This window comes from Medicago sativa, chromosome 4 (assembly GCF_051527215.1).
Source record: "Medicago sativa cultivar Bolivia chromosome 4, Bolivia_mono, whole genome shotgun sequence".
NCBI classification, from domain to species: Eukaryota; Viridiplantae; Streptophyta; class Magnoliopsida; order Fabales; family Fabaceae; genus Medicago; species Medicago sativa.
In genome coordinates, this window is record NC_140752.1 from 90,961,271 (window position 1) to 91,067,752 (window position 106,482).

At 34.5% G+C, this 106,482-nt stretch overlaps 13 protein-coding genes, 1 non-coding gene and 1 pseudogene across 22 annotated transcripts; 6 read left to right on the forward strand and 9 right to left on the reverse strand.

Moving 5' to 3' along the window:
* Window positions 1-306: 306 nt before the first annotated feature.
* On the reverse strand, window positions 307-3,397 carry LOC146933659 (Ribosomal L29 family protein). Its single transcript, XM_085705448.1, has 2 exons — window positions 2,993-3,397; window positions 307-704 (listed from the first exon to the last, which is right to left on the reverse strand). The coding sequence occupies exons 1-2, from the start codon at window positions 3,314-3,316 to the stop codon at window positions 522-524; spliced, it is 507 nt and encodes a 168-aa protein (XP_085561574.1). The 5' UTR covers window positions 3,317-3,397; the 3' UTR covers window positions 307-521.
* A 5,471-nt stretch (window positions 3,398-8,868) lies between these two features.
* On the forward strand, window positions 8,869-14,454 carry LOC146933660 (ubiquitin carboxyl-terminal hydrolase 4). Its single transcript, XM_085705461.1, has 6 exons — window positions 8,869-9,184; window positions 9,918-10,034; window positions 10,724-10,822; window positions 12,625-12,813; window positions 12,979-13,160; window positions 13,681-14,454. Exons 1-6 carry the CDS (start codon window positions 9,068-9,070, stop codon window positions 14,084-14,086), a joined length of 1,110 nt encoding a protein of 369 aa, XP_085561587.1. The 5' UTR covers window positions 8,869-9,067; the 3' UTR covers window positions 14,087-14,454.
* A 2,319-nt stretch (window positions 14,455-16,773) lies between these two features.
* Window positions 16,774-18,316, forward strand: LOC146933661 (F-box protein CPR1-like; annotated as a pseudogene).
* A 3,042-nt stretch (window positions 18,317-21,358) lies between these two features.
* LOC146933662 (calmodulin-binding transcription activator 3-like) lies at window positions 21,359-24,559 on the reverse strand. Of its 2 annotated transcripts, XM_085708404.1 has the most exons (6): window positions 24,330-24,559; window positions 24,117-24,205; window positions 23,964-24,006; window positions 23,625-23,814; window positions 23,353-23,466; window positions 22,732-23,066 (listed from the first exon to the last, which is right to left on the reverse strand). In XM_085708404.1, exons 1-6 carry the CDS (start codon window positions 24,459-24,461, stop codon window positions 22,732-22,734), a joined length of 903 nt encoding a protein of 300 aa, XP_085564530.1. In that variant the 5' UTR covers window positions 24,462-24,559. The 2 variants fall into 2 exon arrangements, with proteins under 2 accessions (XP_085564529.1, XP_085564530.1); XM_085708403.1 differs by lacking the exons at window positions 23,625-23,814; window positions 23,964-24,006; window positions 24,117-24,205; window positions 24,330-24,559 and adding exons at window positions 21,359-21,790; window positions 22,126-22,416 and having other exon boundaries at window positions 22,744-23,066; window positions 23,353-23,571.
* Window positions 24,560-29,223: 4,664 nt separating this feature from the next.
* LOC146933663 (calmodulin-binding transcription activator 3-like) lies at window positions 29,224-36,269 on the reverse strand. 4 transcript variants are annotated; one of them, XM_085705450.1, is made up of 13 exons: window positions 36,201-36,269; window positions 35,921-36,040; window positions 35,696-35,811; window positions 35,380-35,468; window positions 34,679-34,721; window positions 34,324-34,480; window positions 34,055-34,168; window positions 33,395-33,720; window positions 32,377-32,943; window positions 31,430-32,130; window positions 30,330-30,885; window positions 29,889-30,215; window positions 29,224-29,585 (listed from the first exon to the last, which is right to left on the reverse strand). In XM_085705450.1, the coding sequence occupies exons 1-13, from the start codon at window positions 36,229-36,231 to the stop codon at window positions 29,475-29,477; spliced, it is 3,258 nt and encodes a 1,085-aa protein (XP_085561576.1). In that variant the 5' UTR covers window positions 36,232-36,269; the 3' UTR covers window positions 29,224-29,474. The 4 variants fall into 4 exon arrangements, with proteins under 4 accessions (XP_085561576.1, XP_085561578.1, XP_085561575.1 ...); XM_085705452.1 differs by lacking the exon at window positions 34,679-34,721; XM_085705449.1 differs by having other exon boundaries at window positions 35,921-36,269.
* Window positions 36,270-37,702: 1,433 nt separating this feature from the next.
* LOC146933664 (Mitochondrial substrate carrier family protein) lies at window positions 37,703-41,683 on the reverse strand. 3 transcript variants are annotated; one of them, XM_085705455.1, is made up of 5 exons: window positions 41,097-41,683; window positions 40,980-41,066; window positions 39,986-40,289; window positions 38,892-39,359; window positions 38,614-38,793 (listed from the first exon to the last, which is right to left on the reverse strand). In XM_085705455.1, the coding sequence occupies exons 1-5, from the start codon at window positions 41,390-41,392 to the stop codon at window positions 38,713-38,715; spliced, it is 1,236 nt and encodes a 411-aa protein (XP_085561581.1). In that variant the 5' UTR covers window positions 41,393-41,683; the 3' UTR covers window positions 38,614-38,712. The 3 variants fall into 3 exon arrangements, with proteins under 3 accessions (XP_085561580.1, XP_085561581.1, XP_085561579.1); XM_085705454.1 differs by lacking the exon at window positions 38,614-38,793 and adding an exon at window positions 37,703-38,226 and having other exon boundaries at window positions 40,980-41,683; XM_085705453.1 differs by having other exon boundaries at window positions 40,980-41,683.
* Window positions 41,684-43,141: 1,458 nt separating this feature from the next.
* Window positions 43,142-45,781, reverse strand: LOC146933665 (ras-related protein RABH1e). Its single transcript, XM_085705457.1, has 6 exons — window positions 45,511-45,781; window positions 44,769-44,839; window positions 44,521-44,609; window positions 44,222-44,333; window positions 43,808-43,898; window positions 43,142-43,545 (listed from the first exon to the last, which is right to left on the reverse strand). Exons 1-6 carry the CDS (start codon window positions 45,625-45,627, stop codon window positions 43,402-43,404), a joined length of 624 nt encoding a protein of 207 aa, XP_085561583.1. The 5' UTR covers window positions 45,628-45,781; the 3' UTR covers window positions 43,142-43,401.
* A 6,421-nt stretch (window positions 45,782-52,202) lies between these two features.
* Window positions 52,203-61,997, forward strand: LOC146933666 (PKS-NRPS hybrid synthetase cheA-like). The gene is made up of 2 exons (XM_085707848.1): window positions 52,203-53,531; window positions 61,053-61,997. The coding sequence occupies exons 1-2, from the start codon at window positions 52,203-52,205 to the stop codon at window positions 61,995-61,997; spliced, it is 2,274 nt and encodes a 757-aa protein (XP_085563974.1).
* A 1,669-nt stretch (window positions 61,998-63,666) lies between these two features.
* On the forward strand, window positions 63,667-67,558 carry DOT3 (Phototropic-responsive NPH3 family protein). 3 transcript variants are annotated; one of them, XM_085705458.1, is made up of 6 exons: window positions 63,667-63,842; window positions 63,951-64,020; window positions 64,620-65,518; window positions 65,689-65,962; window positions 66,067-66,195; window positions 67,065-67,558. In XM_085705458.1, exons 1-6 carry the CDS (start codon window positions 63,706-63,708, stop codon window positions 67,446-67,448), a joined length of 1,893 nt encoding a protein of 630 aa, XP_085561584.1. In that variant the 5' UTR covers window positions 63,667-63,705; the 3' UTR covers window positions 67,449-67,558. The 3 variants fall into 3 exon arrangements, with proteins under 3 accessions (XP_085561584.1, XP_085561586.1, XP_085561585.1); XM_085705460.1 differs by having other exon boundaries at window positions 67,027-67,239; XM_085705459.1 differs by lacking the exon at window positions 66,067-66,195.
* A 3,572-nt stretch (window positions 67,559-71,130) lies between these two features.
* On the reverse strand, window positions 71,131-76,389 carry LOC146933668 (Nucleotide-sugar transporter family protein). The gene is made up of 7 exons (XM_085705462.1): window positions 76,146-76,389; window positions 75,126-75,174; window positions 74,790-75,016; window positions 72,834-73,032; window positions 72,596-72,739; window positions 71,985-72,059; window positions 71,131-71,486 (listed from the first exon to the last, which is right to left on the reverse strand). Exons 1-7 carry the CDS (start codon window positions 76,268-76,270, stop codon window positions 71,325-71,327), a joined length of 981 nt encoding a protein of 326 aa, XP_085561588.1. The 5' UTR covers window positions 76,271-76,389; the 3' UTR covers window positions 71,131-71,324.
* Window positions 76,390-77,854: 1,465 nt separating this feature from the next.
* On the reverse strand, window positions 77,855-81,889 carry LOC146933669 (uncharacterized). The gene is made up of 8 exons (XM_085705470.1): window positions 81,516-81,889; window positions 80,921-81,411; window positions 80,739-80,811; window positions 79,840-79,920; window positions 79,675-79,738; window positions 78,619-78,706; window positions 78,416-78,500; window positions 77,855-78,256 (listed from the first exon to the last, which is right to left on the reverse strand). Exons 1-8 carry the CDS (start codon window positions 81,627-81,629, stop codon window positions 78,173-78,175), a joined length of 1,080 nt encoding a protein of 359 aa, XP_085561596.1. The 5' UTR covers window positions 81,630-81,889; the 3' UTR covers window positions 77,855-78,172.
* Window positions 81,890-82,263: 374 nt separating this feature from the next.
* Window positions 82,264-82,336, forward strand: TRNAR-ACG (transfer RNA arginine (anticodon ACG)). Its single transcript has one exon. It is a non-coding gene; the product is annotated as a tRNA-Arg (tRNA).
* A 2,127-nt stretch (window positions 82,337-84,463) lies between these two features.
* ANNAT2 (annexin 2) lies at window positions 84,464-87,060 on the forward strand. The gene is made up of 5 exons (XM_085705464.1): window positions 84,464-84,596; window positions 85,102-85,247; window positions 85,454-85,672; window positions 86,023-86,235; window positions 86,521-87,060. The coding sequence occupies exons 1-5, from the start codon at window positions 84,521-84,523 to the stop codon at window positions 86,812-86,814; spliced, it is 948 nt and encodes a 315-aa protein (XP_085561590.1). The 5' UTR covers window positions 84,464-84,520; the 3' UTR covers window positions 86,815-87,060.
* A 494-nt stretch (window positions 87,061-87,554) lies between these two features.
* On the reverse strand, window positions 87,555-90,284 carry LOC146933672 (uncharacterized). Its single transcript, XM_085705463.1, has 5 exons — window positions 90,150-90,284; window positions 89,980-90,053; window positions 89,005-89,182; window positions 88,621-88,875; window positions 87,555-88,295 (listed from the first exon to the last, which is right to left on the reverse strand). The coding sequence occupies exons 1-5, from the start codon at window positions 90,252-90,254 to the stop codon at window positions 87,870-87,872; spliced, it is 1,038 nt and encodes a 345-aa protein (XP_085561589.1). The 5' UTR covers window positions 90,255-90,284; the 3' UTR covers window positions 87,555-87,869.
* Window positions 90,285-101,519: 11,235 nt separating this feature from the next.
* LOC146933673 (ARM-repeat/Tetratricopeptide repeat (TPR)-like protein) lies at window positions 101,520-106,040 on the reverse strand. Its single transcript, XM_085705465.1, has 4 exons — window positions 105,802-106,040; window positions 104,074-105,124; window positions 102,482-103,340; window positions 101,520-101,940 (listed from the first exon to the last, which is right to left on the reverse strand). Exons 2-3 carry the CDS (start codon window positions 105,040-105,042, stop codon window positions 102,501-102,503), a joined length of 1,809 nt encoding a protein of 602 aa, XP_085561591.1. The 5' UTR covers window positions 105,043-105,124; window positions 105,802-106,040; the 3' UTR covers window positions 101,520-101,940; window positions 102,482-102,500.
* Between the last annotated feature and the right edge of the window lie 442 nt (window positions 106,041-106,482).

Sequence of the window (106,482 nt, forward strand, 5' to 3'; positions counted from 1 at the left end):
ACTACGGGAACAGTAACTGTTAGAAAAGGCATCAAATTTACTCTGTTTCTATTATCCGGTGGTGGAGTCATACTCCAGGAGTCAGGACTTGCATGTAAGCAAGCTGTTTCGACTTTAAATTAGTTCTGAAATGTCATGTGAATGTGATTCCTTTAGCCTTTCAAACACAGACATACACATATACTAGTAAATAACCTGAATCACAAACATCTGTGTTTTGTACACCAAAAAATATTAATACGTAATCTTTTAAAACGAATTTTTAATGAATTTAAACTCTTGATAAAATAAAAAATGATTACCTAATTTGAAGGCAGTGAATTGCGATTTTGATAACCATGTCTCTATTCTTACGGTTACAGAATACAAGACATAAAAAACCTTATGACAGGAAGAACATAGGTTACTACAAATAATATATTAATACAACGAGATGACGACATCCACCAAAACATTAAAAACAATGACTAACAACAATTTTAACAATGTAACTCTATAACTTGCATATTTAATACGCCAGCTCATGCAGCCTTTTCAGCTTCAGCGGCTTCTGCAGCTGCTTCCTCCTCCCGAAGCTTCACTAAAGATGGAGGTGGTTTTACAACAATGCTTTTCTTCCATTTTTTATCAAGCTTTCTGGACAACCTCTTACCAATACCCTCCTCGATCTCTCTTTCCCGCTTTACAGTAAGCAAGCGAGCAATCTGCATCAATAATAACAGTAATCATTCACCCAAAAGAAGGATACCGCTTGTTGGTAAAGCTTTCTAGGATCATCTGAAGTTATTATTATTAGGGTAATATTAAAACTAAAAATAAATGGGGGTGGACAAGCTTGGTGATATTGTGATTCTCTCCCCTTTTTCTATTGTGTGCATTTCTTTCCTTTACCATGGAATCTAAACATTCTAAATCCTAGCTAATGCACTGCTTCTTTGCCTACTGAATCCCTAGTGCCCATTCTCCTCAATTCAATTTTTATTGGTGGGACATGAACTCTGATAAAATGATGATGGGCCCGTCATGAGCCTCCCATGCGGGTGTGTTGCATAAAGTGGAAAAGGAGCGCGGATAGTAAAGCAAACTGAAGTAGGACTGTTAGTCTGTCAGTACTGAAGGACTGAAGGAGATTAATCTATTATGCTGGATCCTACCAAACAGAACACGTGGCAATAGGGGAGGGCAATGGGAGATGCAGGAACCAATGGAGACGAACATTAATGTGGGAAGGATAGATGTGTGGTGGAATAGGAAATCACTTGAGCATTTGTGGGGTGACTAATAACACAGGGCAGAGATGATTTCCTAATTTTTTTTTTTTCGGTTTCGGTGTATCCCTACACTTGTCTACTGTTATCTGGGCTAGAGTTTTCTTTTGGATTTTTTGATGATCTCGAAAGTCAAATCTAGTTCTACCAATTTAAATTTCAGTTCTGATAACAGAATATCAGTTGCATGAGTGGAAAAGGTTAATAACATACATGAAAATAGAAAAGGCCACAACAATTGAATTTTATTGTGGAGTGAAACTAGACATGATAAAATAATGTTTTTTGAGTAAATCGTGATTTTGATGGTTAAAAAAGCAATATAATGAAAAGGACTGAAACAAAGAATAAAGGTGGAGATATTAATCTGCTGCAGCTTAATTGAATCAAAATTATAATACAAATGAGTGTAAGAATAGGCTGCAACTTGCAAAGACATTCCTGATGTGAGCATAGTCACATTACATCATGTCCAAACAACTAAAGTAAAAGATATTGCAGCTAGTTTATGAAGAAAGGTTAAGTATGCTAAACTGCAGTGCATTATGTCCAAAACTTGACCTTTTCAGTTTTCTTTCTTCTTTGGCAGTTTTATTGTCCTCTGTTTTGGGGTTCTTCGGTTCCTGGTTTTCAGTTCAGTTATTTCCGTTTACATTGGATTAGATTATACTAGATATGAATACCCCAAGCTATGTTAGCTATTAGCACTTGTTAACAAATGGTACTACGTGAGCTCTCTCTCCTCAAAGACCTAAACTCTAAAGAATGAGGACATTATGCCATAAAAGATTCAAACTTAAGACCCGGCAATGGATTTAATCTATGTGAATCTAAGAAACAAGAGTCTACAAGCCATCGTATTGGTTGATTGAAATTGAACTGAAACCAGGAGAATGACTTCTCCTCCAAGCCATCTTACAACGGCCACCACCCCACTCTCCACTTTTCAGGTATGGTATTTCGGGACTCTCCCCATTTCAGGTATGGTGTTTTCTGGACCAATTGCTATGCGCCGCAATACATGAGTAACAACTATGATAAGTACACGAGCTACATTGCTCAAAGTACAGCGAAGTTAACGAATTTGAATCCCTTGGCCTTTCATTTCAATGTTCATTTCATTGTTGCTCCAGATAAAAATCCTGATGCCTTCAAATTTTACCCAAAGTTTGGTATAATAGACACCAAAAATAATGCAAATGGGATGTAGACATAGGCTTCTTTCCTTTCCTTTCTCTCCATTTCCATTCTAACATAGCAATATTTCATTGTCCCCTTGACAATTTTGAATATTGTGTGTAATATGTAAGTCATAGGCTTGATAATTTCGCTATTCCCCACCCTAGTGAGTCTTTGGTTTTGTGTATTTGGTTATCGACGCCCTAAACACAAGTCTCTTGCACTGATCCAGGCAATAAGAAGCCAGTTGTTTCTCTAACATAACCATAGAACAATGACAATTACAACACATTGATAATATTCAATTGAAGTTAAAATGACAAAATTTCAATAGATTTTTCCTACTAGCACCCTATTCATTCCTAATTTCACAGACTCTCATTCCCCTAACTCTACTAATGTATTAAGATTGGCTTAATTTGTGTTCAAACTAGCTTATAATCAAAAGCAACTCTATCCTAAAAATTTAATTAAGCAAATGTGAACAAAGTATACTCAAATTTCTACAAAAGTGAATGAATAATCTAAAGATTGAGAAAATATACCGTCTTACGCATGCGACGGAAATCACTGGACTTAAACTCATTACGAGCGGATTTCTGAAGGCGAAGCATGAGCAACTCTCCCTTAAGGTCAACAACCTCTTCGTTGATTTGTTCGGTGGTTTTAGTTCTAATTTGCTTCAATTCCTCTTCTCTTTTTGCCATCATCACAACTGAGACCGAAGCGGTGTGTTTCGTCGCTGGAATTGTGCACGTGTTTGGTTGACGTAGACGAATGCCATTGAAGGAGGTTTTGGATTGTAATGGTTTTGGAAGAAAGGAAAGTTTTGAAGAAGAAGAAGGTGAAGTAACGGAGAGGTTCAACATTGTGTTTCCGCGCTCTCTTATGTTTTATCTGATGAACAGCAACTGTGTGCAATATGTGTTGTAGTTGCAGATAAGATCCACACCCTATCTTACTTCACTTCATCCTTTATGAGCGCAACTCCTCTTTTATTTTATTTTTTATTCATTTTTTCCTTATAAATTAAATTCAAAGAATTGGTTTGTATAAAAAAAAATAAAAAATATTCGAAGAATTGGTAAAAGGTTTTTTGTTTTTTTTTTCTTTTCAATAAAGGGTTTTTATTTAAAGAATGTATACCTTTTCAAAAAAAAAATTAGAATATATAAATTTACCAAAAAAATTTAAAGTTTTTTACAGTACCAAAAAAATATTAATTTTGAAAGTGGAAATGGAACATGTACCATTCATGTAAACTTTTGTAGTTGATTTTTTTTTAAAGTGTCGTATTTTTAAGTAGTTGATTTCATTTTATAGAATGAGTCATATAAATAGTTGGAATCTGCATGTATTTCACTCAAAAAATAGTGCGTGTTAGAAATTAAGTTAGGTTGATGGTGTTGAATGACCTTTGAGTATGATACTTCCTCAGTTGCTGCCTTTTTCTCCGTCCCTCTTGGCCTTCTTTTTTCGGGGAATGAAAGCGGTGTATATTCATGTGCTCTGAGGCTCAAGTCACCGAGCGTGGGATGAAAGTTGCATTTTGTGAATAGTGACTATACGCGACCACAAGTTTTGGTTTGTATACTCTTGTGCCATGGGCCATACTGGTTGTTTACCTTGGTGCGCGTTCTTACATGCCACTGATCATTCTGGTTGTTCGCCTTGCTTTGTGTTCTTCTTTGTTATGGGCTTCTTTGGCTATCATGTTTGTGAGTTTATTCGCTCTCATGCACGACCACGCAATCTCCTTTTGGAAGGATCACTTTGGGACTTAACAGTGAATGAGCTTCAGTCAATGCCGAAACATTTGCTCCCCGAATTATTATTTGAGGAACTCAAGTCATGGCTTGTGCATGGAGTTGAATGGAAAATTCCTTTGTAGTTGGAATCTGTGCACGTGTTTTTCTTTTTTTCTTTTTGGTTTCTCAGGAGATCTAGTTCGTTATTGCGAGTTGGTTCGTTAAATGTTTTTAAGATAATATCCATTTTATCGTTATTTCAAAGATAATGTTTGTTTTGTTTCATTTAATTTTATTTTCAGGGTCTTGCTAACCACCGTCTCATCGACATTAGTAAAGAAATGCATAAATAGAAATTTTGTTATAGAAATATAAGTTGTCATTTTTGTTCAAGTAATAGTTACGTCACTTTTTAGAAAAATCTATCTTTGTTTTGATTACTTAATCAATGTCCTTGAGACGCTCTTTAACACTCTTGGCATTCTCTTTATTTTTAAATCTTTTTTAATTTAATTTTAAACTAAAGTATCTTCGTTAGTTGGTTGTTCATATTTGGTTTGTATACTCTTGTGTTGTGGACCGTATTGGTTGTTTATCTCGGTACCCGTTCTTATGTGCCACTGACCCTTCTGGTTGTTCGCCTGCTTCGTGTTCTTCCTTGTTATGGGCCGCTTTGGCTATCATTCTTGTGGGTTCATTTGCTCTTATGCCACGACCATGCAGTCTCCTTTTGGGATGTTCACTTTGGGACTTAACAATGAATCAGCTTCAGCCAATGCCGAAACAGTTGCTCCCCAAACTATTATTTGAGGAACTCAAGTTATGGCTTGTGCATGAAGTTGAATGGAAAATCCCTTTGTAGTTGGAATCTGTTCGTGTGTTTTTTTTATTGTTTCTTGGGACATCTAGTTCGTTAAATGTTCTTAAGACGATACCCATTTTATTGTTATTTCTAAGACAATACGTTTTTTTTTTGTTTCATTTAATTTTATTTTCAGGGTCTTGCTAACCACTGTCTCATGAATATTTATAAAGAAATTCATAAATAAAATTTTTGTCTTAGAAATATAAGTTGTCATTTTGTTCAAATAATAGTTACGTCATTTTTTTATTTATAAAAATCTATCTTTGTTTAAATTGCTTAACTAATGTTCTTGAGACGTTTAACACTCTCAACATTCTCATTATTTTTAAAGCCCTTTTAATTTAATTTTAAAGTATCTTCGTTAGTTTGTGACCCAACATATGTTGAATCGTACACAAACATCTTAGAGGTGTTTAAGTGTTGCAATAAATTATGTTAATGAAAGTTGGCAGTTAGTTGAAATTTTTACGTTAATGTATTGGTCTATGTGGACTTTTGTGCTAGTCGATGTTAGGCAAGTTAGGAATAAACAAGAAGCTTAATTGAAAATCGAAGATGTGAGTTATTTTTAAACAAATTTTCTTTGAGAAAAAATCAATTATTTTGAGACAGTGTCAATACTCCAATTTAGTGCATGTTTCCAACCGTTTTGAATGAAAATATCCATTGTGGAGTATTTGGCTGAAAGGAGGCGCTTGAAGGCAGCGCGGTGGAGAAGCAATTCAATTATGATTCTGATGTGAAAACACTATGGTTACGTACAACGATGATGATGGCGAAGCAACAAGGGAACAAGGGAGAAACAATGTCATCTTTTTCACAATGTTCTTTGATTTAGAGTTTAGACCAATTTTTATGCACCTCTCTCAATTTCTATCTAAAGCTTCCACTAATTTTTTGGCCACATCAATTGTTGGTTTAATCGGAGAACTCAACTTGAGCCACTCCTTTTCACATCCACTCAAAATACGTTTCAAAAGTCTCATGTTGCACTTGCTACCACTAAATAAATGGGCCAGAACATCGAACTATTATTTCGTCCCATTAATTTATTTTTAACAAATTATCCCATTAAAAACTTTAAAACGTACGATTCGGACATCAAAATTATTTTAAAACCAGTCTCATTTTTTACAAAAAAAATGTAATTAAAACCATAGTATGAATAGTGAAATTACTAAGACCAAGTGCAATGGGATAGTTGAAAGCCAAGTTCAACATGTTGAACCATTGGAAGAGGGTGTTGAAAATGAGAGAAAAATGATGTGGAGGAGAGAAGAGTTAATGAGTTCAACATTGTTGAACTTGGAGAGAGAGAAATGCTTTGTGGATAAAGTGGGTGACACATGTAATCTTTTGATTAGCTGCCTGAATTTTTATAATCTTAATAATTTGAACTCAATTATTTCATTGCAATTTTTTTTTTTTAAATTTTTTTACCAAAATTTTTGATTTTTTTGTCTATAAATAGAGACTTGGTTCATTTGATTTGGACACAGAAAAAAAACCAAGTTTTTCACTATCTTAATCTTGTTATTATCTTTCTATTAGCTTTTCTTTTGAAATTTTAATCTTTTTTTAGTGAAAATAAATTATTTAAATAAATTTTGTTTTTCCAAAAAAACAAAAAAAAAATTGTTAAGTGTTTATTATTTTAATTTAATTATAATTGATAACTGTAATTTTATGTAATAAAAAAACAAAAATATAAAATTAAATAAGAATATGAAATAAAAAGTGGTGGGGTAGAGTGTTGAATAAAAACCATTGGAGAGACTAAAAGTTGAATGAGTGCTGAATAAGAGAGATAAAATGATGTGGAGTGTTAGGAATTGAAAAAGTGGGTGTTGACTGTTGTTGAATGTTTTTCACCATTGTAAACGGTCTAAGGTGGAGAGAGTCGAAGGAAGAGATTCATCATCACTCAAGTCAAGGCTCTATGATGCAGTGATACGATGTTTTCGCTTCCAATAAGCTGTTAGAGGACTCATTTGCAATTATCTCTAATTTCTATTGAAGTAACATGTAACATATACATCGACCACTTCTTTAAAAAAAAAAAACATATATATCGACCAGTCAATATTTTTATACCACTAGTAACTTGTAGTATAGTTTATAGTCAAAGTCAACAAACAATTTTTCATAAAAAAAAGTCTATAAACAAAATGGTATTGTTATCGCCAGGGAATGGAATAAGACTTTGATAATTTAGATTTTGATTGGAATATGAATAAAGTCCATATAATGTTTCAAAATGATATGATATATTCATTAACTTATACTATTTTTTTAAGGAATTAACTTATACTACTATTAAAGGTTTTTTTTTAAAGGGATCATACCATTCAGTGACGGATCTTTAGTTATTTTGTTGGGGGTGTCAAATATTGGAAGAATATATGTTAATCAGTTTCAAACCACTACCAGAAACATAAGGTGTTGGGGTGGTTTGCTTGCTTGAGATTTACATGGATGATATCGGTTCAACCAACTCCCATCAGGATATCTTTTTTTAAATATAAAACATTAAAAATACAATTGAAATATGAAAAAAAAGGGTCCTGGAAGAGTCGAACACACGCCCACAAGACAATTGGGGGGCGTCTGACCGTTACAACAATCTGAAAGCATGTAACATGATATGATTAATATGCAATTTATAGAGAAGTTGGGGGGTGCAGTGGCACCTGAGGGTCTCCAAGGAGATCTGCCCCTGATACCGTTAGAGGTTATGACATATCATATTAACTTGACATATCACATTATACTTGGATTTCACATCAATGCCAACTCACTAGAAAATAACTTATCCATGAAATTAGTGGCGGAGCCAACACATTTATAGGGGCTTACATAAGAAAATGCAAGCAAATAATCAAAAAATCTAAAAAAATTGTCCAATTTATAGGGATTTATACAATTAATTTAGAGGCATTTACATAAGAAATTGCACAAAATTTAGCCCAGAGCCCAGACGACTGCCCAGGCTTGCCGGACCTTGAAACCGCCCATGCATGAAATTAAAGTCATCTCACAAACTAAATTTGTGCGTGAATTAAGTCTAAATTTTAAATTGACGTTAGTCTATAGTATGACAGTTTTGATGTGAGAATAACGTGTAGAGGCTCATATTTGGTTAACACATGAGGTAGCATTTTCTAATGGTAAAAAGTAACGGAAAAAGTACGTTGATTCTAGACTTATTTTCAGACATGTGGGGGTGAAAATCGTTTTAGTACATTTATTTTTTGGTTTTGTTTTTGAACAACCAACATTAGTAATTTAATTATTAAATTATTTTTTATTTACTCTTTCACTTGGATTTAAATTTGGATGTCCAACTCCTTTAATTCTTAGTTTTAAAGTTAATCAACTACAACTTTGCACTCCCAACCCTTTTATTGCATTTGTTAAGTTTTTTTTAAAAAAAGAAATCATTAAATTATTTAAAAAAAACATTAATAAAAAACTGTTCTTTAAAGGGTAACCTAAGTTTTATTGTTTTTTTATTGTAACAGCGTTTTACAGGGTAACCTACATTAAGGGTAACCTAAGTTTTATTGTTTTTTTATTGTAACAGCGTTTTACAGGGTAACCTACATTAAGGGTAACCCATTAATGTAGGTTAATCAACTACAACTTTGCACTCCCAACCCTTTTATTGCATTTGTTTGCAAATTGTTTTATTTTTTGAAGGGTAACCTAAGTTTTATTGTCCAATTTTGATTGCTTCAGAAAAATCGATATTTTTTTGTGAGAAAAAAAAAAATTATATAGACTCCAATTTCCTCCAACATTTCCTTCTGCATTTACAACTTGCGCTCATCTCTCTCTCTCTCTCTCTCTAGCAAAACCCTCATTTCATTCTTCCGCGATAATATCACAGAAAACCCAGAAACTTTCTACGACTCATTCTGTAACAAATTTCATGGTTAGAATCGCTGAGTTGAATCGGTTAGGAATCTGAGTTCATCGTTGATCGATTGACATTGACGCACGTGCTGATGGGTGCTGCTGGTTCCAAGCTTGAGAAGGCACTCGGTGACCAATTCCCTGAAGGAGAACGTTACTTTGGTCTTGAGAATTTCGGCAATACTTGTTATTGTAACAGCGTTTTACAGGTTTTAATCGATTCTTTTTAATCTTCTATTTTCCAATCCGATTCATTCTAAATCGTAGTGAATTTGCTTTCTTTGATTGTTTATTCATGATTCATACACATCGTTAATTGTAACCATTTTTTTCTTTTCTGAATTTATGTTGACTTGTCCAAACAAATTTTTGAAGAGTTTAATTGTTGAATAATCTATAAGGATTTTTGTTATTTACCTGTTTGGATTTGATTATTTGAGTTTATCTAATGACACAAGTCCTTGTGAGACTGTTTGGGAAAACTTATTAAAGCAATTTATGATATGTTTATAAGTTGTTTTCACTTATTTTCATAAGCTCTTCAAGATAACTTCTATAAACAGCTTATATGTTATATGTAAACAGTTTTAATTTAATCTATTTTTTGTTATATAATTATTTTTAGATAATAGGGTTGCCATATAGTGGCCATAGCGGCACTGTAACACTATAGAGTAGCCGAATTTAGACTAATCGCTATAGTGGCTATTGCAGTTGTGTTGTAGCATAGTAGAATTTGAACAAACCGTTGTTTTTTGTGATTTGCAATCGACAACACTGCACAGAATCGCTTATATGACAATCACTTAATTAAGTTGTTCTTCCAAACAGGCCTAATTATGATTCTAAGTATTAAGTTTGAAGATGGGTTTGTTTGTTATATTTTTGTGGAGATTTCTGGGCTGTTCAGCATCATGTTACTCATTTTTCTACCTTCTGCAGGCACTATACTTTTGTGTTCCATTTCGGGAACAACTGCTGGAGTATTATGGAAATAACAAAACCTTAGGGGATGCGGAAGAAAATCTTTTGACTTGCTTAGCTGACTTGTTTTCACAGGTAATCAATTTGTAGTTTGGAAATTTTGTGCATTACATGGATGACGCCTCTATGCTTTTTCATATTTGATTGACTGAAGCATGATTCACAGTTTGATAGTTTGCATTGTCTTCACTAATTTCGGCGGCTATGATTCATGCTTTGGACTCTTGTCAAAGATGCTGCCGACTTCCCAGCCTTGCATTCTTCTTCCTCTTCTTTCATTTGGTCTTCAAACAAGTGTTTTTTTTATCTGAATGCCTCACAGTGGTTTTTGCTATCCTTAGTTTTGGTTTTAAAACCATATTTTCTTTAATAACATATCCTACCAGATTTTCTTATTTTTTATTTCCTTTTTCTGTTATTGTTTGTGTGTTGAAGGAGAATTTGTCAGGCATGAGACAAACAAGTTGAGAATAAAAGATAGGGTTACTGAATAAAAATGTAAATAAGTCTTTTGTAACTGATCATAGAAGCTGCACCATGATTATCTAGCATCTGGAAAGTATGAAAATTAGTCGTTGCAAATTTTAAAATCAGCGTGATACATAAGACATCCAACAATAGAGTTTACTTTGTGAGGTTTGTGAACCTGAAACAAATCATTTGTATAAATCCTATCAAGTATCAACTATATCTTGATGTCATTTACATGCTTAGTTATGTCTTTCTTGATCCTGAATTCAACATATTTATTTCTGTTGGTATAGATAAGTTCGCAGAAGAAGAAAACCGGTGTCATTGCTCCCAAACGATTTGTACAGAGGTTGAAAAAACAGAATGAACTCTTTCGTAGCTATATGCATCAGGTATGTACTCTACCATAAGTGTTAAGAATAAGTTCCTGTACATCGAATTGTTATTCATGAGTTCTGTAAAAACTGTTGACAGTGACATTTAGATTATAAAGTATAAATATAAATAAGACATTAGTTTGGATATGGGTTTGTATGCAGCGTTCGGCTATGTTACTTGTCACTCCATGATTATGCAAAGATGCAAGTAGGTGTTGCTCCATGTTTATTTACATTTCCTTGCTTCGAACTTTCAGCTTTTCTGCACATGAATCCTAGTTAGAGATGCTATTATCTATATTGGATGTTTCCAGATGGTAATGTTGTGAGCCTGACAACAAGTATTTCGGTTGGTAGATCATTAGGCAGACCAGTGTTACTTTTTTATTCTGTCAGGTTGGACCAAATTCAAGGCATGCGGTTTTCACCCTCGGAATTGTTACAAGCTTTTTTTAATTCACAAAAACATTTAAGGTTGTTAGCATGTTAACATTTACTTTATGTTGACAGTCTCACATTTGATGTGATATGGCCCCTGAAAAATTATTTATAAGCGGGAGGCATCTCTCACCTTACAAGCTAGTTTTGTAGGGTGAATTAACACCAATCCAAAATTTGAGATGGTGTCAGAGCCTGTCTAAGATCCGTCGAGCCACCTGTTTTGAATCCACTCAGGTCAATTGGATCAGCCCAACACATGTTGAAGCTGAAAGCAAATTCTAAGATGAGGCCTTTAAATGCTTAAGTTAAAAATATAATAATTTGCAACAAAAAAAATATAAAATATACATCACTATGTATAAAATAAAAAAGTCAATCAGATATTTATTTGTGATGCAGTGGTTTAGCTTGCTTGTTTTTCTCAATTGCAAAGGGTTCCAATCCTGCGGGTAGTAATTTTTGGGCATTATTTTTTGTAAAGAAATACGATAATGCAGAAAAGGCTTATCCAAGAATTGAATGTAAGTTCTACCTGCAAAACAAAGGCAAACCACTGTGTCATTATAAACATTTGCAATATCATTGGACAGCACAATATATGGAAATCCACCACTTGGACTAAGTATGCCTCGGTGGCTTGGGCTGATCCTGCAAGTTACGGTCTAGATGTTCATTCATGGGCGTGAGGAGTGTGTGTTGGCTCTGGTGAGAGTCCCACAAGAGTCAACACAAATTTATAACCTGAAGGGTATTTATAAGTGGGTCCCACCAGAGTCAACACAAATTTATAACATGAAAAAGTAGTTATAAGTGGGAGACATTCTTCACCTTACAAGTTGGTTTTGTATGGTTGAGTTAGGTCCGACCAAATTAAGACTTTAGATATGATCTTTATTAACTATTATTATATATCCGGTGGAATCATAATCTTTTCCATGTCACAACTCACAACCATCCCTTATCACTTTACATTATTAAGCCTGCTAATAGATTTGGCTGCATATCACTGTTATACTGATGGTGATACCAATTAGTTTTTTTTTCTTTTCTTTTCCTTTTCATTCTATGATGAAATAATTCTGTAACTGATGTTGGGTGTCTGTTTAGCAGAAATTACAACAATTTGTTACTTGCAGATGAGATTGTAGTTTACCATGAATTTTCACTGTAGCATACAAGTTTATTCATTATTATTATTATTATTATTATTATTATTATTATTATTATTATTATTATTATTATTATTATTATTATTATTATCATTGATTGTTTATAGTCTGTTAATTTTAATGTATCATTGGTTGCACAGTACCTCATATTTTGTCTAGTTTTTAACTAATACAACAATGTTACTGTCGGTCTTCTCTTTTCGGTAGGATGCCCACGAATTCTTGAACTTTTTACTGAATGAACTTGTCGACATTCTGGAGAAAGAGGCTCAGGCTGCAAAGACTGATCCAGAGACACCAACACCTTCAGAAAAGGTTGCAAATGGGTTCAAGAATGGTCATGCTAATGGACCTAAGAAAGAGCCTTTAATTACTTGGGTACACAAAAACTTTCAGGTGACCTGCTTTGCCAATTTTTTTTTGTCATTTTTTTTTTGTTGTTGCAACAAATTTGGAGGAAGTATAAATTGTGAACTTTGTAATGGATACAGTTTGTTGATCACAAAATTTAGATTTATATCTATATTGTGGAATTTCATTGTTGCAAGTTGTTGTGACCAGGGAATACTCACCAATGAGACAAGGTGCTTGCAATGTGAAACTGTGACAGCTAGGGACGAAACATTTTTTGACTTGAGCCTTGATATTGAGCAAAACAGTTCAATTACAAGCTGTTTGAAAAATTTCAGTTCCACTGAGACGTTGAATGCGGAGGACAAATTTTTCTGTGACAAGTGCTGCAGGTATATGCTTTTATATTGTGGCATCAGCTGTTACTTGGTTTCTCGATTGGTTGGGAAAATGTAAACTGTCTGTTGTCAACCATTTTGAGTCATGTGCTTGGCTAAACGATGCTACTGCTTGTTTAACATGGATTTCAATTGATGCATTAGACTTTATCAAAAACCAAATTTTCAGATATCTGTTCAGATCTAGATCATTTTAGTAGTTTCCTGTAAAGGTTTTTTACGCCATTGTTTTCTACTTTTAACTGGAGAGGGAAATAAAATAAATGTGGTGACTCATATGTCAAATTGTTTGAATATCATGTATATTTTTGGACATTTTATCTCCTTTTCATTTTCAACAAGCAAACCGTAACATGTTTGTTTTTCCATTGATTGGCACTTCATTTGTTTTCTGAACGGGATTTCTTGGTCATGTTAGTTCAGTGTGTACAAATATATATGCACTCTTTTCCTCTGTTTTTCATGCCCATTTACCAATCTAGTGACCAAGGTGCAAACTTTCTTTTGGTATTAGTTTGCAAGAAGCTCAGAAGAGAATGAAGATAAAGAAACCTCCTCACATTCTGGTCATTCATCTCAAGCGGTTTAAATACATGGAACAGCTGGGCCGCTACAAGAAGTTGTCTTACCGAGTTGTTTTTCCCCTTGAGCTGAAGCTGAGTAATACTGTTGAAGATGCAGATATTGAGTATTCTCTATTTGCGGTAGTTGTTCATGTTGGCAGTGGTCCCAACCATGGGCATTATGTCAGCCTTGTGAAAAGCCATAACCACTGGTTATTTTTTGATGACGAAAATGTTGAGATGATTGATGAGTCCGCCGTGCAAACGTTCTTTGGATCACCACAGGAATATTCAACTAACACCGACCATGGGTACATTTTGTTCTATGAGAGCATTGGGCCCGGTAACAGTAACTAGATGGAGGTGTGCTGCACGACTTTTAGGTACTCAAATCATTTGGACCCGTTTTTTCCATCTAGTTTCTCTATTTATTTTCATGTTATACCATTATTCAACCTGTTGGGAGGGATTGTGAGGGAGCTGTTGCTTCCTTTATAGCAATACAGGTTGTGTTGTGAAATGTATACTTAGGTGGTTGGCATGTACAGTGGATGGTGGTAGCACTGTCCTTTTTCTTCTCTCCTTTCTCACAATAAGAGCAGTATATATATGGTGGAAATTTTGCCGACAATATGTATTCATGGTTGCAATTGTTTTCAACCAACATTAGAAACACAATGAAATGTAAAATGCTCGTTAATTATGCTAACATTAATTTAGTTTCATCAGAGCTCTATAGTTATGTTTGTGTTTGGGGATCAACTGACTTGTATTAAGGACAAACAAACTTTGATTTTGTAATACATATCAAAACGCTACCAGAGTCATCTATATATGTTCTATAATTATTAAGTTAATCAATGTGGCAAACTGCATAATCTGTAAAAAGAGAGCGGTGCAGAAGTTTATCTCAACCCAACCTCAGATCATCACGGCAATGACCCATGCATTGAAAAATAAGGTTAAATATGTTTTTGCTCGCTATAAATATACCAACTTTTCATTTTAGTCTTTCTAATTTTTTTTTTCTTTCATTCCGGTCCATATAAAATTTTTCTTCGACTTTAGTCCTGATAAAATTTTCAATCACTGCTTTTGGTCTTTATTTTAAAATCAATTTATGTGTAACATTTGTATTTTTTAATGAAATTGTGTAGAATTTTGTAAACATAAAAGTGAATTAAATACAAATTTTTAACCGTAAAAAATATAAAAATTCAAATTTATTTCATGTATTGTTACAAAAATGTTGGGAGAGATTCTTGTAACTTTTATGCAAAATTTTATTCAAAAATATAATTTCTACTTGAGTTTTCTTAAAAAGAAGGACCAAAAGTGAAGATGAAAAACTTTTGGGGACTAAAAATCAAAGAAAATTTCTAGAGAGACTAAAACGAGACCAAAAACATATTTAACAAGAAAATTTCTAGAGAGACTAAAACGAGACAAAAAACATATTTAACGCTTAGAAAAAATTTGGCATCATAATTTGCTCATAAGCATTTTGTTTACACATTTTTGTGTGAAATGTTAGCAATGACCTCACTATTTCCCTTCCCTTAAACTACAGGTGAACGTAAATCAAGGTTGCTGCAAGGATTAAAATAAAGACAATCGCTTGATTCAGTTATAAAATGCTAACCCATACACACAATTAACGACCAGACAGATAGATGGAAGCTAAGGATGGGGATCCCACTTTGGTGCCATTGAGGCGCCAAAGTAACACGACATTGGCAAATCAGAGTGTCCCATGTGGCACACCTTTGTGTTTGAAAACAATGCTGAATAAATGAAAAAAAATCTCTTCAACAAGACAACCACCACTCACGTGGTACACCTTTGCCAATGTTATGTGACTTTCGCGCCTCAATGGCACCAAAGAGATTCAAGGACGGGAGGAGATGACTTACTTTCTTTTTTGAGTTACGGACAATATAAAGTATTTATTTTTTAAAGAAGTTGTGATTGAAGTATATATTTATCATGTTATTTTATTTTTTTTGAAAAATATTTTAAAGTGTCTAAAATTTTAGTAAATTCTCCCTTATCTTCTTCTAAATTCTCCATCCAAATACACTTCAAATATCCAACAATGCTTCAAGATCAACGAGATTATAAAATTGTCTCGTTTCTTCTTAATAAGGGCCATTTTTGGTTACAAAAATCAAAAGACAGAAGCGAAAAACATTTAGTTTGCGAAAATTTTTAGGATTTAGAAAATGTGTTACTATATTGGTAAACTTATCCTCAGCTATATGTTAAAATACGTGAGCCGCTTTTTGGCTCTTGCCTTATGCTGTGCGCCTGTGTTACTACATTTGAGTAACTTTCTCCACTCAAATTTTATTTTGAAACATACTTTTCGTGAAGGGAATGCTTATGCGGATATCCTTGCAAAGATGAAGACTCTTTGATTATGGTTAAAGAATTTTTTCATAGTCTGTCTTCTGCGCTTCTAGCAGATGCTCAAAGAATGCCTTTGATCACGATTTAGTTTTTGTTTTTGCTCTTTTTTACTTTTTCTCTCATGTAACAAAAATAGCCGATTACAACGACTATCACTAAAAAAATTAGCGCACTGACACCAGCATAATTTTGGATCATTTTAGATGCTTTCTCCGGTGGATATCTGATGTGGACCTGCAGAATTTTGCATCTAGTAATTTTAAATTTCAGTGGTTTTCCCATTTGTCATCCTCCCTGATAAGCAAATAACTGCTTTTGCTTCTCATTTGAGATTTCCTATTGACTTGTATTCTCTCCTGCAGTGTTGATTTCTTGAGAAGTATTGACTCGGAAATTGAATTCGCGCACTTCGCTACATGCTAATCTATTAGAACATTTTACATAGAAACAAACCTTGCCAGCCTTGTGTGGAGGAGTAGGACAACAGAGAACACCATCCCCTATTATCTCTGCTGGCACTTCTACTTCACCGAACGTGCATGACCATTTACAAACTTTAGCTTCTTGTTGACTCGTTAAGAATCGTCCTGTAAAAGTTAGAAGAAAAAGCAATAGTTCATATGAAATCTGAACTAATGTCATTCAGGATAACTTTCACATCCCATCCTTCTAGAGCACTGGTAAAAGTTTCTTTTCTTTCTAGCTTCTACCCTCTATACCGATTACAGAAAGTAGCAATATTTACGTCATGTAATTAACGTGGAAGGTCACTGTTATCGTGTTTTTTTCTATATATTTTCAGGTTTTTCTCTCACCACTTCAATTGCTTTTCTATATAATAGGGAATTCAGAAAGAGAGGATTCAAATCCAAACAGATCTCATGGTGCAAACATAGTAATCTGTCCTTTTGCTTTGCACTGTGTTCACTTCGGCTTTGCTGTCCGGTTTCTCCTTCAAGGATTGCTGCTGCAACAACAAATAAACAGGTTAGTAGTGCTCACATACACGATGACATTGCATTCTCTATTCTCTCCAAATCGTCTCTTAAATCCCTCACACGTTTTACTTGCGTTCAAAAACCATGGTCTCTTTTATTCCAAAACCCTTTTTCATGAACATGTTCCACAATAATTTCTTATCCAAACATGATGAGGTCGACGACAATGACAAGCGTCTCCTCCTAAAGCAAACGACACAGGGGTTTCCCTTTCATTACTTGTTGATCATTCTTTCCGGTGAGGAGTTCGAGGATAGGGTTAGATTGGACTCCTCCTTTTGAAGAGGATGTCTATCATATTGAAATTTTGGGCTCGACTAGTTTTAATGACACTCTTTGTCTCTACCAAGGCATTAACGATGACATAACAACTGTACTGTGGAACCCTTCTACAGGAGAATTTAAGGTCATTCCTCCTAGCATTCAACCCTGCGACAACATTGAGTTTAATTTTCATCGTCAAGGATTGGGTTACGACCGTGTTAGAGATGACTATAAAGTGATTCGGAAGTCTCGATATCCTTTAGACTTTGAAGGTAATTGGGTTTGTGTGCCTGAAAAGGATAGCCCTATATGGGAGATGGATTATCTCTTTCTGGGAGAGAAATGCAGTAGAGATGAATGACCCTTTTTGGGAGATATACATCCTTAGAATTAACTCTTGATGGAAACTTGATGGTGTTGATATGCCTGTTCCTTAGAAAGATAGTTCCCGAGTGAACTGGAATGAATGGTGCCATTGGTTGGACCAAAAATATGATATGGTGTCATTTGACTTTAACAATGAGATGTTCTTTGTAACAAACTTACCCTCTTACTCATCAAACATAATAGAAGAATTGTTGAACAGACTTAGGGGTGTAAAATCAATGTGTTTCTTTAGTCTGTACTGTCACTAAGACCACTTCTTTTCACGTATGGATTTTGAATGAACTCGATGTCAAGGAATCATGGACAAAACTCTTTGTTGTTAGACCTTCAACTCGCATTATGAGTGCTATTGGGATTGGAACAAAGAGTGCTATATTCTACATAAAAGAAAATATGGAGCTAGTGCTAATTGATTTAAGTACCCAAAAGCAGTGAAGACATTGGAGTTGAGGCAGAGTCGGTTTGCAAGAAGATTGTAATTTATAAGGAAAACCGTCTTCATTTTCCTTTTGGAGGAATGAATAATTAATATTTTTTTGCAGTCTTATCTCAAAGCACCCAGCCATGAGGTTTATGAACGATGCTAACAAGTTATTTATATCCAAGTTATTTATATCTTGTCAGTTGCCCATAATTTATGATATCTTGCATGAAAATTTTACGGTCACACATACAATACAACTCATTGATACAGGAAGTGACCTATTATTTGAAATCTACATCATCATAGCAGGCATGTAAAATTCAGCCTTATGGGTTATGTCACCACTTAACAATAATTAGAGAATTGTCAAGTCATAATACGGAATAATAATCTGTATAGCTAGCCTGAGTCCTATTAAAATATTTTCAGTAGGCCATATGCCTTTTCTACTTCTAGATCAATAAATTACATGTCTAACGTAAGATGCATGTATGAACATAATTTAACCATTATAATGCACAAATAGAGTAGAGTAAACAAGGAAATCTAGATCAAAAAATTATGACTCACATGCTATGCTACCAATTGTGTTGTTAAGATCATTTTTATAGACATAGCATTGGGTAGCATGATTAAAGGGGTTTGAAGTGTGATGATTCACTTGTTTCTCTATGTCTTTAAGGCAAACCTAAGTTAGGAAATTATTCACATGGCCATATTACAAACAATGGAAACAGAACTAAAACACTCAACAATACACACACAAAGCAGAACAATATTCTAATTAGAGGAGATTGAAGCATCAAAATAAATACTAAAAAGTTTCTTTCTACTATAGTTGATAATCAATAAATCATGGGCTACTGACAAGATATGAATAACTTGATAGCATCAAACCTCATGGCTGAATGCTTTACGATAAGACTGCAAAAACAAATTAATTATTCATTCCTCCAAAAGGAAAAGGAAGAAGGTTTTCTTATAAATCACAATCTTCTTGCAAACCGACTCTGCCTCAACTTCAATGTCTTCACTAGTTTGGGTACTTAAATCAACCAGGGCTGCTCCATATTTTCTTTTATGTAGAATATAGCACTCTTTATTCCAATCCCAATAGCACACATAATGCGAGTTGAAGGCCTAACAACAAAGAGTTTAGTTCATGATTCCTTGACACCATCTTTATAGCACCCCAGACACCCAATTGATCGTTCCCCGATTTACACACCCGAAAGCCCTGAGTTCTACCCGTTCATCCCCAGATATAGATGCGTCACACAAGTAACTCTTCTCTGATCCGCGACCGTGACCTAATTTCTTAGGCGGCTGTGTCAAGCCAGTTCTCTGATCCGGAGTTCATTCAAAATCCATACGTGAAAAGAAGTGGCCTTAGTGATAGTACATACTAAAGCAAAACACTGATACACCCCCAAGTGTCTGCTCAACAATTCTTCCATTATGTTTGATGAGTATAAGGGTAAATTTGTTTCAAAGAACATCTCATTGCTAAATTCAAATGACACCATATCATATTTTTAGTCCAACCAATGACACCATTCATTCAAGTTCACTCGAGAACTATCTTTCTAAGAAACGGGCATATCAACACCATCAACTTTCCTCCTCTAGTTAGTTCTAAGGCTGTATATCTCCCAAAAAGGATCATACATCTCTACTACATCTCCCTCCCGAAAAGAGGCCATCTCCCATAACGGGCTATCCTTTTCAGGCACACATACCCAATTACCTTCAAAGTCTAAAGGATATCGAGACTTCCGACTAACACGGTCGTAACCAAATCCTTGAGGATGAAAATTAAACTCAATATTGTCGTAGGGTTGTATGCTAGGAGGAATGTCCTTAAATTCTCTGGTAGAAGGGTTCCACAGTACAATTGTTATGTCATCGCTAATGTCTTGGTAGATACAAAGAGTGCCATTAACACTAGTCGAGCCCATAATTTCAATATGATAGACATCCTCTCGAAAAGGAGGAGGTCAATCTAATCTAATCCTATCCTCGTACCCCTCACCGTAAAGAATGCACAGCGAGTAATGGAAGGAACCCCCGTGTCGTTTACTTTAGGAGGAGATGCGTGTCATTGTCGTTGTCCTCATCATGTTTGGATAAGAAACTATTGTGAACATGTTCATGAAAAAAGAGCTTTGGAATAAAAAAGACCGTGGTTTTTGAACGCAAGTAAAACGTGTGCGGGATTTAAGAGGCAATTTGGAGAGAATAGATAATGCAATGTCATTGTGTATGTGAGCACTACTAACCTGTTTATTTGTTGTTGCAGCAGCCATTCTTGAAGGAGAAACTGGACAGCAAAGCTGAAGTGAGCATAGTGCAAAGCAAAAGGACAGATTGCCATGTTTGCACCATGAGATCTGTTTGGATCTGAATCCTCTCTTTCCGAACTCCCTATTATATAGAAAAGCAATTAAAGTGGTAAGAGAAAAACCTGAAAATATATTGAAAAACAAGATAACATTGACCTTCCACATTAATTACATGACGTAAATATTGCTATTTCTGATAAGACATTATGCTCAATAAACCATTTCTTGTCCTAATGAATGAAGGAAAATGAAAGTATTTATTCGAAACTAGAATAATCAGAACCTACCATGCTTCCAGGCATACGTGGAGGTTCTGAAGCAATATAACAGGTTTTACTGAGAATTCAACGAATTTCAGCTTTATGCAACCATCGATACCGTGCTTGTAATACAATTTTCTCAATATCTGCTTTTCTCCATCATATTATAACAATTAGACATTTAAACAAAGAGGTTTACTATGTGTTTGCAATAAGATACAAAATAGGGGGAAAAGGACAAAGAGACTAAAATTTCAATATTATGCAAAAGTACAAAGTTGCTAGGTTTTCAATACTACTAGAATAATGACTTATGAAAATAAAGGTCTGCTCGGTTCAACGTAGATGAGGGAAGAGATTTTAATGGAGGAGAGGACAAGGAAGGGAAGGAAGAATTCGCCTCAACATTTTACATGCTAACAACAATCTTAAAGCATACTTATAAATATAAACAAGCAAAAATCTTATGCTAGGACTAGGATGAATTATAAAGTATAAGGACTAGCTCACTATCTTAATCAATATACTAAGCACAAACAAAAATCTAACAACAGAATAAATCTCTAGAATAAATATCAGTAGTTTGTCCCATTTGTCATCCTCCCTCATAAGCAAAGAACTGCTTTTACTTCTAATCTGAGATTTCTCATTCACACTAATTGAATCTAAACTATGTGGGAAACAATTCTTTAAGTTATTTATTAAAAGTATTGAAAGTGACTTCTATTCTCTCCTGCAGTGTTGATTTCTTGAGTAGTATTGACTAGGAAATTGAATTCGCGCACTTCACTACATGCTAACCTATTAGAACATGTTACATAGAAAGGAACCCTGCCAGCCTTGTGTGGAGGTGTACGACAACAGAGAACACCATCCCCGATTTTCTCTGCTGGCACTTCTACTTCACCGAACATGCATGACCATTTACAAACTTCCGCTTCTTGTTGACTCTTTAAGAATTGTCCAAAAATAAAAACCTGTAAAAGTGTTATTAGAAATGTGATTAGTAGTTAAACCAAAAAAAGCAATGTGATTAGTAGTTATAAATTAGTAGTTAGCTACTATTAGAACATGTCAACTTTTTCATTTGAATCATTTTACCATCATCAGTACAATACAATTTTAGACTTTTCTCTCTTTTTCCATGGATACCGTGTTTTCTAAAAAATGTTTTTTATATGTGAACAAAGAAGTAGATAATCAGAATATAGCTAACAGACAAACAAACCAATGTAACATGTATTACAACAGTTGGCTTCAGGGAGCATATGATCAAAACTTTTGGCAAGCGAAGAATATCAAAATAGAATACCTTAATTTCTGAGTCTTCAAATGTCCAGCTAGGAGAAATATTAATGATGCTGAAAAGCTGATCACAGAAAATAGATGGGTACAGCACATAGTTGTCAAAGTGATCTTGGGAGGGAATAATTGTATCGTCAAATCCATTTTCGCTTTCAATTGTATCCCAATAAGCATTAGAATTAGATGGCTTGCTCGGTTCTTCCTGTTCGTTGTTATTATAACTAATCTCGCATGTTGAGACTGAATAATCACCATCTTGAAGCCAACCGTATGTGCGTAAGGAATTAAAACCAGATGCCTGTTCATATGGAAAGTTAAGCTTTTAGCAATTAAACGAGTTTGATGGAGAGAACTAAAAAGATAAATGTTAAAGAATTACTCATACATAAAGCAAAAGCTTATATGGAACAGACAATAGATCCTGATTTAGAACTAAACAATATATATATTACTTTTTTTGAGGAAACAATATATATTACTATATAACATGAAATAATGCAAACAATGAGTATTACATGCAGATGAAGTATCAATTTTACTTGCAGAAATAATCGTTGCCTAAAGTACTTATACAGACCAGTATCAGAATGACACAGATTTCTTTGCCGTATAACTAATCCAATACCTGCCAATTTCCTTCATTTTGTATAAGACTTCCATTCTGATTCTGTTTAGTAATGCTGCTGCTAAAATGTTGCCCCATTACCTCATATTGTTGAGAAGTACTATTTATTTCCATGTTATTGGATTGTATCTCAGGAAAAAAAGGCTGAAAAAGCACATCATAACTTGCATCTGTATTGTCCAAGATATGTTGCCATGATGAATAGCCAAGGAGTTTTGACGGTTCACATGCCGATCCAACATTATTAATGTAACTGGTTTCATTAGCTTGACTGAGTGGGATATAATCTACCTGACGAAAGACAGGCAACCTTTCTTGATCATCTATCACAATTTCAATTTTACAATTAGTATGACATGTTAGGTAAGATCTTGCCTGATCGAAATATAAAATGACGTTTTAACTTTGCTGCACTACTAGCGCATAATTTCGTTACAGTATCATCCAATCATGCTTTGCTACGTCACTAAGTTTGGTTCTTACAACAATCACCTCAAAAGTCATCCTCTTTTAGTGACATGGAAATGCATGATTGAGTGATCGAAGGAAAACCTGTAACCAATTTATTTTACACCAACAGTACATCAAAATAAAATAGAAGAAATTTACCTTTGAGTGGTAGAGGATAGTTAGAACCATTGAGTTGAGTTTTAATGTTCTGAGAAACAGGGTATTGCAGCTCAGGAAAAGAGTAGAGATCAGAATTTGCTTGGCTATTGAATGCTATGAACATTACAATGAGTCACAATGTTAAAATAGATACACAGAAAAAAGTGAACGAAGAATAAAAGCATAAAAAGGCTATTCAAAATTTTCTCTTTGCGCAGAAGTAAAACATTTCAAATTGCCAATAGAATGAGGGAAGCCCAAGAAAAATATACCTAACTCAGCTTCTTCACATTCTGATGCTTGAGCACTGTTAGTTTGCGAATGAACATGGTAACTATATGGATGAAGATTAGACGATAAAGAAGTTTCCATCTCTGTGTTGGCCATAACTTCATATGTTTGTTGAGCATAAGGATTAGATTCTTCATATTCTTTGGAACATATTAAAGTTGCCTTCGCTCCCTGGTTATTTGGAGCAAAAGATAGAAGAAAAAGCAATGAAGTTTAATTTCGGGGAATACAATATTTGTTCTTTCTTATTTCACATTCGATTGTTACAACAAAAGTATGTCATTAGTTCATTCCTCCTTAAATTATGCTAAGCATGTTACCTCTTCCTCCAGATAATGGACTAGAACAATGTGTGACAGTTCCCTGTAAAAATGTCGAATACAAAGAGTTCATGAAGCAACTATAACTAATAAGTTATTCTATTAGTCTAGAATATTAAATACTGCATAGAAAATGATAAAATGAAAACTTACTTCTCAACCAACCAGTAAATTCGTCTACAAAAATTATTATTTTGTGCTCCACGTGCATAGTAGCACTGTAATACTTCCACACCTCCATCCTGAAAACATTACACCTCATTCGACGCAAAAGTATATAAAGTAAAAATAACAAAGATGCTCCCATTAAAGTTTAATTTCCAAAACAGAAGTTGCCAATAAGATTCAGTTTGTAACAATACATACCATGAGTTTTCCATGGCTTTCCTTGAGAGTTCCATCTTTTGTCTTCCTCCAGTTATGACCATCATTTCTAAAGTGTTTCACCACCTTTCGATTATATAGGAAAAGTGAACCACCTAATGTAAACCAAAACATGATAAGACATTATGCTCAATAAACCATTTTTTTGTCCTAATGAATGATGGAAAATGAAAGTATTTATTCAAAACTAGAATAATCAGAATCTACCATACTTGTAGGCATACATGGAGGTTCTGAAGCAATACTATGGTTGTTATAATTACTGAGAATTCGACGAATTTCAGCTTTATGCAACCATCGATGCCGTGCTTGTAGTACAATTTTCTCAATATCTGCTTTTCTCCATCATAGTATATTAGTATAACAATTAGACATTTAAACAGAGGTTTACTATGTGTTAGCAATAGGACTAAAATTTCAATATTATGGAAAAGTACAAAGGTGCTAGGTTTTCAATACTAGAATAACTTGATAGATATTTTAAATAAATATATGTTTGGTTCAAGAGATAGAGTAAAAGAGAAATTTTAAGTAAATATATGTTTGGTTCACGTGGGGAGGGGAGACTTTTTAAATTAATGCAATTTACTTTTTTTATTCCTCTAATCGTACAACAATCTTATGATTCTGAAATTATTTACTTCATAAAAAATTAAACATGAAAATCCAATAACCGAAAACTCCATAAACAATGACACAAAAATTCAGAAATAACTATCACGTATTCATAATTAATAGAGCGCTTACAAAATAGTCTAGTACAATATAACAATATTAATAAAACAATTTATTGGTAGAAATTTTTTGATCTTGATAATCTAACTTTTTATTTTGAGAGATGATCTTGAAAATCTATCTGACACACTAAATATTTACCAAAATAAATTCTATATAAATATGTAAAAGAATTTATTAACATATACACATTACAAAGAAAAACTATAAGCACGATTATATTAAAACACATAAAAAAATGGATACCAGTTTAGTAAAAGAATAATTCTTTTATTTTAATACAGAAATATAAAAGAAAGAAGAAAAGAATACGTACAAAGCAAAATGGACAAAAAAAAAATTAGCATGTTGGAAGTTGGAACATAAAAAGTGCAGGCAAGGAAAAAAGCTTAAAACATGATTCTTTTTTTTTGGTTACAACTTAAAACATGATTCATGAACACATATAAGTCTTAAATTTTTCTCTCAAAAAAAAAAGTCTTCAATTTTCAATAAGAATAGTTATGTTCGGTTATAAGGATTGAACATCAACGATTTTTATGGTGGTCGGTTTGTTGTAGTATATCACACTAAACCACAATCATAGATTTTTTTTTTTGGTTACTCCCACAATCATAGATATAAGATATATGACATGTTGCTCTTAAAAAAAAACATGTTAACGTCATAAAAAAAAGACATATTATCAATGTTTAATCGTACCTGTCATAACCGTATGCTCCATTAGGGTTTGGAGAAGAAAAACCGTTAGAGACTTGAAAGTGTAAGAGTCGGTGTTTTTTTTTCGGTGATATTTTACTTATGACCTAGTGAGATAGTTAGAATGTATAACTATTTTTTAACGGGCTAATCTTATGAATTACCCAACCCATCACGGGCCACTCTCAAATATAAATCGCCTAAAATGTTTAGAATATTTGCTCTTTTCATTTTAAAAATTGCTCCATATATAAAACCCAAAAATATCAAAATAAGTGTATTAAAATATTAAATAATTGATTTTATATTTTAATTAATTAATTTGAGAAAATCCACAAATTTAGCTATTCTTTCACTTTTACGACCTTAATTAATTATTCAAATATAAGAATTATAACAACTAGAAATACCAATAATTTATAAAATCACTTAAAACAAAATAGTGTAAGAAATACAAGTTTTAACAATGCAAAAAATTGAATCTGATAGGGAAAACAAAATCATATACTTGTTAAATACCAACATTTCACATAGAATAATGAATATCGACTAACATAATATAATTAAGAAATACATCATCTAAAAATGGTTCAAGCATGTGAAAATGCTATAAAAGATATGATTATAAGGTGATGTAGTCTTTCTATAAAAAAAAAAAAAAGTGATGTAATCTCATATTTATATGATAAGTGTCAATTTTACTTAAATTCACATGTATATTTATAACACTTATTAACTTGTTTGGTAAGAAATCTCATGAAACTTCCAAATTCACTGTAAATATTACAGTTAGATTTCAAATATCACCACAATTATACTATGACCTGTTTCACTTGTACTTATAGGTTTTAAATATCAAAGGATACTTGAATTGAAAAAGATCAACGATTCTGAGTATAAGACAATTTGCTGAGCGAGCCAGGAGTGAACCAGAAGCAAACCATTACAAAGAGTTAAGATGGAACATGGTAGGAAGATTCTCTGAGCGAGTTGGAGGCGAATCAAGAGTTGGAGGTATTTTGCATAGAGCAATTCACTAAGCGAGCAACATTTCGCTTAGCGAATTTATGGCGATCTTGCGACATTAGGGATGACTTGGAAATTACTTCACTTTGAAGAAATATCAATTCACTATGCGAGCCTCTTGTCTGCTTAGCGAATCTTCACTTTTCTGTCACCTACATAAAACAACTCATATCACAATTTGAAGTATCTTTTGCCATTTTATGGGTTCTAAACTAGAGAGAGCCACCATGGGAGATAAATAGCAAGTTTGAAGAAATATGAGGAATCACCGTCAATTATACTTTCATCTCTTGATATGTACTGTAAGGCTATTACGGTCAACTAATTCTCTCTATTGTTGGAATTAGGTGTAGTTAGATATGATGCTTTTGTAAATGCTTGATTTGGTTGATTATATAAAATCTTTCCGCACTTATGTGAAACTCTGAAAATGAGCTTTCCATTTAAAAAGTGCTAGACATAAACTTTTTTACTTAAGGGGTCTAAAATTAGTTCATTTGTAGATGCTAGTTTCTAGACATATGACTAGACTTACAATAACAACCTACTGTCAGAACTTAACGATATTGTATCGATTAATTGAGCGAGACATCAGAAGTTAACATGTAAAATAGATTTCACATCGTCTTTCAGACAAGAAAACATATGATGAGCGACAAAGGAATGTATAATCGAAACATTGAAAATATATAATCGGTCAAGAGGATAAATTGAAAGAACAGTCAATGAAATATAGTCCCAGTAATACTATCTCTATATTCTTGTTTATGATTCAAATATGCTTAGAATGTACAATCAAATCCAACTCCTTACTTAAAACAACATTAATTTTTTTTTTTATAATAAAAACGATATTAATTGTTGAAAGACAATGATATCACACTTGTCCGAGTAATATTTATCTTTTGACCTGATTAAAACGAAGTTATTGTCAGAGACTCGTGTTTAAGATTTTGCAGCATCACAACAATTTTTTTTAACAAAAATAAACGACATTCATTCATTCATTCAAATTAATAGAGTACATTGATACAATACAAATTCAAAGTCACTAAAAACAAAAAGATGAATCTGCGAACAAACTCACAACATCCATGTTAATAGCATAAAACGACTGAGCACATTTGCCTACAAACACGACTGCATTCAAGTCTCCAGCAAGGTCATGCAAAGACAACGAAATCACAAAAACCAATTGAAGAAGACCGAAAATATATGGAAACCACTTGGTCGGGAGACAAGAAAAACTGAGGTGACAGCTAGTGTTTGGGAAGGAGAGAAGATAGAGTTGTGACTTTGCAACAATTTTTATTGTTTTAAGTAATCGTACATTATTGTATACTTCGTTGTATTTTCACCTCTCTGCTGGTCAAAGTTGTTCTTGTTAGTTCCTTTTCAGAATCTCCAAATCAGACATAGACTACGACTGACCGTGGTTGTTACAACTTTTATTATTTCCAAGAATGGAGACAAGAACAATGCAAATAATATGCAGCCCCTCCTTGTCAACAATGCCAATCGATTGTGTTGCGTCAATTTTCTTTTGACAAAATATGTTGCAACAATTTATGATAAATGGATTATATGCTTTTCTTTAGTTATGTACACACGTTTTCATACTTTTGATTTTTGTTTTTTGAGAGGTATACTTTTGAACATTAGAAGCCTTTTAATTGATTTTAATATTAATGGAGTATATTCTATTAATTGCCAATATTATATAGTACAGTGCAGATCGGTTCTTAGAAGGAAGAGTTCATGGTGTGCGATTGGTAGTACGAAGAGTCCGTGGTGATCGTGATTTACAAAGTTGGAGGATAATATTTTCCAACACAGTTCAGCCGAGACGTCGAATGCCGAGGATAAGTTTTTCTGTGATAAATATTACAGGTATATGTCTTTCATATATTGTGGCATAAGCTGTTACTTGGTTTCTTGAGTGGTTGGGAATATGTAAACTGCCTGTTTTCTCCATTTTGAATCTTGTGCTGAGCTTAATTATGCTGCTCCTTGTTTATCTATGAACAACTAACAATCATGTCGTATCTCATTAGGTGAAGTTGGTTATATGAATTTTAATCAATGCATTAGACTTACCAGTTGATGACAAATATGTGATTTTTTTTCTTTGACATCAGTTTGCAAGAAGCTCAAAAGAGAATGAAGATAAAGAAACCACCTCACACTCCGGTCATTCATCTCAAGCAGTTTAAATACCTGGAACAGCTTGCCCGCTTCAAGAAGTTATCTTACCAGGTTGTTTTTGAACTCATTGCACATTTTTAGGTTAACCAATGACATGTACTGCATAATCTGACAAAGGTGCCAACGCTAATCTAATTGTAAACCCAACCTCAGCTCCCTCCTGGCAATGAACCATGCATTGAAAAATTGGCTTCACAATTTGCTTAAAGCATTTTATTCTAGCTAAGATAAATCTGCACTCGACAGGGAGAAGTGCATATTATTTGGAATTATATGATTTGAGTTTTTGCATTTTTGTGTGAGGTGTTAGCAAATGACCCTACAATTTCTTTTTAACTACACAAGTGAACATGATTCAAGATTTTTCTACAAGGATCAAAATAAGACAATCGCCTGATTATGTTACAATCTAACCCATACATACAATGAACAACCAAACATATTATGGATGGACGCTAATTTCTAAGTGGCTGTAGGCATGAAAGTATCTTCGTCCAACAATGCTTCAAGATCAACGAGGTTATTGAATTGTCTTGTTTCTTCTGAATTGATAAAATTTCGATCTTGCTTTACCTACAAAAGGCATTTACAAAAGACTGGCTAAGCTTTGCTGGCAATCAGAATAACAAATTAAATGATATTAACTGCTGGCATTTTGAAAGTCCTGATGATTTTGCATTATGGTTCAGCAGATGATTCAGGTGGGAATAACAGAAACCTCTAAGTTTTGCATTCTTGATTCCCGTATTTCTGATAAACTAGTAAAAATCTCATGCAAGATTGATTGCACAGTTGTGAAAAAAATGGCTGAAAACATATAGTGTGAAATTTGGCGACATATCATTAGAAAAATACTTTTCTTAAACAGATACATACCTGATTTTCTTGTATCTCAGTTACAACATTCAACAACCTGTGGTATTGGTCTCTTGCATCTGGATATTGAGCCATTGACTTCACTCTAGCAAGGGCTTTCTCCAACCTTTTCTCAGTTTGCTTCCTGCCTTCTTTCAAAAAATCGTAGTCATCCTCAGTGGAAGATGATACACCTTGTACCATAGTTCCCTCAGAAATAGCCTCTGATTTGAATCCACGCAAACCACTACCTTTTCGACGCCAACGTAATATAACCTTTTCCACAATCCCAACCGACCAAATTATCTTCCCATAGTTTTTCCTAACCTGGTGACCTCTCACGTGAGCCTATAATAAGTTAGAGGATTAAAGGAAAGCATGCATTAGCAAACATTAAACACAAACAAAAAGAGCAACATCATTTGTACATAATTCATGCAAAGGTTGGAAATATATATGTACCTGAATTTTTACAATTCGCTGTCGGATAATCAAAAAATCTTTTCTGCCCTTCCAACTGCGAAACTTGTTCTGAATACGTGTTGCAGCAACATGAACAGGCTCATTGCGTAGTCCAGACTTGTGTGACTTCGCATTCACTGATATTAGTGAAAGAGCACGTTCATCAGATATTCCAAATTTGTCACCATCGTATTCCTTTTGTTGTTTTCTCTGGAATGATTGCACTCTAAAAACTTGATGAATACGAGCAGCAGCTTGAGTTGCATTGCACACTGCAGCCAGTGAATCTTTCATTGAAGGTTCATGTGAGAAGCACTCATTGTTTTGTTCTCGGACTCTTTGTTTTGTTCCAACGGTTTCTCTCATGTTTCTTTTCAAATCAAGAGACTTGAGTTGTGAGCTTAAGAAAGATTCTGCAAGATAACCAGCAATTCCTTTGTGTCCATTTGCAGAAGCTAGGTCGGCTGGTGTTCTACCAGAAGGATGTTGTGGGCATGGATCAGTAAGTGCTCCTGGTGCTGCCCCAAGAGATATGAGGGAAGCAACTGTCCTCTCCCTGATAATGAAAGTAAAATGCAATTCCTCAATGAAAATTGAAAAATCACGAGTCTCACGTTGGACTCTTTTCATGGGAAATGGCTCTCGCCTTTCCCGAGGTATGCTTAAATAGCCCACACACCCCTTCGATTATTTAAATGAGCACTCTCACCACCTTTATTTGTTAGGGATGTCGTGTCTTTTAAATACACAGGAGTATATGTATTATTTTAGCATACCTCACGGAAGATGAGTGCAATTTTGCAATTTGCATTGTTTCTAGTATGATTCTTTTTTCCATAACAAAAACGCAGGTACTTCCAACCTTTTCATTTTTCAACCCTATGATGAAATGAAGCATATTGAGCAAAAAAAAAAATGTAAGCATTTTAACTTCTGCTAGGCCTGTTTCACATATTTTATACAGTACTATCACTCTTGCAAAGATGCAATTCAGATCAGTAGTTTATCCTATTAGTTTTATGTATTGTCAAAGTGTATCGTGTTGGAGTAATACGATGAACTATAAATTGAGTTTAGATGAAAAGCATTGAGATGCTGACCTGCCACAAAACGCCGCCCAATGAAGAGCAGTCCATCCATTTACATCGCGAAAGTTCACATTCACACCAGCAACAATTGTTGGTTCTAAGGCCCAATCGTAGCCAAGAAAGGCTGCAAAATGAAGCACACCTTGGCCACCTTCATCTAATACATTTGGGCCTTTCCCATCTTCAGTTGTTTTCTGAAGGAGCCATGCATGTAGTTTATCTTTTACAAGATTTTGAAGCAGTTGATCATGTACAAGTTCTGGAGAAAAATCTTTGTCTAGAGTAAATTTAAGTAGTTCGTCCCATTCATCGTCCTTCCTACCAAGCAAAGAACTGATTTTACTTCTCAGTTGAGATTTCTCATTCACACTAATCGAATCTAAATCCCGAGGGAAGTCATGCTCTTGGGACAACAATTCTCCAAATCGTTTATTAAAAGTATCATAAGTATTGCTGCTTCTGATCTCACCGGCAGTGTTGACTTCTTGAGTATAATTGACTCGGAAATCGAATTCGCGCACTTCACTACATGCTAACCTATTAGAACATGTTACGTAGAAAGGAACCCGTCCAGCCTTGTGTTGAGGTGTATAACAACAGAGAACACTATTCCTGGTTATCTCTGCCGGCACTTCTATCTCGCCGAACATGCATGACCATTTACAATCTTCTGCTTCATGTTGACTCTTTAAGAATCGTCCTGAAATGAGAACCTGTAAAATTGATATTAGTAGTTAGAAATTAGTATCATTTTACCGTCATCAATATAGTGCACTTTTAGACTTTTCTCTCTTTTTCTTCCATGGATACCATGTTTTTTTAATAACTTTTTTTATATGTAAATAAGTAGATAATCAGAATATAGCTAACAGATGAACAAAAACAAAATAACAGATATTACAACAGTTCAGTGAACATATGGTCAAAACTGGCAAGTGCAGAATATCAAAATAGGATACCTTAATTTCCGAGTCTTCAAATGCCCAACTTGGGGAATAATCAATGATGCTAAAAAGCTGATCATAGCAAATAGATGGATCCAGTACATAGTTCTCCAAGTGCACCTGGGAAGGAATAGTTGTACTGTCAACACCATTTTCGCTTTCAACTGTATCCCAATAAGCACTAGAAGGGGAATGCTTGCTTGATTCTTCGACATCGCCTAGTTCTTTACTCATCCATCGGTTGAAACTGTCGAGCTTCTTCAGGCCCTCTTCTGCCACAGATACACTTAATAGAGTCTTCTTTGAAGTGAAATGAGTGTCTTCTATTCCAACTAGGCTTTTATCGATCCCTAGATCTGATTTTAACTTGTCTTCTGCTTTTAAAAGTATTTCATGAGGGCTATTTTGCATAAGAACCTTGTTTTGTTGGTGTGTATGAAGAAGGAACTGTTCCAAGGATTGTTGAAAATCAACTTCATTAACTTCCTGCTCATTGTCACTATAACTAACCTCACACGATGAGCCTGAATAGGCACTATCTTTGGGCCATGTGGATGCGCTTAAAGAATTAAAACCAGAGGCCTGTTCACAAGGAAAATTAAGATTTAATTTTGAGCAGTTAAATGAGTTTGATGGAGAGTTAAAAAGTTACATGTTTAAGAATTACTCATGCATAAAGCAAAACTTCATTCCTTGACTAGTCTTTAAATTTTTGAAGAAACACGAAACAAGTAATTAAGCAGTCAGAAACATACAAGTGTTTACAAATCACAACATCAAACCAACATCACTTTGTAGTGAGTCATTAGTTTATTTTGACTTTTGATATGAAGACAAATACCATATTGAAGCTTATACAGAACAGACTATATATCCTGATTTAAAACTAAATAATTTTACTATGTAACATGAAATAATGCAATAAATGAAGTATCCATTTTACTTGCAGACATGGTTGATGCATAAAGTAGTTAAACAGACCAATATCAGAATGACACATTTCTTTACGATATAAGTATAACTAGTCCCATACCTGCCAATTTCCTTCAGCTTCAGCTGGTATAAAACTTCTATTATCATACTGTTTAGTAATGCTGATGGTTAAATGTTGCCCCATTGTCTCATATCCTTGAGAAGTACTATTGATTCCCGTGTTATTGGGTTCTGTTTCAGGAAAAGACTGAAAAGGCACATTATGACTTCCAGCCTTATTTTCTAAGATATCTTGCCATGATGAAAAGCCAAGAACTTTTGAGAGTTCACATGTCAATCCAACATTGTTAATGTATTTGGTTTCATTAGCTTGACTGAGTAAGATATCATCCACCTGAGGAATGACAGGCAACCTTTCCTGATCATCTATCACAATTTCAATTTTACAATTAGTATGGCATGTAAGGTAAGATCTTGCCTGATCCAAAGGCCAACATTATCGGAATATATAAAATATAGTGATTTAATTTTGAAGTTTGATGCTCTTCTAGAATAGAATTTTACTGCGGTGAAATTCATTACAGTTCATTCAACCATCCATTGCTACGTCACTAAGTTTGATTACCTCAAAAGTCACACTCTTTTAATGACACAGCAATACATGATTGATCGATAAAAGGGAAACATGAATACAATTTATTTTACACTTACCGTACATCAAAATAAATTGTTGAAAATAATTTAAATTGAAGAAATTTACCTTTGAGAGATAGGGGACAGTTAGAATAAGGGAGTTGAACTTTAATCTTTTGAACAGCAGGCTGTTGCAGCTCAAGAAAAGAGTAGAAATCCGAATTTGCATGGCTATTGAATGCTACAAACATTACATCGAGTTACAATATTAAAATAGATACAAGAAGGTGAATTGAAGAATAAAAAAATAAAGAAGGCTATTCAAAAAGTTCTCTAGGTGCGACAGTAAAACATTTCAAATCGTTAATAGAATAATGCTATGCTAAAAAGACATACCTGATTCAGCTTCTTCATATTCTGATGCTTGACCACTGTTAATGCTAGACGGTAAAGAAGTCTCTGCCTCTGTGTTAGGCATAACTTTGTATGTTTGTTGATCACAAGGATTAGATTCTTCATTTTCTTTGGCATGCATTAAAGTTGCTTTGGTTCCCTGGAGGAAAAAACTTGATCAGAATACCTATATTACTTTTAAGGACCAAATTTACCAAGCACTGAAAAATTATATGTCATTAGTTCATTGTTCCTTAAATTGTTACTAAGAATGTAAAAAGAAGAAATTCTTATTGAGATTCCATCAAATAACAAGGAGAAAGATGATAAAAACTACTGTATGATTGTATCATTATACCTTCACTTCCCGATAATGGACTAGAACGATGTGTGAGAGTTCCCTGTAACAATGTCGAATACAAAGAGTGAAAAGAGAAATCCTAAAAGAAGTACTTCCAGAGATAGGAACCACCAAAAAAAAAATTAGCAATTTCTTGAAGCAAGTAGAATTACATGCTTTAACTAGGTACTAATGAGATAGATCTAGTATTGCTGATCACATGTATTGGTTTAAAGCATATCATCCTCAAGCAAGAACAAATGCATCAAAACATGAAGATGAAAAAAAAGTATAAGTTTTCTTCATTTGCTCTGCATGGACAATACCAATATGTGTGAGATGGAGACAAAGCGAGGCAAGGCAGAAACTTTGAAGGAGGGAAGAAGACAAATAGAGTGTTTAGATAAACAACGTAATTAAGCGCTTATTCAGACAAGGCTTTAACATAAAGGAGCTGATGTATAAGTTGTTATTACAATTGGAGAGGAAATGAAGACAGACTTGTTTTACATGAAAAATGATGATAAACTTTGCATAACTATGTCTAACTTAATTTTATCAGAGAACGATTTGACCTTAACGGAATTTTATTAATCACTCGATTCCAACCACTTAGTTATAAACCAAGGATTATAAATTATTTATTCAGCTGTAAAATATTAAATAGAAATGAAGATTTTTTAGTGTGAGATTTGAAAATGGTAAACATGAAAACTTACTCCTCAAGCATCCAGTAAGTTCGTCTTTGAAAATTGTCATTTTGTTCTCCATGGGCGTAGTAGCAGTGCAATACTTCCACACTTCCAGCCTGAAAACATCATATGTTATTCAATGTAATGGTTTATACCGTAAAATTAGAAAGATATGTTCTGAATTCAGTTTATTTCCTATTCCAGGATTGATTTTAATGACATTAAAATAATTTCAGCATCGTCTTTTTATGTTATTGTTTTATTTCCAATTTAGATTAAAGTTGTAACTGCAACAATACCTAAGGTTTTTATCTTAGGTTGAATAAAATATATGTGTACATACCTTGAGTCTCTCATGAGCTTCCCTAACAGTTTTTCCATCTTTTTTCTTCCTCCAGTTATGTCCATCTTTTCTAAAGTATCTCGTCACCTTTCGATCAAACAAGAAAAGTGAACCACCTATTGTCAACCAATCCAAAACATCACAATTCATAAAAGCATTCTGCTTATAATAAAGATCTCGAAACAAAAAGAGCTATTAAGAAATTAGAATCAGAATTAATCATACTTGGAGGCATATACGAAGGTTGCGAAGAAATCTGAAAGCTGTTATAGTTAGTGAGAATTTGGCAAATTTCAGCCGGACGTAGCCATCGATATTGTGCTTGTAATAAAATTTCTTCAATATCTGTTGTGGCAATCATAGTATATGAATTAGACATTTAAACGTAAGATATAACATACAATAAAATTGTGTGTGCAGTAGCAGATAAGCAGTACTAGTAATAATTAGAAAGAAATGGTAAAAAAAAACAATAGTAAATAGAAATGAAGAAAAGAAGGGTGACCAAATTGATTAGGGTGAAGATGATGAGCCATATATGAAAGTGAGAAACTGATCAAGTGAATGAGTGAATGAAAAGGAGAAAGAAAAGAAGAGAAAGAAATAGATAAGTAGAGAATATATAATAGTCTATGACTATGACGACTATGGTGTAATGCAGTGTAAAGAAAGAAAGTTGAAAAATGTTAACGCGGAGAGAGAGTGTTTATGTTGCATAGTGAGAGTGTTCTATGCTATGCTGTGTGATTTGCTATCATCCATCGAAAAAGATAAAAACTTTTTTGACGCGGGAACTAACTTTTTTGTCAAAGTCAAATCCATACTTTGACTCGTTGTTTTTCCTCGTAGCTTCTCAAAGTAGTACTGGTACCGTCTTTTAGTTAAGTCATACTCTGTTACTAGAATATATGATGTCATGTCTTTCAACTTCTTGTTAAATTCTAGTACTAGAAGTATAGAAGTAATCTTCCAACCGTCCACTCATAGGTTGGGAAAATGAAATGGATTTAGGGCAACTATGATCGTTGGATTGAGATCCAAATTTTACTGCATATTTTGATTTTTTAAAATAAAAAAAAATACCAGGTTTGAATATATGGAAACAAGTTACGAGTAACAATTGAGACATAAACACATGAGTTGGAGAGTTAAGAAAGTCATGTATTCAACTCCTCCACAAACAAAAATAATAACAAGGAAAAAAAGTTATAGGACCACCAATACTTTCTTTCCATTCTATTATTTTGAGAAAAGAAAGATATGAAACAAATTTAAGTTACGCAAATGTATAACTCTAAAATGGATTTGGTGCATAAGAGCACACAATCAAGTAGTGAGGACGACGTCGACTCAAAAAATTGATAAATTTATTTTTGAATTTTATAATTTAAAATATAAACTTAAATTTGAACCATCCAATGAAGATTGGGCGGTCCGTGACTTTGTGACTATGGATTTCTGTTGATTGCAGGTAATCTGGTTTAACTCATTGTGACTTGTTCATCACTAAAGTTCACTGCATATGTTAATGGATACTTAACTAAAATCTATCATTGAATATTATTATTTTTTCCCAACAAAGTTGTGGCTGTATCTGGTTTTAGTTTGAAGCAATGTTCTTATTATGCTGTCATTTGATCATGTAAAGTATTAAGATATTATAACTGATAAAATCATTTTGAACCGTGTCTTTTGATAATTAGACATTTTTGGGTATAAAGTTCAACTCAGTTGGACTCAAAACCGTTATCTGTCAGTGTCAAGGCGAAAAAAGGGTTTGACCTTTAAACTTTGGTGCCATTTTTCCACATTTACGGGACGATAAAATTCTACAAATCAAACCATAAAATTCATGGTGTTGGACTTCGAATTTTAGTTTCCACGCTTAGAACTGCATCTTAACTCATGAAAAAAATTACAAATAATATACTTGGTAAAATAATGGTATAATTTCATCTGTGTGTTTTTAATCATAATTTAGGTGAAAATGGAAAGAAAAGAAAATCATTGGGGTCAAACCATATGGTTGTATACTATCATCAGCCAAATATCCAAAGCTACAGACATGAAAAGGAACAAATTTAACAAAGCTTCAAGATGTCACCGAAGATGTCGTCCAATGATATGGTTAGGACACTAGTAGTATGCAGGATGTCCAAGGGTTAGATTCCTACTGCTAACAAATTATCTCTTCTCTAATTAATTAACCGCTAATAGTTGTCTATAAAAAGAAAAGAAAAAAACTTCAAGATCTTTTCATTGAGCCTCCTATTCATCAAAGCATTGCCAGCAGTAGAATCCAATGAGACCTAGACAGTGTATGTTGTCAAACAGTTATAAAATGTGTGAGTAATCGGCCACCTCTTAGGTCCATGGTGTGGACACAAGTGGAGAATATTCTCATCTTCAATGGCCAAACTATATCTGTTGTTTCAATTGCTTGTATAATAATCTATCTATGTTGATTCTACTTTGAGAACTATCTTCATGAACTCGTATACAAAGTAACTAATAGCAGCAGATGGTAACACCTGAAAAATAGAAGCAGTTACGATGACAAGCAAACGTTTTTAATGATCAGACAATTATAATTGACGGTGTAAAACTTTTTAACGGTGAATATATAAATTAAATCCTTAAATGATATGAATTCTATAAGGATTGCTACCAGGGCCCCAGTACTTGTCCTATATGGTCGAAGATGAAGAAAACTAAGTGAAACAAGAATAGAAAAAATTGTATAAAATCCATCCTATGGACTTTGGGATTCTTTGGAGCAAATAATCCAAACCACACCTGGTCGACAACTCGACATATAACATAAATTCCTCCCTCCTCTGTTTTCTTGCAAGAAAAGGACATCTTTTGATTGCATAGATAGTCAACACTTGGAATTTCATGGGTAGTGCTATCCTCCATACACAAGAACACAATTTTACACTGCTTTTATTTGCATGGATCCCAATTCACCACGGTAAGGGAATCACACATTTGATGAAGTTACACGAAATTCACCTTCATATCAAACTTGCACGATCCATGTTCCAACTTTGATAAATTAGGTCCAAAATACAACGTTGGAACAGAAATCGTCTAATCTGGATCATGGCTCAGGTAGGCGACAATATGAACATTTATGAAATTTATTGTACAATTTGCACAGATTAAAGTATATGTTGAAAATAAGAGGTTATACCTGCAATAAGCTGGGAGTTAATCCTGCATAGAGAGCAGGAACACCTCCTTGCTCAACAATCTTGACACAAGTCGCTAGCGCGTTCAATCTTGTTGCCCTAACCTGCAATTGAAGCTGTCTCCTTACAACTTCAAAGGGATATGTAGCAGCTTCAGAACAACAACCCGCAATAGCACCATATAATAAAGTTCTAATGGTACCCAATTCCAGTTGTTCCAAAGCATTCAGCTCTTGACCCTCTTCTTTCATATATTGAAGTCTTTTCATTCCCTCGGGTGAATGCAGATATGCTGACTTTAAAATATCATAAACGCCGTAGTAGACAGCACCTGAAGGTGCCATGCTGATAATGGAGGGTACTAAACCTTTGTAAAGAGAAAAGAAGCCCTCAGTTTTGATCATATGGCGGAAGACACCGATTACACCTCCCAATGCTTCACCGCCAGGTGCTACCATTACTGTCCTGATCTGAAAGAAATTGCTCTTAGAATGCAATGCAACAACAACTTCAAAATTTGAAACACTAGTATATTTCAGTAGGAAACATAAAACTAACATATCCACTAAATGGTAGGAGGTGCGTTATTCAAACCATTGGTTAAACTAAGGAACCACTAAATTATTAAAGGAGTTTTAAATAGAATGTCAACGATTCAAACCCTGGAAACTAACATAACCACTAAATAATTAACATCATGTGAAAAAGAAATAGTTGGTTAAAAGATAAAGACTGAAGAGTACCCAGTAAACTTATCATATAGTTTTCTGAGATTAGGAAATAAGAAAAGAGGCAAGTAATGATCTTTCGTTTCATCGACCAGAGTTAACATAAAGTACCGAAATTAGAAAAAGAAAAAAAAAATGGGAGTGAAACTAAAATGTGACACCAACATTTTGAAAATTGAAAGTCATTGGGCAGGACCTATGTGACGTTTGCCCAAATCAGTCTACAAACAACACCACAATGCATAAGGCAACCTTGACTCATACCAATCATATCATACTTGTCAAAGCATCACAATCAAACAACATTTAAACACATATCAAGAGAAAAAATAATATCAGAGCTAAGAGGATCCTGAGTTTGCACTCACAGTGTCCATAGGCAAGCAGAGCAAGGTTGCTGTAACCCCTGCAGCAGCACCAGCAACAAATCTCTCAAAATTTGTGGATTCTTCATTCCCTGATATTCTGACTAGTTTATTTTTATATGTATCATAGGCATAAAAATTTATAGCCTTAAAGGGTGCCGTCCGAAGAATATTCACAAAATTTCCTTTCCAAAATCCTTTCAAACCTTGAGAAGTTGCAATTGTCTGAATGAGCTCAAAAAGATTCTTCTGTTCACCACGAACTATGTATTCCAGCTTAAGTCTCTCAAGTGGTGCAACAAAAGTCCTGAAAAACCAACATAATTAATACAATACACCGTCACCATCTTTATCATAATAGTGCATATGAATGGAAAAACATGTTGCATTTCATTTATTTCACCCGGCTTCTGATTGGAAACGTTTTTTAAAAAGAAAAGACAGGACACCAAAACTGTACATTAAAGCTTCAAAGTGAAAACAAAAACAGCCTAATATGAATCAAAGTAAACTGGAATGACTAATATGAGACATAAATGTTGTGAATCAAAGTAAATGAAAATAATACTCAAGTGCTACCCAACTTTTGTAATTCTCAGTGACCAAATTGTTGGAGTCAAATCGTTATATCAGAATCTTAATAATTCATTTAAGATCAAATCAACATAGAATCACATGTATCCAGTTCGGTCCCTAGTTGAAAAAATCTTTGGTAAACTTTACTTACGTCTTAGTCTCAATTACAGATTATCATGGTCCCTTTCTCCTAAAAAATTGTAGTGCTAAGAAAAGAACTTGTCCCTTTGGTCTATGATATGGGCCACTCAGTCCTATAAATAAGATTAATGAATGCAGTATGATATTTATATGAGAATCAATGGTGTGACAAAATATAGCAGGGTAGAACAAATTTTGGAAAAGAGAAAAAGTAATAGAATGTGTGTTGTTATTATTGTATAGATAGATAGATAGAGATTAAGTAAGAAGTGAAGAAGACCTAGAGACCATGGCGGCAAAAGCACCAGACCAGAGGTGTTTGGTCATGTTGACAGCACCCGATCCATGAACCTGAATATTCTCCTTCTCTTCTTCTTCTTCTTCTTCCACTTTCTGATCTGAAACTTGATTGGATTTGTATCTATGATCTACATCATCGCTTCTTCCGTTTATAGACAAACTCAAGGACGAGAAAACACCACCAGCAGCACCTTGAACCTTAAGAATCTCAAAACCGACACTTTTCCTGATATTCCAAGAAAAACAGGAAACAGTGGTAGAATTGGATGAAGAAGATGGGATGCTGCAGGTAATGAAGGAGGTAGGAACAGTGTTGGCATGAAGGAAAAGACCACCTGGGAAGAAGAACAAATCAGAGTTGGGTTCTTGGTTTTGTTTGAACAAGAGGGACATTGTTTTTGTTTTTGTTTTTTGTTGTAGTTGGGTTTGTCTGTGTTTGGTACGAAAAGTTGATCTGGTGTTTCAGTTTTTTTTTTCACACGTTGTTGGAAGAGCCGTTGATCTGGCTAATTAAGAAGAAGAAGAAGAAGAAGAAGGACGAGCCGATCGAAAGGAATGAAATGCGTTTTGTGTGAAAAAGAGAATGAGAGAGAGAAATGTCTCGGTGTTTATTTAATTGGTGATTCGTTGCTTCCACCGTCGCCTCTTCATTGTGCTGTCAGGTCCGCTGACGGAGCTTTGCTTGGTTGGTGGTATCGTCCTTCTTCTTCTTTATTCATTTTTTTATATTTATATTTTATTTAAAACACTATTAATCAAAATTATCATTTCATTTCAGATTAATAATAAATAATAATCCAATCCAATCCAATTCATTTTTAAACCCACTCCTTCCTTTCCAAATTCCATTTGTTTTGCTTTTACTTGTTTCTTTCTTACTTTCGACTTTCCCAATTTTTAATTCACTTTTTCCGGTTTTTTTTTGTTTTTTTTAAAGAATTTCCACTTTATATGTACCACTGTTGTGCAATTCTGATGCTGCGTGGGCCATCTCATTCTCACATGTCAAGCCAGCGTCTCGCCAAAATACTTTCTCTTTTGTTGTACTTACGGAAATGCTACCAAAAGTTCGGTTGACGAGTAAAACGACGAGTAATGAAGACAACACTACAAGACAAATCTTTATACTTCCTCTCAACAAAGACAAATATTTATTAACACTAAAAATAAAATGAAATATGAAATAATTTCTTGACCCCGGTCTATGCTTAACTCAGCCGAACTTTGGATTACCAAAGTCCCTTCTCCTAAGAATCAAAGACTTAATAATAATTAGGTTAATATTTTCTTTTAAAAATTACAGAGTTAAAGTTATTTTATAGTAGAATAATTCCTCTAATATGTACTTACATATTATAAAAAATGATTTTGTCAAAAAAATATATATAAAAAATGACACTGATAGGATAAATTTGGATTTTTATTTATTTTTTTGGTAGAATGGTAAATTTGGATTTAAAAGGGCTAAAAAATAAAATCATATCCAAAAAAATTTAGTGTGGATGTTTGGACGGGAGGCTGCAAATCATGTTTTGCTTAAAATCACAGTAAATAACCACTTTAATGCAAAAGCTCCAATTCCTAGCGCTTCTTAAAATCACAGCAGATTTACATTGTGCAGATGTGTTTTTGTTTCATTAATTGAATGAACCTAAAAAGTCAATTTTGGTTATAATTAGAAACGGAAGGAGTACCGTCAAAAAATAAAAAATAATATGCAAATTACACAAGTGCCCTTCTAAATTCAAAATTCTCAAAATCTCATATAAACCCTTTCATTTACCGCGGCTGCATCTCATTTCTCTGTCACGCGCCAACCACCACTCCACACCTTTTCTGCTACCTTGTTCTCTCTCACGCTCTGTCTAATCGTTAGGTTAGGGTTTCTATTTCTGTTAATTAGCTTTGCATGTGGATTCAATAAGCTAAATAAAAAAAAAAAAAAAACCGCTCATATTTTATAGATTTGTCATCAACAAATCCACGATCATCCCTAAAAAGTAGGCAACTCTGTTTTTCACAGGACCATGAATTTCCTAAGCAAAAGGGTTACATTGGAGGGTTGTATGTTTCTGGCATTGCATATATATTCATTTAATCAGTAATAAAATATTTGACAAACAAAAAAGAATAACATACATCTAAGACAGACAATTTTTAGGGCTTTGTTTATTATTGTATTCTTACATCCAGGGACTAATTGTATAACAAATGAAAAAATAACGGTCAATCTTTTTGTCATACATCAAAACCATTACCGCAATTTGTCCCACACACCAATTAACTGAAGATCATTGATGTGAAAGCACATTTCCTCCAGCTTTGCTTTACATTTAAGAAGTCATTCCCAGTATTATACTCAAGTGAAAATGTATATAGTGTGATTTCTTGTAGAATCTCCTCTAACATGAGCAACCTCCTCCCTGCTGCTCTGTATTGGATGAATGCACTGTGGGTTTTAAATTTACGTCAACCATGTCTTCCTTATTTGTAGAAGAAAGGGTTTCCATCCCTGGCAAGGCGGAAGCAATCTTACGAAACAAAGGCTGCGATTTTGCATTGACAGATAACAATGAGGACACAAGAACCAACATGGGAAAGAAGATAAACTTGAAAAACTAAGCTCACATGTATATTGATATTCGATGTAAAACAAAATAAGTGTATTATGTTAGATGTGAAAGTTAGTAAAGGTAATCATATCAGAATTTTGCATATTGATATTATAGATCACATGCATCATAGTTGAGGAGCATGCTCTAGTGAAAATAAATACCCAAGCAACTATGAAAATTCATTAATCCTGACCTTGATATTGAAGCCTGCTTTTGCACTGGTTTCGATAAACATGATTCCAAACTCTTTTGACTTGGCATCTCCTTCTTCTATAGAAACTTGCCTGTAAACAAAGCGGCCATATAAAAAATAATTAGACCATAACATCGCGATATTTGAAACTTGAAAGACCTTTGTTAATGAAATTAATTGAATTGGCTATAAGGTATGCCACTGCAAGACACTTGACCTATCATAGCAAAATTACAAAGAACATGGTAAATTATTAACTATTTTTATGCAAAAAATTTGAGCAACTAAACAAGATGCATATTGAAACATAATATGAAAACTTCAATATGATATTAAACAAAAACTAAACCATACCCAGTCAGAAAACCGGTTGTGAATGAATATATAGATCAAACTCAGTAACTCAGTACTCACCTTTTCTCGACAAGATCAGTTTTGTTTCCAACCAAGACAATTATAACATCACTACCACGTTCTTGACGCACCTCCTCAACCCACTTGTTAGTGTTCAGAAATGATTGCCTGTCTACATTAGAACAGCTTACTTAGGTTAATAACTATAAATTGAGGTTAAATATATCGTTATTTAACTAAAAAAGGAACATTAAACTGACTAAAGAACTTCCAGATTCAAATGCAAACACATATCAGATGAAAATTAACATAAAATTAATTAGATAATGAAATTGATATTAAAAAAACATAAAACTTACTAGCTACATCATATACAATAACTGCAACAGAAGAATCTCTTATGTAGCTTGGAATGAGACTTCTAAATCTTTCTTGGCCTGCAGTATCCCTGAAAGTTAAAATACACTAAGATCAGAAATAGTAAAAAGAAAAGGTGAAACAAAAAACACCTACACGGCTACAACGGCCATAAATCATAATGCATCATCTTAAACAACTTCTGATAAAGAAACAAAAAAAATATAAATTGACGAGGAATTTATCATACCAAAGCTGCAAACGAACAGTTCTATCTTCAAGGTACATTGTTTTTGACAAAAAATCAATACCGATAGTAGCCTGAAATTATATGATCAAATTTTCTGTTAGCAATCTAGTAACATAGAGGGGGGAAATGTGAATGTTGAAATGAAAATTAACAAAAAAAAAAAGCCTCCATTTATTATATGATGTTGGAAATTTAATACTATAAACAACAACAATTAACCAAGCTTTATCCACTAAGCAGAAATTGCACCATAATATTCTAACATAAAAGCCTCTTAAAAAATCATCAGAATTATAATAATTAAGACCTTGAAAGTGACTTATGAATGAATAGTGCAACAAAACGAACTCTTCTTCCCATTCAAGGGTTTCAACGACTCAAATTATGGATCCTAATTCTTGAATGATCAATCTAACAATGAATTTTAAAAAAACTGGTTTAATTCGCAGCTTATGTTATATATATATCCCTTAAAAATGTGATTTATTAAGGGATCAGTTTAATCAGAAATATCACCTAATCGTCCAAAGTCCTAATTCATCAACTTGTGATCATTGATCAAAATATCCAAAGAAATTCCAATCACATAAAAATTAAAATCATAGGGATGATATATATGTATCATAATTATGAATTCACGTGAAGATGAAATACACATATATATTAACGCGTATCGTAAATGTTTTGATCTGAATAATCCATGCAAAATTGAAATTGAGAATGAATGAATGAAGAATTGAACCTGATAGGTGGTGTCAAATTTGTCGTACATGAAGCGGGTGATGATACTGGTTTTGCCAACGGATTGATCGCCTAAGAAAACGAGCTTGTATTTGGCGAGAGGTGAAACCGTCGCCATTTATGAGAGAAATGGATCGGTTTCTTTTCTTTCTCTCTATCTCTGTTTCAATGAAATTTTTCAGATCTGAATGAATGAATGAATATCTGAAAAATTTGTTATGAAAAAGAAGAAAACAGAGAGAAAGAGACGAAAGAAATGAACGACCAAATACACGCCATTTTCGACTTCGTCGTTTTTATATATGCGACTAAAAACCGCCAAGTGCCAACCACGTTGAGTACCGCATCATCATGTCAACTTTCATATTTCTTTTTTGTCCCTCATCTTTCTTTAATTCTTCTTTCACTCCCCTCAAAATTAATTTTCTCTAAATTTATTATATTGTCACGTAAAATTATAATTTTTTTTTATATAGATAGACAAAATGACAAATAACCACTGAAACTCAAGCACATAAATGAAGAGGTCGAGGTTCGAACCTCACACACATTTGTTTTAAGTTTTTTTGTCTCATAGTGATGTCCTGTCATTCACAGTGAAGTCTGCAAAAACACTGTACTACTGTAGATGGTAGGACATCACTGCATGACAAAAAAAATCAACTATCAGGGCCGGCCTAAGGGCCAAGCCACCCAAGCAAGGGCTTTAGTCCTCAAGATTTTGTGTTAAAAAAAGGCCTCAAAATAAGTCAATTTAGTTATAAATATATAAATGGCATACTAATATTAAATATTTATCTAACTTAGTCAATTTTAAGGCATCAATTCATTTTGGTCCTAAGTTCAAATCTTCGATTCAACAAAACTTAATTTATTTATGCTTTTAAAAAAGCATTGTGTTATTTTTTTTTTAATTTCAAAAGGCTTAATTATAAAATTTGCTTTAGGCCTCTTGACATGTTGGGTCGGCCTCATCAACTATATTCTTGATAGAGTATTACTTTTCCCACCTTATGGCCTTCTCGCGCGCCCTGTGATTTTGACCAAAATACCCTTTATCCAGACAATATAATCCGGACAATATTCGGATCATATAATCCGAAACAATTAGGAAATCACCCTGCTTCATGGGACTTGCGAAACTTGGGTTTGGTCAGGGTGAGACACAATCTGGAAAACGTAATCCGGACGCAATGGTTATATTCCGGAGTATAAAATCCTCACACCCTGCATTTAAACCGAGCAGGAAAAATAGACGTTTTTTTTCCGGAATACGTAATCCGGACAGCTAGGTTATATATAGTTCTCCATAACCTAGCTGAAGCAGACCACCTTTATCACAAACACTCCCTACACCCTTAAAAAACACTCCATTTAGGGCGAAATTATGGTTTGAGGCAGCAATCTGGCTATCAAGGGGGGTTAACATCATCATTTTCGTCTGAATGCAAAGGTAATGTATATATAAACATTTCCCTAGTCGATTTTTAGGCGATTAACCTTTGATCACGTTGTATGATCTTCACTGTACTTTTCCGAAATTGAAATTTCGGACTGCATTCATGCATTTCGGATTTCGTTTTTCGGACTGTACCAGTACATAAACTGTGTTCATTTTCTGACTCTGCTTCGCACTGTTTTCAGTCATGGTTGTTCCTGTTGATCCGCCAAATGATGATCTACCTCAGAATGAACCTCCTATTGTGTTGCCGCTTCTTTTACTTGAAGATTGATGTAGAATTTCTACATGTCATATAACTATGTACACGTGAGTATATATAGGATCGTTTTCCGCAGGGAGTTGCGTTAAATCATAAGCGTTTTCACAATCATTCACATTAAGGTATCATTTATAAAATGTTTGTTTGTAACACTATATCCAAAGATGACATAAAAGTAAAAACGAGAGGAGATCGAACTATTTCGCTTGCGGTATAAGATAACGAGCAAGCATAACAGCAGCAATCTCTCGATCGATTAACAGACTCTAGCTTTATAACCAATATTATCACAATCATTTCTACAACATCCTTCGTGTCCAAAGCGACATCGTTATTTCTAAGTTAGCGTTTAAACATTCGTGTCCAAATCCCTTAAACGATAACAAAGTCGATCGGATAACTTAATCGACCGTGTCCAGCCTGATTAAGTATCCGAAAGCATTAAGTTCTTGATTAAAAGTAATTATCAAAGGTTTACAAACTTGTCAAGAGTGATATAACATAAGATAGATTGTTATTCTAGTTCTAGATTCAAGAGTTCGTGTCCAAAGCATCTTGAATCTCATTGAAAGCATTAAACATAAGAATAACAACAATATTGAATCATTAAGCTAGAACCTTATATATTAAAAGATCAAAAGATTACATAATAGCTTGTTTGTTACCTCAATACTACAAAGAAGATGATAGCTACACATAGACATGTATACTATGCAAAGGATGAAGGAAAGATGAAGATTCTATGTCAAGATCCTTCGTGTCCAAAGCGATCTTGAGTTGAATCTACTCCTAAACCACTTGCTTTGTGTTTCTCTCTTGGAAATAGCTCTGACCTCTCTCTTAGAATGTATGAAAATATCAATGGAATATTGAATGACCTAAAAGAGAGGTAAAAATGCTATTTAAAGGGCCTGTGTTTTTACACCTGCGCTAATAGCGAAATATATGCTAATAGCGCAGTGTGGCGGTTTAAGCTTGTGGCCAATGGGATTGTGCCACGTTGGTCTTGCCCTGCTCCTACGCTCCAGCTACGCTAATGGCGTGTCCCTCTGGAGCTTTTACGCTAATAGCGTAACCCACACTAATAGCGTGTTTCTTCATGACCAGCTACGCTCCAGGTGCGCTAATGGCGTAGCTCTCTGGAGCCTGTACGCTAATAGCTCAGTATACGCTAATAGGGTATTCTTCAAGAGTGCTCCAGATCCATGCCCCAGGTGCGCCATTGGCGTATCTCTCTGGCCTTGGGCATTTCTTCATCACGCTAATAGCGTAGGACACGCTAATGGCGTATGACTTTGAACTTTGACGTTTCTTGCTCCTTGCTTATATTTTCCTGTACAAAAAGGGTAGAATAAGGCTCAAAAGCATAAATGACATATTTACACAATATTTGGAGTTTTCCATAGAGAATCTTGCAAAACAAGTCACTAAAATGCCTAAACTCCCATATGAAATATATCACTTTTAAACACTTATCAAAGATGTGCATGATTCCAGAAATGCCAAATCCAAGAATCCCCCACCACCACTCCCGAAAGTAGAGGATGCTCCTCCTCCTATTCCTCCTGTAACACCCTACTCCTAATAAGCGGTAAAACGCGCGAACATACGAATATATTCTAAGAATATATGATACGTCTTCCAAATTAAAACATACATGCATAAAGATCATGTTACATCACATAGCAGCAGAACACGTATATAATCCATAACAACTGCAAATCTCAGAATAAAGATACAAAAATAACATCCTCCAATCTCAGATACAATAATATCCAAAATCTCAACATAATAATGTCTCAACACCAAAACTACATAATCAAATAGAAATCCAACGTGCAAGAACTACCCTAGATCAGAGCCCTAATCTAGACACTTGCACATAAAAAGAGGAACTCCACTCCTCGGCAACATCAACACAAGTCTAAGCATCATGCACTCCATCTACCCATCCATACGGAAAGGTAGGTGGTAAACCACTGAGGGTTAGCATTACATCATCATAATCCAAATGAAAACATAGCATTCAAGATTCATACATATCGCATATACATAACCATCCCTCCTAGAATACTAGCATCACATGATTATTCCCCCATCACTTACATTTCAAGCTATCACATTATTAACATGGCATAGCAAGTATATCCAATCTCTAAACAAATCATCGACATAAGTTCATCAATTATCAATCAATGAAGGATTACTCACCTTATTCTTCACTTAGCATAGTTAACTCAACAAGTACAATTCATCATTTCAAAGTTATAAGCAAGCAATCATCATTATCAAAGAAATCACCACATCTTATGTATATACATATACAATTCTCACCTCATCATTATTATCAAATTAATTATCATCAAATAGATTCACAAAGCGTATAAGCACAAACAAGTAAGACATACAATTAGAGCATGATTCAATTACTCACAACCATCAATAAAATCCACCAATATACATGTACACCACTCCACATAATCACAACATTCACCAAATTTCACCATTACACAAATGCACCAAGTCACATATTTAATTATGACACAACTCATCAATTATTCAAATGCATGCAATGTTCTAGACTCTTCTAGATGCATGCGGTACCAAATCACCTCAAGGTCGTCACCTTCGATGCAACAAAAACATCTTAATCACCTCAATTAGATATAAAATCCGCCACCATCAGTCATGAATGCATGAACATATGACTCGACTCAATGCATATGTTCACACAAACAATAATCACCTCACCATCACCATCATTTTACATACATGCATTCACCAACAAGATCACCATCAATATTAGCATGTATGAATTCACCACCAACAATCAACATTTAACATGTTCAACAAACAACATAACATAAACATGTTCATCACCATTCAATTAGTATATATGCATCGATAACAATTCACCACCACTTGACATATATACAATCACCAACAACATCCACAATTCAATCAACATATAGTTGTCACATATATACATAATTCCTTACAATCCAAATAAAGGAACAAATACAAAATATGATCACAAACATCATATTCATCACTCAACAATCATTCATACATCATCTCATAATCATATTAATCTATTCATAAAGGGTTCATAAGCAATTGGCTCTCAAAAATCATTTTCTACCAAGTTCGTCTCCAAAAATCACAACATTGAAAATGATTGAGCACCTAAGCCAAAACCAAGTAAACGAGCTCAATTGCCTATGCCATGTATCCTCACAAGTCACATATACGTGCAGTAGAGGTTACATAAGCATTTCATAGGCCAAATACGATGAATTCATAAAAATCACAAAGTTCGTATCGCCGAACACTTTTCAAGAAATTTTCTATTTTCTAAGCAAAACAATTTAAATCTCTCACATCATTGTTTAAATACTACTAAACACCTTAATTGAACTCATAAAACATAAGTTTGAAGTTTGGAACCAATCCATAAGGTTTGGGTCGACTTAAGAGTAGTTATGCGGAATTTTTGTAAAATTTCACCAAGACCACCTTGGAGTATTTTCATCATAACTCAAAAACCAAAAATCATTTTCAAGTCAAACCAAAACCTCTGGAAAGCTAACAAAATTATCTACAACTTTCATGTTTACACCGAAAACCAATTCAAAACAGAAACGAGGGAAAAAGATGCAAGAACGCGAAACATGGGGTACTGTCCTGTGCAACTCGCAATTGCGAGTAACTTTACTTGCAATGGCGAGTAAGCTTCCAGGAAGCCCTGCTGCTCGCATCCAACTCGCAGTTGCGAGTACGGTTGCGAGTTGTGACAGTAGTTTCGGGAAAAAGAGCCATTTTCACCCCAAAACCCCAATTTTTACTCCCCAATGCTCAAATTTGATCCCAAAGTTTGTTTAAACATTTCTAAACATGAAAAGACATCCAAATCCATATAAAGTTTGCACCAAAACAACCTTACAACAAAAATCATCATTTGACCCATTCTTTCATTAAAACTTCAAAAACCACACAAAGTCATAGCAAACTTCACAATTATGATTACCCAAGATTTTAATCATCAACAACAACATCTCTCAACAACAACAGCAACTAACCATCATGAATTCATCAATAATTCATCACAACAACACCTCATATCATCATTTTTGGACAAAATGCAAAGCACACATATAACCACAATTTAAGCATGTAATTTCATCATCAACAACTCAATTAACATTCAATTTACATAACCAAACATTGCATCAAAACATGAGCATGAATTTACAATTAATTAGGTTCAATTCATCAATTTCACAAAATGGGTAGAAATGAAAAGTTATGAATTATGGTTGAAACCTAACCCTCTTACCTCTAGCACCAAGAATCTCTAATCCAATCTTCAATTTAGCTCCTAGATGATGAAACCCCTCTTGCCTCTAACCCTTGATCTTGTTCTTCCCTCTAGCCTCTATCTCTTCTCTTCTCAAATGAATAATGTTGGTGAAAGAACCCTATTCCTCTACTAAAATTAGTTTATATAGGCTCACTTAATTGGGCTTATCTCACAAACCTTAATGGGCCTAACCCATTTCTATTTTAATCTCAAAAATGTTACTACTCACTTAACGGTAAAATATATCACTAACAGTCACTTAACGGTAAATAAAATAATTACTACACACTCTAGCAACTTGGTAAAATAATAAATCTCACTAAGCACTAAAAATAACCTTCAGAAAAATTACAAAATTACCCCTACTCTCAAAATGACCAAAATGCCCCTAAGTCCAAAATGACTAAAATACCCCTCTAATACCGAATTCTACAAATCCCAACCAAAAATACACACAAAGGCAAATAATCACGTAAGAGCACACATAACACAAATAAATAAATAATAAAATAAATCTAGCGAAAATGCGAGTGTCCGTTTCGGCTGAGAGGTTACTTGTTGACTGGTGGTGATTGAAGCCTCAAAGTTGGTGATGGTAAACACAACCATGGCATGACAGATGTGTTGAAAGGTCATAAAATCGCCGGTCGTCTAAACCCAAATGAACGTGTTCACCTTGAAGAGATGGTGGAATCAAACGTTCCTCCGAGGAAAATGCTTACCAACTTAAAGAAGAGGAATCATACCACTTCAACTACCATCAAACACGTTTATAATGCTACTTACATGTATAGGCTGTCCATTAGGGGTACGAGGAATGACATGCAACATCTCTTGAAGTCTTTGGTCGATAACAGTTATGTTTATCATTGTAGGAAGTATCATGATTCTGATGAAGTCAGTGATGTTTTTTGGGCACATCCAGATTCTATAAAGTTGTTTAACACGTTCTCCACGGTGCTTGTGTTGGATTCCACATACAAGACAAACAAGTATCGTCTTCCATTGCTTGAGTTTGTCGGTAACACCTCTACCATGAAAACATTCTCTATTGCTTTTGCCTATATGATGTTTGAGAGGCAAGACAATGTTTATTGGGCTCTTGAGAGGTGTCGTGAGATGTTGCACTCCAAAGATCTCTATCCCAAAGTAGTTGTCACTGATCGGGACAATGCTTTGATCAATGATGTGGAAAAGTTTTTCCCTAAAGCTACTACTCTGTTGTGCTCATATCACATTGGACAAAATGTGAGAGCAAAGTGTAAATTGGATTGCAAAGTGAATGATGTCAAAGGCAAGAATGGGCAAGCGATCAAGCCGGCTTCGGTGGTGAAGACTGTGATGGCTGCATGGATGGATATTGTGGACTCCGAAACGGAGGAAGCATATATTGATAATTGGACCCGGTTCAAAGTTGTGTGCGCAAAGTTTCTTAAGTTTTTGGATTATGTTGAAAAGACAATTTTGGATCCGGTTAAGGAAAAGTTTGTGAGGTTTTGGGTTGACAAAAACCTTCATATGAGGAATACTACAACAAACAGAGCGGAATCTGCACACGCTCGGATGAAAAAGTATCTGAGTAGTAGTATGGGTGATTTGAGCACAAACTGGAAATTCGTTCATGTCATGCTAGAGTTGCAACATACCGCAATACATGCTTCGTTTCAGACGAGCATTATCATGCTTGAACATCGGTTCAAAGACAAGGTGTTGTGGTCTAGGTTGATCTGGAACATTTCAAGGGAAACTTTGCATCATCTCTTAGTAGAGTATAATAAAGCACTTGAAATTGGTACGAATAAATCAAGATGTGGTTGTTTGAGTTTCATCACTTACGGATTACCGTGTGCGTGTATGCTAGCTTTGAAGATCAAGAACGGCACCGCCATTCGTTTGGAAGAAATTCACACACACTGGAAGAGATTGAGGTTCGAGTACGAGGTTGACCCGAAGCTTCAAAAAGAAGACATCTCTCTATTGCCAAAATGAGATATTCTCCAGGTATTTTCTGTTTATGTTCTGCCCAGGATTTCTGTCTCTGTATTATGTACTGGTGCAATCCGGATTATATAATCCGGACATAATTGATGGGTTCCGGATTATATAATCCGGAGAGGTAGTGTAACGCCCGTCTTAATTATTTAATTAATTCAATGAGGTTTAGAATATATTTGTAAATATATGCTTATACGATTTATGATTTAAGTGATCTACATGATTTATATGTGTGAATTATATGATTCATGAAGTTGAGTGGTTTATATGTATTATAGATAATTTATGTGAAGAATGTGTTTTGTGAAGTTATGATGTTGGTGTGACTTATTTTATTATTAAATAAAATAAGATATGAGAAATAAAATAAAAATATTAGAATTTGGGCTGTGATGTGAAAAGAGTATTCTTAGAGGTGTAAAGAGAAATTAGAAGTGAGGTTATAAATAAAAGGAGTTAGGTTGAGAAAAGTTTTAGGCAGAACGTACGTTTTTGGAGAAAAGGGGAGAAAAAGTCAGAAGAGAGGAGAACAAGAGGAGAGCTGCGATTTTCTGCAATAACCAGGTAAGGGTGAGACTAGCTTTCAATATAATTAAGGGTATGGTTCTGAGAATTGAATTTAACATGATTAGGTTGAGAGTTGGTGAGAATTGGGATTAGGGTTAAATGACCGATTTGATGATTAAACCATGAAAAGATGTTAGATTGAATACAAAATTAGTGTACAGACCTTAGATATTGCCTAAGATGATAATTAGATGCTATTTGGATGAAAGAACCATGAGGATAGATGAAAAGTTGTGATTTTTAGGTTTCTGGCCGTATTGACATTCATCGCTCGCAACTGCGAGCTACCCCAAGACACTCGCAACTGCGAGTAACATCGCTCGCCACTGCGAGCCAGACCATTGAGCTCGCAACTGCGAGCAGGACCACTCGCCACTGCGAGTAACACTGTTAGTTGCCCAAAATTGTTCCGATGCGATCATTTCGCACGTGTAGTCATGAGTTGATCTTAGAAGTAAGAATGAGGGTTGTCTAGGATACTTTCAGAAGTTCCAGAAGTCTGTTTGGGTGACTGAGGTTAGTAGTGATGATGTATAAGTATTATTTATGATGCTTTAAGATGATAAGTTGATATAATTCATTCCCTTTAATGATGATATGTTATTTAAGCACTGTTACATGCTGTAATTGTTGTTGTTTGCTGCTGTTGATTGTTAATGTCTTGAAGTTGCATGAGTCGGTCTAAGTTGCAAGAATTTAAGAAGTTGTCCATGATTATGGAGTTGTATAAGATGTTTGCATTGTTGTCTAAGTTGTAGGAAGATTGAGTCCATTGCATACTCATTAAAGTTGGGGGCTTTAGGCCCGGCAGCCTTTGTGCTCATTAAAGTTGGGGGCTTTAGGCCCGGCAGCCTTTGTGCTCATTAAAGTTGGGGGCTTTAGGCCCGGTAGCCTTTGTGCTCACACGTTGAAGAGCCTAATTACGCTCATTTATGTTGTTGGCTGGTACCACATGCATATGTACGATGTTAAGTTGAAGTTGTTGTCATTGATGTTGAAGTTGTTGTCGTTGCATTTGTCGTTGATGTTAAAGTTGTTGTTGTTGCATTTGTCATTGATGATAAGTTGTTAAGTTGATAAGAGTTGTTTTGTCAAGTTGGGTCGTGTTGTTGAGTCAAGTGTTAAGTTGAACATGATGTCTTATGATGATTATTAGGTGATAAATGATAATTGTTGTTGATGTTCATGATGCCCTGATGATGATATTTTGATGATGATGTTTGATTATGATTTAATGATGATTTTTGCTTATGAATTAGAGTTGATAATTGTTTACGAACTAATGATGATATTTGAAAATGATAATTGAATATGATTTGATATAATGCTAAATGATAAATGTTTTATATGTAAGTGATGATTTATGTTGTTAAATGCACTTGATGAATTATATGTTTAATTTATTGACTGTGAAATCTCACCCCTTCTACGTATATGTTGCCTCGACCGTGGGTAATGTGCAGGTATTAAAGACTAGAGGCGTTCGTGAGTGGACTCCTCACTTTGTGTCTAGGTGCTCTGATATGTAACGGGATGGGGCTTGCTTTCATGAACTTTTATGAATAAACATTAACTAAGACTTATGAGATTTCTGATAAGGCCTGTGTGCCAAGACTTTTATTATGTTGAACTATTTTCCGCTGCAACAGTTTAAGATTTTTATGATGTTGAATTTGAAGGATAATTATTATTATCTGTTTTTAAGATTTTTAAGTAGTATGTGACATTCCGTTATGAATTAATTACTCTGATTTAAATAAGATTTTCAAGTTAGGAAAAATGGGGTGTTACAATTGGTATCAGAGCAGGTCGGTCCATCCGGCCAAGTAGATGAGTCGATGTGTCGTTTTACAGTTTTGCACTGTATTTGAGTTGTCTTGTTTGTTGTTTGTTGTGTAACCCTTTGTATGGACTGGTTGGAGTACAACCATGTCCATATTAATTGTTTTAGTAAGTCGGTGTATTTCTCTTCTGCCGAAGAAGAAAGTGGAGCGGAGTTTGGTCTATTAAGCAGTTGAAGCAATTAGCACGTGATGGAATTTTGATGGTTTCGTTGATGGCGTCACTATCTATTGAGAATCAAGCAGTCAGTGATAAGTTGCAAATTGTGTGAGGATTTCCCGAAGTTTTCCTGAAGAGATTGTTGTTGATCTTACCGGCACATCAGGAAGTGTCTGCCGCCAGAGAGAGAGGTTGAATTTTCCATTAATCTTATTCCGGGAACGAAGCCTGTGTCTATGACACCTTACCGTATGTCGGCATCTGAGTTAGCTGAGTTGAAGAAACAATTGGAGGATTTACTTGATAAGAAGTTTATAAGACCAGGTGTTTCACCTTGGGGAGCGTCGGTATTGTTGGTTAAGAAGAAGGATGGTAGTATGAGGTTATGCATTGACTATCGACTGTAGAACAAAGTAACTATAAAGGATAGATATCCACTTCCAAGAATTGATGACTTGATGGACCAGGTAGGGGGTGCACGTGTGTTCAGCAAGATTGACTTGAAGTCGGGTTATCACCCGATTAAAGTAAAAGATGAAGATATGCAGAAGACGGCCTTTAGGACGCGATATGGACATTATGAATATAAGGTGATGCCTTTTGGTGTTAGTAATGCACCTGGTGAGTTTATGGAGTATATGAATCGCGTTTTCCATGCATTTTTGGATCGCTTTGTGGTTGTGTTCATCGATGATATTTTGATTTACTCTAAGACAGAAGAAGAACATGCGAGACATTTGAAGATTGTTTTGCAAGTGCTGAAAGAGGAGAAGTTGTATGCTAAATTGTCTAAGTGTGAATTCTGGTTGAATGAGGTTACTATCGAAGATTTATAGAAGGATTTTCTAAGTTAGCACTTCCGTTAACACAGTTGACGTGTAAAGGTAAAACCTTTGTGTGGGATGTTTATTGTGAGAACAGTTTTAATGGATTGAAGAAGCGGTTGACGACGGCTCCAGTTTTGATTTTGCCGAGACCTGATGAACCTCTTGTGGTGTATTGTGATGCGTCCAAGTTGGGCTTAGGCGGTGTGCTTATGCAAGATGGTAAAGTGGTTGCTTATGCATCAAGACAGTTGATAATTCATGAACGAAACTATCCTACTCATGATCTTGAATTAGCTGCAGTTGTATTTGTGCTTAAGATTTGGAGACATTACTTGTATGGTTCGAGATTCGAGGTGTTTAGTGATCACAAGAGCTTGAAGTATTTGTTTGATCAGAAGAAATTGAATATGAGACAGCGAAGGTAGCTCGAATTGTTGAAAGATTATGACTTTAGTTTGAATTACCATCCGGGTAAAGCCAATGTTATTGCGGATGCCTTAAGTAGGAAGACCTTACATATGTCTGCTATGATGGTTAAAAAGTTTGAATTGCTCGAACAGTTTAGAGATTTGAGCTTAGTTTGTGAAATGTCGTCTCGGAGTGTTAAGCTAGGAATGCTGAAAATTGATAATGATTTCTTGAAAAGTATTAGAGAGGCGCAGAAGTTGATGTTAAGTTGTGGACTTGTTAGTTGCTAGTAATCAAACTAAAGAAGGTGACTTTAAGGTCGATGATCAAGGTGTGTTGAGGTTTCGAGGTAGGATTTGTATTCCAGACAATGATGAGATGAAGAAAATGATTCTTGAAGAGAGTCATAGGGGTAGATTGAGTATTCATCCGGGAGCTACAAAGATGTAACATGACTTAAAGAAGTTGTTTTGGTGGTCTGGATTGAAAAGTGATGTAGCACAATTTGTGTATTCTTGTTTGATTTGTCAGAAGTCGAAGGTAGAACATCAGAAACCTGCTGGGTTGATAACACCGTTAGATGTACCAGAATGGAAATGGGATAGTATATCCATGGATTTTGTGACGAGTTTGTCTAATACTCCTAAAGGGAATGGCGCTATTTGGGTAATTGTTGATAGATTGCCGAAGTCAGCACACTTCATCCGATTAATATTAGTTTTCCTGTAGCTCAGTTGGCGGAGATTTATATTCGGGACATTGTGAAGCTGCATGGTGTTCCTTTACGCATCGTGTCAGATAGAGATCCAAGATTTACTTCTAGATTTGGAAGAGTTTGCAAGAGGCGTTAGGCTCTAAGTTGAGATTGAGTTCGGCTTATCATCCTCAAACAGATGGTCAGTCGGAAAGAACGATTCAGTCACTCGAAGACTTGTTGAGAGTTTGTGTACTTGAGCAAAGTGGAACTTAGGATAGTCATCTTCCGTTGATAGAGTTCACATATAATAATAGTTATCATTCAAGTATTGGGATGACACCTTTGGAGGCTTGGTATGGTCGGAGGTGTAGGACTCCGTTGTGTTGATTTGAAACAGGTGAAAGCTTGACGTGGAAACTAAAGAGTAAGATGTTGAAGTCTTAACCAGAGTTGTTTGCCTGAAGTAAATTTTCGAGGACGAAAATTCTATAAGTTGGGGAGAGTTGTAACGCCCGTCTTAATTATTTAATTAATTCAATGAGGTTTAGAATATATTTGTAAATATATGCTTATACGATTTATGATTTAAGTGATCTACATGATTTATATGTGTGAATTATATGATTCATGAAGTTGAGTGGTTTATATGAATTATAGATAATTTATGTGAAGAATATGTTTTGTGAAGTTATGATGTTGGTGTGACTTATTTTATTATTAAATAAAATAAGATATGAGAAATAAAATAAAAATATTAGAATTTGGGCTGTGATGTGAAAAGAGTATTCTTAGAGGTGTAAAGAGAAATTAGAAGTGAGGTTATAAATAAAAGGAGTTAGGTTGAGAAAAGTTTTAGGCAGAACGTACGTTTTTGGAGAAAAAGGGAGAAAAAGTCAGAAGAGAGGAGAACAAGAGGAGAGCTGCGATTTTCTGCAATAACCAGGTAAGGGTGAGACTAGCTTTCAATATAATTAAGGGTATGGTTCTGAGAATTGAATTTAACATGATTAGGTTGAGAGTTGGTGAGAATTGGGATTAGGGTTAAATGACCGATTTGATGATTAAACCATGAAAAGATGTTAGATTGAATACAAAATTAGTGTACAGACCTTAGATATTGCCTAAGATGATAATTAGATGCTATTTGGATGAAAGAACCATGAGGATAGATGAAAAGTTGTGATTTTTAGGTTTCTGGCCGTACTGACATTCATCGCTCGCAACTGCGAGCAGAAACACTCGCAACTGCGAGCTACCCCAAGACACTCGCAACTGCGAGTAACATCGCTCGCCACTGCGAGCCAGACCATTGAGCTCGCAACTGCGAGCAGGACCACTCGCCACTGCGAGTAACACTGTTAGTTGCCCAAAATTGTTCCGATGCGATCATTTCGCACGTGTAGTCATGAGTTGATCTTAGAAGTAAGAATGAGGGTTGTCTAGGATACTTTCAGAAGTTCCAGAAGTCTGTTTAGGTGACTGAGATTAGTAGTGATGATGTATAAGTATTATTTATGATGCTTTAAGATGATAAGTTGATATAATCCATTCCCTTTAATGATGATATGTTATTTAAGCACTGTTACATGCTGTAATTGTTGTTGTTTGCTGCTGTTGATTGTTAATGTCTTGAAGTTGCATGAGTCGGTCTAAGTTGCAAGAATTTAAGAATTTGTCCATGATTATGGAGTTGTATAAGATGTTCGCATTGTTGTCTAAGTTGTAGGATGATTGAGTCCATTGCATACTCATTAAAGTTTGGGGCTTTAGGCCCGGCAGCCTTTGTGCTCATTAAAGTTGGGGGCTTTAGGCCCGACAGCCTTTGTGCTCATTAAAGTTGGGGATTTAGGCCCGACAGCCTTTGTGCTCACACGTTGAAGAGCCTAATTACGCTCATTTATGTTGTTGGCTGGTACCACATGCATATGTACGATGTTAAGTTGAAGTTGTTGTCGTTGCATTTGTCGTTGATGTTGAAGTTGTTGTCGTTGCATTTGTCGTTGATGTTAAAGTTGTTGTTGTTGCATTTGTCGTTGATGATAAGTTGTTAAGTTGATAAGAGTTGTTTTGTCAAGTTGGGTCGTGTTGTTGAGTCAAGTGTTAAGTTGAACATGATGTCTTATGATGATTATTAGGTGATAAATGATAATTGTTGTTGATGTTCATGATGCCCTGATGATGATATTTTGATGATGATGTTTGATTATGATTTAATGATGATTTTTGCTTATGCATTAGAGTTGATAATTGTTTACGAACTAATGATGATATTTGAAAATGATAATTGAATATGATTTGATATAATGCTAAATGATAAATGTTTTATATGTAAGTGATGATTTATGTTGTTAAATGCACTTGATGAATTATATGTTTAATTTATTGACTGTGAAATCTCACCCCTTCTGCGTATATGTTGCCTCGACCGTGGGTAATGTGCAGGTATTAAAGACTAGAGGCGTTCGTGAGTGGACTCCTCACTTTGTGTCTAGGTGCTCTGATATGTAACGGGATGGGGCTTGCTTTCATGAACTTTTATGAATAAACATTAACTAAGACTTATGAGATTTCTGATAAGGCCTGTGTGCCAAGACTTTTATTATGTTGAACTATTTTCCGCTGCAACAGTTTAATATTTTTATGATGTTGAATTTGAAGGATAATTATTATTATTTGTTTTTAAGATTTTTAAGTAGTATGTGACATTCCGTTGTGAATTAATTACTCTGATTTAAATGAGATTTTCAAGTTGGGAAAAACGGGGTGTTACAGGTAGCATTTACGCCCCATTCAAGTGCATTTAAGGCTCATGCAAAGGGTGTATCGTGAAGTTCCGGATTTTATAATCTGGATTACCTTATGTATTTCAGAATATAAAATCCGGACTGTATCAGTAGTGGTAACAGAATGCATGTTTTTGACTGTTTTCCATCAACAACAAAAATGATAGTTTTTTACACATTGTAGGCCCGGTTCAAGGACGCCGATTACAACATGAAGGTGCATTTGAAAGAACAATTCCGACAATTTGTTTTACCGGAAACCACCTCTATGCGTCCACCGCCAAATAAGGTCACCATCAAAGGAGCTCCAAAGAAAGATAAGCAAAGCATTCGATCGACAAGGCGGTCCCCTTCTCTATGGGAGATTGTTGACTCCCAGGAGCAAGAAACACAGGGTTCACAGACACGGTCAACAGGGACGAGTAGAAAGAGTGCACGAAAAAGCAACATGTCTCCTACTCCTCCTAAGCCAATTCCAAAAAATCCGCAATTGAAGCCAACACCCGTTGAAGTCCACATACCACACAAAGACCAAATCTCATTTTGGATGCATGGCTTTATTGAAAAGGTTACGGATGTACCCGGTGATGGCCATTGTGGGTTCCGAGCAGTTGCGGTCCTACGTAACTTGACTGTTGATGATCACACATTAGTCCGGTACAACCTTTACAAAGAGCTTATCGGTGTAGAAAATGGCCGCTATCGGAGAATGATTAATGATGATATGCGGTATAAAGAGGTCTTAGACGCTCTATCCTACGCCGGTATTGGCAATGCACCACCGGATAAATGGATGACAATGTCGGATATGGGGCTCCTTATCGCACAGAAATTCAACCAAACGGTTGTTGTGTTATCCATTGGGAAATCAGAAACCTTTTTCCCTCTATGTGGTCCACCGCCGCCGCCAAGTATCGATCCGTTGATTTGTCTGGCATATGTGAATGACAACCATTTTATGGCATTGAAATTGAAGGATGGTTGTCTGATTCCTCCCACTTCCGCTCTATGGAGACAATATCATCGAGAGGATGCAGACACATGGCATGATAGATATGTCAGCCGGATGACAGATTATAATGAGCTAAGTCGGGCGGCGGGTGTAGCAGTCATAGAAGATGATGAATAATTGTACATTGTTGAAAATCTTGATCCCAATGAGAGGGTTGGTGCTGGTCCTGCTCCTGAAGGTTGAAGTGGATTATAGTCCCATTGATCTTTCGGCGCCATAGATTAGATATATATCATTAGTTTAGTTGAAATGTATATCATTAGGTGAAATGTGTAATGATATAAATTCAACTCTTTTTTGGTATAATGATATATATATATATATATATATATATATATATATATATATATATATATAATCATTTTTTGATATAATATTTAAGTTAATTGTCTTTTATACAAACATATATAATGATTTATTGAAGAAAAAAAATGATAAAAACCACAATGACATGCAAATCTGTTTCAGTTCTGTGCACTGGTGCAATCCGGAGTATATAGTCCGGATGTGTCTGGATTATATATAATCCGGAATGTACCGAGGGTAATTTTGGGAAAAAAATAAGGCGCGCTAGGAAAGGCATTGGGTGGGAAAATGAATACTCTTCTTGATATTGCAACAACTTTCACCAACTTATGCAAACCATGGTTGTTACTTTGTGGAGTCTATGGAAGATCGTAACATGAAGGTTTGACAAGATGTGAACGAGTTAAGTGCACAAGTGGTGGATATAGTCTTAAGAATTTCGCATGACTGGTCATTAACCAATGCCACAACCAGGAGAGGCAGGTTTGACAAGGACTAGGACTAATTCCAAAAAATTATTTTTAAAGGGATTAAAACCAAAACGCTCGATATTATATCTACGAGGATCATTTGCATATATTTAAGCCTATCTATATTGATCTTGATACTGCATTTTCAAAGTTTTGGGATAGAAATAAAATACTATTCAAATAATTGAATGTAAACAATGACGTACATTACTGTGAGCCACAATTCGACAATTGGTTTGCATTTGTATGGCTTAAAGGGGGACAAATCATGGCCCAGATCCTTCAATAACAATCAAGGATTGATGTTACTATACTGATAAGGATTAAAAAGAGAAATTTTATCTTATAAAAGTAATACTTTTCAATTTATTGTTTCATTGTAACAACGACTTTAAGGGTAGAGTTAAATGCAAGGTGAGAGCAAACGTGTCCTAGAAAAATGTTACTTTAAACAACTCTGCAATTTCTAAGCTACTTACATTGCAAATTTTTTTTTTTTTTATGCAGCTGAAGTTTATATAAAAGTCAGGGACATTCCACAAATTCCAGCACAAGCTTACCGGAATGATAGTGGAAAATCACATGTGCTATGATATGCACTACTCATTGCTGACAATGATAGCTAAGCCTAAGATTTTTATGTAAAATGCTTCAATCTTCACCAGTTGAATATAAATATAAATGATAATACAATTACAGTAACATACATATATCCTATCTGTACAGGTAATTTCATTCAAGAGAAAATCAAGTAAAATAGAGCCACTTAATTTATAGAGAAAACAACTTAACATGTGTATACATGACCTAACAGAACTTAAACATCTGCACAATTATAGTATTCCATTTGATGATAGAATTTTATTGAAGGTGATAGCCTACATAGAAAGAAACAACTCACCCACCATCTTAACTACAATTCTACACTGACCACAGAACAGTACTCAGCATTAATTTAGGCAGCGTGTCTGGTTTCATATATCATTTAGGCTAGTCATCAAAAATGAAATGTCTATCCCAAGCTTGCAGCAATTAGCTCAAGAATAAACATGAAATCACTTCAAGTGGCCCAAGCACAAGACCCTGAAAGTCAGTCTGACAGAACTGAACAAGTTTCAGATAAAAGCATAGTTATTCCCAACAAACATGTCACAATAGCTGATAGCATAAAAAATGAACATTCAAGGTACTCCCAGAAATAGAATCCTTTATATTTTATGCAACTAAAAAGCATAGTTCTTTTTGTATGAATGATTTATTTTCTCCGTTTGTTTTTTGGTTTGGGCTTATGCAGGTTCGTTGCCCCTCGAATCCCAACAGACTTTTCAATTCAAGTCCAGGAAACCACCTATAATGTGCACAAGGTATCAATAAACATCATCATAAATCCTTATAAATGCAGAAAATCATTGACCTTGTTTAGCTCAGTAAAATTCTTCCAAACAGTATCATCAGCAGGGTATATGAGGGACAAGATAATGATATCATAATAACACTGTCTATATTAGTAATCACTCATATCAATGATTGATACTGACTGGTGAAGAGCACAATCCTGTTAATAGGGAGTATAAATCATTTATTCCTTTCTTCCTAGTGTGTTTGTGTGTGTGTGTTGTGTATCTTCCCCACCCCACCACCCCTTTTGGATAGAGAAAGAGGGGGAAAAATTATCTCAAGAGAGGTAGACAGAGAACATCAGACATGGATAGGGAATCCTCCTTAAAAGCATGCAAAACAGCAGAAACAAAGAGTCAATGTTTTAATTGTGTTTAATGTTTTCAAGATTTTGTTAAAAACTAGAAGAAAAATAAATGTTTTTCTTTTCCTTAGAATTTTTTTGAAAACCAGAATTAGAATAAAAACACGGTCACACTGTTGTAATTAAAAGGCATCAACTGAAAGTAAAAAAAAAAAAAAAAAACTTAATCTTTTTATATGTTGGCTGCTTTTTGTGTAACAGTACCCCTTGATATCAAAATGCGGCTACATAGGACGGTCGGAAGTACAGCCTCTAATCTCAACTTCTGGGAATGTGCTCAAGCTTGAAAACTTTCCAGGTGGATGTGAAACATTTGAAACAATTCTAAAATTCTGTTATGGCCTCCCTATAGACTTCAACTCGGATAATGTAGCTGCACTAAGATGTGCATCAGAATTTCTAGAGATGACTGAAGAACTAGAAGATGGCAATCTCATTTCCAAGACTGAAGCTTTCCTCACATTTGTCGTGCTTTCTTCATGGAAAGACACTGTTACTGTTCTGAAATCTTGTGAAAATCTATCTCCATGGGCTGAAAATATCCAAATTGTTAGAAGATGCTGTGATTCTATAGCTTGGAAGGCTACTAAAAATGAGCCCGCAAGTGAGGATGCAGCATCTAATCAAGAAAGCTGGTGGTTCGATGATTTGGCCACCCTCCGCATTGATCATTTTATGCGGATAATTTCAGCAATTAGGGCAAAGGGAACCAAACCAGAGATCATTGGTAAATGTATCATGCAATATGCCAAGAGATGCCTACCAGGAATGTATGAGGAGTTAGAAGGGCTTAGAGGATATGGGCATGGAAAAAGTAATCTACAGTTCACTATATTTAGCATGAAGATAGAAGAGAGCACTAGACATAGCAAGGAGCAAACGACTATTATTGAAAGCCTAATAAGCATAATTCCTCCTCAACAAGATGCTGTCCCATGTAAGTTCTTGTTGCAGATGCTAAAGATGGCAATGATGTATTCTGTATCATCAGCTCTCATTTCAGACCTTGAAAAGAGAGTTGGTATGGTGTTAGAAGATGCTGAGGTGAATGATCTCTTAATTCCTAGATATCAAAATGGAGGTCAAGGAAAAATGGTCAAGTGAGTATGCTACAATTCATTTTTCTCCTGTCATATTGGAATTGGCATTAATGCTGAAGGTCAAATCCAACTCTGCGAAAAATAAAAAATAACCGGAGGCTTATGAAAATGACCAAAGACACTAATTTCTATCTTTTTCTTTGTTCTATTCTTTTCTTTTTCATTTGTAGCATGCCTAATTCACCCGAAAACTGCACTATGCAAGACATAGATGTAGTACAACGGATTGTTGAATACTTCTTGATGCATGAAAAACAGCAAACGCAACTGCAACAAAAGTCCGGGAAATTCAATATTAGTAGGCTTTTGGACAATTACCTAGCTGAAGTTGCAACAGATCCAAATCTTTCAATTACAATGTTCCAAGTCTTAGCTGAATTACTGCCAGAACATACTCGATCATTTCACGATGGTCTATATAGAGCCATTGACACCTACCTAAAGGTCAGCCTTTTAATTCCTATTTTCTTGTGTTCAATTCAGGTTTGAAGTGTTGTAAAAGTGATTTCAAAACAAAGTTTTGACGTTTGATATTGATGTTTCTCTAGACCCATCCTTCCCTAACTGACCAAGACCGTAGAAGACTCTGCAAAATAATGAACTGTGAAAAACTCTCACTTGATGCATGCATACATGCTGCACAAAATGATAGATTGCCTCTAAGAACAGTTGTCCAGGTAAAGTTCCCTGGATCTTTGGAACTTAGTCTTCGGTTACTTTAGCTTCATACAATCACCAAATAGAGTTTTAAGAATTCCATGAAGAAAAAAAATGATGACATTATCATAAAGTACAATTTAGAACCACTAGCATCTGCTTAAATACCTTTGAAAAACACATCAACACAATTGAAGATCTGAACCAATTTGGGGTCAGATGTTTTCTATGATATATTAATAATTGTTTCTTCACAGACCTTTAACTTTGAAAAAGAAATCCCTTCCATGCAGATGGAAAACTAGTGAACTATGATTTTAAATGAAAGAAGAAACTTCTTTAGAAGGAAAGAGGGATCACATAGAAGCAAGACAGTACAAATGATCCTTACAAATGGAAAAATATAAACCAAACAGCAAGACTAATTGGAAAGAGCTCTCAAATCCCTCCCCAAAATCATGTCTCATAGAGTGAAAGGGAAATAGTTGATAGTAAACTCCGCAAAGTATTTCCTCTATACACAAAAGTTTGTGTCTTTAGTTACCTACTGTGATTTAGAAATAAAATTGTCTTGACATTGCAACAAAACAAAATTAGTTTAGAACATCAGTATATAATCTAGAAATGTTGAGATATGATACAATCATGATAAGAAGAGATTCAACAGAGAGAAGAAAATACTTCCAACTCCATTTTTAATAAGATAATTGAATTCCACAAAACAACATTTTGGATCTGGTTCACATTATAGACATAGCATCTAAGATAGTGTGGCAGCATAACACATGATAGTTAAAATCACATAAGTTTTTAACCTTTTCAGAGCTAATATGTCCATAATGGTGATTCAGCTTAGGCATTGTCACCTGAACCAAAGTATACAACGCAGGTTCTATTTGCAGAGCAAGTAAAGATGAGAGCAGCAATGCAAGAGAAGGAACCGGCACAAAGTGGAATCAACTCTCAACAGGATGTAAACCAGACATCTGAAACTATAGACATAAAAACACTCAAAGCAGAACTCGAGAATGTAAAGTCCAACATGGTAGAACTGCAGAACGACTACTTTGAGTTGCAAGAAGAGTATAAAAAGTTAACTAGCAACGACAAACCAAAGAATCTATCAGGCTGGAGTTTAAATTGGCGGAAGATCAAGAAATCCTTCCATGTAAAACCAACAGGAGGTGAAACTAGAGATGGACAAGATATGCCCACATCACCAAACCACACTCGTCGTAGATCAGCCCCGAGAAGAAGGCTCTCCGTGTCTTAAAATTATTTCATCATAAGAAATCATGTTGTAAAACACATCTAAATACCTGAAGCATATAGCCTAAATTTTATATTATATCTAAAGATGTTGTTTGCTTCAAAGAAAGAAAAGTTCCTTATACATAGAGGCTTCCAAATGCTAACAATACATAAAATAAATACCTACAACGAAAATGGATGACTAAATCACTCTCAAAGAACAAACAGCTCATTAGCAATGAACTGTAAAGGGTGCAGATAAAAGGAAAGCAAAACACTCTAGCATCAAGAAAAACGAAACTTGATTGGACATTTGCTGCTAGATTAATGAATTCCAAGTATGATACTTACTTAGGATGATTGCTTCCACTGAACTAGTAATTAATCAACAAATTCCGTATTATCGGCTAAGCACTGAGTCATTTCATATTAGATTTTTGGAACTATGTTCACAACATTCTTTACTTCAACTTCTAAGCATTTGTTTGGGTTAGTATTTACCAGCTTTGAACAAACTTAATATTGCAAAATTTCTTTGGTTAAAACTAAGTTCAAAGTGAAGTGACTTATGTTTAGACAATTTCACTAAGAAAAAAAAAATATGTTCGATGAAAAACTACAAAATTTTCAACCTAACACACATACAAACAAACAACTCTTCATCACTTCTACTCAATCGGGGATTTAGAGACAAAATAAATTTTAATTCGAAACAATCAAATAATTCCTTTCCAACCAACCAAACCAAACTTGATTTTAAAGGTTACAAATTGCTTCCAAACATACAACAACAGCGCTAGCAATTTATTTTCGAGATAATATTAATGTTTATGGTAAACAACAAAACTGCACAAAGGCTTCATAGTTGACAAATAAATTGCCATTGATCCAATGTTTTTCATGCAAACCTGAATTGAAAAAACAAAAAATTGTGAACATTTAAATGACACGAGAATGTTGAATTGAAACCATCTTCTTCTTATCCTTGTTATTGTCGTCGTCGACGGCTTTGCCTGTGGAATGAAAGGCGAAAATGTCGTTGGAGAAAGAAGCCGGTTTTTTGAGGGTGATATAAGCTTTCTTGTAATCTGGTTTTGCGACTAAGCTGCGATTCTTCGATGGTTTTCCTTTGACGTTCAACGTTCGAACTTTTTTAACCTCCAAGAGATAGAAGGATTCGAGGACGTGTTTGATTTCAACCTTGGAAACTGAAGGGATTGTTTTGAACGCGATTTGTTTGAAATCCGCTGAGAAAGAAGTTGGCATGAGTGGGATCATGAATACGGTGTTTGCAATTTCTGCCATCGTTGCTCTGTTTTCGAAATCAACTTAAACTTTTCATTCCTCTCCTCTCAACTCAACGCGCCTCTTTTAAACCCTGCTTACCAGGCTTAAACCGCTAGTTTTTTTTTTTTTTTTTACTTTTGTACTTTTAATTCTCTTATTTTATCTAAACTGAAATTTTAACCAATTTTTTTTTCTTCATTTATTAGATTTTTTTGGATTTTTTTTAAGTCCTCTAACAGTTTTGATGATAAGTTACGTTCAATAATGAGGTGACACTATCATGGTAAAAATGGTTTGAAGTGGAAAATTCAGAGGGTACACGAGAATTTGGTAGGATGGGCAAAGAAAATGACATATACTTTTAGTGGTCAATTATACGGTGGACAAGTTAGACAAGTTTTGCATTATATACATGCTAATTTTTGCTACAAGGTCAACAAAAAAAATTAAATGGCATGATGTGACTTTTTGATCCAATAATATAGAAGATGTTTATGCTCGGTGTAAAATCTTTTTTCTTGTAGTACATGTTAAACAAAACCATTTTAATATATTATACTTATTCAACAAACACACGCATTGGACGATTGTACATGCATTTAGACCACTCTCATTTCTTTAAATATTACAATTACAATCACCACTCATTTCTTTGAATATTACAATTACAATCAATCTATATATATATATATATATATATATATATATATATATATATATATATATATATATATATATATATATGAGGGGGGATATTTTGACTCCAAGAGTAAGTTTGTGTACTTACTCCAAATCTTAGCCTTTAATCCTATAATCAATTAATGGCTTAGATTGATTTAAAATAAGTGATACAATAAGCTTTAATTTTCGTCTTTATTAGAGTTAACATTCTTCATCTCAAAATGGAAAAACAATTAATGACTTTTAATTGGTTGTTTTTTATTCTTCTCCTTTTTTTTATACACAAAATAAATACATAGCAAAAAAAATAAAGTATATGTTAATTTTTAGATTACATAAATACATAACGAGAAAAAATAAATTATATGTTAATTTTTTTAGATAATTATTTTTTCTGTTGGTAATTAAATAATAATAAAAAGATTTTGTATTTGTAAAAAATAAAGTATATGTTAATTTTTAGATTACATAAATACATAACGAGAAAAAATAAATTATATGTTAATTTTTTTAGATAATTATTTTTTCTGTTGGTAATTAAATAATAATAATAAAAAGATTTTGTATTTGTAAGAGAAAAGCGCATGAAATAGAAATACATAGGAAATTGGAAAAGCATACGTGTAAAAAAAATGATTGTAAAAAATATGCCTAAGTGAGTTTTACATCTTGTGCACTTGTGGGGCTTTCATGTTTTATCGAATCCTTTTACAAATTTTTCCTCTATGCATATAAAAAAAACGAGCAATGCTATTTATCAAGAAAAAAAACATCAAGAATTCTTCAAGAATAAAGAGTAGCCAATCACAATGCACTATTTGCCACAATTCAAGGAGGTGTGGCTAAAAAATAGGAAGTGGACAAATAAATCATGCAATTAAAACTTGCTACATGTGTCTTGAAAAATTCTTGATGCTATTTTTCTAGATAAATAGCATTTTCCAAAAAAAAAACAGAGTAAAGGGAGAGAATTAAAAAAAAAACTATCAATTAAAAGTCATTAATTGTTTTCCCTTTTTTTGTTGAAGAATGTTAACTCCAATAGAGAAGAAAATGAAAGTCTACCTTATCACTTATTATGAACCAATCTAAGCCATTAATTGATAATACGATTAAAGGATGAGATTTGGAGTAAGTAAACAAACTTACTCTTGGAGTCAAAATATCCCCCCTCTATATATATATATATATATATATATATATATATATATATATATATATATATATATATATATATATATATATATATATATATATATATATATATATATATATATATATCTTTTGCCATTCAAAAAAAAAAAAACAATTACAATCAATCTTGGTGAGTCCTTGCATGATCAATTTTGTCGAGAAATGATTTTGTACAACCAGTTTGATACACCATTTGGACATTGAGAAATAATTTGTACAACCATTTTGATACAATTTTTGAACAAATTTCTCTCTCATACTCATATTGTGTTCATATCCTCTCTCTTCCTTTTTTCTATGTGTTGTTTTTTCCCAATACGAATAGAGAACAAGAAGGTTGTATCAAAAATTGGCACAAAATAGTTATACAAATTATCATTACACAATTTTGTCTCTCTTTTCCTAACAAGACCAAATTCTCCTAACAAAGAATATTCAAATCCATCGTGTTCAAGTTCATTGAAAAAAGATTAAAATCCATCGTGTTTAAGTACGTTTCATCTTCACCAACGGTATATAGTCATTGTTTTCTGCAAAATAAATTTCAAACTGAACCACTTCGACTCATGTTACAAAAAGTTAATGTAACGCCATATTTCTATTGACATCGAGCAGACATAGAAAATAATGCTAGTCTTCTATCATTTACAAGATGCTTATATATTGTGGATAAAATACAAAGGAGCTTCAGTGGGGAATTAATTAACTCCCCCATACATACTATTGCTGGCAGGTTTTATAATTCCTTCTTTTTAATCTGGTAGGGGTATTTCTGGTATATTGAAATGCTACTGGCCACCAGCGGAAGAGCCACGAGGCAATAAAGAGAAGGTGGTTTTCCTTCAAAAATGAACTGCAGCAATGCAGTAACAAGTAAAGCTGAGACAATGACAAACCCCTGCAACCACATTGAAGAAAAGCCATTTCAGTAAATTTGCACAAATCAGAAAATATGAAGGATTTTTTCCAGTCATAGAATTGCCATCATGTTCAGTAAGTAGTAATTGCAAAGTTTCCCAATAATTTCATGTCGTCCAGTAGCAAATTACCAATTACTCAATTACGTACCAAAAGTTTGTGCAGTTAGTGCCTCTAAAGTCTATAGCTCCACCAGTAGAGTGAATTAATAATTTCTCTCCATAAACAATAATGTATATTAGAATGTAGATTTTTTTTAATAAAAACATTAGATTGTAGATCAAGGCCCCTAAAAGCTAAGACAGACTAAACAATATAATCAAATGCATAGATCTGTATCCTCAAATCAACCACTTGATATATGATGTGAAAACACTAAAAACTAACAAGAACCGACTAAAATATGTGACTGTTTTCATCCGTCATTCGTGGATAGTACATGCCAAAACCAATTTAGTTCACAAAGTAAAAACCTTACCTTTCGAACACCGCCAGCATAGCTTGTAACTAAACCAACGAGAATTCCACCAAGGGCGTTGGAAATTACTGGGATCTGAAATGAATGAAAAACAATATGCAACTTTTTAAGTTGACGTACATCAATATCTATTGAAGACACAATCACTGCATATGGATAACAACGCCCAGGATAAGGCACAAAAAAGTTCATGTTATGGATTTTAAACATGTTTTTTACTCACTAATCAATACAATTAATAAGTTGACAACAGTTTCCATCTACTAGAATCACAAATGTATGTGATTTGATGAAGTGCAGTGAACTCAATAGTCAATACAAAATATAAAATTCCTGAACCACACATGTAAGGCATTTTGGTTATGTTAATGAAATCAATATGCAGTTAGGGTATAAAATCAGCAGAAACTATTACCCCCCTCCCACAAAACAAATATTGACATCGATTGGATCCAAAAAACATGTACATGCAAGTGTTTGGCACAGAGGGTGTGATTTGCATTTTCAAGACAGCTGCGATGGTTGTATTGGCTTCTTACGCATGAGCACAACAATACAAGGGGCTCCAAAGAATTTATATCACGAAAGAAAGACATCGATAGGAACATTACCCAAGTTAGAGGAGTCCAACCATGAAAAAATCCATGTCGTCTTATAGCTTCCCCATCGGGAGATTTCAAAGTACTGGCAAGCAAGCACATACTTCCAACAATAGACATTTCTACAGTCATTAGGTATGATGAGTGTTTCTTAACCTGTGATATAAAGAAAAAAATCAATTGGACAAAGAAAAACATTGATCTGTTCAGAAAACTTAGGTTTGAATGGAAAACTGAAAGTTCTGGTAACCTGAGAAGCCCATTGACACAGAGAAGAAGCTAGTCCAGAGAGCACTGAAGCAATTAATACAGGAATAATTCCATAGAATAAAACTTGATCAGCATTAGCACCAGTAGAACCATTGTTAGAGCCTTCACCAACACTTAGTAAAACTGCTGCAGCTATTAGCAAGAATAAGGCTCCAATTTGTTGAATTGATTGTTTTTGCCTGTATTAAATATGATCAGATACCATGTAGCGGACAGTATTAAAATTCAGGTTTAGTGCTAGAGAAGAGGGAAATGAGAGAAAGGTACAAAATAAACAGTCTGAATATGATTGATTGATGCAATGAGATTTAGTTTTTTTTTGGTCAAGATGCTCCAATTTAGTTTAATAATCAGGTAAAGTACTAGTACTACAAGTATAAACCCAAGCCTTTCAACAATAAGACTAATAACATTAACCCTAATTTCTTAACACTCCCCCTCCAATTAATAACCTTATAACACTAAGCTTTAACTTGTTACAAGCAGCAGAGTTGCAGACCCATCATAAAACAACACATCCTACTTTAATAGGAAGCCACCAACAAGAAGAGAAAAGAAACTGAACCATCCAAATGCAAAGAGAAGAGAAGCAATGTTGAGAACAACCCAGCGACTAAAAAAAGCACAAAGAAGAAATACAAAAACCCATCAAGAGAAAAAGATAATAGAAACCACTTAGAGGAGTCTCCCAAAATTAACCGCTTAGGGAACATCACCCAATACATTGTTATTCAGCTCATTAGCACCAAATACATTGTTATTCAGCTCATTAGCCTGTCGGTCTTAGAAAATGGGTCACAAAACCGGCTTGTGAGGTGAGGATTGCCCCAACTAATAAACACATGTATTGGGTTAGGGAACATCACCCAATACATTTTTTTTTTTTAACAATTCACCCAATACATTGTTATTCAGCTCATTAGCACCAAATGCATTGTTATTCAGCTCATTAGCCTGATGGTTTAGAAATCGGGCCACAAAACCGGCTTGTGAGGTGAGGATTGCCCCCGCTAATAAACACATGTTCAGGCCATCATTTGTCCGATGTTAGACTCTTTAACACACCCCCTCACGACCAGACGACCAGCACTATTGGGTTTGGGTCGAGGACATAAATGATGGGTGACGTGATAGCAGGTGGCCCAATGGATCTTGGAGAGACTCTGATACCATCTCAGAAATCGTGATTAGGCCTAACACAACCCCACAAAACGGCTTGTGAGGTGAGGATTGCCCCCATTAATAAACACATGTTCAGGCCATCATTTGTCCGATGTGTGAATCATTAACAGTTGGAAATAGTCAGGTTGTGTTAGATAGGGGATTAGGCAGTAGTGTATACAAATAAGAGGAATGAGTTAGAACGAGGATTTGTTATCATATGAAAAGAAATAGGGATCTTGGCGCTAGGGAGGTTGCAGACTTTCAAAGATCTGCACTATTGTAATTAAGATTTTTCTTGATAAGGATCATAACTTACTAGGTTCCTAACATCATCCTAAGAAAGTTCTACAGATCCACGCGAACAATTGAACAATAAATCAACATCTTCTAAAACGCTGAAAAACAGCAAGTGAAATACACCAAACCCAACAAAACACAGTTGAAGGTGCTGGAAAACACCAAACTGCATGTCTCTGATCTCAATTCAACTCATAGTGTGCAGGAAAGGCACTAGCCTCAGTAAACACTAGCCTCAGTAAACAGCCTACACAAAACTTACACAATGGCTGGTCAAAGTCACAAGAAACAGGGACAACTCCAGCTCTACAGAACAAATTACCTTCAATTTTTTATGCTGAAACAGCAGCTAATGAATATAACCATTTACTGGACACAAGGATAACAGTTTAAAATCTCCATTTAGACATATTTGAACAAATGGGACTTGACAGAAATAGCAGAAATATTAACAGATGTTACTGCAGGAGCATACCTCAACATGAAATATGTAAATAATGCAGTGAAAAATATTTTTGTCTGATTCAGAATTGAGAATGTGAGTGAATCAAGATTCTTGTAAGAAATTTGCAACAAACTATTTTGCAGTGCATATATAGCTGCAGGAAGTCCTGATGCAGTCAATGCTCCAATCAAAGTCCATTCTTTATACATTCTTCCCATACTACCTTCTTTTGCCATAAAGTACAGGGCAAATACAACCTAAAGAGCAGAATAAAATATCCATTAATTTTCCCAATAATAATAACAATGTATAGTACATGTTTTCTAACAAAACATACAAAACTATACAGTACATTTCGATAGTTACCTTTGCAGCCTCGCATGACAAAACGGATGAAGTCACGATAACTTCACGGCTGTGGATGAGGGAAAAAGTAAGTTATTAAGGCATACTTCACATGGTCATTCACAATGACAATGCACAAGGAAAATGAATGACTAAAGATATCAATTCAATAACCAATGCACAAGGAAATGAATGACTAAAAGATATTAATTCAATGACCAATGCACAAGGAAATGAATGACTAAAGATATTAAGTACATCAATCGCATCGACAAATGTATTTTTAACCTAAGTTTAAAATGATAACACAGACATGTTATAATGATTAGTTGATTAACATACTAGTGTTGAATTCATAGCCAAGTTGAACACAACCCGTAATGTCAGCAAGCATCATGCCATTTAAAAAATAAAAAAAAATTATTGCTGATACAGGTAGGATAAAGTGTGAATAGGATACAAGATAAGACATCTACAATGACTATTAGTGAATTTTGAATATCGGTGTCTCTTTTCATTTGGATGTAAGGGGTTTATCTAGGAAAAAGTAGGCATTGTTGATTAAATTTTAATAGCAATGTTCTGCATCTCATGATTTCTGCTTTTGTCAATTCTGCAAGTTTTGCAAAAATATGTATCATTGTTTTCTGAAAATCTTGTGCTAGTACTCGTGCTTTGAATAAATAAAGGCACGGATGCTAAAACGACAAATCCTAGATAACAACAAAGAAATGCATCTAAATCTAAACAAGAGTTGATAGCTAAATAAGGCAAATATAAGCTCATTAAAATAAAATTTTGGAATGGTTCAAGTTTCAACTACAAAAGACATGTAACTGAAACAGAAGCAGCCGGAGGAGGAAGCTAGTGAGCATTAAAGGAAAACCCTGAAAAGTTTCAAATGCAACCTCCTCCAATTGGTATTATCTCAATTATGTCATAATTATAGAAAATGGAATGAATCTAGTACTGAATTGAAGATATTGAATGAAATCATGTGATAGTAAATTGAAATTGAGAAAGTAAGAAAGAAAAGGTAACCTGATGAAGCGTTTAGAAATCAAAGGTTGAGCGCCATATTGAAGAGCGAGGAGAACGGAGAAGAAGAGAATTCTTGCGTTGTTGTTGCCCTGAGTGGCCCCTCCTTTAGTCTTGGGAGGAGCCATTCAAAGGCTGTTTGGTTGATCTCGATTCTCCACTCGCCGATCGACAGTAAAACAACGAATGTTATGCCGCCATGCCCGCCAGTAAAAGAGATTGTTGCGTATGGCGCTACTTTTTGTGTGCTCCGCTCCCTCCGTCCTAGGGTTTTATATTTAGAATCACCAAATTAAATTTACTGTTTTTTTCAGAAAAAAATGACCAAATTTAAAGTGTAAATTATTATATTAGACTGCCTCTAGACCAATTATAAGGACCCATTATAGTAATTTTTTTTTTTTTTGCGAGAAGTATTTTATTTTTATTAAAACCCAATATATATTATTCAAGAAAAATATACTTATTTAACCAAAAAACAAAAATATACTTATTCACATTTGTAGCCATTTAAACAAATTATTGGTTGAAGTGAAACTATTTTACTATTTGTCTTGAGGTTAATAGACTAACAACTTTTTTCATCACCAGATTCAGAGGTTGCAGAAGCTTTAGCTATGCGGAAGAGTTTGGAATTTGCAAAAGACATGTCTTTTCTGAATCTTATAGCAGAATCAGATGCTTCTAATGTGGTTTTAGCGTTGAATGCTCACCAACAATCTCCAAACAATGTTGGATCAATTATTCAAGATTGTATTAGTTTTAAGGGTAGTTTTCGTAGTTTAAATTTTTCGCATGTTAGGTGTGAAGCCAACCAATGTGCTCATTATTTAGCAAAATATGCTCTTAAGAATTTAGATTGCATATGGATTGAAGAAACTCCGTCTTGTATTTCTGCAGTCTCAGCATTTGATTTATTGTCAGACTTTCATTAATGAAATTGTCTTTAACGTCAAAAAAAAAATAGACTAACGACTTACCACTAAATTAGCATATAAATTTAGTCCAAAAAAAAAGATACATATTGAAAACACAATTTTTTTTTATTTCTCTATCCTATAATATCATTAATTGTTTTTTTTTTTAAATACTATCATTAAGAAGTGATTCATTTTTTATGTTGGTCCTTTTTTGTCCATTTTTCAACCGGAAAACTGAGTGTCTTCTCTTGATAAAAACAAAATCAAGTTTTTTACTAGAAAAAATGTTTAACCATGTTCTAAACATTTGTCTTTTAAACTCTTTCACTTGAGATCTCTTGGCTGGAATTTCTTTCTCCCACCATTGCAGTATCCGGGTATATTTTGTTCAAGAGAACATTTGTCTTATTCTTTTGTTAACTCTCGAGTTCCGAGAGGAAAAGGATCGTGTAATCTAGAGTTCAGCCGAAAGGTAAATAAAATCTGATAAAAAAATTGTTTGGTGAAAAAATCGAACTTAAGTTCATTTGAATAATTCATTCTTGATGGAGTTCACTAACCACCCGAACTCAATTGTTCCGTTCAAGAAATCATCTGTTTTAAAGAGTGCATAAATATATCTTTCTTTCTCCATTTTTTTCACATACAAATAGCAAGGAAATTATGTGCTTGTAGGGATATAGTAATTTTTTATAGTTTTATTTAAATATTAGAAAATAATATTTATTCCGTTCTTTTAAATATTTATACAAGAGAAGTGCTAACAACAAATTATACTGAAGTATATATAAATGAGTCACAAAATGATGTGGTTATCCTTCATTTTCCTTTAAGTATGCAACGCATAAATTTACTCCAATTTTTATTCTAAACAAAATAGACCATTTTGTAATGGGTATGAACTCTGTTCTGTATATACAGCCCTGCAAATATTTACAAGCATGTTACATGGTGATAACATGGGTGGATTCATACAATTTCTGCATCATATTGTCAATCAACTTTGCATCCCTTGCTAGCAGAAATTGCAATTGCTTGTGACTCAGCATGATCATTCAGTAAAATGCGAACTGCAAGGATTTGACGAACATCTGATACATAGTCAGATATTTACCAGCGAGAGATCCCAGGTGCCTCTGTTTTGCTCAATTTTAGTATCTCCTCATGTTTTGAAGGAAATACAAAGCCCCACAACTGCATGGAGGAAAGAGCAGTTTCTAATTAGTTTTTTTAAGTAAATGTTTCGTACATCAATAAGGAGGTAAACAAATGAGCCGGAACAGATTGATAAAAAGGGGGGGAAAAGGTTGGGGAGGTTCATGTGTCTGTGAGTGAGGGTAGCTTTATGCGCACCTCTACTTCCTTCACTTGAAATTCTGGAGAATGTGCTAAACAAGGATTGCCATAAGTTTCGGAAACCGAACTTGACCCATTCAATCTTGAGTTGATATGTCCAAAAATTGCAACAAAAAAAAATTAGGCTGATGATATTATAATTATAGAGGGAAGGATAGTGATTTGTTTGATGAAAAAAGGTGTGAGTACAAAGTTCTTACAGATCACCCTCCAAATAAAGCGCAAAATGACCTCCCCCACCAATCGCTAGAAAGTCAGTGGTGCAAAGTGTGAAGTAACGGTTTACTCCTGCAATATTGTGGTTAATTCATTATAGCTAATCAACAGAAGAGAAACAACTTTAATACGTCCAAACCAACCCAGACTTTTTCTTTCTATAATCATGTGGATCAAGAGCTAAGATATAACATGAGAGCGACATGTGTGTAGTTTTAACTTTATCACATTTTAAAATTTAAGTAACGCCTCGTGCTGAATCTCAGAGATAATTACTTTGCTAAATGTCAAACAAAATATTGCATCATCTTTTTGTGGGCAACTTCAATAGGAGAATATCATCGCTTGAAAACTGAAAACCATACTTCATTTAAAATTAAAAAAATTCATTGATTGAAACCATTAAAGATGCCAGGAAACTCATCCTTTCTAACAGTACATTAAGATGAATTAGCCTTGAGGTAAAATTATATCTAGCTGACAAAAAAAAATCAATGCATGTAAGTGTCTCTAAAGTCAACAGAAAGGGAAATCAAGCTTTCCTCAATGGCAAATTGCAATATATCCTTTGGCAAGACGTGGTACAATCTCATGACAATCCACAAATGTAGGGAGCCTTCTGATTTTTCAAACCCAAAAAATGAGGGCGACGGGTGGGATTCTAACATATAGCCAGATTCCAAGTTACAAAAGCATCATGTTTGTTGTAATATAAAACGTGTTTTGTAGCTTATTTCTACAATGTGCACATCATAACCCGTGTGGGATACCATGTCATTAAAACTGATAATTTTTCATCACAACAAATCAACTTTGAAGAATTCTTTCCTCATCCACATAGTTTTGTAAAAGGAAAATTAAAATATTCATTTAGTGATCTAGTCATTCAACTAAATTACCTATTATTGATTTAGTAATACATGTTATTGACTTGTATAACAAACTAATCAATTATTATATAAACAAACACCGTATAACTATGACAACAAAAGAAAGATAAAGAATAAAATGTTCAAACTCGAATAAAAAAAGAGATATACCTGTTGGGCGATATACGACAGGATGACCAGAGATGTTTGTGAAAACAAATGTACTGTTTGTTCCCTGTACAAAATTTATGTCAACAAGATAAAATAAACGTTAAAATTAACATTGTTGCAAAGGGAAAAAGACGATAGCATCAAAATACAAAAATAAAACCAGACCTGGTATTTTCTCTTGTTGGATGGTCGAAGGGGTGCTTCAACCAAGCCACCAAACACTGCTCCTTTTCGGTCTCCAACAACCTGGAAAAAAATAGCTAACAATACATTAAGGACCAACCACTGAATGTAGAGTGTAGAACTCAGTCTTGCTGATTAAAGGACAGAACTATGTATTTCTCTTTGCAGATTAAAATTGGCCAACAGCATGAGCTTATTAACCAATAAGCTTGCAAACATGGGACTTCAACACGCAGGCCAGGCCCGTTAAACTCCGTGTGCTACTATTAATTACAATGTCGTGACTTTGAATCTGATATACAAAATACAATATGCCATCAACAAGAGGGGTATTTCAAAAGTTGGGATCAATGATAAACTCATCCATTCATCCATACGAAGTCATCAATGTGATGAACATGAAATGGGCGAGAGACGTGATTAAATCACTGTAAACCAACATGGTCTATTATTAAATGGTCTAATAGAAACACTCCTTGCATAACAATAATATGTGGAACTTTTTTCATCTATAGCTCAATTCTAAATGGAACAAAAATATGTGTAGGTACCCAGACAGAAATCATATGTCAGTATCCATATATTCAATAAATTACAGTTTGCACCCACCACCAAACCCAAAAGTTGTTTCTTAGCTTGTTGCAAATTCGAATCAACAAAAGCTTCTTCATTAATGAAATATGCACCTCATGTCGGGTATTTAAATAAGCATTTAAATAACAATGTTGCAAAGCCTATCTCTAATCTACCGTGCAGCTCAATTTATCAATCAAATAAAACCCTAGAGATTATCAAATTGTCTACTAAAGTAAGAAAGAACAAACATGGATAAATCATAAACAACATAAGCTTAATTGTGCTGGAGGGCAATGAAATTGTACCAGCAAACTAGGTCCAGGCCAAAGCATACTTCTCCGGTAAAGAGTTGAAAGTGATATCCCATGTTTCCATGTGCTGCAAAGAAACCACATAAGATTATCAATTAAATCAACAACAAGATTTTGAAACTTCAGCACACAGCAGCATAATCTTATGTCCTTCAAAAACCTTAATACAAAACTACCTGTACATCATTAACCAGTTCTTCCCATGAATTAAAGCCGGAAGTGCATCATAAACCGCATTCCTCAAACTATTCGAAATCAACATTGAAGGTTCCGATATTTCCGGCAAATGATCAACAACCAAAGGCACACTAGGTACCTCTTTCAACGGCGGTTGAAAACATTTCATCTCCACACCACACCCATCAGACTCAAATTTATCCCTTTCGCCATCTTGTGTTGGAAATCCACCCGTTCTAGCAGATAGATAAATAGCTTTGAGTGATTGTTTACCCCTAGATAACAATCCCTTCTTGACAACCAATTTCTCATTCATTTGGTCATCACCAGGTCCAGCTGCAGTCACAATCTTATCATCATTTGCATTATTATCTCTAGAATCCGACGAGGACGACAAAAATGAATATAAGAATGCAGTAAACGACGACGTATCAGGTCCTTCAATCTCTGATTCACTTTCCTTTAACTCATCATCATCTACCTTTTCTTCCTAAACAATAATTTAATATACACAAAGCAATTTTATGAAATTAGAAACTATAGAATAAAAAATAATGCAATTAAAGCTATAATCTAGGTTAATTGAGAACTTACTATGGAAGGAGGACGAGAGGGTTTGTTATGGTCAGAAATAGGGTTGAGAAGAACAGTGGTGAGATCCGAAACAAGGTGAACTGCTTTGCTCCGTAAAGATTGCTTTTTCCCCATTTCTTTTTTCTATTCCTATTTTTAGGAATTAGGAATCAATATTCAATTTCCACCGTTTAATTATTTTTTAATAATTAAGATTCCTATATTCCCTCACCGTCATTACAATCCCTTTATCATAATTCATAATCTAACTTTGTTGTTGTAATAATAAAAAGAGGTTTTGGTGTTGATGATTACGCTGCCGGTGTAGAAGCGTTTTCCGGTTGTTGAGGCACGAAACTTGTTTTACGCGCTAACGCTTTTTTCATAGAACCTTGCTATATAGTGCGAAACTTTTACGCACGACCGGGACACGATAAAACCTTGGCAGTGCTTTTATATTTTTAAAATAAATACAAGTGAAACATAACTAAAATCCAATGGCTGCTGTGTTTAATCCAACGGCTACAGTAGATTCGTCGCTTTTCGTTGTTTTACAATCGCACCATTAAGCTTTTTCCTTTTTCATAATCGCTTTTCTGAGTCATCATCGGTCACTCGGCGGCAAAAGTAACAGCTCAACTAATAGCCTTGTTTGTTTGCACGTTCAGTGTCAAACTGGTCTTCGTTGCAAACATACGCTAAATGCAGAGTAAACTATGGTAATGAATAGACAGTATAATAATGTTTCTATTTATTCTACTAACAATTCGACTTCATGGCCCAATGGATAAGGCGCTGGTCTACGGAACCAGAGATTCTGGGTTCGATCCCCAGTGAAGTCGACTTTTGGAAATCCTCTCTCTGTTTTTTTTTTTTTTTTGTCAGAATAATGCTCTCAGAGCTTTAGTGCATTAGTTCGGTTTTTTTGTCCTTCGAGAACTCATTTTCTTTTTAGGTTTAAAATTCTCCAAACTCTGTTAGCAAAAATAAAAAATTCTCCAAACTCGTTCATAATGAAAAAACTTTCGATATTTTTAAAATTAATTTAAATATGCAATAGAACTTTATTTTTTTATCGTAAAAAATTGAATTTTTATTTTTACAAGTACTTCATATTAAATTACTCCATAATATAATTTTTTATAGGTAAGTTCGAAAATATCACTACAATTATTTATTTAGTGTAATTTGATTGAATGCGTGTTTAAAAAAAATTACACTATTATTCCATAAAAATTAATTTCGTATTTTATAATGTTAATGATATTTACAGAGATAGGATAATAATTTTGGGTTTCTTTACTTGATTAGTCTGGTTCAAAATGAAAATTATTAAACTTGTTTCGAAAGACATTAATAAAATATCAACATTACGAAGGAAATGAACTTGGATTGTTTAAATAAAATATTGACTTTGAGCTTTGTGAGTGAAAAATAATAAAATAGAATGGATAAACTATATTTTTTTGACTAAGAATAGATGAACTATGTTAAAAGCACATATATAACACCAAATAAATAAGAAGGAAGGACTAGATCGCCTTTCTTTCTCTAACATTTCTCTATGAACTCTCTCTACTTCTTCCAACCCTAAACGTCGTCGCACCAGCTTCCCCCAAATACAGTTTGTTCTTTCCCATGCAACCTTGATACGGGGTGGTGCGATGACGAGATATGTACTTTGCACCACCATTCTACCCCCCGTTACGGGTCAGACCCACCCTTCTCCTATTTGGCGGTCAAGCCTAAGCCCGCGTTTCCAATCTACTGACATCGTCATTCGCAAGGTTGTTGTCTTTCTTCGATGTCTGACAAGGGTCGAGCTGCTGTGTTGCTCTAGATCTTTCTGGATGGTAGTGGTGATTATGGTCTGAATCATTGGTGTGTTGTGTCTAACAATCGGTTTCCAATCTTACTCCTCATCCCTAAAATGAGAGGTAGGTTAGTCTTAAAAAAAAAACCTTATGTGTCTGTTCTTCAAAAGCCTTGGGTGGTTGTGTTACCGTCGTCGCACTAGTATAAAAATGAGAGGTGGGTTGGTATTAAAAATTAGGCTAAACTTCATTTTTCGCCCCTTAAGTTTCAAAATGTTGCGATTTTGGCCATTTCGTCTCAAAATTGTTGAGAAGACGCCACATATCCCAAAACAAGGGCCATAATCACAACTTTTTGAGAAGATAAGAGGTTAAAAGATCATATTTCCCTTATGTTAGGGGGTCAAAAGAGCATATTTTCCTAAACATGGATGTCACTTTTGCCATATTTTTAATAGGGGGTTAGAATCGGTAACATTTTAAAATTTAGAGGGCAAAAAATTCAGTTTAGCCTAAAAATTACACATGAAATGATTCTTTCTAATTGAAATTCACCGGTCTGGCTACCATTTGCCAGAACATATGCTGAATCCAACGTCACACATTCCATAATCCACTTGTTCCACAAATTTGAAAAATTCATTTTCTTCGTAAATGATTCCAAATAATTCCAATCAACCTAATCATTGTCTTTCTCAAAATCAATTTTAAACAACATTGATTTATTCACATTTTTTTAATAGTGGCTCAAACCAATTTTTTTTTAAGCAAGTATCTCAAACCAAAATTAACAACATTTTTTTTTAACAAATGATATTTGGACAATCACTTTTTAACAATTTTTGTGACAATTTTCTCTTGTAAGTTATACTCATATTATATTTTTATTTTTTCTCTCTATTGCGTTGGTTTTTGTATCAATATCTTTTTTTCTTTATAAACTTATGGTTATTCCAAAAGTTATCAATCAAATGGTTGTTCAAATAACACATTTTAATGGAAAATTTACCGCATGTTATGTCATTTACTTATTTTAATCTGATTTTTTTTTTTTGGATTTTTTTAATTTTTGTGCCTTACACGTGAATCATGAAGACCCCTAATGATCGGCATGTGTCCTTGTATAGATGATCGAACCTGCTCCCTCCCAACATTGGCTTTCAGTATTCAACGCCACATTATACACACAGATCGATCCTGAACACAAACATAATGGCGACATTGAAGATCCCCTCTCACGTTCCTTCTCCATCAGAAGACAGTGAACAATTGCGCGGTGCTTTTCAAGGTCAACACCTACCGATCCATTTCTTTGACTTTTATTTCATCATCTATCTCTTTCATTTTTCTCGATCTATCTAGTTTGATCATTTTTATTATTATTACTTTTGGATTGCTGATAACTCTAATATCTTAATTAGATCATGGATTAATCAAATGCATAATGCATTACACCCCTATGTTACGTGTTTGGTTGGTTTATAGTATACATACTATACAATACTATTGATCGTTATATATTTCTAGTTAATGAATGTGGATGATCACTCAGATTTGATCTTGATTTTAGTTATTTATTTATTTTATTTATGTCCGATCTCTTCATGTAGTCCAAATCATGATCACGATGAATCATATAATATAATCATAACATATCGTAAAATCATAGTTGTGAATGAATAAGCAGTGCTCAAATAAGGGATCATACTTTTTCCTTTGTGTTTTTCATGGCATGAGATTTTTTTTTTATTCCTGTCCATTCATATTGTTGTTTCGGTGACATATTTTTACAGGATGGGGAACGAATGAAGGCTTGATAATATCGATCCTGGCTCATAGAAATGCAGCTCAGCGTAAGTCGATCCGCGAAACTTACACGCAGACCCATGGAGAAGATCTTCTTAAAGATCTTGACAAAGAACTTTCAAGTGATTTTGAGGTTAGTTTAAAATTTTGATATATGGCTTATTTTTTTATGTGAATCTCAATATGATGCTTATTTCATATGTATTCCATTTTCACTAACAATTGTTGACTTTTAAATTTCATAGTATTTAATTTCAGTGTTTTATATGAATAACCTTGACTAAGGTTTCATGTCAAGGTATTTTCATGTAATAAGGTTTGATGTTTTGAATATAACAGAAAGCTGTGCTGCTGTGGACATTGGATCCGGCCGAGCGTGATGCATTTTTAGCCAATCAAGCAACTAAAATGTTGACTTCAAACAATTCGATCATCGTGGAAATTGCTTCCACAAGATCTCCACTTGAACTTCTTAAGGCAAAGCAAGCATATCAAGTCCGTTTCAAAAAGTCCGTTGAAGAAGATGTTGCCTATCATACTTCTGGTGACATCCGCAAGGTAAACCCTTAAACTTACTAATTTCTTGAATCTTGATAGAGAAGAGCTGCATGTTCTAACACAATATTTAGATTCAGATGCATCTCTTTTATTTTCTTGTGAATCAAAATCTTCCAAAATTTACGTGGTGTAAATCTTTTCAACTTTAAGGTGAACCTTTATTTAGTAGAAGAATGCCTCAGATTTATGTCAAAAGAATGAGCATGTTCCAAAAATACACCCATCTTGGTGGGTGGATAGCCAACCAGTTATATGTATTTAACCTTTTCATGTTTATGCTTATGCCATGTCTTGATCTGACGTTTTTCCCCCTTGTCTGATGAAATTTTGTTTCTGATTCTTCTCAAAAGCTTTTGGTTCCTCTTGTGGGCATACACCGTTATGAGGGAGATGAGGTGAACATGACATTGGCAAAATCTGAAGCTAAATTGCTTCATGAGAAGATTGCGGATAAGGCTTACAATCATGATGACCTGATCAGGATTGTAACAACAAGGAGTAAAGCGCAATTAAATGCAACTTTGAATCACTATAACAATGAGTTTGGGAATGTAATAGACAAGGTATGAATGTTTTGGCCATTTATGATTCTTATTTCTGTGTTGCAACACCCCCAGCAAAAGGGCAGATCTAATATAATGACATAAACTTGTATTGTCTATAATGCCATTTTTCTCTTCAAGAAATATGATTCCCAGCCATAATCATATTATTGATGAAGCAATTAACTTCCTTTTAATTAAAGGGATTATAGTCTGAATTGTTAATTCAATTTCTTCTGTAGAAAAAGGATAACCTTTTTTTTACTAGGGTTTGTAGTCGAACTAACGTTGAGCTTCTGGCTGCAGGATTTGGAAACTGATTCGGATGATGAATATCTGAAATTATTGAGGGCAGCAATTAAGGGCTTGACCTACCCTGAGAAATATTTTGAGGAACTCCTTAGGCTGGCTATAAACAAGATGGGAACCGATGAAAATGCTCTTACTAGAGTGGTGACAACTAGAGCTGAGGTTGATTTGCAGCGAATTGCGGAGGAATACCAGAGAAGAAACAGTGTTCCTCTGGACCGTGCAATTGACAAAGACACTTCTGGAGATTATCAGAAAATTCTCCTTGCACTGATGGGACATGATGAGTAGAGTTCTTAATCTGTCCAGTAGTCATGGAGTGGCTGTTTGGACTATCTGTTTTCCCTTCATCATCAGCGTGATTTTGCTGCGGATCTCTTGATAGTATACAGAATTCGGTGACTTGCTGTGGTAACTATGCTTGTGATATGTATGAACTATTGTGGTTTTAAATAATATGTTTTGAATATGGACTGAAATTCAAAACAGAACTTTGCCTTCTTAAATAATGAAACAGCTATCATATTTCTCTCCTTATTACGGATCGATTATATTTCCTACGCATACCCCATAATTCATGGAAAAAGGCCAAGGGAGTGTTTGTTTCAAGTTTATTAAACTTATCTCCTGGAATAATTTTTTGGAAATATAAAGAGGAGAGTGTTACTTAAAAATAGATGCTTTAAACCCACTTCCTTGAAGGGTGTTCATTTTAAGGTCTCAGGTTTGGTACTCCTCCATGCCAATTTCAATGGGTTAGTTTGACTTATTCATAAAAAATAATTACTAAATATTAACGAGAACCATTATAGGGATGTTAATTGCTAGTTACACATGATGACCGAAACTTTTCTCTCACCCTTTTCTTTGGAATGTTTTATTTCCCATAAATCTTTTATACTTTGAGTAAAAGCTGATAAACTTGTAACAAACATACTAATATACAAAGATAACTTGTACAAAAAAAAAATATAACTTTTAAACAAACACACCGTACAACATAAACCAAATAGGTAGCTATAGAAATGAACTTCTCAACAATATTTTTCTTATTAGTTTATTAATTAATCTCATATAAAGCATAGCGCAGATTTAGTAAATTCTTATCACAAGAAATAAAATCTTAACGCAGATGTGGACATCAAAATAATCATTTGTTATCACAAGAATAAATAAAACAAATAAATAACCAACCATTTGCACCCATTATGGCAACACAAACCAGTTACACTGCATCACTATACAATGCCAACAATCCAACAAACCGATCCTTCCAATCAAAACATGGGAGTTCAGAGGAATTCGTAATACCTATACAGTGATTTGGAGGAAATTTAAAATAAAGTTTAATCCAGGACAATGCTGCTTGCTCCACCAGGGGGTCTGCGAGAACCTAGTATTCGGTCTCTGTTTTCGGCCTTTCCGTCATCAAATATGCTGCTTCCTCCACCAGCATGTCTGCGAGCACCTAGTAAACGGTCTCTGTTTTCTGCCTTTCCATCAGAAAATATGTTGCTTCCTCCACCAGCATGTTTTCGGTTGCCTAGTAAACGGTCTCTGTTTTCAGCCTTTCCATCAGCAAATATGTTACTACCAGCCATTTCTCTAAGTTTAGCCACCATGCTCGTAGGCTTTTCCACTGATCCTGGAGTAACATCTCCCTTGAAAATATCATTGCCTGTAAGGTCTGCAAACTTCTGGTCATGTATTTTCCTTGAGGTCTTCTGAACTGATTCTTCACCAGACACGACTTTACTTCGGACACCAGCAGCCTAAAAAAAGAGATGAAACTAAGGTCAAAATGTTAAGGTGAGGGAACAAACATTATGACATAAAACATCTTAATAATCATGGCACAAATAAGTGGTATTCGTCCAGATCTGCAACTGTCTTTCTATTACAACCCTTGGATTATATATCTTCACATAATTATAGGCACATTAATCTGCAGTTGAATTTTGCCCTTCAGGAAAGCATAAGGTGACATTGTGGACCATCATACGTCCAAATTCATAAACTATGAAGAACTACATGTATGTATGGTATAAAGGACAGATAAGATGACATGACTGATTATAATGCGGAGAAGACGCTTACTTTAGAAACTTTTGAATCCGGAGTGTGCACAGCAGCCAATGAACGGGGCACAATTTCAGGAGGAATGCCAAATATATCATTTCCACCGATCTCCTTGGTCTTGGAACTTGACATCAGTTTCTTACTATTTGTGCCAGGTTCATTTTGCAATGTTCCACCAAGTTCACGCTGCTTTGCTGCAGAGGTTGGCTTCTTAGGTGAAATGCTTTCTTCACTGTTGTTGAATGATATCTGACTAATTCCATTCATTGCTTGCTGAGATGCAGGGAATAAAACAAGACTTTTATCACAAATTCACAATGTAGTTGATATTTGTGAAACACTCACATATATACGGTCAAATCTCAAATTTTCTTCCAAAAACAAGGCAATCGTTTAGTATACCTGGTATACGCGTATGCCTGTATTGGCTTCTGACGTGGTATCCACAGCATTTGTCGAAAATATACCACTGTGTTTAGAATTTGCAGCATTGGCTTTTGATGCAGTATCCTCAGCATTTGCCGAAAATATACCACTTCCGGTCGTCTCTTTCATTCTAGAATACCCTGAGCTTGGTTTCCTGAGTAACACACATGGATGGATATGCTTTACAACAACAAAAATTTATACAGCAAAATTATATTAAAAATGAAAGAAAAATAAGAAATAGAAACATGGGGACAAACATCAAAATCCACAAAGAAGGACAACAGACAACTTAAAAGAAGCTAAAATTAGAGAGACCAAGTCTGTAACAATGAAAATCTTGGCTAAAGAAAATGGGAAATAAATATCATCAAGTGAAGCCAAGGTGGGCAATACCAAAAGGAAAACAAGCTTTACAACAAAATATGATAACTCTAATCTTTGAAGTTAAGTAATCAGCACAATCGAGTTTTAATTCAATCATGATTTCCGTTCTAAAAATAGAAATTGACAATAATTTTCAGTGTCTGATATTCATGCTGCATACATGCACACCAAATATAGTAGTAATAGTTTAGGGTAAATTGTAATTCCATTTTCAGAATACAATAAATTTCATGGCAATTGTTCATCGTAACATAATTCCCTGAAATTCAATAAGGAAATGCAGGAGACCAATGATTGACTTCTTCACAACAACTTCACATTAAAAATACAGGAAAAAATTTAAATAAATAACCTAATTGTAATTCTAAATAAAAAAACGCATGTGTTTCCAAAATTGCAAAACAGATCACAATTGTATAACAGCCAAAGAAACGCAATCGGATTACAATTCCAAGCAATAATGAAGAAAATCCATTAAAAATAAACAAAGTAGTAGTAGTAATCAGCAGATCTGAATTCACATTTCAACATTCAAATAATTTGGAAAAAAATCAATTAAATTACCATTTGGCTAAATTTTGTGCTTCATTTTCGGAGACCTTTTTACCACGGAGAACGTCACCGATATCATCTGAAGGCTGTGTATACAAAATGAACAAAGAAACGAAATCAATAAACAAACTACAATCAGAATCCAAAGAATTTCCAGAGAAATTGAGTAGAATTGTATATACCTGGTGAGAGCGGTGGCCGGTTATGGCGGCGACCGGTGAAGAGTTTTCTGGCCATGTGAGAATCCCGTTGGTACAGGTTTGAGAGTTTCTGGTAGGTTTCTGCATTCTCTGTAAGCAAGGAAATGATGCACGTGTAATCGCGAATGTGTAATATGTGTGTATATGAGTGTGGTGAGAGGGTAACGTTAAACACCAGATTTGAAATTGCGTTTTAACGATAACCAACTACAAACAATGAATTAATTTATTTATATATTTTAATTAATTTTCCAATTTGAAACTGGAAAAGTCATTAAAAATTTTGTCGAAAAAATAAAATTAAGTCGATGATAAGCAATAAATACTGAAAGATTTCTTAAAGAATAGAAAGAAAATATCTGGAATGAAGGATTTCTAATTTTGCCAGCTGGAAGTGAATATTGGCTGTCACGTATAAATAGGGTCTAAAAGTGTCAATTCAATCCTTATCATGACAATGCGTTACAGATAAGGCAGTAAAAGTAAAACCGTGGTTTACCATTGAGGAGTGATATTTGTACAACCCAAATTAGACAACTTTGATGACAACCAATTTTCTTCTCTTGTGATTAGACAAAAACAATGGAGAGAGAAAGAAGAAGAGAGAGAATAAAAAACACATGTGAGTATGAGAGAGAGGGTTGTTTAAAGAGTTGTCAAAAAGTGGTTGTACAAATATCATTTCTCTTTACCATTAAGCTGTGCTATTTTCGCAAACAAATTTGAATTATGATTATAATTTAGGGTTAATATGTTTTTACCCCTTGTAATATAGGCGAGTTCCGGTTTTCCCCCGTAAAAAAGACTCTTTCGATTCCAACCTTGTAATATAAAGATTCCGTCGAAAACCCCCTGGTCGAATATTGGACCCCCCAGCTGATGACGTGGCGTGACGTGGAGCGCTGAGTCACCCTTTTCTGCTGACGTGGCGTGCTGACTGTATAATTAATTTTATTTTTTATTTTTTTTATAGGGTACACGTGGCATTTGTCATTTGTTTATGTCTTTACCCCCCTGTAATTTAGACGAGTTCCAGTTTTCCTCCCTGTAAAAATTTTAAAAATAAAAAATAAAATCTGAAAAATTTTAAAAAATAATTATTTTTTTAAAAAAATTCTGGAAAATTAATAAAAATTGAAAATAAAAAAAATAAAAAAATTGTTCAGTCTTCCGGTTTATTTTCTCTTTTATGTTGTTTATTCCTTTGATGATGTCTAACTAATTCCTTTATGATTGGGTCATAAATGATTTTGTTCTAGCTCATGACCATGAAAGTTATTATAGTTTATTCAGTATAAATTGTACGTAATGCTTTTATGATTCTTACCCAATATAATTGATTTTAGGGAATTATAATTAGAGAAAAGCGCTTTGAGTTAAGGGATTGATTTGAGCTGTTTTTTTAATTGTCGTAAACCGATTAACAATTATATGATTTAGGTGCAGATTACTAATAAGTGATGAATAGATGATACGAAATACCTAATCATTTCTCTAATCATATTTCAAAACCAATTTTATTCTTCAGTAATTTATTTATTATTGCAAAAAAACATGTTTTCCTAAGGCAACCCCCCATTAACATACATCCTGAATATTGACGAAATTTTTCAGGGTTATGATTTTTTCTGGGTATTTTTTTATTAATATTGATGAAGATGATGAAGGTGATAAGAGAATAAGATGAAGAAAGGAAAAAAATATCGGGTAGTTATAGTGCAATATTACTTACAATAGACGTCTAAAATCCAACGATTTATGTTTTATCAAATAGATTCCAGTTATTGATCCAGATTTTTAAAATTTTAAATATTTTCCAGTTTTTTTATTTCACAAAAAAATCTAAACTTTTTTTTTTAAAATTAAATTCCAGTATTTTTAAATATCTTCTAAATTTAAAAAAAAATCCGAACTTTTTTCCAATTTTTAAAATTTTGAAAAAAATTTAAATGTCTTTTCTGCTTTTTTATTTTATTTTTCGAAAAAAATAATCTGATTTTTTGTTATTTTTAAAAGATTTTCAGTTTTTAATTTTTATTATTAAAATGATTTAATGATGTGGTATGTATATACACACATGTCATGCAAAAAAAAAAAATTCCAGATTTTAAATTTTTTAAAATTTTTCCAGTATTTTTTTTCATTATTTTCAATTTTTATTAATTTTCCAGCATTTTTTTAAAAAAATAATTATTTTTTAAAATTTTCCAGATTTTATTTTTTATTTTTAAAATTTTTACAGAGGGGAAAACTGGAACTCGCCTAAATTACAGGGGGGGTAAAGACATAAACAAATGAGAAATGCCACGTGTACCCTATAAAAAAAATAAAAAATAAAATTAATTATACAGTCATCACGCCACGTCATCAGCTGGGGGGGTCCAATATTCGACCAGGGGGGTTTTCGACGGAATCTTTATATTACAAAGTTGGAATCGAAAGAATCTTTTTTACAGGGGGGAAAACCGGAACTCGCCTATATTACCGGGGGGTAAAAACGTATTAACCCTATAATTTATAAGTATTTATGTTCCCTCAAAAAAAATTATAAGTATTTATGTGTAATTTTAGAAATGATTATGATAAAAATAAAATGTTTCTACTTAATGTTAGAAGTACAATTGAGTGATTATCCCTTAAAAAAAATTATGATAAGCACTAAAAAAATAATTATTTTTATACGTGCATTTAATCAAAACATCTCAAATAGGAGAAAGTCTTAGTTGGTCACAAACACAAATAAATAGTACTTAGGCACACGCACATAAATGAGAAAAATTAAAAGATAAAAGTAAAAGAAGATGTGACTAATTTATTTCATTTATTTCTCTATTAAATTTTTCTAATTGTGTTTGTGTGCCCAAATGTTTTTCATTTAGGTTTGTGTCCATCGAAGAGTTGCTCCTCAAATAGATAGTATATGTAAAAATATTTTAAAAACAAACCTAAAAAAGCGATACAATAGAATGATTTGATTGAATGCATGTGTAAAAAAAATTATCGTGTTAATGTATGTAAATTAAATCCATAAATAATACCAAGTACCGAAGAGTCATGAGCGATAGCGTGAACCCCCAACTAGGGTTTGCCTCGGAAAGTCATTAACTACCAGTTTGCCTCGGAAAGTCATTAACTACCAAAAAAGAGTAAGATAATCTAGAGTGAATTGCTAAGAAGGTTCAAATGGGCAAACATCAATTCAATAATGGTCCATGTCGTTCAAAATAAAATAAAATAATGGTCCATAACAACTATTGAGTTATGATGGTTTGAAGAAGGAACTCACGAAGATGGGAATCCGCTCTATAAGGCATTAGTATTGGATTCATAGAGTGGAACTTTGCCGGGAATATGGAGTAAGTCGGTGAAGATGTTTGATGATGAAGATTTAGTGGATGATACGAAAGGGGAGGATGAAAATAGCCTTAATGTGGAAGAATTGCAAGTTGGTGAGTACGACTTTTCATTTATTTGAAAAAGAAGAGGGTCGTGTCCCAGACATTTCTTAACGAAGTAAAATTTTACATATTAAGTACTACAACAAAATGGTTGTAGCTATAACAGTGTAACACGGTCAACCCAACCATATCAATGAAGAGAAGTCTCCCTAGATATGATGATCGTATTAGACAAAGAACAATTGTACGTAAAATTCAAGCTACATGACAAGAACGATGTTGTGGTTTGAGGATATCACATGACTTGATTCTCTCCTTCGCTGACAGAATAAGGTTCCATTACCAATCTTTCTGAGTCGTAATTAGGTAACTTTCAATGTTCTCAATCTATAGTTTTTAATACCAATGTCATCAATTTGTTCGGTTTTGTCAATTTTCCATATATGCCTCTAAACTGTTCGATGAATTGTCTCTTTGAAGTTTCCTCATTTTTCATATATGCCTCTAAACTGTTCGATGAATTGTCTTCTTTGAAGTTTCCTCATTTTCAATTTTGTTTGTCAGTTTATCTATAATATTGAGTTCTCTCCTAAGGTCCCTTCCTAATTCTGTCCTTTAGTGGGAGTCAGGTTGTTTCGATTGATTGTCCTCAATCTAATCGATTTTGTTTCAGTGACTGTAAATTGGTTTTTCAATTAGCTTTGTTGTGCTTTGTGCAATTGAACCTTATTCCGTTGATACTAGTACAAGATTTGCTTGAGTATTTTTATTGTCATGTCTGTTAAGAATAATCTTGTGTTTGAGGAAAATGATGCAACACCGGGACCTAAACTTCAGCCCATCCATAAGTCATGAAAATTATCAGTTGGAATTGTAGGGGTGTAGGCAGCCCGCATACAGTTCCTAGGTTGAAGTACATAGTACGAGTTTATAAACCAGATATCCTCTACTTATGTGAGACTATCACAACTTCTAATAAAACAGAGGAATTAAGATATGCTCTCGGGTTTGACTTTTGTTTTACTGTTAACCGACAAGGTCGTAGTGGAGGTCTTGTGTTATTTTGGAAATCTACAGTTAATTGTTCCATTACAAGTTACTCAAATAATCATATAGATGCTGAAGTGGTGGATATCATTAAAGGAAAATGGCGTTTAACTGGTTATTATGGTTTTCCAGAAAATAGTAGAAGGAAAGATGCTTGGCAATTTTTACGACAGCTGTCAAATACCTCTAGCTTGCCTTGGTGCATTTTGGGTGATTTTAATGACATTCTTTCGCCAAATGAAAAGATAGGAAGGAATGAGAGGGCTAACTGGTTAATAAGTGGTTTTCGTAGAGCTGTGCAAGATGCGGGCCTTGTAGATGTTCATATGGAAGGGTATGCTTATACTTGGTTCAAAAGCCTTGGTACGGTTAGAGCAGTTGAAGAAAGACTTGATCGTGCTTTGGCTACTGATGCTTGGAGCAATCTCTTCCCAAATGCAATTTTAGAAAACCTGCCTGCGCCATCTTCAGATCACTATCCCATTATGTTGCTTTGCGAACCAGGTATAAGAGGCAGAAGAATGCAATCAAGATTCAAATTCGAGAATGCTTGGCTCCTTGATCCTGATTTCAGCAATTATGTTAAAGAAAAATGGAGTGGTTATGGTGCTCAACCAATTGGTGATAAGTTGGATATGTGTGCAATGGATCTCTTGAGTTGGAATAGAAATCATTTTCAACAATTCCGGCGAGACATTGATGATTGTCATAAGAAACTTGATGTCATGCGGGGTCAAGTGGATTGTGACAATATCAATTCTTTTAATTCTCTCAGGAATCGAATGAATCAACTTCTTGTGAAAGAAGATGCTTTTTGGCGTCAACGCGCTAAAACACATTGGCTACGAGACGGAGACCTCAATACTAAATTCTTTCATGCTGCAGCCTCCTCAAGGAGGAAAGTGAACCGTATTACTTCTCTCATTGATGTCAACAATAATCGCGTCTCTGATGAAGACAAACTTTGTGAGGTTGCACGTGATTACTTTGTTGATCTATTTCAAGCTCAAAACAGCGACATTCAACCGGTTATTGATGTCATTCATGAATCTATATCTTTGGAAGACAACACTTTGTTGACATCACCTTTTGTGATAGATGAATTCAAAGAGGCCATTTTTTCTATGAAGCCGGATAAATGTCCAGGACCAGATGGATTCAATCCTGGTTTTTTTCAGAAATTTTGGGGAAGTTGTGGAGAAGAAATTTTTTCTCAATGTTGTGAGTGGCTTTCGACAGGTACCTTTCCCTCTAACCTGAATATGACTAATATTGTTCTTATCCCAAAAGGAGACTCCCAAGTCTCAATGAAGGATTGGAGGCCTATTGCTTTGTGTAATGTGATTTATAAGATTGTTGCTAAAGTTTTAGCAAACAGGTTGAAATTAGTATTGGATAAATGCATCTCAGATAGTCAATCAGCCTTTGTGCCTGGGAGGTCTATCTTAGATAATGCCATGGCTGCTATTGAAATAATTCACTACATGAAATCAAAGGTTAAAGGTAAGAAAGGGGATGTTGCTTTAAAACTTGATATTAGCAAAGCTTATGACATGATTGATTGGAGTTACCTTCGAGGGGTTATGACAAAAATGGGGTTTTCTGATCAATGGGTTAAATGGATTATGATGTGTGTTGAAACAGTGGATTACTCTGTGCTTGTTAATGGTAATGCCACAAGTCAAATCATCCCAGGAAGAGGTTTGAGACAAGGAGACCCATTATCCCCGTATTTGTTTATTATTTGTGCTGAAGGTCTTTCTGCTCTTATTCGAAAAGCTGAAGCGAGGGGTGAAATCAATGGTGTCAAAATTTGTAATAATGCTCCAATTATATCTCACCTCTTATTTGCTGATGATTGTTTCCTCTTTTTTAGAGCCAATGTGGACCAAGCAAGTAAAATGCGAGCCATTTTATCTACCTATGAGAGAGCTTCTGGTCAGGCAGTGAACCTCCAAAAATCAGAGATTTTTTGTAGTAGAAATGTTCTAACTACAGATCATAATAATATTGCAAACATTTTGGGTGTACAGGCTGTTTTAGGTACTGGCAAATATTTGGGGCTCCCTTCAATGATAGGCAGGAGCAAAAAATCCACTTTTAGCTTTATTAAAGATAGAATCTGGAAGAAGATAAATTCATGGAGTAGTAAAAGTCTTTCAAAAGCCGGTCGTGAAGTTCTCATCAAATCCGTGCTTCAATCTATCCCTACCTACTTTATGAGTTTGTTCACTCTCCCTGTCTCTCTTTGTGATGAAATTGAAAGAATGATGAATTCCTTTTGGTGGGGCCATTCGGGAGGTCAAAGTAGAGGTATTAACTGGCTTTCTTGGGATAAATTGTCTATGCACAAGAATGATGGAGGTATGAGTTTCAAAAATCTACCTACCTTTAATCTAGCTATGTTAGGAAAACAGGGCTGGAGACTTATGACAAATCCTGATTCTTTGGTAGCTAGACTTTACAAGGCAAAATATTATCCCAGGTGCAATTTCTTTGAGTCGACTTTAGGACATAAGCCTAGCTTTGTATGGCGAAGCATATGTAACTCTAAATTTATTCTCAAAGCTGGAAGCAGATGGAGGATAGGCGATGGTTATGATATCTCAGTTTGGTATAACAAGTGGATTGCAAATGATATTACACTTATCCCACATGCTGATGGAGATTTCCCTCTAGCTGATCTAAGAGTCTCAGATTGCATGCTACATGACCGCAAGGAATGGAATTTACCTTTCCTGCAGTCAATTTTCGATCACCAGGTGGTTGAACATATAGTGAAGACACCGCTCTACCCATCAGTGACAGAAGATCGACTCATCTGGAAAAAAGAAAATCATGGCGAATACTCTGTTCGTAGTGCATACCGTTTTTGTGTGCAAGAATTACTTGATACATCCCATTTCAAGGTACAAGGCTCTTGGAATCTAATTTGGAAGCTCAAGATTCCTCCAAAGGTAAAAAAATTTATTTGGAGAATTTGTAGGAATTGCTTACCAACTCGTGTACGTCTAAAAGATAAAGGAGTCACATGCCCTATAAATTGTACACTGTGTACGGTGAGCAATGAGGATACACTTCATTTATTTTTTCAATGTCCAAGCAGCTTAAATGTTTGGAGTATGCTTCCTTTCTTTTCATCTATTTCTATTTTGCTACAACAAGATCTGGATAGCAAGAATATTATCTTCAAAGCATTACATGATTTATCTAAGGATGATGCAGATTTATTTTGTTGTGTGTTGTGGAGTATATGGAAACAAAGAAACAATAGAGTGTGGAATGAGGTAATTGATGCTCCAGTTTATGTTGCCGAGAGAGCAAAAGTTATGCTTCATGATTGGCAAGATGCACGTAGGATTTGTAATACATCTTGTTCACATCTACGACAAGAAGGAACTGTGAAATGGATCAAACCAGCTGAAGGAAGATTTAAGTGCAATATTGATGCTTCTTTCTCCCAACTTTCTAATAGAGTGGGAATAGGAGTTTGTATAAGGGATGATACAGGCACTTTTGTTTTGGCAAAAACTGAATGGTTTACTCCAGTCTGTGAGGTACACGTCGGCGAAGCTCTTGGACTATTATCAGCTTTAGAATGGGTTCATCACTTACAATTAGGACCTATCGATTTTGAGCTTGATGCTAAAAAAGTGGTAGATAGTTTTTCATCTGCACATCAGGATGTTACAGAATTTGGGATGATTATTCACAATTGTAAAACTATCTTTGAACAGTACTATGTCAACTCTAGTGTTGAGTTTGTGAGGAGACAAGCAAATGAGGCAGCCCATAGATTAGCTAAGGCGGCCACATCCTCAGCTAGTTTCCAAATTTTGGTAGAAATACCAGATTGTATTGAACACATTTTAAGTAATGAAATGATATAAGTTTCTTTCCTTCAAAAAAAAAAAAAACAAAATGGTTGTAGTCCCTAAAAAAAAATGGTTGTAGTGAGTCCATTTTACCTTTGAGTTACAAGATCGATTCCTTGCAACACACTTTTTTTATATTAAAATTAATAAAATTAAAAAAAAAATTGTTAAGAAATGCAGCTTGACAAGAGTTGAACACGGAATATGCGGGACATCAATGCCGCATTTACCATTGGGTAGTAATCTGGTGTGGCACTTGCCACACCATGCCTTACGGTAGATCCGCCCCTGGGTATAAGGCATTGGAGAATCGACTGAAACAAATGTATGTGAGATCGAGAGTTATATGCATTGTAGATTTAGCGAATGATTCCTTGATCTTTAAATATTGTGTGGTTATACTTGATTTTATTTATTTAGAAATAGCTCTGCTAATTGACAATTAACTTGCAGAAGTTTCCATGCATTAGAAGTAGTTAATTGTCTCTAAAGTAGTTACTAGAAGCAAAATGACAAGTATTTCGTCAATTAGAACTAGAAGTACTAGTAGTAATAGCTTCCGTAAACACCTTTGATTTCCTGCGATCAAAGGAAGAGCGGAGAAGGAGGATTTCATGTTTGTGTTGGAAAAGCTTAATTCTAGATTGCCTCATGGAAGAATAAGCTTCTCAACAAGCCTGGTTTGGCTTCCTTCGAGTGTTTGTCATCAAATTGATATAGTCACTAGAAACATTATTTGGAAAGGAGAAACTAATAAAGGTATTTATTTGGTTAGTTTGAAAACCATCACTAAACCAATAAAACATGGAGGTCTTGGCATTAGGCTAACTAGAGAGGCCAACATTTCATTGTTTGAGAAATTGGTGTGGGATATCAATTGTGGTGCTGACAAGCTTTGGGTCAACATTCTCTCATCAAAATACTTAAATGAAAACTCTATCATCAAGTCATGTCATTGATACGACTCTCCTGTGTGCTCTATCTCCCAAGCAAATTATATTCTTAAGGATGGGTGGGTACCATTATAGAATCGTAAATGGAAATTCTTACTTTTGCTGTTCTCCTTGGTTGCTCAAACTCAAAGACCCCTATGAAATTATGTGAATTTTGTTTCTATTCATGGCACTCGAACCATGATCAAAGATGTGTATACTGATAATGAATGGCACCTTAAAGCTATTGCCACCATTATTCATCCTAATAAAGCTCAAATTGCATTGTGATGTCCAAGACTGTTTTGTTTGGTTGGGTAACTAGATGGCAATTACTCAGCGAGTTCAGGTTATACGTGGATGGTGCAGAACAATATTTCTCGGGATAACAGTTGGCAGTGGTGTTGAAATTGGAATCTAAAGGCACGAGGATATCAAAAATTTCATCTGGTGTATTAGCATCAATCTATTCTTGCTCTTTCCCTGCTTAACCATGGAAGAATGACCGCATTGAAAATTTGTTGTCGTTGTTTTAATCGTGAAGAAACCATCATTCATTGCCTTTGTGATTATGTGTACGCAGATTTTTTTTTTGCAATGTATCAGCTTCGACTGTATTAGTTTCTTTTAAAGACCAACACAATAGAGTGGATCAAAGATTGGACCCAAAACAATCAAGATTCTCGGTTTCTAGCTGGTTTGTGGTGGAATTGGAAATCAAGAAATGTTTGCTATGTTGGAAAGGAGCCTATTCCGGATATTTGTGGTGGCCAAGATTAGAATGCTTGTTCTTCTAATCAATGCTTGTCCGTCTGTTCAAGATTGCATCACATCTGCTCCCAAAAGTGTAGTAACTTGGCACCCTTCATCCATTGACTGCACAGTGTTGATTGTTGATGGTAGTTTCATTCTGGAGTCAGGTAAAAGCGGTTATGGCATTTAGATCAGCGGGTTTAGTGGCAACCTGTCTAATTCCAATAATATTCACGCTGGAATTGTTGCTATTTTGCTAGGCCTTTGTATTGCTACAAGGATGAATATTAATCATTGTGCAGATTTTCTCACAAAAATTGAAGACTATTACTTTTAGGCATCTAGTGATTGCTCTTGGGCATCCACAGAAAGGCACTAAGACTATAATATAACTTCTGTTCAACGCTTTTGAGACCGGTTGAAACACTTAAAATCCGTTCACCCCAATTTAAACAATGTTCACAAACGATTGTTCGACTTTTCTGAATGCCAAAAGAGCAATTGTCAAAATTGAATCGTCCAGACCAGGCCTCCCACCTTTGTTGGAAGCATATGCTCACCGAGATGCTCACTAGCATTTTTTTCTCTCTCGTTTTTCTTATTGTACCAAACCTAAATAAGAAATGATATGTGTACAATTATTTATGACAACTTTTGAACAATTTTCTCTTATACTCACATAATGTATTTATCATCTCTCTCCATTTTTCTCTATTTATTGTTTTTGACTAATGAGAAGAGAAAAAAATAAAATTATCACAAAAGTTGTCATCAAATAGCGGTCCTAATATCATTATTCAAACTAAATTAGTGAAACTAAGCAAAGAGTAGTTAACTTGATACTTGACCTCTTCATCAACAATTATTTTATTGACATTCTCCATCAACAATTAATAATCTGGTTGGCAGTCAACTTTGTCTTTCTCAATTGCCGAAAGCTTTGTTTATATAAACGAGCCAACAAGTAATTATTTCGTGCTCTGCATTAGCTCATTCTAGCCATTTTTATACTCTTTTTCGGTGATAAAAGCTAAAAAGAAGAAATAATATACTACCATTTTCCTCACGGCGCCATAAAGCCAATACATAACCTCTCCCATGATGGGCCATAGCATTTTATTTCCATTCTTAATAGCCTTCCAAGAGGTTTAAAAACAGTTAATTCTATTAAAATGGTACAAGTTGTTTTCACATACCTAATCGTTGTCGGTTGATTAATTCATAAAGTTCAAACATGTGCAAAACTAGTAATGGTTAGAAAAGCAAACAAAAACTACTTCTGAATGCAAATGCGAAGAAAACTTAGCAAATTTCCTATTCAATACTCATAATCCATGGCCAAATATGTTGACTAATCAAAATAACGAACTCAAGATAATTTAGGTTTATAACTTTATATACACAAACTGCCAAAAATACAAAAAGGAAACTTCACATCCTCCAAATGTCATGTAGTTCTCCAAAACTTGCAATTTTTTACACTTGACACAAAATATGGGGAGAACGACAAACATGGAAAGCTTCAAATAAATTAATAAATCTCAACATCAAACATTAAGACCAAAAACTGTAGTCACTTTTAGCTCACCACTTACAATAAACGACTGATAATTTTTTTTCTTTCAATGCTACAGAATGTAGAGTTGGAACAGTCACAGGAGCCAACTCTGCTTCGTTCATGCAGGAGAACATTTGCACCAAGCAAGGATTACCATGTCAAGTCAAGGTTCTTCTTCCACAAGTTGCACATTGTATTCATGCTTTATGCCTGGAGGAAATCAAAGTGTCAAAACAAGGCATTAAACCATTTTCACAATAAAATAATATAACAAAATATTGCAATAGGCATCCTAAAGTGTGTTTTTAGAACAATAATATATGTAGAAAGCAACTTGTTTTCGGGACTGACTACATTTCCAGTGTTCTTGTTGGGACAATATTATCCACAACCATTTGGCCACACACAAACACTTCAAGTTGATAAGAATTATTTAAAGTTTGGAAAAATAAGACTATCACTTCAAAAAAAAAGTGAAATGTTGAGGTTGATTTCATACGATAATCCTGTAAGAGTCATGTTGATCGACAATTTTGCAAGTAGAGAACATAATATGGTGATGACACCTTATACTCTACTCGTCACATATCTTTATTGTCTTCGCTTTCTATTTCAAAGATGCAAATCCATTGGTATGCTAGCCAATCCCCATCCGCCAAAGTAATATATATAATCACAAGCAGGGAGTACGACTGTATAAAGCAAATTACTGATAAAAGCATTACCGCAGGAAATTATTAATTGAAAATACCTTTTATTAAAGTTTTGTCCTATTCTTTCCTGTCATCGTCGTTATTCCAATCACCGTCGTCATCATCGCCAATTCCATCATTTCCCATATCACTTTCACTAGCTGTTTCCCATTCCGAGTCATCAGTCTCTGGACCATATATATCACCACCATCACCCTGATTATGGACGCCACCATGCTTAACAGCTGCCTCTCGAAATAACCAAGCAGCACGCATCTGCTTCTTAACTAATCGCTCAGCGTAATCGGGAACTTTATTTTGCCTCAGTGAGAGATCAGGATCATTTGACTGGGAGCACTCATTTATAAATAGAATAGCATCCAATAAACTTTCTTTTGCTAACCCTAGCATGTCATAAGCTTGTGCTCGCCTCCAGAGACTTTTGGCATGACGATTGACAGGTCTGTGGAGACATAGTGCACGGGTAGCATCACTTATGGCAGCCAAAGGTTGTTGCAGCAAAAGATAACATTGAGCCCGATTGCTATAGAGAACAACTCTCTCCTTCTTGGATCTCATAGGACACAATGCCAATGCTTCTGAGTATTTTGATGCAGCACCAGAAATATTTCCAGATGAGAAAAGGGAATTTCCTTCAAGCTTGACAACCAGTGCTGCAGCCTGCTTAATATGTAGATCTTCCTTGGGCATATTCTTTTCCCATTTTAATCTCTGCTTCGAACTTAATAGATCCTCTATCTGTTCTTTAGTGCGACTACTAATTGAGCTTCTTCCCGACCCTTGTGTCTCGATGCAATCTTGAAGAACACTGACAATGGAATCACCAAGCTTTTTATGATCACCTAGAGTTGTAATCTCCGCAAGGTCAACTAATGCAGGCACCACTTTATCAATTACCTACATAATATATGCCAAGGCGTTAAAGTAAACAAATATTCACAATACCCTAGTGAAGAGAACTCAACAGTCTACAGAAATCGGTGCTGGATAAATGAAAGCAATGATCAAATAAGGAGGAATTGAAAATTCATGAGCTCAAACATTAAACTAAAAACCAAACATGTGAGTCCAAACATGGTTAGCAATTGCCGCAGTGATAACTAAGTTTAAGCAGCCTACACATGAGCTGAATCATTAAAGTTCATTTCCATACATCAATGTTTTTAGATGTTCAATAGAAATTGAAATTATATATAAAACAAAGAAAGGTTTTATATATAATACAAAAAATACTCAGCTAAAACCTTTCTTTGTTTTCTCCTTTTCACACTAAGAAACAGAAATATGTCACACCAAGCGGTGTGATATGTATATATCTCGTAGTGAAGGTCTGTGCCTAAATGAAAAGCTACAGACTGAGACAACAGTTCCTACTTTTATTTCTAAATGAATTAAAGTTAGTTTTAAAGCATAAGAATTAACTTCCATTCACATGCTAAGCCAATTTCTAGATGAATTAAAGTTAGTTTTAAAGCATAAGAATTAACTTCCATTCACATGCTAAGCCAAGCATTCATGCCTAAGACAGTCAGTAGAGTTCCTTAATGTTCAAGAGTGCAAATGAATACATTGGATAAGACCAGTTGAAGTAGCAGAACCAGGAACAAATGCAAGGTTACAAAGGTTTTACCTTGTGACATGTATTTGGATCTTGCAGCAACCATAGAAGACAATCAATAGCCATATACTGCCAATCATCTGAAGAGCGAGCAATATTACACAATGCTTCAATAATTCCAGGGCAACTAGCAACAGGTCCCCTACCAAGCTTCTGATGACAAATTGTTCTTAATAAGCCAATACCAGCTGGTGAATTTTCATTAACAAGACCACCCCACATGCCAGGTAGTTTTGTTAGAAATTCTTGCTTGCATATGGTAGGAAGAAATTCCGGTTTAAAAGCAAAGCAATTAATGAGCTGAAGAGACCAACATTGCAGTTGGCTAGCCCATTCCTCGGCCTTCCTAGACTCCATTTCAACACCGCCCATGCCGCGTGTAAGAAGATCACAGTGATAACTTAGCCTTCTATCAACATATTGGTAAAAGTGTGAATAAACTATTTCCAAGGAACTCATTGCTAATTGGATTGAAAGCTCGAGAATTTCACCGTGACTGGCTAAAGTGGGAAAAGTGCTGGCATATGTAGCTAAATGTCCCAAAGCTCTAACTGCTACCCTCTGCTCAACCCAAGTCAACCTACCTCTTAGAAGCTCAACTAAAGGAGGAATGACACCAGCATGCACAGAACTTTCTGCAAATTCTTCCATATTCATTGTGTAGGAACCAATGATATGAGCTGCATAATAAGGAATGTATATATTTTGGTCGTGAGAAAGCCAGCGTCGATTCTTCAGTCCTTTCCATATGAGAGCAGACATGCATTCAAAAATTCCCAGCTCTATGAATTCAGGGTCATTCGGATGTGCCATTGCTGTGTTCCAAAGACCACTGATAGGGAGAACCTGACCATCATCATCTTGACACGGAAGTTCTCTAAAGAACTTCAGTACACTTGCTCTGCGTTTGCTTGGATTCGCTTCCTTCATGACACAAAAGAAGCATCCTGGGTATGGACAGTCCGATGAAACTTTATCCATGCTTGGTCAATTACAACAGTAATCTCACAGATCAACTAGTCAATTCACACAGGGTACCTCAAGCAAGTAAACCACTTCAAAACTGCATATAAGTAACATACTGGATTAGTATTCAGCACAACATCATGTATACATACATAACATACCAACCCATCTCTAGATTTTATACGTCGAAAAGGACAACAACAAAAATGACAATAACTGGCATTCTTTTCAAAACCAATTTCTTTGCTAAAAAATATGCCCAAATTAAGTTTGAATTACATCAATAGACAACTATTTATAACAAATTATAAAGCAAAACACAAGAAACTTTCATATAAGCAAAAATGTCATATCCTGCCCCAGCATTGAAACTGGAAGTAGACAAACACCCAAATCATCAAATGTTTCAATATTAATATAATTAATTAATAGAAAACCTATGATTTTACATATTTACTTTTCCAGCCAAAACAGTGAGTGTAAGAAACAGTTGCTGAAAGAAATAAAAATGAAAAAAATGAAAATTTATCGAATATTCTGGCACAAGAAGTCAAACGGAGAAACAGAAAATCAAGATTCTATATTCCTAGCTATAAATAAGTCACTACATAAAATTCTCCACGTTTAGTCAATTCAAGTTCAAACAGACTGAAAAATAAAAAAAAGTAAAAATTATTTTTGTCTTTGCGTAATCAATTCCAATGGCAACAAAAAAAAAAAGTGAATGCTAGATTGGCTTCATTGACGAAAAAAGTAGAGAAAAGTAGACATTACCTGTGGGAGAGTGAGAGAGATTCAATTGAATTCAACGGTAACAAGAAAAAGTTGCAACGGTAACACTGAAGCGAAATAATTGGCGGAGATCGGGGGTGAAGACAGATCCAAGTTTGTGATATTTTTGTCAATTTCGGATCGTTTATCTCAATCTGTCTCTCTCACGCTTTTCTCGTATCATCGTCCATTTTTATTAGGTTAAGATTTCAGACAGTGAAAGAGAGAGAAGAGATGAAGACAACGGAAAGTAGAAACATGAGATGGGTGTGTTTACTACCCGACAGGACACTTCACTGTTCCGGTAAAAAAATTTCCATCATTTATTCTGTTTTGGGGAAAAAACTTTCTTCAAATAGAAATTACTCTCACTTTTTCCTAATTATATCACTTGAGTAAACTACTAAATTTTGTTTTTTTACTAAAACAAAATATATGATATTTTTGTTGGGTACAAAAATAATTGATATGTGTCTTTCAAATTGATACAATACAAATTTGTAAAAATCAAAAAGATTTGACGACATCAAAGTCATTAATCGATCTACACTAAATCGAAAGTGATCTGATGTTTTAAATCGAACAAACATTGTAACAAAATGGTAAAGCAAAACAATACCTCATGTAAACGATTAACAAAACAATGTCGCACTAAAACGACACAATTACGAAGAAGAAACTAAA

Bases quoted from the DNA above. Each gene is read 5' to 3' on its own strand.
- LOC146933659 (XM_085705448.1), bottom strand. From the start codon at position 3,316: ATGTTGAACCTCTCCGTTACTTCACCTTCTTCTTCTTCAAAACTTTCC. The intron at 705-2,992 runs GTATATTTTCTC...TTATTGATGCAG, and splicing joins TCCGTCGCATGCGTAAGACG to ATTGCTCGCTTGCTTACTGT.
- LOC146933660 (XM_085705461.1), top strand. From the start codon at position 9,068: ATGGGTGCTGCTGGTTCCAAGCTTGAGAAGGCACTCGGTGACCAATTC. The intron at 9,185-9,917 runs GTTTTAATCGAT...TACCTTCTGCAG, and splicing joins ATTGTAACAGCGTTTTACAG to GCACTATACTTTTGTGTTCC. The intron at 12,814-12,978 runs GTGACCTGCTTT...TGTTGTGACCAG, and splicing joins GGGTACACAAAAACTTTCAG to GGAATACTCACCAATGAGAC.
- LOC146933662 (XM_085708403.1), bottom strand. From the start codon at position 23,476: ATGTTCATAGCATTCAATAGCCAAGCAAATTCTGATCTCTACTCTTTT. The intron at 23,067-23,352 runs GTAAATTTCTTC...AAATTGTGATAG, and splicing joins CTATCCTCTACCACTCAAAG to ATGATCAAGAAAGGTTGCCT. The intron at 22,417-22,743 runs GTATTGGATTAG...CCATATGAACAG, and splicing joins AAAATGAAGGAAATTGGCAG to GCATCTGGTTTTAATTCCTT.
- LOC146933663 (XM_085705449.1), bottom strand. From the start codon at position 36,074: ATGTCTAATTCATATACTATGATTGCCACAACAGATATTGAAGAAATT. The intron at 34,722-35,379 runs GTAAGTTTTCAT...ACATTGTTACAG, and splicing joins ACTTACTGGATGCTTGAGGA to GGAACTCTCACACATCGTTC. The intron at 34,169-34,323 runs GTATGTCTTTTT...TAATGTTTGTAG, and splicing joins ATATGAAGAAGCTGAATCAG to CATTCAATAGCCATGCAAAT.
- LOC146933664 (XM_085705453.1), bottom strand. From the start codon at position 41,392: ATGTCCCTCTTGTTCAAACAAAACCAAGAACCCAACTCTGATTTGTTC. The intron at 40,290-40,979 runs GTCTTCTTCACT...TTGGTTTTTCAG, and splicing joins TTTGCCGCCATGGTCTCTAG to GACTTTTGTTGCACCACTTG. The intron at 39,360-39,985 runs GTGAGTGCAAAC...AATTTCTTTCAG, and splicing joins TCTGCTTGCCTATGGACACT to ATCAGGACAGTAATGGTAGC.
- LOC146933665 (XM_085705457.1), bottom strand. From the start codon at position 45,627: ATGGCGACGGTTTCACCTCTCGCCAAATACAAGCTCGTTTTCTTAGGC. The intron at 44,840-45,510 runs GTTCAATTCTTC...ATATAATTTCAG, and splicing joins AATTTGACACCACCTATCAG to GCTACTATCGGTATTGATTT. The intron at 44,334-44,520 runs GTAAGTTTTATG...GTTCTAATGTAG, and splicing joins TATTGTATATGATGTAGCTA to ACAGGCAATCATTTCTGAAC.
- LOC146933666 (XM_085707848.1), top strand. From the start codon at position 52,203: ATGACAGATGTGTTGAAAGGTCATAAAATCGCCGGTCGTCTAAACCCA. The intron at 53,532-61,052 runs GTTGACCCGAAG...TACACATTGTAG, and splicing joins GATTGAGGTTCGAGTACGAG to GCCCGGTTCAAGGACGCCGA.
- DOT3 (XM_085705458.1), top strand. From the start codon at position 63,706: ATGAAATCACTTCAAGTGGCCCAAGCACAAGACCCTGAAAGTCAGTCT. The intron at 63,843-63,950 runs GTACTCCCAGAA...GGGCTTATGCAG, and splicing joins ATAAAAAATGAACATTCAAG to GTTCGTTGCCCCTCGAATCC. The intron at 65,963-66,066 runs GTCAGCCTTTTA...ATGTTTCTCTAG, and splicing joins CCATTGACACCTACCTAAAG to ACCCATCCTTCCCTAACTGA.
- LOC146933668 (XM_085705462.1), bottom strand. From the start codon at position 76,270: ATGGCTCCTCCCAAGACTAAAGGAGGGGCCACTCAGGGCAACAACAAC. The intron at 73,033-74,789 runs GTATGCTCCTGC...TATTTAATACAG, and splicing joins TTTACATATTTCATGTTGAG to GCAAAAACAATCAATTCAAC. The intron at 72,740-72,833 runs GTTACCAGAACT...TTTATATCACAG, and splicing joins TGTGTCAATGGGCTTCTCAG to GTTAAGAAACACTCATCATA.
- LOC146933669 (XM_085705470.1), bottom strand. From the start codon at position 81,629: ATGGGGAAAAAGCAATCTTTACGGAGCAAAGCAGTTCACCTTGTTTCG. The intron at 80,812-80,920 runs GTAGTTTTGTAT...GTTTCTTTGCAG, and splicing joins AACTGGTTAATGATGTACAG to CACATGGAAACATGGGATAT. The intron at 79,739-79,839 runs GTCTGGTTTTAT...AATTTTGTACAG, and splicing joins CCAACAAGAGAAAATACCAG to GGAACAAACAGTACATTTGT.
- ANNAT2 (XM_085705464.1), top strand. From the start codon at position 84,521: ATGGCGACATTGAAGATCCCCTCTCACGTTCCTTCTCCATCAGAAGAC. The intron at 84,597-85,101 runs GTCAACACCTAC...ATATTTTTACAG, and splicing joins ATTGCGCGGTGCTTTTCAAG to GATGGGGAACGAATGAAGGC. The intron at 85,248-85,453 runs GTTAGTTTAAAA...TGAATATAACAG, and splicing joins AACTTTCAAGTGATTTTGAG to AAAGCTGTGCTGCTGTGGAC.
- LOC146933672 (XM_085705463.1), bottom strand. From the start codon at position 90,254: ATGCAGAAACCTACCAGAAACTCTCAAACCTGTACCAACGGGATTCTC. The intron at 90,054-90,149 runs GTATATACAATT...TTGTATACACAG, and splicing joins CCGGCCACCGCTCTCACCAG to CCTTCAGATGATATCGGTGA. The intron at 88,876-89,004 runs GTATACTAAACG...CCTGCATCTCAG, and splicing joins CAGGCATACGCGTATACCAG to CAAGCAATGAATGGAATTAG.
- LOC146933673 (XM_085705465.1), bottom strand. From the start codon at position 105,042: ATGGATAAAGTTTCATCGGACTGTCCATACCCAGGATGCTTCTTTTGT. The intron at 103,341-104,073 runs GTAAAACCTTTG...TATATTATGTAG, and splicing joins ATCCAAATACATGTCACAAG to GTAATTGATAAAGTGGTGCC.